This window comes from Pleurodeles waltl, chromosome 4_1, assembly GCF_031143425.1.
Source record: "Pleurodeles waltl isolate 20211129_DDA chromosome 4_1, aPleWal1.hap1.20221129, whole genome shotgun sequence".
In the NCBI taxonomy this organism is placed as follows: Eukaryota; Metazoa; Chordata; class Amphibia; order Caudata; family Salamandridae; genus Pleurodeles; species Pleurodeles waltl.
Genome location: NC_090442.1, coordinates 892,250,139 through 892,394,317, shown reverse-complemented (window position 1 = coordinate 892,394,317; position 144,179 = coordinate 892,250,139).

Here is a 144,179-nt window from a genome sequence, read left to right as displayed (position 1 = left end):
ATGTCCTCCTCCCATGCCTGCTGTTTGCCTACAGGGAGGTGCCACAGAAGGGGGTTGGATTCAGCCCCTTTGAGTTACTGTTTGGGCACCCTGTAAGAGGCCCATTGTGCTTAGTGAGAGAGTCTTGGGAAAAGCCTCTCAAGGAAGCCAAGGAGAATGTGCTGGATTATGTACTAGGCCTGCGGTCTCGCATGGCTGAGTATATGAAGAAGGCAAGCAGGAACCTGGAGGCCAGTCAGGAGCTCATGAAGCTCTGGCATGATCAAAAGGCTACCATGCCTGAGTATCACCCAGGACAGCTGGTGTGGGTTTTGGAGCCCATGGCTCCTAGGGCACTACAGGCCAAATGGACTGGGCCCTATCCAATCCTAGAAAAAAAAGGTGAGGTCACCTACTTGGTGGACCTTGGCACCCCCAGGAATCCTCACAGGATCCTGCATGTTAATAGGATGAAACCCCACCAGGACAGGGCAGACATGACCATGCTGATGGTCACTGATGAAGGGAAGGAGGAGGAGGGTGAACCTCTGCCAGACCTCCTGTCCTCAAAGGAAAAAGATGGGTCAGTGGAGGGAGTGGTACTCTCTCCCAAACTGACAGATCAGCAACAACAAGACTGTAAGCAAGTCTTGGGACAGTTTGCTAGTCTGTTCTCCCTGACCCCTGGACTCACCAATTGGTGTGTCCATGATGTTGACACTGGTGACAGCTTGCCTGTCAAGAACAAGCTGTACAGGCTGTCTGACCAGGTCAAGGCCAACATCAAAGCTGAAGTGGCTAAGATGTTGGATCTGAAGGTAATTGAGCACTCTGATAGTCCTTGGTCCAGTCCAGTGGTACTGGTGCCCAAAGCTAGTCCCCAAGGTGGGAAGAAAGAATTAAGATTCTGTGTGGACTACAGAGGTCTAAATGCAGTCACTAGGACTGATGCTCACCCCATACCTAGAGCTGATGAGCTCATTGACAGGTTGGGGGCTGCCAAATTCCTGAGCACATTTGATCTGACCTCAGGATATTGGCAGATTGCCTTAAGTCCAAGAGCCAAGGAGAGGTCAGCATTTTCCACACCAGAGGGCCACTTTCAGTTCAAGGTGATGCCCTTTGGGATGAAAAATGCTCCTGCCACCTTCCAACGGTTGGTGAATAGAGTCCTATCTGGGTTGGAATCTTTTAGTGCAGCTTATCTAGATGATATAGCTGTATTTAGTTCCACCTGGAGGGACCACCTGGTCCACCTGAAGGAAGTGCTTCAGGCCCTGCTTCAAGCAGGCCTGACTATCAAGGCAAGCAAGTGCCAGATAGGGCAAAGTTCTGTTGTGTACCTGGGCCACCTTGTTGGTGGAGGCCATGTACAACCTCTCCAGCCCAAGATCCAGACTATCCTGGATTGTGAGGCTCCAAAAACCCAGACTCAGGTCAGGGCCTTTCTTGGCCTGACTGGGTATTACAGGAGGTTTGTTCAGAATTTTGGGACCATAGTGGCCCCTCTGACTGAGCTTACCTCCAAGAAACAACCCAAGAAGGTCATTTGGACCCCAGAGTGTCAAAAAGCTTTTGACACCCTAAAACAGGCTATGTGTTCAGCACCAGTGTTACTGGCCCCTGACTATAGCAAGGAGTTTGTAGTGCAAACAGATGCTTCAGAGGAAGGGATTGGGGCAGTGTTAGCACAAGTTAATGAAGAGGGCCATGATCACCCAGTTGCCTTCATCAGCAGGCGACTACTCCCCAGAGAGAAGAAATGGAGTGCCATTGAGAGGGAGGCCTTTGCTGTGGTTTGGTCCCTGAAGAAGTTGAGGCCTTACTTGTTTGGCACTCACTTCCGTGTACAAACTGACCACAGACCTCTCAGATGGTTGATGCAGATGAGGGGGGAGAACCCAAAACTGTTAAGGTGGTCCATTTCCCTACAGGGGATGGACTTCACAGTGGAGCACAGACCTGGGACTGCTCATGCCAATGCAGATGGCCTTTCCAGGTTTTTCCACTTAGCTGATGAGGACTACCAGGGTGTAGGTTAGTACCCATCACCTTTCATCTGGGGGGGGGCAGTGTAGGAAAGTCCTTTTTTTTGCCTGATCACCCCCACTCTTTCTGGATAGGTACTGGTGGTTACTGACTCTTGGCTGTGCCCTGGGTACTGCTTACCAGTCCCAGGGCCAGTGCTCTGTGTAAAATGGATATGCAAATTAGGCTAATTATAATTGGCTAAGTTAACCTACCTATAAGTCCCTAGTATATGGTAGGGCATGTAGGTTTAGGGACCACAGCATAGGTGGTGCACACCTAGGTGCATTGCTGAGGTGCCCAGTGTCATTTTAAAAGCCAGCCTGCCTTGCTGGCTGCTTTTAAATTAAAGTTATATGCAAATTCGACTTTGGAATTAAAGGTACTTCCAAAGTTTTAAACTACCTTATTTTTACATATAAGTCACCCCTAAGGTGTGCCCTATGTGCCCCTAGGGCTGGGTGCCATGTAACTATAAGCAGGGACTTTATAAAAATAGATTTATAAGCCCTGGTGAGGTAAAAACAGCCAAATTCGTTTTTCCCTCATTGAAGTAAATGGCCTTCATAGGCTAGAATGGGCCGACTTTATTTTAAATTTTAAAGTCTCCTTAAATGTTACATACCAAGAATTTGGTATCAAATTGATTGTTATAATAAATCCCACAACTTCCAGTTGTTGGATTTAATATAACTAGTGCAGGTAAAAAGTTTAGACTTTACCTAAAAAGTTGCCAATTTCAGCTCTGCATTGTTTTTGCTGCTGTGCTCTGATTGGCCAGCCTGCAGCAGCTTCTGCCAGGCCACTTTTATGAGGTGTGAAGTGGCCTGGCTTTACACAAAGGAATGTGCTTGGGGGAGAGAATCTCCCCTCAGCAGATGGGGAAGCAGGAAGGGGGAGGGCTGCCAAACTGGTCTTCAAAGGCAGAGAAGGACATCTGGAGCACCCAGCAACACCCCCACATCCTGCAACCCCAGACAGCTAGGTGCCCCCTTGATTAGATTAGGAGAGGGCAGGAGAGGGGTGTGTTTATGATTTTTAGCCACACCAGTGGGTGGGCTCAGCCAGATCTCTCCTCTAAAAATCAGATTCATCCATTTTGGATTTTTAGAGACTATTGCCTTCTGGGATGGATTTTTGCCACACTTCCCAGGAAGTGGTCATCACAGGGGGACGACCCTGTCCCTGATTGGAGGACCAGGGCCCCCCTGCTTTTCACCCAGGAGCAAGGATAAAACTGGCAGACCTGCACCCACGCCTCAGATCCCCACCAAATTTCAAGAAGAAAGAACTACAAGGAGAAGAAGGACTGCCCTGCTGGACCCCTGGCCTGCACCTGGACCCTGCACTCAGAAAGACTGCACCAGCTGCACACTTGGGCTTCACCACAAGAAGGACTTTGCCTGGCTTCCACTGGTTCAAGGAGGGACTCCCTGTTTGCTACAGGTGAAAAATTGCTAACCAGAGTCCCCTGCACCAACTCCTGAAAAAGTGACCAGCTGACCACTGTCCAGTGGCCAAAAAGGAGTTTGCGCCAGGTGCACTCTGGGAGTTGAAGTCCGCACTTCCCAAGGACCATCACAGAACTTCTGGACCCTTGGGGTGAGCTGTGGACCCCAAAAGAACCTTAAAAGAACATCTGGGTGAAGCCCCAGAAGTTTGGAAAAGATTGGAGAAATTTTTAAAAAAAGCTCCATAAAGTGACCGACTCGACGCGGAAATTCTAGCCGGCTTGCCTCAACCGCGACCCGGCCTGACTTCGTGGTTCGTCCCGGTCAAGAAAAACATCCGAAAAAAAGACTAAGTCCGAACGTAAAAAGTTGACCGGGACCTTCCAGCCATCGTATCCGAGAAGGGCTCCACGGACGTCGGATCAAGATCCAGGTTTACCCCGGTCGAAGGATTTTCGTCTCGAAAAAACGACTAAGTCCGAAGGTAAAAATCACCACCGAGGAAACCGACTTCGCGTATCCGGACAAGGGCTCCAGGAGGTCGGATCCAACTGGCAGGTTCGTCCCGGGGAAGAAAAACATCGAAAAAGAGACTAAGTCAGAAGGTAACTTTTTGACCGAGGCCTCCCGCGACTTGTAGCCGAGCAGGGCTCCATCGCGGTCGGCCTGAAAGTTTGACTTTGCCCCGGTCCTGGTGCAACCAGATGACCCGATTGGCGCTTTTCGTTTCTGAGCGCTAGAAAATAATAATACTTTAAAAATTCATATCTCCGGTTCCCCTGAACCGATTTTAATCGTTTTTGTGTCATTTTAAAGATAAAAATATAAGCTATTTTTATAAATTGGTTTTGGATTTTTAAACTGTTTCCTGTGTTTTATTTAATTACTGTTTTGTGATATTTGAATGCTTTACACTTTGTCTCCTAAGTTAAGCCTTGACGCTCGATGCTAAGCTACCAAGGGTAGAGCTGGGATTAATTTACTGAGACCTAACTGTACTTTTGTGGAGGTTTGTGGCTTGTTGCTAGGTGTAGGTACCTACCTGCCCTATCAATAACCCATTTTCCAACAGTTTTGTTTTGTAAGTGAATGTGTATTTTGAGCGCGGCGGTGTGTACCGCCAATGGAATACCACGGTTGAAAGACTGCCGCGTGGATTTGTGGGTCATGATAGTGTGGGAGTATTCCTGTTGGCGTGACGTTGGAGGTTTTGTTATCGCCAGTTTATCACTGACCTTTGGTGTGGTGGACTTGTGTGGGTGTCTAGATTTTGGCAGATTCCGAGCTGTGGGTAATAATGGCAGTGGCGGTATTCCGCTGCCGCGGTGGTGTGTTGGCGGTCTTCTGCACGGCGGTAAGCAGCTTTTACCGCCAATGTTTTAATGACCCCCTTCAGTTTTTGAACTTCCCTGTGACACTTAAGTACATTAGATTATGTCACTGCTGTTGGACCTGGCTCTTTTTGCACAGTTACCCCAAACTTTTTGCCTTCCTCAACCTATTTTTCAGACATTCTTTTTGTTAGTTTTCCGGCTCTGGGAACTTTACCACTGCTAATCAGTGCTAAAGTGCATGTGTTGTCTCCCCTAAAACATGGCATTATTGGCTTACACCTGTTGAGTGATATACCATATACCCAGGGCCTGTGAATTTAATGCAACTAGTGGGCCTGCAGCACTGATTGTGCCACCCACAGAGGTAGCCTTTCAAACTGGTCTCTGGCATGCCTTTTTAGAGCCTGTGTGTGCAGTTTCCTGCCACCTTGACTTGGTATTTCAAACTGCTTGCCAAGGCCTAAACTCCCCATTTTATTACACCCAAGTCATCCCCATGGTAGGCCCAAGGTAGCCCTATGGGCAGGGTGTTGTGTAAGTGAAAGGTAGGACTCATATGTTTTGCATGTCTTAGTAGAGACAAACAGCCTATTTGACAACTACATTTGATTCATACTTTCAAGACAGTCACAACACAGGAAGGGCTGGGTGTGACATGGGATACATCTGCATTCATCTGCATACTGATAGTCTTCCTGGGCTGGGAGAGGAAGAAGTTGTTCACACTCTACATTTGTATAGGTAGTGTCCTGCCCTCACACAAAGGGCTGATTTACACCCTTCTCATGTCTGATGCCAAGACTGGGTTGAAAGAGGTTTGTTGTACACTTGAAAGAGTTCCTTTGAAATCACCCCTAGATCAAAGACAGTTTGAATGTAAGTACAGGGGCTGTGACTCTATGAGTTTAGAAACAGCGTGGGACTTGTAGCCAGATGCTTCTGGCTCTACAGGCTTCACATTGCCAGAGGACTGCTATGCTGCCAGGAGGAACCACCATTGAACTTACTTGCTTTGTTGTGCTGGCCTATGGCCTTTTGGGTTGCTAGAAGGACTGACAACCTGCTCAGAAGTTGACCTTATGTGCTGGCCTGCTGCTCCCGTGTGCCCTCAAGTGCTCTCCAGAGACTGGTGTCAAGTGCTGCGCACTCTCCTGCACATCAGGGCATGTTGAGCATTTCCTTGTAGGCCTCCAACAGCATCTGCCTCCAAGCTGCACTCCCCACAGCTTGAGAGGACCTGCTTTGCGTGCACAGCTGTGCTGCAGCACTGAAAGAAACTGGCTAGCCAGGACCTCTGCATTGTCTAGGAGATCCTGGGCTTTCCTCTGTGACAGAGTGAGACTCCCATGTGACCCTGGACTGCGGGTCAACGTTATCCTTCTACTTTTCCTGCAAAGTTTTGTGACCGGCCTGCCTATGTGGAGGGCTGGCCTGCATTTGGAAAATGTCACAGAGGACCAGGAGGAGCGCTCCTCTTGAGAGCAATGGAGCCACTGTTGGAAACGTACTAAACTCCTGCAGCTGCACAGTGCAAATGCAGGAGGCTGGGTTTGGGAATTGGGACCAAGATCTCTTGCATACATGCAAACTGGTACCCCTCTCAGTCAGCCTGCCTCAGGGATTGAGCACTGTTCGGCTCTGCCATCGAAAGGGGAATACCTCAGCCTAAGATACCGACAGCGGTGCAGAGCTGCCTTTAGTGATATCTTTTATTTCGGATGCCAAGTTACCGTGTACTTTCTGGAAAGTGCGGAGGTGTTCCTGTGCCCAATTGCTGCATATAAGAAACCTTATGGCATTTTCCCCAGTTCTGCATTACCGTGAAGCGTGTACAAGGGGGAGAATGCTTTTCCTGGTTCTTAGCATTGTGGGGAACTACTGCATTTTATAGGAGTGTATCCATTTGGGCTCATGTGCTTATGGTGACAATTGGGGATTTATGTGTTTCTGATGTCATAATGAAAATCATTTTGAATTTTATATATAGTAACATATTATTATATAATCCTATGTGGAGTCTCATTCATGGTGTATTCATTGTGTTGCTGGTGGAAGTATGTTGCGCAAACACTTTACACACTGCCTCTGATGACGAGTCTGCCTGCTCTGCGCAAAACTATCAGTGGGTGAGCCCAGGTTATGTTTGGTGTGTAACTACTTGCCCTGACTAGAGTGGTGGGTTCTGCCTGACTTAGGTGCATACCCTAGACAATGAGAAAACCCATTTCCAACAACTGCATTGCCATCTGTTGAAAGTACAAGTTTTTAATCTTAAACTTCTCCCCACCTTCAGTGCCCTGACCACTCTGCAGTGAGTAACTGTCACTTTGTCATGTGCATGTCATAGTTAATACTGCTGCATGCTGACCAATATTGTCTATTAAACCATACATTAAGTTTTTAATGTAGCAATCAGCATAAACTGAGTTTGTTGAAGGTCTCCTAAAGACAGCATTGTATACTCGGTTATTTCTTGAAAATCAGGCCACTATTCAAATTAAGTATGTATCATATTTAAATTCAACGTAGCTTGATATATTTGTATTAAAATAAATGTTAAAATGTCTTGGTGTGAAACAGGTTGTTGTTTATGTGTGTTACAGTTTCATCCAGTAGATAATTCAAGACAATAAACCTGCAGGTCTGGTAAAAAAAAAAAAAATTGTGGACTGGCAATGTTGTTGTAGGAGAGATCCACTTAGAGAGAAGGAAAAGCAGTTTAGTTGAAAATAATTTAAAATTCGGCGCTTGAATAAGTGGTAATCATGATCTCCTTAGAGCCTTGGCTTTCAAATGCATTTTCAGGTCAGATAATGTTAGTTACTTGTACTGCATTGGCATTTAATAGGATTAATCTTCAACCTTTCATGTATTGCAGCACCATCACTTTCAAAATTCGCCAGCCACCACTGGGAGCAAGGTAGGGCTGTTCACTTGTCTTCCTTTATCTTTGCACTGAAAATGGAACCATTTGATATTTCATGCAATGAAGCTAAAAGCAGGGGTAGAGGAATAGCAAACAGGAACCATGGGATTTTGCAATATGCTGATGATATGCTGTCGTTTTTGTGAGATACTTATGCTGGCTCATATCTGATGATCAGATCACTAGAGGAATTCGGAAGGGTTTCTCGACTTAGAGCTACCTGGGCCAAATCATGTTTATTTTCAATCCATCCTGTGATGAATACACAGACTATGCTTCGGCCCTACTAAACCCACCATATCTGGGAACCATTTAAGTTATGATACGTCAGTGTGCATATATAACATAAGGAATCAGATGTTACTGCCAGCAATGAACTTGTGATGATGTCAGCCCTTAGGAGCAGTGCTGCATACTGAAGGATATTGCTGCACTCAGTGATGTGAAGAATAGGGTTAGCAAAAATAAATGCTTCCACACCAGTTGCATTACTTCATCAATGTACATGTTCTAATATCCAGGAAATCATTCAAGGAACTAGACTCTGCCAAGACTCAGACTCTTTCTAAACATCAGGTAGTATTATCTAAAGGAAGACTTCCTGTTGACAAGGGTGGGTTGGATATGCTGAATTTTTAATTATATTACCTGGAAGTAAACCAGTAATGTGCTGTGTGATGGTTGACCAAAGTCAATAATTCAGAGTTCAAAATACTTCTGAGAAGAATCAGTGAAGGTCACTTAAATACTCCATTTGCCAAGCCAAAGTGTGCTTGATGAAGTTACCAAGAATAGCTATATATTGCTGGGATCAGTGTCTGAAAAGAATGACCTTAAGAACGGCCTATGCTTCTTGCATCCCAAATTTATGCTTTCTGGGCAACTGGTTGTTTCAGTTGAAATAGTTGTTGAATTTTACGAGTCTGGAGCGCTGATTCCTTTCCAAGAATTTGAGAGGCATTAGGAAATTGCAGTGCAATTTTTCCTACATGAGGCAATAACTGGTGAATTACAATCTGTTAGAAATATGGAATGTTAGAAATGGGGTCTTTGGTTGACAGTCAGGTTACCCCCTGTTTAAGCAAGGACCCTCACTCTAGGCAGGGTAAAAGAGAATCACCCTCAGCTAATCCCTGCTTACCCCGTTGATAGCTTGGCAGAGCAGTAGGCTTAACTTCAGAGTGCTAGGTGTAAAGTATTTGTACCAACACACACAGTAACTTAATGAAAACACTACAAAATGACACAACACCAGTTTAGAAAAATAGGAAATATTTATCTAAATAAAACAAGACCAAAACGACAAAAATCTGACATACACAAGTCAAGTTTGAATTTTTAAAGATTAAACTCAAAAATAGCGCTTAGAAACACAAAATGCTTCGATGAGGTGTTAACAAGGCGTTGTGATGGAGTCATTCCAAACAATCCAACACCAGCGGCGCCGGACGCGGAGTCGCATAGAACCCCTAGTACAGTACCTTTGGTGAAGAGTGAAAACAAGTCGATGCGCGAAGTCGGGGATCGCTGCGTCTGTGCAAAATGCTGAATCTGCACACTTCGAGCGGCGTTGGTTATGATGTGGTGCGGCGACTTCCACGGAGGCGCGGACTTCAGCGGGGCTGCAGTGGCGTCGGGCCTGCGAAGGTCGTTGCATTCCAGCGAAGATCACAGAGTCGGTTGCAGTCGGCGTCATCGGATGCAGCAGCGGCGTTGGTCCGAAGTCGGACGAAGTTGTCCGAAGTCGATTTCCTTAGATTTCTAGCAGCTTTCCTTTCAAGGGCACAGGAATGCATAGGGCACCACTTGTCAGAGCAGGACTCTCTCCAGAGACTCCAGATGCTGGCAGAGAGAAGTCTTTGCTGTCCCTGAGACTTCAAACAACAGGAGGCAAGCTCTAAATCAAGCACTTGGAGATTTCTTCACAAGATGGAAGGCACACAAAGTCCAGTCTCTGCCCTCTTATTCTGGCAGAAGCAGCAACTGCAGCATAGCTCCACAAAGCACAGTCACAGGCAGGGCAGCACTTCTCCTCAGCTCTTCAGCTCTTCTCCAGGCAGAGGTTCCTCTTGATGTCCAGAAGTGATCTAAAGTCTGTGGTTTTGGGCGCCCCATCTTATACCCAATTTCTCCTTTGAAGTAGGCCTGCTTCAAAGTAAAGTCTCTTTTGAATGTGAAATCCTGCCTTGCCCAGGCCAGGCCCCAGACACTCACCAGGGGGTCGGAGACTGCTTTGTGTGAGTACAGGCACAGCCCTTTCAGGTGTAAGTGACCACTCCTCCACTCCCTCCTAGCACAGATGGCTCATCAGGAAATGCAGTCTACACCCTACCTCCTTTTGTGTCACTGTCTGGTGTAAGGTGCAACCAGCCCAACTGTCAAACTGACCCAGACAGGGAATCCACAAACAGGCAGAGTCACAGAAATGGTATAAGCAAGAAAATGCTCACTTTCTAAAAGTGGCATTTTCAAACACACAATCTTAAAATCAACTTTACTAAAAGATGTATTTTTAAATTGTGAGCTCAGAACCCCCAAACTGCACATGTCCATCCGCTCCCAAAGGGAATCTACACTTTAATCAGATTTAAAGGTAGCCCCTATGTTAACCTATGAGAGGGACAGGCCTTGCAACAGTGAAAAACGAATTTAGCAATATTTCACTGTCAGGAAATATAAAACACATTACTATATGTCCTACCTCAACCATACACTGCACCCTGCCCTGGGGACTACCTAGGGCCTACCTTAGTGGTTTCTTACATGTAAGAAAAGGGAAGGTTTGGGCCTGGCAAGTGGGTACACATGCCAGGTGGAATTGGCAGTTTAAAACTGCCCACAGACACACTGCAGTGGCAGGTGGGTGGCACAACCAGTGCTGCTGTCCCACTAGTAGCATTTGATTTACAGGCCCTGGGCACCTCTAGTACAATTTACCAGGGACCTACTAGTAAATCAAATATGCCAGTCATGGATAAACCAATCACACATACATTTTACATAGGGAGCACTTGCACTTTAGCTCTGGTCAGCAGTGGTAAAGTGCCCAGAGTACCAAAAACAACAAAAACAGAGTCTAGCACACAGTCAAAACCTGGGAAGCAGAGGCAAAAAGCCAGGGGAGACTACGCCAAGGATGCCAGGTCCAACACAATCTATCCTGGGACCTCCTACTCATTATATTTTACATTTACTACTTCCAATTGTAGAAGACAGGATGGTGGTAGCAAATCTGTATTGATCGTTCATCAACATGTCCAGTAGCTGCTTGTGAACCTTATAGCACTGTTAGCCCAATGTATCAAAAGACAAATAACAAAGAGTTTATGACCTCTCGCTGATTTTGCAACATGACCTATGTAGTGACTGGTCACATTGCAAAATCTCCAATTACATGGGGTGTCAGAGAACTGTCTGCCTAATGAATATTAATTAGGCAGGTCGCTATTTACGACCTCCTATGATTAGTTGCAATGCAGAGATTGTGGTCTGCAAGGAACAGCAGACCACCAACCATATTTTTAAAGAAGCCCATGTTCCTGAAAGGAACCAGTCCTGCTTTACAAAAAAAACTTCCTGTATGGGAACAAATTTTCGTATTTTTGAAAAATGTCTTGATGTTCTGAAGGTCCTTGTACTTCTAAGTTCAGGGTACACAAACATTGGGCCTCATTTACAAGGAGCCTGTGCCGCATTTGTGTCATTTTATTTTACAGAGCAGCAGCGCAATCAGTGCTTCACACTGCTCCATACCTACAAACTGACGCATTGGGCCTAATGTCTCAGTTTGTTGAGGCCTCTGTCACATTATACCTGCTCCAGGTATTATGTATGCCATGCAGAACTCGTGCAGTGAAATTTACAACTTTTAACTGTCACTCTGCGACTTGACGCCATCAAAATTCTCACACCTGCTCAGACGAGGCATAAGGACTGAGACAGGGCTTTTAACACAGGACTCTCCTCTGTGTTCTGACGCATTGCTGGGCTTGAATCAATTTTATGATGAAACTCCAGCAAAGCATCAGTTTTGCGCCAATAGATGTATCAGAATTTCAGATGCATCTGTGAAAACTTGTGCCATGAAGCTCTGTATTGTAAATACAGCACATCCATGTCATCATTAGTGCATTTGCGGCAGGTGCAAGAAATCTGATGCATTGATGCAGGAGATTCTTGTAAATGAGACCCAATAGTTTTGACATTTTGTAATACCCAGAATTATGTTGTTTAAAGATTTTAGAAAATTATGAAATGGAAACGAAGTATGAATAATTATAGTGCAATTCGGTGGAATATGTTTACATAATTTGTCATGGTTTTTGGTTGAAGCTACAGTTAATGTACAGCACACATTTTGAAATTTCTAAATGCAGTTATCAATGGTGTTGCAGAATTCAAACAAGCGAGAAAATGTCAGAGGGCCCCAAAAGAAAGGGTGAGAGTGACATTGAAATTATTTACTTAGAGAGGCATTCCTACAAATTCCACTTTGACTCTTGAAATATAACTCACATTTCATGTCTAGCAAGCGAATCACAAAAATGCTTACAGATGTCAACATCTAGGACAGAATGTTGTACTACAGAAAGTGTGTAAGACGTTTCTGTGAGTCTTCAGCGTGGCCATCATTTACCACTTACTCTGCCTTTTCTAACCACTAAGGCTTGATTTAGAGTTTGGTGGAGGGTTTACTCCAGCACAACTGTGGCGAATATCTCTTCTGCAGATACAAAACTCTAAAGGATATAATAGGATTTATATTTCAGCAGATGGAATATCCATTGTTGTGACAAGTAACCCCTCTGCCAAACTCTAAATCAGGCCCTAAATGTTTTGTACATGCACTTTATGTTTTAGAAAATGTGTCTTCTGTCACACTCTTGGAGACAGGCACAGGGTGTTTATACATGCTATATTCATATTAGTTAATTTGTGCATTTGTGTTTCACCTTTGGAATGAGTAAACAAGGCTTCAGGAGCAAATTTGGATGGAAAATAGCTCTTGCACATGATCTTTTAAAAGGTAACAATTGGCATTTATACAAACACAATGCATGTAAAAATGAAATATACCTTCATTAATAACACAAATTGTCACTTTTGCAATCTTCAGTTTCTCCAACCACTTCACCCTCATGCTACAAGTGTTGCAGCTCATGTGTTACAGCTCAGAAAACCTTGTCACTGTGGGCACCATCGTAGTTTTACCTGTTTCATATTATGAAGTTGACTAATGTAATACATGTTTATTAAGGATTAACAGATTTGTATAAGGTGTCTGATAAAAATGAAAGTGAATACAAATTAAATAAATAAAAATGTTATAAATATTAAGAGAAAGATTAAAGTGCCACCTTCGCTATGAACAGTGCTGTCATCACTGATGTCATTTCAGAAGTCATCAGTGATGTATTAATGAACATGTCATGAGTAATGTAACATATAAGGTCAAAATTACTGTGTGGCGAGATCACGAGCTGTAGTTACTTGAGTTAACTATAACTAGTGAAGTTTAGTGTTTTTTTCTTTAAAATGTTATGCTCAAACTGGCATTTTCACCTAACTATAAAGCAACTTTAACCTTTAGTTTTTCCAATGAATTTCTACATTTTTTTAAGGTAAAGTAAGATACTATTACCATACCTACTATAACGTCACGTTAAACATTTTTTCAGTGAATTTCAAGTGTTTTTTTAAAATAAAGTAATATTTATTACCATACCATATGTAATTATGACCACACCGACAGCCACACCCCACCACACACAATCATTGGCACAGCATGAGGTGGCCACAGAGGAACTCCCCACATTCTGCTGCCTTTCACTGCTCTCTCAATCATAGCTGAGTTGCACAAGAAGAAATCAAATAAACCCTCACTCACTAGCATCTATGTCACTCTGACAGAGTCGTATCTGGGAGAGTACCAATGCTTGCTGTCTCAGACATCGAAGGTACACTCCGCTTGTGGAAACTGAGAGAAAGTGAGCTAGGAAATGATGAGAGGGGCAAGATTCATTCAATATTTTTTGTAGGATATGTGTACCTGAGTGAGGAGGGGTACATTTCGGTCTAACAACAGAAAGCATTGGCTTTCATTTAGCAAGGCCTATTGACTTTAATTCATTACATTCACTTAGAGTTGGCTTTGAGTCAGTCCCTTGATCTCAATTGGATTACTTTGTTGTCTATTTCATTTCCCTACTCCTGATTTAATAGATTTTATCTTTACTCTTTTTTTTGCCTTACCCTCGATCATCTCACTCTCACAGTGCCCTGACTGAATTAAATATCCTTCCACTGCTGGTGTCAAACCTTACTTTGATTGACTGAGAGGAACTTTTACGATCCCTGGTGCCCCAACCACCTTTCTTCTCCTTTCCCTCACCCGCCGACCTCTTGCCCCACATCATCCCCCTTGTTTTTCAAGCTAATTTTTAGCAAATGTTTGCCAGCCTCCTCGCTCCAATCTGGAAGACATCTTAAAATGTATTTTTAACCATTTTAAAATAGCCGTTCTCCAGTTTTTGTGTTCATGTGTCCGGTTCAAAGATGTCTGTTGCTGATACCAATATCAATGCAACCACCTTTGAATTCCATTTGTTGAAACATTACAAATGCATTTGAAAATGTCGGCTTTGGTTGCAAGTGCATTCATGGCAGCCATATTTTAATATTTTTGTAATATTTTACACTCTATTCCAACATGGCTGTTGTAGGTGTGCATGCATTAGTGGTGGCTATCCATGTAATAAAACACTGGCAAAGCTAAAAGATTTTAATGTTGAGAACTGTTACCTTTGCCTATTCTTGTTAAGTGATATGGTGTGTAAAATCCTGAAACGGGAGAAGACTGGCAGCAAAATGTCATGCAGAATTATGTTTCAGGCTGGGATCTAGGCAGTAATGAAAGTGATAAAGGGTGACAGAGGACCAAGTCTCGATGTGAGAGAGATAGCGGAATTTACTTCATTTATGGTATTTTTGAACCAACTCCTCAACTCTTACTTTGCTTGCCACTTAAACAGCTGGGGGGGGTGACAGAGGAGTGTGAGGTGGGCTCAACCAAAACATTTAAAGGAGTGGTTGTATGTCAGAATATTGAGAACAAAAATATTGTGCTACCAAAATATTGTAGCTGAATGTTGACCATGAAAATATTGTGAAGGTAAGTACATAGAAGTAAATATAGGCTAGCTATTCTTAACACTTCATAAATGGCTTCCAAATAAAGTTGTTATTGAGTAACAAAGAGTTCTGTTAATACTGTAAACTATTTTACCATGGAACTCGTTGACAAATTAATTAGTTGTCCATTCATTTTACCTTACCCAGGCTCCATGTGCATATCAATCTGTCAATCTGTAGATTGAATAGGGCTTTATAAAAAGGCAGTCGCATGTATTTTATGTGCGTATTTAATATTGTGGACTTATTTGTTCTTGCAAAGTTATCTTAGTTTTATTTTTTTAAAGGCATTTTTATTTGCTTTCTGTATGTCCAATTATAATCAAAATTTTGTTTTTCTCAATCTGTATTGTAAAGGGTTCTTACATTGCTTGGTCTTGTCCGCATAATATAACAAGATAAAATATATATATATCAATTACAGAACTAGAATTTTGTGAGCATTAAAAGACACAAACACATTTACTTCCACAAAAGAATAAGAGTTACTCCTTTTTCAAAGTAAAATCAGTCATCAAACACATCCACTTTACATGGGAAGAGGTTTCTCTATTAGGGATATATCTCCTCATAGATAAAAACACAGATGTAAAAAAATTCAAACATACTTCAAATGTAAACCTAGAAAGCCTACTAGTGGAATTCTGTGAGAGTTCTTGCTGTATGTTTAGGCCAGTTGTAGTTCAGGAACAGCATCTGAAAGGCAACTACTGTGCGGATTTCAGAGTACTTTGTGAGTCGTATTCAGTAGTTTCCGGTGCAGAAATTCTTTCACACCTCTTGACAGCAGAGAGAAGCATAACAATTATTCAAATACTTCACCTTTTGATTGGAGGTGTAGAAACTACTGACTAGTTATTAGTAGATGAATGTCTGGGAGTTTCCTCAAGTAGGTTGGTGAAAAGCCTCATGCAGTAAAGGAGGAACAAGGGAGAAGTAAATAGGCAGAGCTGCACTCACAAAGATGCATACTGTTAGAAGTTGGGTTTCTGGTTGAAAGAGGTATGCACCCTCTCCAAGCAGGAACAACAATCCTAGTCGGAGTAAGTCATATACACACAAATATTAACCTGTGCTCACCCTCTTGTAGCTTGCCACAGAGTAGTCAGGCTTAACTTAAGAGGCAATGTTTCAAGTATCTTTACAAAATGCCAAACAGTAAAATAGTGAATACACCACACAAAAATACACAACATTTGGCTAGAAAGATGGAGCTTGATTTTATGAGTAAAACAAGACCAAAACAATAAAACAATCATTACGCAGGAGTCAAGATATGAATTTTTAAAGAATAAAATGCAATGTTGTGCTTAAAAGCATAAATGCTCAACCAAGGATATCTGGTTGTGCCAGACCGGGGTAAATCAAAAAGTTCAGGCTTACTGCAATGGAGCACAAGTTGGATATACTCCCAGGTTAGCCCTGATGAAATTCTACCTTCTCAGAATTGGGCCAGGAGTCTCGTTCCCAGGGAAGAAGTTCAGCAAGAGCAAGGAGAGGGTCAATGGTGGTGAACCGTGGGCGCGAAGAGTCAGCTGGATGGCGTAGACCGTCAGACTGGATGGGTGATGCTTGCTGTGTGAAGAGACTTACTTGAAGTCGCTTGTGCTGATTCTTTGTGTGAGCGGCATGGTTCTGGTGCCTGTGGGCCCTTTTGCGGTTGCAAGGAGCCAAAAAGCTAGATTTCATGTGCCACCAAACCACTGTTAAGGTTCCAGAACTGGAAAGTGGCCTCTTAGGGGTCTGAAACTGGTTGAAGATGGGTTCAGGAGCCCTCAAAGACCCTTCTGACCGTGAGGCTCCAGTCTATCCATCCTCAGCATCCGGCCGACTCTTCTCACCCGCGGACCACCACCTGTGACGCTCTCCATGTTCTCGGTGAATTTCTTCCACAGGAACAGGACTCTTGGCTAGAAAATGAAAATGTAAAACTTCACTAGAATATACCTGGGACTGTTTGGCCATCACGGTTGGCCTGAACATTTGGATTTACCACAGTCTAGCATTACCAGATTTCCCCGGTTCCTCCTTTATGCTTTTAATAGTAAATATAACAGGACAACCCAATATGCCCTTAAGAGCATGGTTATACACAAATAAAGTACAAGGGTGCCATTAAGGGACCTATTTGATGACAACATATATCAGAATAAATTACTCTTAGTTGTCTGATGTTCAAAATTTAACATCAGATGAATCAAAAATGTAAGCGCATGAGTCGAACAAATAAATTGTGAAGAAGCAGGCGTATAAATTAATGAAATGATATATTATTTAAAGAAAGACATAATCCAAAATAAATTATAGAGGGGTACACAATCAAAAAGCCTTCAGCCAAACATGGGCAAGGCAACTATTATACAATCCCAATTAGATTAACATAAGGTCCGTGCTGAAATAGCCCACTCAACGAAGTTCATAGAAAGAACAAGTTTTATCGTCAGGGAAAGTTCCACTGTTCATGAAAGAGCTATGGTTGAGGTGGGTTGTTTGTTGATGTTTCTCAGGGCCATCCTCAGGACTGTGATCAGCCATAAAGTTCTTGATTTATTTGAAGTTATTGTTAAACAAGAATTGAACAAAATCTACAGCACAAGAATACCCAAACACTCGAACATGACTAGAAAGGAAAGAGGAATTATCAGACAAATTTCAAATAACCACAACATTACATGTTGCAAAGCAGACAAAGGTGGTGCTATAGTGATCATGGATAGAGCGTTCTATCAGCAAAATGGTCAGGATCATGTTTATGACAACTCAACGTACATGAAACTTGAATGTAATCCAACAAGTGAATTTCAGAAAATTCTTTCTACTATTTTGAATAGAGCAACTACTCTAGGCATTACCCCAGATGAAGACAGAAGATAATTAACAGAAAAGAATCCTAAAACTCCAAGCATAAAAATGCTGCCTTAAACCCACCAAAATCTTAAGCTACCACATTTCAGACCCATAATGTCTTATAGGAAATCCATACATGAACCTGTAGGCAACCACTGGTTCAAAGCATGACCATGTTCATAAAAGACACCACTGATTTTCTAATCAGAATTTGAAGAGAATCCTGTGCTTTACACCATCAATGTGAAGTTGCTTTACACTTCAATTCCACAATATCTAGGTATAGAGACAGTTGAGTATTTCCTGCCTCGTACAAGCATAGTTGAGAATTCAAAAGTATTCTTAACAGAGCTGTTACATTTTACACTATACCACAGCTATTTCATGTGGAATGAGGAATACCTTTTGCAGAGAACTGGGACAACTATGGGAAACTGCACAGCTCCTTGCTACACCAACCTTATCATGTACAAGTTTGCATTAGATCATATTTTGGCAAACCAAACATGGCAAAGCAATCTCCAACCTATTGGCGAAACTTTGACAACATTTTCATCATATAGAAAGGCCCTAAAACTGACCTGATTACAGCAACCAAGAAACTCAACCATATTGACTATTGAATCAGCTTTACCTACACCATAAATGATAGGTTGATCTCGTTCTTGGATGTAGAGATCACTCTGATTTTCAGCAATTTGGATACCAACATTTATATGAAACCAACTGATCGCAGTAACCTGATGCATTATAACAGTTTTCACCAGAAGTTTCTGAAGATACACTTACAGGAGGGGTATCTGTTCTACCCACAGACACTGCATATTAATTAACATACTTCAAACCCTGGATTAAGATACTACAACATAACATACCATCTCCCTCATTTATAAAACAATAAACAAATAAAAAACTAAACAAACACAACAAAGGACCAAGAGGACATTATCGATCAGGTCTTAGTTTCCATGGCAAAAACCTTTCACAAGAGGATCTGCGAGGAAATTTCTCCTTACAATTTGAAGCAGACCTTTGTGTAATCATATCACCTGAATTTTGGGCACGTGTTAAAGAGCTTTGATCCTTCCCTCCGTCACAGTCATCACACGCTCCCGACACAGAAACCTCAGAAAATTTTACCTCTTTGGATAAGTTCCACCAACGACCATCTTCAACCATGACAGCACTCCCACAAATTTTCTTTACCCTGACAGGTTTACCAAAACAATCATCACCTTTTTTAACAGGGACAGTTTTCTTAATACACACCAAATCTCCAGGGCAAACTACATGCAACTTGGTTGCTTTAACAACATCATATCTTCTTTTCATACGTTGCTGGCCCAACCACACCTTTTCCCACTCTACCCTTTTCCTTTCACACAAACCCTTGGGTTTCAAAGAATTAGATAACCATGAAGGAAAGAGAACAGTGGTTGGCTTACGACCCTTTAGAGCTTCAAAAGGAGACACATTCGTCAGTGAATGGGGTGTTGAACGATAAACCTACAACATGGTGCTCACGGCCTCAAAAATGTCAAAATTGTTGTGCCTAGCCCATTTTATGCAATCCCCAATCACCCTATTCATTCTTTCTACTAGCCCATTCGTCTGGGGATGATATAGAGAGCTTTTCAAGTGCTTAATGTCAGATTGATGCAAGAAATTCTCCATTTCCGCATTAACAAATTGCACCCCATTATCTGAAATAATGGTCTCTGGTAAACCCTCTCTCATGAATATCTCTTTAAGGAAGTTAACAGCATTAGATGCAGAGGGAACAGCATAAAACCGAACTTCAGGCCATCTACTGTGATAATCCATGAGAACAAACGCGTATCTTAAATTATAAGGAAGGAAATTAAACGGTCCAATCATATCGATCCCCACTTTAGACCAAGGTTTTGCAGGGATCTCAATAGGATGTAAAGGTGGAATACATGTTTTCAATCCTTTCTCAGCCGAATTGCAAACCAGACACCCTTTGACCGCAAGATCAACTTCTTTGTCCATAGATGGCCACCAATAACTCTCCCTCAGCCTTCTCTTTGTCATAGTGGCACCAAAATGTCCATCATGTGCTAAATTTATTAGGCCCAAACGTAAACTATATGGAGGTATACACCTGTCCCCTCTCAACAATATATCATCTTCTATAGTGATCTCATTTGCAATTTTACAAAAAGGTTGCACTGGTAGTGAAACATTCCTTTCCTTAGGCCAGCCATTGATCACAAATTCTCTAACCTGAGCCAGAATGGGATCTCTCAAAGAAGCCTCTTCCCAATCAGTTTTGTTGTAGGCTTTGGATTTTGGGAGATCTATAGAAGCAACAAAACAATCCTCTCTATCCTCCTCACCGTCAAAATCATCTAACCCATCTATAGGTAATCTCGAAAGAAAATCCGCTCTCACATTGAGCTTCCCCGGCAAAAACCTAACTTCCATGTTATATTGTAATAGTTTAGTGGTGAGACGGGCAATACGTGGGGTAGTATAGTTGGTTTTATCCCCACTGAGAATGTAGAGTAATGGTTTATGATCAGTGATGATGACAAATCTTCTGCCCCAAACACAACTCCTAAATTTTTCACTTGCCCAAACACAGGCCAACAATTCTTTCTCTATTACAGAATAATTCACTTCAGCCTCCCTCAATACTCTAGAAGCATAGCTTATCGTGGCTTCACCTCGTTGAGTGTCCTGGACTAGAACCGCACCCAAACCATACTTGCTCGCATCAACCATAATCTTGCATGTTAATGCAGGATCGTAAGAGCGTAGAGCTTTAGCATCCGTCATTTCAGATTTTATCAACTCAAACGTGTCTTGACAATCCTCATCCCATGAGAATTCAACACTCTTCTTCAACATGTTAGACAAACATTTCATCTTAGATGCATAATTTGGGATAAACCTTGAATAAAACTCACACAATCCTACAAAAGAGCGCAACTCATCCTTATTTTTAGGAGGAAGACAATGACTAACGGCATCCACCAAACCAGGTCTCGGTTTTACACCCTCCGAGGACACAACATGTCCCAAGAATTCTATCTCTTTTTTCCAAAATTCACACTTATCTTCTTTAACTACCACTCCATTCTCCTGAAAAATTTGTAATACCATCTTGAGAATCGTGTTGTGATCAAGTAACTGTTTGGCAAAAATCAATACATCATCCTGGAACACCAGGACACCTTCCAAATCTTTCAGCAAATGGGACATAATACGTTGGAAAACCGAAGCAGCCGAAGCAAGACCGAAAGGCATACGACAAAACTGGAAAGTGCCAAACGGTGTATTGAAGGCAGTTAAGTGTTTAGAGTCTTTCTCCAGGACAACCTGATGATAGGCTGAAGCCAAGTCAATTTTAGAAAACCAGACTGCGCCACTAAGTTTCTCAAGCAAGTCATTAATCCTAGGTAATGGAAAAGAATCTACCCAAATTTCTTTGTTGAGACTTCTTAAGTCAACACATAAGCGCATTTCACCATTACGTTTGCGAGCAACGACAATAGGAGATAACCATAAACTAGATTCAATCGGTTCAATTACAGCAGACACCTGTAATCTCTCCAACTCTGATTTTAGGTCGTCCCTCAAACTGAATGGAATCGCTCTTAATTTGTGCTTTATAGGAATAGCATTGTTTTTAATTTTAATAGCATGCTTAAAACCTTTAATACATCCCAACTTTTTCTCAAACACATTGGGGAACATCGTATGGAGAGTAGGCAGATCCACGTCACGATAGTCAGTAACCACCATCACTTGCTCAGTAGTCCCTGGCCTCAGAACCATACCAAAAAGACCTTGATGGAACCAACCTAGGATATTGAGACCCTTGAAAGCAACATATACCTTTCCCCTAATCTTGCGCCCCTTGAACTCCATTACATCTTCAATAAAACCTTCTAGCTCAATCCTCTTTCCCTCATAGGAAACCGGAGCTCTGTCGGGTGGAAACAATTTTCTGGGACCCCACGTCCTCTTGAACAAGTCTAAAGTTATCATCGTAATTCGTGCGCCTGAATCCACCAGTAAATGTAGAGTTTTCCCACCCACACAAATATCTACATATGGATCCACACACTCTTCAACATCACTTGAACGGGATTGCTCATCAGTGACAACAAGAATCATGTCACGCAATTCACTTTCTAAACTTTGACTAGGCATATCACTGGTATTAGCCACAGTGCTGACATGAACATTCTTGTCATTCCTAATACTCTGACACACTCTAGCAAAGTGGCCTGTTCGGCCACACCTGTGACACACTACATTCCTAGCAGGACAACCCTTAGAGTCCTTAGAGTGTGGTAAATTGCCATTATTGTTAGTCTTGAGTTCTTTATGCGAAGAGACAACATTGACACTCATTTTCTCTTCCTCCTTGCGTTGGTACGAAAGTTCCTTAAGAGAAGCTTGAGCAAGCTCAAAACTCTTCACCTGTTTTATTACATCCTCAAGAGAAGGATCCCCCATCGTTAGTAGTCTCTGTTGGATGTGTTTGTCGAAGCAATTGCCAATGAGTTGATCCCTGATGAGTTGATCACGAAATGCACCAAACTGACATTGAGCACACAACTTACGAAGTGCACTGATAAACTCATCAATAGATTCACTTTGAAGCTGGACTCTCTTAAAAAATTTGTGGCGTAGTACAACCAGACTAGGTTGTTTATCAAATCTCAAAATGAGTTTTTTTACAGTCTCCTGATACTCATCCAATTCTTCATCTTCTAACACATCAATTTCAGGAAGGTGTTTTAACGTCTCACGGCCCTCAAATCCCAGTGAATGTAACAATAAAAACTTTTTCCTTTCAGGTCTGAAACGTGATGCACCAATGGCCCCTAAATAAGTTTCAAAGGCGTCAAACCACTGAGACCACGGCACAGGTGGCTCCCCAGGTGTTTCAAGAAAAGGAGGAGGAGCCAAAACGGATTGCATAGTTCAGAATACAAATGTGTCCCACCGCAAAGCACCTGCAAAATAATGTTCAGTGACAATTCTGAGTAAGATTGATACACCGTAGTCAGTGACCTGAATAAGAACTAATATCCAAGAACACGCCAGCACAGAAACGCGTGTCTCGCCGTAGAAATCTATATATAAAGAAATGGTTGGTAAGATACACGTTGGTTGCCAAGGTACGCGCTGGTTGCTAGCGTACCATTTGTGAAAAGAGAATGCGTGCGCATGCACGTCTTGCTGGCGTTTGTTGATTGACGTGAAACTACGCCCACATTGAAAGCACAAAGAGAAAGACGCGCGTGAGGACCGCGCGCCGGCCGTCGTCTCCCGTCGTCTTCAGGGAGTGCTAGAAACAAGAAATAATTCCCAGAACAAATCCACGATGAACAGCGGCACAACGAGCAGTCTCACCTTCAAGCTGGGTAATGTATTCATCAAAGACGTATCGTCTGTTTGCCGAACATGGATGAATAATATGCGTAGATTCAGAGGTGGCTCGCCCCCTCGTCGCCAAAATTATGTTGTGGTTCCCAGAACACTGACGCTGAGAACAGGTGCTGGTAACAGGTTTATTCGCATATAAGTCCAAAGATGTACAGAGCCACCTCACAGCGTATTGCCGGCATCTTCCCCAACCGCCTTCCTTCTCACACCCAACCTTCCACATTTCACCCCACGAGCCCGCATTCTACTCCCCACATTCTACCCACAGACACTGCATATTAATTAACATACTTCAAACCCTGGATTAAGATACTACAACATAACAGTATCCATGTGCAGTAATAGAGAAAGCAGTAGAATGAGTCAATATCATAGACAGGGCCAACTTTTAACATTCAAGAAAAGCACCAGGGAAACCTGCAGAATAGTTACATTTCAAAATATTCCACCAGAAGCACTAACCTCAGGAAAGTCACATTGAAATACTGGCCTATGCTAAACAATAAAGAAGATTTCCAGGACATCTTCAGTCAATTTCCTCTTTTTGTCTGTGAAAGATCAAAGAACTTAAAAGAGTTACTTAAATATCAGACCAATCTACATGATACTGATACCTATAAAGGGACTGTTAACGCAAATGTTTTATTTAGAAATTACTAATGAATGCTTATTTAATGAAATAAGTAGAAAAATGAATAATGTAGAAAATAATGTGCACGTTTATAATTGTGACCAGACGGTGTGGCGGCCAATGTGGGCGGAAATATTGAAAGAAGACTAACGTATAAGTAAATTATGAAAATGTAATAAAAATAATGTAGTAGTGTGATATATTGAAAGATGTAACCTATGTTTGATTAATTATGGGCCTTAACTTAGCAGTTGTCTGGGCCTAATCTTACCAGGCCTCATCGCAGAAGCTGTGTTTCCGATGGTAAAATGTAAAACGTTGACAAAGCGGAACTAACCGTGAACTGCCCATTGTTTAACAAAATCTGCTTAGCAAGGAGCCTTCATGTGAACCGACGGACAGGAGATGGTAGAGTTAGAATTGTAGCAACTATCGTGTACGTCGAACAAGGTGTACTTTCCCAGGACTTGACAATGTAGGCACTGACTGGAGAAGAAGATGCAACATTTTCGAGACCTGACGAGCCTGATGATGAGGACATCGCAAGACAAACCAATCAACAGTCTGAGAACCACAAAATACTAGATTCTATAGATTTGATGCGTTTTATCCATTGGCTACGTAAATAACCCGTGACTAATTGACCAATTAAGAATTAGCAGACAGCCTGGGTGACTTTGATATAACGGTGTGACAGAGAGAAAAGATGACATATAGATGGATAGGGAGAGGGGAGCAGAGTTTATCGAATTGGCAGTGGTGACACGAGATTATGTCATTGGGCCCGACTCTCCGACTGAGAGCCTGATGTAATGCTGATTGACTGATGACCTGAGAACGAAGGCCAACTCTGTTGCTGATCCATACCGAGGATAGGTAGATATGACAATGTGACTGTATTGCATTGCTTTTCTTTTCTAGGTACCAATTGCGCTGTCTATATAGTATTCCTTAGCTAGATGTTTTTCTTCATATTTGTGTTCTAAATTGTTTACGCATGACGCCCCACATGCTAATGCTGATCTGGGTTAGTTATGGTTACTCCACATGACGATACTTGACATGATGTTTGAAAATAGTTTGACAGACAAATTCTGCTGAACACATGCTACTAACTGGGTTATTGGGATTGATCTTCTTGTTGATTTTTACTAATTCTTTAGAATGTATGTTGATGCAAGCTTTTATTAGATTATGTTCATGACATTTTCTGATTGACTAATGATGTTTTATTGAGTTGAATAAAGTTTGAATTAATCTCATGACTTAGTACTGTAAACAAAGGGCAATAAAACTACTAAACTTATATTTTGAGGTGTGATTATTCATGGCTGTAATGTCATGGTGTGTCTATTATATTGTATTCTTGATTAATTAATAATGCTTTGATTATATTTTATTGAAATTGTGTATTGATTATTGTGTACACTTGTCACATTGTGGCTAGGATACTCCATGCAAATCAAAAGGTTCATCAACCTATATGTCTCACCTTGTAAGTTTACATATTAAGGACCGGCGTTCTAACAGTTTTTGGTAGCAGCTTGATGGTTAGTTTCCTTGTAGAACTAGTTACATTGTGACAAAAGTGGTTATGGTAGTAGTTTAAGTTAGGTTAATCATTTATCATTATTGGGCTTTGATTATGTTTTCTGAAATGGCAATTGTAGCAAGAATGATGTCCCATTAAGCCCAGAAATGACTTTCCCAGGTCCTGAATCCTGCTAGTAATGTTGGGTAAATTCTTGCAGTTTTAAGCAACAGTGTGTGTGATAGGTTGCGCTTGCACAGTTTACACAAATTGCAGGTGAATTGTGATGTATTGGACGCAAGTTAGGGAGTCTGTGTTCTCCAGGTAAGGTTTTAGTAGGAGTGTGCATACTCCGCAGTATGAGAGTAGGAAAGTCGTCGAACTTCATATGAGTGTGGCGCTTGTGCTAAAAAAATTGTCAATGTGGTTGCTGTTGATGTACAGACCCTGCGTGGTCTAAGACTCCGGAGTATATTGACAAGTGTAGGAGACACTTGGTTATATGTTGTAATCTGTCTGGTTTAGTAGGTTGATCGGGCGTGGTGAACAAGTCAGTGTGTGTGAGTTAAAGTGAGTGAGGGAAAATTTCAACTGAGATTCGGCAAGTCCTATGTGCACCAGGACAGACCCTTTGACCAGTTGAGAGTAAAATTTGCGGGTCACATTTTACTAGCGAATGTGGGAGACTGAGAAAGAGGAATAGCTGCATGAGCAAAAGGGCCATCAGTGAAAATCCGCAAGGTTTCTGAAGCGATTGCGTTACCTTCCTGTAGTAAACTAGCAGATTTGTTTTGGCCTGGTTTTTGGTTAGTGCTCACAATAATTTGCATTTGTGAACTGGAGTTTAGGAGGACAAGCCACAAGACTTTGTCAGCTGCAGTGTGTGAGTGTGACGTCAGTGGAGTCGCGCTGGGATAGATTGGTTAGTAAAAAGATTCATGAGCAGATTGGCAGCCATCCGTGAGAGACAATTGGTTGAGAAAGCGGGTGAAGGGAGTCCTGGGAGTAAAAGTCATTTCCTTATTGAATCGCATAAAAACAACAGAAGCAAGATGAAATCATTGAAGGCATTGAGGAGTGCTAAGAAGGGAGAAATGTACATTAAAGCGACTGTAGGGGAGCCTACCCCACCTGAAAATTCTCAGTCTTATATTGTAATGGAGGAGCGAGGTGTCATGCCATGTCTTTGGTTGAAGCAATAGTGCAAATTGACAGAGAAAGAGGGAGTTTTAGCATTTCCCGAGCATGGGACGTTTAATTAGTTACGAATGTCGCTGTATGACATGAGACCACTTCCGAGACCGGCACAATTTGAGGGATTAGCTGTTTGGGAGCTGATAGCGAGACAACAGCAGGAATTAAAATTCCAGAGAGAGGTAAAAAGAGTAGAGAAGTCTTTAGCAGAAGCAAGGTGGGATTGGGAACAGAAGAAGTGGAGGACAGTGACACTGCAGGATGTTAAGTTGTTCCCTGTTATACAGAGAAAGATGAGTCAGGAGGGAAAAATGAGACTTGCAAAAGCGATAAGAGTTAGTCTGGGGGTAAAAAGAAGGAAAAGGCTTACATAGAAGAAGAGGATTCAGACGTAGAGGATCTCATTACACAGACGCTGAGGGACAGACCTCCACCATATGCAGTGTACGAGGGGGGTCCAAGTAATAGTTCTTCTCCAACAGCCCCGGGACAGGCAGTGGGGACAGTGAGTTTGGTACAGGTTAATGGTGAGCAGATCCTTAATTGGATACAAGGCGACTCTAGTATATTGACTACTTCGGTGGTTCAGGCACAGTTGCATCCACCATCGATACAGAGGGTTTATCCTGAAGTACCAGTTCTTGAGACAACTTTGAACTTAGTGGTGTCCACAGAGCAAGTGGTTCCGAGACCATCGCTGGTCCAGACTGAGCCGACTCCGGTAATGATGCCTCAGGCACAGTCTCGGGGTATACCGAGGTATACACCAATGACAGGGACACACTCAGATTTGGCTCCAGTTATGCATCAGAGTATCGGAGTAGCTCTCCCACAGAAAGAAGGTGTCAGAGCAGGTCCAGATGCAATATCGCTGCCAATTACTGCTGGTTCAGCGGTACCATTATTTGCGCAGAAGGAACCGATTACAGGAGAACAGGGTGAGATGTCCAGAGCCTAGTAAGAAGGGAAATAAGTGAACAGGTTCAGGTAGTCTCTCCCATGGGTCAGACATTTGATGGATCAAGGTCCTTGTTGGATCTCAGTCCACTTGTCGAACTTCCATATGCAGTAAATGGCCTGAGGGCAGGTCAGAGCTTAAAGATATTGACTACACAGACTTCAAGAGCAGTGGTGCAGCAAGAATCCACACCGAATGCAAGTAACTTTACATTACAGAGGCTGACAGCACAACAGCTGAATGAGTGGTTAGATAGTCTGAAGACACCGGAAAATACGTACAAGGGGGAAGAGCAGATTGATCGTGTCAGGTTGATCACAGAAGTGACTGAGATAGTTGAAGGATCAATGGGAGTGAATAGGTTAGAATCCTGTACTGAAGCAGAATTAAGATACATTTGTCCTAGAATTACAAAAGAGGTGAGCAAGGTGCATCATAAATTGGCAGAGTTGGCAGAAAAACATGACATAGTTATTGAAAAAACAAAGCACCTGAAAAAGAGTTATAGATTAGATTTCGAGGCAAAGGATTTTGAGCAGATGTGTTCAGACAGAATGAAAGCACACCTTAAAGAGTTACTGCAGAGTGCACAAAATTGGTGAGCTTCAGAAAAGTGGGAAGGCAAATGGGCAAAGAAGAAGCATAAATGGAAACAAGATTCACAAGACGGGTCTGAGAGTGTACAGACAGATTAGGATCCAGTAAAGATTTTGCCAATGAGAGAGATTCCAGTGGGACAGTTTGTTCACGTTCCTTGGCATAGGAGTGACATTCTGTCCTTTATGAATTATTATCCAACATTCAGGGAGAAACCAGTCAAGTGGTACCAGCAGACAGACAGGTTCGTGAAGCTTTCGAAATGTCTTTGGGAAGATCTGAACACCTTATTAGAGATAGTGGTTCCAGCTGATTTGTGGGTCGAGTGTAAAAGAACAGTAGACTGGCCGACAAGTGAACTAGAAAGAAACAGGACTACAGGTGCACCATCACCTGAAGTAATGAAGTATTATTATAAAGTGATTGAGTTCCTGAAGATGAGAATTGTTTCTAAAAATATTTTCTGGCAGAGGATTGTCAAGACAGTGCAGGAGGTGAAGGAGTCAACACATGTGTACTATGAAAGATTGTTAAAAGCGTTCAAGGAGTACAGTAGCAAGAAAGCGATTGAGCTGAAAGACATGTTGCACTTTGTGTTCAGGTTTGTGGAAGGATTGAGACCTGACATAGGTCAGATGATTAAGAGTCATTTTATTTGTTGGCAAGCAAAGCCAATTGATGAGGTATTGCAGTATGCAAAATACTGTCATGGTGAGGTTGAATTAAAGCAGAAAAGGTTAAAGGAGAAGGCGATGGTGATGAAGATCAAGGCAGCTCAAACAGGAGTACAGGGAACCTTTGTGCAGCAGATACTTCAGCAACAGGGAACTGTTATGTTCCAGCTGCAGCTGAGAGGTAGGGGACATGGAATTAATGTGAATCATGGTCCTGATTTGAATACTGTGGTGGTTCAGAATGATGTGCAAGGGATGAAGAAGATGTTACCGTGTCACCTTTGCGGAAACGTGGGACACTGGAAGCAGGAGTGTCCGTTGATGGTGCAGGAATGTGTTGTTTAGCAGAATGGTGATGTCAACACAATACAAAATGTGAGAGTGCTCAGAATGAGAGGTGTTAATCAAAATGTTCAGAATAATATGAATGAGATGCAAAATTTCCAACTGAAGCAGCAAATGCAAGTGCAGAGAGCACAGATAACACAGTTGCAACCAGTGCAGCAACAGATTCCTATGGTACCTGGACAGCAAATGCAGATACCTCAACCCTAGATGGACCAGCAACAGATAATACTTACTCCACAGTTCACAGGTCGGAGGCAAGACAGAAATAGTGGCACAGTAAACAAATTCCATTTACACAGTGAGAATTAAATAAATGGCAAATGGATGAGTGATAGTTCAGACAACGAGCCATGTGTGCTTGCAGCTTCCTTAGAAGTAGATCAGCGAGGTCCCTATGTGAAGGGAAAAGAAATGGGCCACAAGGTTAAATTCTTGGTGTATACAGGAGCTACATGCTCCACTGTTAGAAGTACAGAAGTGCCAAATTTACCTCTTTCAGGAAGAACAGTCCAGGTGGTAGGGGTAGCAAATAAGCAGTTGATCAATCCGATTACAGATCCAGTAAAGGTTGAAATTGGCAACTTCCAGGGACTCCATAAGTTTGTGGTTTGTAACTCGAGTCCGGTATGCCTACTGTGAAGGGACCTGTTGTGTAAAACACAGTGTTTAGTTTCTTGTTCAAGATATGGAATTTAAATTCAGACAAATAGTGAGGATGAGGAGTACATAATTCCCGAAACGGAATGTGAAATTACAAACGAAATGTATCCATTAATTTAGTTTTTCCCAATGTTCACAGTAAGACTTCCATGCAGATTTACAGGGAACAGTTCAGGAAAACGTGTAGGACCAGACAAGAAAAGAAGTGGGTTTGATCAAGGGAGCCGATTAAAATCACTTTGAAACCGAATGTGGTGTTTCCCCAGTACAACATGGCACAAGATGTTTTGATGAAAGCGGCACAGATAATTGGAGACTTTGTAAAGCAGAGAGTTTTTAAAGAAATGTTGAGCAGCCCATGTAATTCACCGATAATGGGTTTGAAGAAACCATGTGGGAAAGTATGAATTGTTCAAGACTTGAGGAAAGTGAACGACATGGTGGTCAAGTGCTGTCCCGTAGTGCCAAATCTAGCATGTTTCAAATGCCGTGCAATGCAGAGTGGTTTACAGTGGTTGATTTGTCACAAGCTTTCTTTTCTGTGCCTCTTCATGAGGATAGCTAGTTCCTTTTCAGTTTCAAATTCCTGGACAGAGTCTACAGCTGGTGCAGGCTTCCTCAAGGGTACACAGAGTCACCATCTTTGTTTAATCAGATCCTGACAAAGACCCTGGAGTCATTGGCATTACAATATTAATCGACTCTGGTAAAGTACATTGATGATTTGTTGATAGCATCAAGGACAAGGGATGAGTGTAAGTATGAATTGATTGGCCGGCTAAATCATTTGGGAAAGTTTGGTCATAAGGTGTCACCATTGAAATTGAGGTACTGTCAGAAAATGGTAAAGTACTTGGGTCTCTAAATTGAGAAAGGGTCGAGGAAAATATCCAGCGAGAGGATTACAATGATATTGCAGAGAAGTCGTCCAACTTCACAGAGAGATGTCAGGATGTTTTTAGGAATGGTAGGTAACTGTCGACAGTGGATTCCAAATATTACTGAAATCTCAAAGCCATTGCAAAAGTTGACACAGAGATGTTACTGATACCATAAGCTTAGATGAAGAGCAGATGAGAGCGTTCACTGAATTGAGAGAGAGTTTGTGGAGATCTCCAGCATTAGGTATCCCTGATTACATGAAACCATTCACATTGTTCTGTCGTGAGCATGATGCATGTTCTTTGTCTGTCTTGACTCAGGTCCACGGAGGTGCTCATCGCTCATTAGCATATTTTTCAGCTACCTTGGACCTGGTTGCAGGACCCTTACATGGTTGTTTGCATGCAGTAGCCACTGTTGGTCAAAGCCTTTCACAATGTGAGGGAGTAGTGATGGGATATCCCCTGACGGTAATGGTCCCTCACTCAGTTGAGATTTTACTGACAAGGACGAAAACGCAGTACTTGACTGGTGCCAGACTGACAAGGTATGAGACAAGCATTTTAGGTGCTCCAAATGTAACATTGAAAAGATGTTCAGTGTTGAACCCAGCAACTCTCCTTTCAAGTGATACTGCTGAAATTGAAAAAGAAGAAGACATTGAGCATGATTGTCTTGAGGTAAAAGAGTTGCGCACTAAACTGAGACCTGACATAAGAGATACTCGATTGGAAGAAAATGACCAAATTGTCTTTATTGATGGTTCTTGTCTCAGAGATGGTACAGGAAATTTAAGAGCAGGATATGCTTTGTGCACCATTACAGGTACACTGGAAGCATCTTGTCTTTGAGGTGTATATTCTGCACAAGTAGCAGAATTGGTTGCTCTTACAAGAGCGTGCCATGTATCTACTAGATTGAGAGTCACTATCTACACAGATAGCCAATATGGATTTGGAATCATTCATGATTTTGGTCAATTGTGGTCACAAAGAGGTTTTCTGACCACTACTGGTTCACCAGTAAGAAATGGTGAGAAAATAAAGGAGTTTCTGAACGCAATACAATTGCCTGAAGAAATTGCTGTGGTGAAATGCAGTGCACATTTAGGCTCATATTTATACTTTTTGACGCAAACCAGTGCTGGTGCCAATGAAATGATTCCTGTCTTAGCAAAGACAGGAGTCATGCCCCCTTGCCAAATTCCCATGCCCAGGGGACTTCTATCCCCTGCGCATGGTCATTGGGCACAGTGGCATGTAGGGGGACCCAAATTAGCCCCCCATGCCACTTTAAAAAAATAAAAAAATATACTTACCTCTACTTACCTGTACTTACCTCGGTGTCCTCCAGGGGTGGGTGTGGGTGTCAGGGGGTGTCCCTGGGGGCAAGGAAGGGCACCTGTGGACTGCTTCCATGGTCAGAGACCATGGAAGTGAGCCCACATGCCCCTTAACGTCTGTCCTCACCCAGGCGTTAAAAAGCAGCGCACATCAGGCTGTGCACTGTTTTTTAAGGCCCGCCCCCTCCTGTGCGTCAAAATGACGCAGAGTATAAATAAGGAGCACAGGCCTTAAATATCATTTTTTAGACGGGAACGCCTACCTTGCATGTCATTAACTCAAAGCGGTTTCCCGCATCCAAGAAATTACGCAGACAGAGGATTTTTGACAACCACGGACTCGGGGTCATAGTATGAATATGGGGCAAGGTTTGCGCTGAATGTGTGTTAAAATGTTTGACGCACATTCGGCCCAAACATAGTATAAATATGCCCCTTAAAGTCACAGGACTACATTTCACTGGGAAATGGATATGTGGATCAAGTCGCAAGATTTTGCACATTGAACTATATATTGTTTAAGGACAAGTGGAAACTGATGTCGGAAGAGGATAATACATATACAAGTTTTCCATTGAGAGTGATCTATACTCTAGAAGAGCTGAAAACCTTACAGAGTAATGTTGACAAGGAAGAGAAATGACTTCGGCTCCAAATTAAAATGTGTTCAAAGGCCTGATGAGATATGGGTATCCTGTCAACAACTGAGCAGTGCGCGCTCTATTGGCAACTAGAATGCAAAAAAACAGCACTCTCAAAACAATGTAATTTATGCATTGTGCTGATATGTTGTTGTTTAACCTTTTGCATTGCAGAGTTCAATCCTGAAAACTTATTTTTAATGTGCTTACAAATGCTGTTCGTTTGCAATGTATTGCTGCAGGCTTTCAGAGTGTGTTAGGGTGTGGTCCCTTTCCAGGGCCTTCTGGAGACTTTCCCTGCAACATGCCTGGGTGTGGTTGTGGGCTGGGCCAAGACTCTATAAAAAGGAGCCAGCCCTGCTCCAAGTGCTCACTATTCAGAGGTCCCGGTGCAGAGCAGCAGCTACTTCCTGAGCTCCTGTCCCGGTGGCCTATTTGATCTTCCAGACATCTGACTTTCATTCTTCATTTGGAGATCCTTGTTCTGGTCGGTAAGACAGTGGTTGGGCTGGCCTCCCGACGCCATTATCGAGAACTCTCATGTTCTTGGGCCTAATTCTTTTATGATTCGACAAAGTACTTTGCGCGTGTGAAATATGCGCTTGAGTGTTTGTAACATTTGCAGGGTGACTTGCGAAGCGGCAAGACGTGCAATTCGTTTCATGATAATTTAATCTTGTTATTCATTGCACGCTACCATTTCTTGACATTTGCATGGTGGCTTAAGAATCGGCAAGACGCGCAATTCGTTTTATGGTGTTTTAACTTTGTTGTTCATTGCGCGCTACCATTTGTTGACATTTACATGGTGGCTTAAGAATCGGCAAAAGACGCGTGATTCGTTTCATTGTACTTTGATCTTGTTATTCATTGTGAGCTGTTATTTCTTGGCATTTACATCATGGTTTACGAATCGGCAAGACGTGTGATTCGTTTAATGATGATTTTACTTTGATATTCATTGCGTACTACCATTTCTTGGCATTTTACATGGTGACACTCGAATCAGCAAGACGCACGATTCTCGCCCCGAGTTTAATTCATGTTGTTTATTGTATGCCACTATTCTAAGATAATTATCATGTAATATTCGAGTTGACAAGTTATGTGATTTATTTTCCTGAATTCCATATTGTGTTATTCATGGTGCACAATCCTTTTATGGTGTTTAATATATATATAAATATATATATACATATATTTATATAAATCTACAATATGGGCAATTTGTGTTGAAACATTTTAAGAGTACACAGAAGATCAGAGTTTCTAGATGCAATATTGTATGGTCCTAGTATGCATTCTCAAAAAAGGATTTATATGACTGGTTTAAAATTTAGCCAGAATGTTTTTCTGATTCTCATGTAAAGGAAAGTACTTGAATAAGAAAGTTTTAATTTAATCCATCTTGATTCCCTTACAGGTATCCGGCCATCTTGAAACTTAGTCATTTTAAACTTAATTCTTAGATTGTTCATGCTTTCAGAATGACTATGCTTAGAATCATACTCTAGTATTGATTTCAGGAGATATAATTTTGATATTGTGTGTTCTAACCTTTTTCTTACTACAGGTCTCCTTCCAAGCTGTTTCCCTTCCTAATCCCCTCTTCCTCTCTTGATCTCTCTTAGCCTCTGTGATTTATCTATTAGAGTCTTGGAGCTGTTCAGTGGTGGACGTGTTGGGAACGTGCGCAGACCCCGAGGATCTGGTAACTCTGACATATCCGAAAAGGGTCAAATGGTTTTGCCAAATAGTTTGCTGTCACAAATGGCGAGGTATTACCATGGTCAGGCACACATTGGGAGGGATGCCATGGTTCAATTTTAAAAATTGACTGGTTCAATTCTAAATTCAGGAAGGCAGAAGAAGCAATATGCCATCGCTGTGTAATTTGTCAGCAGTTCAATGCAGGAAAAGGAACGGTGGTGAATTAGAGCCACATTTGAAGAGCAGGAGGACCATTCAGCAGAATGCAATTGGATTTCATTGAAATGCCTGTGTGTGGAGGTTTGAAGTATGTTTTGGTGATTGTGTGCATTTTTTGTCAGTGGATTGAGACGTACCCTACACGAAGAACAGTTGCAAAGCTGTTGCTTAGAGAGTTGATACCACATTTCGGATTTCCGATCTCTTTAGAATCAGATTGTCAGGAATCCCCAAAGTGCCTCCTGCGTTATCTGTCAGCATCCCCAGGGATTAAGATTAAATCATATCTCTGTTCTTGGTTAAACCTTCATGTTTCTAAGTAAATATAATGTGCTGTGTTACACAATTAGTTTTACCAATGCTTGTTTTACCAATGCTTGTTTGCTAATGTGAGCAGGTGTAGACATGTGCTTCTAATTGGGTGTGGTGTAGACATGGGCTTCTAATTGGGTATGGTGACTCGTCCACAAGTGGAATCTCAACTGCTTTCCTGATTGGCTATAAATAAAAGAGTGAAGCATGCCTCCCTGCTTGGCTTTGTTTTGCTTCCTGATCTCAGCATCTGAGTTGGAAGTACAGCCCCTGCTGTCATCCTATTATTCAGGACTTTTGAGGCAATTCTTTCCTTTGTTCCTGTACCAGCTGACACCAGGCATTCCTCCAGCACTCCGGAAAAAACTGCAGCCAAGTGACTAGTATTCTACAGGGATATTGTTCTTTGAGCGCCTCACTTTCCTAGAACAGCTGGTGTATTTCAGACCTCATATTGTGGCAGAGTGCTTATCTTGAAGAGACAAATGTATTTCTGAACATTCTACATTATTATTGTAGTTACTTGCTGTGGGAGGCTGGCCTGGCTTATAGTGGGTACCAATGGTACTTACACCTTGTGCCAGGTCCAGTTATCCCTTATTAGTAGAGTGTAGTAGTGTTCTAGCTTAGGCTGATAGAGGTAGCTATAGCAGAGCAGCCAAGGCTGAACTAGGAGACATGCAAAGCTCAGGCAACACCACTTACATCATATAGGTACTATATCATAAGAAAGACAATACTCATAGTTACTAAAATTAAAGGTACTTTATTTTAGTGACAATGTGCCAAAAATATCTCAGAGGATATACTCCATTAGGAGGTAAGAAACATACACAAAATATACACAACAAACCAAATCAGGTAAGTAAAACAGTCAGAAAGTAGTGCAAACACTGTAGAAAACAATAGGATGCGATAGGCCTAGGGGGCAACACAAACCATATGCTAATAAAGTGGAATGGGAACCACGAAGGGACCCATTGGCTAGTGTAGTGTGTAGAGGGTCGCTGAGAGTGTAAGAAAACACTAAGGCCCATATTTATACTTTTTTAGCGCTGCATTTGCGTAATTTTTTTGACGCAAAAGCGGCGCAAACTTGCAAAATGCAATTGTATTTTGTATGTTTGCGTCGTTTGGGCACCAAAAAGTGGCGCAAATGTGGCGCTAAAAAAGTATATAAATGGGCCTATGGGTGTAAAACATACCCCACCCCAAGACCCTGCAAAGTAGGAGTAAAGTACTACTATTTCCCCAGAAACACACTAAAGTTGTGATAAAGGATTTCGCAAGGACCACAACAGACTGCAAAGCACTGAAGACGGATTCCTGGACATGAAGACCTGCAAAGGAAGGGGACCAAGTCCAAGAGTCGCTAAAGTGTTCAGGGGGGCAAGAGCCCACTAAACCCCGGATGAAGGTGCAAAATGGCTGCCTGAGGTTGGAAGAAGCTGCAGGTTTTGCAACAACGGAAGGAAGTAGGAAGTTCTTCTTCATGCAAAAGATGTCCCACGGCGTCCTGGAGGATGCAGAGTTATTTCCTTGGAAAAATACCCCAAACAAGCCTTGCTAACTACAAGAGTCACAGTTGGAGAAAAGGGGTTCTGCCCGGGACCAGGAAGGACCAGGATGTTGCCACTTGGGAGAGGAGACACAGGGCGCCCTCGGCAACATAGAGAGCCCTCAGACAGGAAGAAAGCACCCACAGAAGTCCTTGAACATGTGTTCAAGAAGTCTGAACATGGCGGTTGTCTCAACACTGCAAAGAGAGGTCCCATGACACTGGAGATCAACTCAGGGAGCTGAGCATCACAGTACAGAGTGCTTCAGACCTAGGCTCAGCTGTGAATGCAGGATTTCTTAGAAATGTGCACAGAAGCCCTTGTAGCTGCAGTTCATGTGGTGCACAGGATTACTGTCTGGAGAGGGGAGGCCAGGACTTACCACCTCCAAATGTGGACAGTTGGACCACTGGACAGTCTGGGTCAGTTGGGTCCACCACCTGTGCTCCAGGGGCCACGCTCGTCAGGATGAGATGGGACCCAGAGTACAGGTGGAGCTGAAGTTTGGTGTCTGCTAAAGCAGGGGGAAGATTCTGTCAACCCATGGGAGATTTCTTTGGGGCTTCCAGTGCAGGGTGAAGGCAGGCAGCCCCCAGAGCATGCACCATCAGGAAACAGCTGAGAAAGCCATCAGGATTATGTGCTACAATGTCACAGGTAGTCTTCTGGCTACTTTGTTGCAGTTTTGCAGGCGTCCTGGAGCAGTCAGTGGTCGATCCTTGGCAGAAGTCAAAGAGAGAAGTGCAGAGGAGTCCTGCTGAATTTTTGCAAGTTGTTATCTGAGGAAAAGCCCACTGGAGAGACCCTAAATAGCCCTCAGAGGAGGATTGGCCACCTAGCCAGGTAAGCACCTATTAGGAGAGGTCTCTGACGTCACCTGCTGGCACTGGCTGCTCAGAGGCCACCAGAGTGCCCTCACACCTCTGGAACAAGATGGCAGAGGTCTGGAACACACTGGAGGAGCCCTGGGCACCACCTCTGGGGTGGTGATGGACAGGGGAGTGGTCACTCCCCATTACTTTGTCCAGTTTCAGCCAGAGCAAGGACTAGGGGTTCCCTAAACTGGTGTAGACTGGCTTATGCAAAGAGGGCACCATCTGTGCCCTTCAAAGCATTTCCAGAGGCAGGGAGAGGCTACCCCTCCCCAGCCGTTAACACCTATTTCCAAAGAGAGAGGGTGTCACACCCTGCTCTCAAAGGAAATGCGTTGTTCTGCCTACTTGGGACTGGGCTGCCCAGACCCCAGGAGGGCAGAACCCTATCTGTGAGGTGGCAGCAGAGGTAGCTGCAGTGAAAACCCCAGAGAGCTGGTTTGGCAGTACCGGGGGTCCATAGTGGAGCCCCCGGGATGCATGGAATTGGCTCCCCAATACCAGATTTGGAATTGGGGGACAATTCCATGATCTTAGACATGTTACATGGCCATATTCAGAGTTACCATTGTGAAGCTACATATAGGTATTGACCTGTATGGAGTGAACACGTGTAATGGTGTCTTCGCACTCACAAAGTCCGGGGAAATGGCCCTGAACTATGTGGGGGCACCTTTGCTAGTGCAAGGGTGCCCTCATACTTAGTAACTTTGCACCTAACCTTCAATAAGTGAAGGTTAAACATATAGGTGACTTATAAGTTACTTAAGTGCAGTGAAAATGGCTGTGAAATAACGTGTGCATTATTTCACTCAGGCTGCAATGGCAGTCCGGTGTAAAGGTTTGTCTGAGCTCCCTATGAGTGTCAAAGGAAGTGCTGCAGCTCATAGGGATCTCCTGGAACCCCAATACCCTGGGTACCTAGGTGCCACATACTAGGGAATTATAAGGGTGTTCCAGTATGCCAATTAAAATTGGTAAAAGTGGTCACTAGCCTATAGTGACAAATCTAAAGGCAGAGAGAGCATGAACACTGAGATTCTGATTAGCAGAGCCTCAGTGACACAGTTAGGCACTACACAGGTATACACATTCAGGCCACAAACTATGAGCACTGGGGTCCTGGCTAGCAGGGTCCCAGTGAGACAGGTAAAACACACTGACAAATAGGGTTTTCACTATGAGCACTGGGTCCTGGCTAGCAGGATCCCAGAGTGATAGCAAAACACAATGATATATACTCACAAACAGGCCAACAGTGGGGGTAACAATGCTAGCCACACTTGCCTAAATGTGCTTCAGAAAATCTGTTTGAGCTCAAGTACTACAAAAAGTGACAGTGCAATTTTAAAAGAGCAATTATGTGGCTTTTCTTTCTCTAATAGCTCTTGGATTTAAATTGTGTCATTCATGCCCGTCTTTCAGGTTTGAGGAATTTGTTTTTTGAAGGGTTTTTCACACACAGAGTGAAACCAAACCAAACTGTGCCACCCTAACTGTTTGAACCCAGAGTGGACATTTGTATTCCTTGGATTGTTTTTGTTCCTTTAACCCTATGCATGCAGGAAAGTTATAGTGATATAATTAATGCCCTTGTTTGTCCTTCTTGTACATGATAAGTGCAACCCAAGTTCTAATTGTAGTGTGCAACAGTGAATCTCTGTAAAGCCAGCCCTAGTGTAGCAGTACTTATTGTTATGGTACTTAGTTTGGGTTTTTGGTAATGCAGTGTTGGTAATTGTGCCAACAGTTATTATTATCCAAGAAAAGTGATGGAGCATCCAGGTGTTCCTCCACTGCTCCCATGCCCGTATCAGAAAGAAAGATTCAGTTTCAAGGAAGTTGAGTGCACTAACTCTACAAGCACTCTGTCAACAACAACCTGCCCCCTGAAGAAACAGGGTGTCTGGCTGGACTGACAAGACGTGGCAGTGTTTTGTCTCTTTCTCTTCCACTCCCCCTTTCCTTTTGGGACACCTGCCGGGGTTTCTGTGTCCACCACGAAGTGCCGAGAGATGTTCCAGGAGGTTTGATAGGGGAACACACTTCAGTAACGAGGTGATCGAACTCTTGTGTGCAGCACTAAACATTGAGCAGAAGTTGCATTGTAGTTACCGCCCTAAAGCATGAGGACTAGTGGAGCAGGTGAATGGTACTTTAAAATCAAGAATTGCCAAGATGTGTTCAGCAACGAATCTGAAATGGCCAGATGCATTGCCTTTGGTGTTGATGTCAATGAGAAATACACCTGACACGAAGACAGGATAGTCTCCCCACGAAATTCTTATGGGCAGAGCAATGAGATTGCCAGCAATTCCAGCCAATGCTCTTGTAAATATTACAGATGATATGGTGCTGGACTACTGCAAGGGTCTAGTTTATGTGGTTTGCTCTTTATTTTAGCAGGTGGAAGCCACCACACTGCCACCAATTCATGATCCAGGTCATAACCTGAGAGCTGGTGACTGGATTGTCATCTGAAAACATGTTTGTAAGACGTGTTTAGGGCCACGTTGGAGAGGGCCATATCAGGTGATTCTAACAACTACAACAGTAGTGAAGTGTGCAGGGATCACAAACTGGATTCATGCCAGTCACACGAAGAAAGTGACATGTCCACTGGATCATGAAGAAGCATTATTGATAGCTCCAGTGATTGCAAAGCAAATTGCAGCTCCATAACTGAAGAAGGAAGAGAGAGAGCCTGTAGTCGAACCAGAGCAGGTGGAAGAGGGTTCTATCACCCCTGTAAGAGACGAAAGTGAAGATCTACAGGAGGGTGCAGGAGAACCTATCATGACTGACACAGCAAGAGAATCCCTCATAACTGATACAGTTTGAAAGCCTAGCTCAGTGGGAGCTGTCCCAGAAGCAGACGGATCCAAGAAGCAGACAGAGCACGGAGTACACCCAGAGGGTGAAGGAATTGAGCTAGATCAAAATTATTCAGCTCTTTCTGAGCCTGTTGCTGGTCCATCAAGAGAAAACACCATAGAAAAAGAAAGGAGAAGAGTCCATTCCTGAAAAGAATATCGATTGAAGGAACGAGAAAAGGAGATAAGTGGGCAGAATCGCAAATAGGGAAAAAGAAAGAATGAGTTATGAATGAGACAATAGAGGAAGAAGTAGACACAAGGAGAAAAGAAGAATTGAGTGAAGGCGAATTGAGTGGTGATCACAAGTTGAAAAGAAAGAGAATAGCAAGTCGAAGATACGCAGGTCCTGAATGACCGTACGCAAATACAAATGATTGGCAAGACAGGTTTATGTTTTTTGCTTTGATAGGGATGTTCCGAGTCAGTGTTTTATGTAACCTGAAGGTGATCAAGGAACTGAATTGGAGGAAAAACTGAAAGGAGACTGTTAAAACAACCTGGAAAGAGACATTGATAACCTGATTTGTCGTTGGAAAACTGGATGTGACAAAGCTGCTAATCAATTTTGACAAAAGGGTTCCTAAGAGTGAAACTGAACTACTGAAGAAGAATATTTGTTTTTGATTTTTTCTGCACTTTCTGAAGAGTTACTTCTGCTTTCTGATTCTTTACAGATCATGGGCGAGCTAAATAACAAGGTTAGAGATGTTAAGTGCTATAAATATAAGGGCATTGGTTTGGCAATTATGTGTGGGATTTTGTTTATTGTGGTGATTGTGGGACTGTCTGTTCTTAATATGAAAGGAGCCAACCATACTATTGCTTCTGAAACTACTACAATGACTGCCTTAGAGAAGGTTAAACTAGATGAGAAGTATTTGCATGATTATACTAACGCTCAAGGAGAACTTTGTTCTAACGTTTTCTGTTGCTTGCTAAGTGAGTATGTTGAGACAATGGATGCAAAGGATTGTCTTGTGTGCACACAAATTCTTTCATCAGTTGAGGAAGGAGTTATTTACCTTTGACTTATGGGATAAGTTGTAGTCTGCTACTAACAAGGTTTTATGATCAGGAATATATTCAATATTTTTATTCTAATCATGACGTGGTGTTTTTGTTTGTTCCTATTATTAGGTATTTGAGTAGAGTGGCTAAGGATCATGACATAGTATTGGTTAGAGGATTCTTTGAGCTCACACTAATATTTGGGACTGTTTATGCTCATCGCAATAATCTTACATGCTTGCTTACACCTTTAGAAAATAGCTTTTTAGGTGATACTGATGATAGGAGAAAGGCATTAAAAGAAAGATTAGAAAAAGGTGTAGAGAAAAGAACTTACAATAAAGATAATGCTTACTCTTCAATTAAGACACAAGGGAAATTAGCTTTAGATGCATTACATGTAGGGAAGCTTTGTATATATCGGCCAAAATCACGCACTGACACTTTATTTGTGGGAACAAGTGAATGTAGGCATGTGTTTTTATTTCAGAGTAAATCGACTTTGAAGTTGAATGGTCAGGACCTTGCGATTCCTGGAATCTATTAGATTTGTGGACTCAATGTTTATTACCGTCTTCCAAGAGGATGGTATAAGACGTGTTATTTAGGGATAGTATTCCCAAAGATTTATCAGATAGATGACTTGAAAAAGTTTCTGAAATTAACTGAATTACATCATAAAAGACAGTGGAGGCAATCCTATTCTGCCTTAGTGGGTGATATATTTGGTGTGGTGATTCCTTCACTGGGAGTCATCCTGAATTTGATCAAATTTCGAAAGTTGTCTACTATTGCAGATAGCATGCCGACAAATTTTACAGGGGCAATACTCCTGATTGATACTGAATTAGCTGCGGATAGAGCTATGATGCTTCAAAACCGCCTTACTGGTGGGGTCTGTAAAATGATTAACTCTAGGCCTTGCTGTTCAGATATCCCTAACAATAACAAGGAGATAAGAAACTTACTTACTAACCTGACTAACTTGAGTAGTGATTTGAAGGAATTGAAGGAACCAGGTGTTTGGGAAAAGGTTTGAAAGGGATTTGCTTCAGTTGGAAATTGGCTTAGTCGAATATGGAATGGGGTGCTATTAAAAAGTGTTCAGGGAATATTGATTGTAATTGCTTGTTTATTAAGTTTATGGGGATTATGCAAATTGTGTCAAAAGATAAAATTGAAAAGGTCTGAAAATAATCAGAGGAGGGAAGAACGAAACAGGGAAAGAGCTTATAGAGAAGATCTGAGAAGAAGACAAAATGCTGAGGGGATTGAGTTGTGAAACTGACAAAAGGAAAAGTAGTGTGATGACATATTTAGTCATCAGAGGAGGGATTGTTAACGCAAATGTATTGATTAGAAATTACTAATTGATGCTTATGTAATGAAATAAGTAGAAAAATGAATAATGTAGAAAATAATGTGTACGTTTGAAATTGTGACCACGAGGTGTGGCCGCCAATGTTGACGAAAATATTGAAGAAGACTAACGTATACGTAAATGATGAAAATGTGATAAAATAATGTAGTAATGTGATCTATTGAAAGATATAACCTATGTTTTATTTATTATGTACCTTAACGTAGCAATTGTCTGGGCCTAATCTTACCAGGCTTCACTGCAGAAGCTATTTTCTGAGGGTAAAATGTAAAACGTTGATGAAGCTGAATTAACTGTGAACTGCCCATTGTTTAACAAAATCTGCATAGCAAGGAGCCTTCATGTGAACTGACGGACAGGAGATGGTAGAGTTAGAATTGTAGCAACTATTGTGTACGTCGGACGAGGTGTACTTTCCCAGGACTTGAACAATGGAGGCACTGACTGGAGAAGAAGGTGCAACATTTTCGATATCTGATGAGCTGGATGATGAGGACATTGCAAGACGAACCAATCAACAGTCTGAGAACCATGAAATACTAGAATCCATAGATTTGGTGTGTTTTATCCATTAGCTATGTAAATAACGCAGGACTAATTCACCAATTAGGAATTACAGGACAGTCTGGGTGACTTTGAAATAACATCATGACAGAGGTAAAAGAGGACAGATAGCTGGATAGGGAGAGGGGAGCAGGTTTTATCGAATTTGCAGTGGTGACTCGAGATTCTTTCATTGGGCTAGACTCTCTGACTGAGAGCCTGATCCGATGCTGATTGACTGATGACCTGAGAACGAAGGCAGACTCTGTTGCTGATCCATACCGAGGATAGGTAGATATGACAATGAGACTGTATTGCAGTGCTTTTCTTTTCTAGGTACCAACTGTGCTGTCTATATAGTATTCCTTAGCTAGATGTTTTTCTTCAAATTTGTGTTCTAAACTGTTTTCTCACTACGGCCCACATGCTAATGCTGATCTGGGTTAGTTAAGGTTACTCCACATGACGATACTTGACATAACGTTTGAAAATTGATTGACGCACGAAGTCTGCTGAACATATGCTACTAACTGTGTTATTGGGATTGATCTTCTTGTTGATTTGTGCTAATTCTTTAGAATGTATTTTAATGCAAGCTTTGATTAGATTATGTTCATGGCATTTTCTGATTGACTAATGATGTTTTATTGAGTTGAATAAAGTATGAATTAACCTCATGACTTAGTACTGTAACCAAAGAGTAATAAAACTACTAAATGTATATTTTGAGGTGTGATTATTCATGGCTGTAAGGTCATGTTGTGTCTATTATATGGTATTCTTGATTAATTATTAATGCTTTGATTAATGTTATTGAAATTGTGTATTGATTATTGTGTACACTTGTCACAGTGTGGCTAGGATACTCCATGCGAATCAAAAGGTTAATCGACCTCTACTCGTCACCTTGTAAGTTTACTTATTAAGGACCGATGTGCTAACAGAACTGTGGATTGTTTGAAATGCAGCAACTCTAATAACATCATAAAAGGAGCTATAGTTTCTCACTTGTGGACGGGAACGCAAACCAGATGACATACCACTGCTACATGTGATTCAAAAATTTTAATTTTTCTCTTGAAATGTCTGTGTGGTCTGGCGTTATGTAGGGAAGACTGAACGCCAGATCAAGACTAAAATAACAGAACGTAAGAGTTGTATATGAACCAAGAATGACAAATCCACAGTGGCAGTACACTTTTATAACCATAGACATAGTGTCAGCCAATTGAGATTTATTTGTCATGAAGAAGCGGTTGTGTGTGGCAGGACACTGCCCTTTCAGGTATAAGTGTCAGCTCCTCCCACTCATCCTGCCCAGGATGGCCCATCAGGATGTTGATGGCTTATCAGTCACACCTAAGCTCCCTTTATGTGTGGCTGTCTAGAGGTGATGCACAAGCCCTCTGTCACTCCACCCCAGACATATATTTAAGACAGGCAGTAGGCACTAAGGGCCTGATTACAACTTTGGAGGAGGTGTTAATCCGTCTCAAAAGTGATGGTAAAGTGACGGATATACCACCAGCCGTATTACGAGTCCATTATATCCTATGGAACTCGTAATACAGCTGGTGGTATATCCGTCACTTTACCGTCACTTTTGGGACGGATTAACACCTCCTCCAAAGTTGTAATCAGGCCCTAAATGTTTAAAATAAGGTAATGCCACTTTCTAAAAGTAGAATTTTCAGAACTGCAATTTAAAATCCAACTTCATCATAAGGTGTAATTTTAAACTGTGAGTTCAGAGACACCAAACTCAGCAAATGTATCTCTTCCAGACTGGGGATTACACCCATAAAATGTAATAAGGTAATCCCAATGTTATCCTATGGAAGAGATAGGCTTTGCAGTAGTGAAAAATGAATTTGGTAGTTTTTCACTACTAGGGCATGTAAATCATAAAAGTTCATGTCCATACTTTGCACCCTTCCCTGTGGGTCAGATAGGGCCTACCTTAGGGGTGATATATGTAGAAAAAAGGAAGATTTATGCCTGGCAAGAGATCTAATTTGCCAGGCCTACGTGGTAATTTAAAACCGCACACGTAGCCTCTGCAATGGCAGGCCAGAGACATGGTTCAAGGGGTAATTAAGTGGGTGGCACAATCAGTGCTGCAGACACACTAATAGTATTTAATTTACAGGACCTGGGCACACGTAGTGTACTTTACTGGAGATGCATAAATAAATTATATTGCGAATTGGGTATGATCTAATGTTACAATGTTTTAAAGGAGAGAGCACAAGCACATTAGTACTGGTTAGCAGTGGTAAAATGCACAGAGTTCTAAAGCCATCAAAAACAAGGTAGAAAATGGAGGGAGCCAGGCGAAAGGTTAGGATGAAGACCACTCTATGGCTGTCAGGTCTACCACACACAATTTTGCTAGTTCTGGAGTTTGGTAAACAAAAAAAACAGAAAAGCTTCAGATTGCATCGTCAAAGCTCGAAAAAGTGAACATAACCCTGTCCATAAAAAATATTTTCCTAAAGATTTCCCACTCAAATTAATTGAATGCAAGTATGCAATGGATTGTTTAATGGTTGTTAAATGACAGGTCTTCTCAGAATTCTGGGAACTGAATAGAAGATTGGTGTTCTCCCTGACTTCCCATTCATGCTTTAATGAGCTCAGTATTTAATGCCTCCTAGTAGTTGTAAATTTTCAGTTTGTGATGGTATTTTACAATCCAGCAGAACATGATGTTACTTCTATGAAATGCTGGCACTGCTTCAGTGTTTTAAGTGGAATGAAAAGGGTGGTGGGTACTAAACGGGTGTAACTAAGGGCAGAGTCTAATACATGTGAAATAGAATCATATGCTTGAGAAAGCATACATGTAGCCCTACTGGACATGGAGCAATCGAAAAAGCAGCATGATATTTCAATTAACATTTATATAGCATTATTATTCTTGACCATGAGCAAAGTAAATTTACAAATAAAAGAAAATAACTCGGCTATTCAAATGGAATGAAAGAGTACTTTAGGCACTGAAACACAAATAATAAACAGCAGTGTCCACCATGTAGCCTAGTACCCATGTCACACCATTATAATTGCACAGCAGCAATAGCATGTTACAGGGAGGCAGGTACAGTTTTTTTCCCTTCAGCCAGCTAATGGCACAAAAAGAGGGCCCTGTTTGAACAACCATTTTTTTTATTTTGTATAGGCCCCACCCTGGCAGGCTCTGGCCCACTCATACCACTGCATTCCGTAGCAAGTGAAAGTTGTGACTGCCTTTGTGATAATCTTGCACTCCTTTTAATATCATCTGCAAAAAGAACAGTTGATGGACGGATGCAGAGTAAATCAAATATTCACCCCCAGTCACAGATCTGGGTTTAATCCATCAGTTTTTTTGCTCACCATGCCATTCCAGTTTGGACCCAGCCAGATGCAAATCAGTCTTGACCATGTTCCCCATGGGAACAGTCCAGCCCGAACTGCCAGAATGTCTGTGTGCCAAATATAAGGCTGAGTAGTCTTGAATCCACCTCAGGCCCCTTTAATCCATTACCAGACACTACGTGCCGTTTTATCTCTCTCTTGCAGGTTCCTGATTTCTCCCTTTGTGAGTTTTTTCTGTCTTTCTCTTCCTCCTTCTTTACAGTTTGTGCTGATTCCTATCTTGCTCTACATGAAAGTGTGATTAGGAAAAAAAAGTTCTGGTTCTCAAAAATGAGTGCTGGTGGACCTCACTGGCAACACCAACTCAAATTAAGTACTGTCTTCCAACTTCATGTACCAAAAAAGATGTGAGACATTTCTTTCATATTGTGGTTCTTTGCCTTCAATTGATGGACTAAGCCAAGTGCTCCAGCAATGCTGCTAACAGTCTGTAATGTATCAACAGCTCGTAACAAAAGTAGGTTATTTCCAGAGTGTCTTTTTAGTTCTTGCTTAGACTGTCACTATCAGGGGTGTAACAATTGCCCGGCAGCCCCCGTGGTGCAGGGGATGAGGTCTGAGCTCCAGGGGGACCCACTCTGGCACTGTGCACGAGCAGCGAGCCCTTGGCTTTGGAGCTTCTTATAGGCTCCGGAGCATGGTGGGGCCCTCAAGTGTAGTTATGCTACTGGTCACAATTCAGTACGTTTTGGCAAGGAGGATCTTTAAATCCCTAGATAAGTCATGTTTGTTGTCAGACAGGGGTGGGGGGCATAAGAAGTCAACGGGGTGGACAAAAGTACTCAACTCTAGACTCATTATTTCTACAAAATTTAAGCCACTTATGGGATCATCTAGAATTACCATGACATATTTCAGATTCACAGTGCTTTCTATGTAATAGTGTGGTTGTCAAAATTATTATACCTGTAAAGTTTCCAATTTACCTACTAGTTTATTGTTTCTCATTCCCTAAAGGGAGGCATGTAAAGGTATTAGCAATCTATGGTATTGAGAGGCCAAACCACATTTCCTAGATGCAAAGAAGGGGTATTTCAGCTTGCAGGTGTGATGATTATACTGTATTTTGGTGTAAGGCCTTGACTCCTGCTCACTGGGTGGATAAGTGACTGGGACCCAGAGACCTCATTGAGCTAAATAATGGTGAGTGGAAAATTCACCTTTCTGTGTGAACCCCTTGAAGGAGTCACCACTAGAATATTCCTTTTATCAAAGTTTGGAGAACCTAGTGCACGTGCAGTAGCCCTGAGTTCTCTATTTGGACACTCCATACAAGGAGTGTCTTGCAAGCAACCTTTTTTTCTGAGTATCCTGTCTCCCTTCTTTGTGCACCTTAGGTTATTTAATAGGTCTGGCATGTCACTCTTCCATCTCTATTCTCCCACGTCTGACAACCATCAATTGATCACAGGATCAAAAGTAACATGATTCAGGATCCCTTGAAGGTAAGTATCCTTAGTGCTCTTGTGGCAATGATAGTTATAGATGTCGGATTCTCTTTTGTTCAGTTGTTAAGCAAAATTCATGACACACAATGTCCATTTTGAAAGTTAAAAAAGCTAATCTGTGCAACAGAAGCAATTTTATCACCTGTAAGTCAGTAGGGAAAATCTGAGCAATGCAGAGTTGCCCATGCTGGTGCACAATGCAAAAGCCATGTCAGATTCCACGTAGTGCACATATGAAAAATATGATATGAATACAGTGTTTGATACACAATGTGCTACAGAATTTTCTCAAGTATGTCATACATACTACAGAGAAAACGCTTTGTGAGTCAGGATTTGTTGATATTTCACCACAAGGCCAACACGACGCCGGGGATTATCCCACAGGGACTGACACTTAAAAAAAAAAAAAATTAGCAGTTGCTCCCAGTACCTCGCACTCCTTCCCATCCTGCCGATGGCCATTTTGACATCTACATCTGCAGTACTGTTTAATAAGCCACTACATGCAGGCGGCAAAATGTCCATTTGCAAGAATGACGCAGCACAAAATCTGCAAATCACGAATCAGAACCCACCAATGGGAATAATTTACAGTGCGAACACCTTTTTATGTTACAACACCACATAATCACATGTGGGTACCCGCAGGAGTTTAAGATCAGTCTCTGCATCCAACCCCCATCCATGCATGTCCAAAGGCCTTGTGCAGCAGAGGTTGGGCACTAGTAGGGAGTGTGGAGCAGGGCCTGGCTGCAGGCCTTGTGCCCAACCATATGCTACAGATGGACACAGTCTGTGTGCAGAGGTGGAGTTCCAAAGCCCTGCACCCAATTTCCCAATGTGCACAAAGGCTGTGCACTGCAGGGGATATTACACCCACACAATGAGGTGCAGGACTTGCCTACAAGCCAGGCCTTGTGCCGAGCTCCTTGCTACAGCCAAAGGCCACGCATTGCAAGGGGTAGGGCATCTGATGTAAGAGGAAGGGCATGCTTTGCACAGTGATGTGCATCTTACTTTACAGTGAAAAAATAAACATAGAAACTCACTGAAAAAAACAAAGGTTAAAGTGATTTTATAGTTGGGAATTGTGGTATTACGTTACTTTACTGAAAAAACCGAGGCTAAATGGACATTATAATTAGTTGAAAACGTCAGTTAAACATAGCGTTTTAAAAAACAAAACCACTGAAATTCACTAGTTGTAGTTAACTCAAACCTTTGTGTAAAGGCAGCTGCTGCAGTTCCCTTTGTTTCTAGTGGAGGACAAAGTCCCCAATGGACATCTTTTTAAAGGGCAGCTTCTGTGTGGTGCTACTCTTTTGTGCTCTAGTTATATGGTTGAGAAATTGACTTAAATTAACTTACAGGCCACTTAACTTTAATTATTGACAAATGAGGCACATGCACTCCTATTACACAATAAGCAGATGCTTGTCACATGCAAAACAAATTGGTAATTTGTGGCCAAATTATTAATATTTTAGTTTGTTTACTGTCACTCAATGTGCATGGTCATAAAGTCTGGTCCAAAACTTGAGCAACTGAATTCTGCTGCAGCAAGCACATGTAACAAGTTTATGGGTATACATAGTTATTGTACCACTTAATCACACCATCCACATTGCATCTGTGAGTCTTATTTAACTTTTGCAAAATAACTTTAATGTCCATCTATTGCCAATAATTATGGTCATTGTAGTGAACCCATAAATAATCTTCAGTGGATGAACCATGTACCAAGAAGTTAATTTGTGTTGTTAAAGGCTTCACCCTCATGTCCTTTCCTATCACTTCTGGCAGCACTCACAGCTTCCTATAGTAATTAGCTGGAAGCACAACAGTGACACAGCCACAATAGCGGTCAACATTCTGTCCACACCAGCGATGTGCTAGCACACTGCTAAGAAAGCATCATTCCTTAATGTTCAAGACATTGGCACCACTGGCATGCACATTTAAAACTAGGGGCCTCATTACGAGTCTGGTGGTCACTTGACCTCCAGACTTGCAGATGGCGGTCGGACCTAGGGCCATATTAGGATCATGGCGTCGTGCCACAGTTGGACTGCCAGCTCTGCCAGGATGGGAGATCTTGGCTGTCTGGCAGTTGTGTCTGTCCTAATCCGCCAGGGCAGCAATGCAGGCAATGCTGCCCTGGGGATTTCAACCTCGTTCTCCCCCAGCCTTTTCATGGTGGTAGCACTGCCATGAAAAGGCTGGTGGAGAATAAGTGCAGGGAGCCCCTGCACTGCTCATGCACTTGGCATGGCCAGTGCAGGGGCTCCCCTGGCCAGCACCGTTGCTATGTTCTGCACATTGCAAGGTTGCTGGTGCACCCTGTGTTCTACAGCATTGCCGTTCACTCGATTACGAGCCTGAGACAAACCTGTAGTATGTTTCCCGCTAGGCTAGAGAGCAGAAACTCAGGTTTCCGCTTGCTGACCTAGCGGGAAACTCCTAATGGGCCTGGCGGGAAGGTAGCCACTATGGCGGCAACTATGGTATAGTAGCCACTAAACTGTCCACTTAACTCGTATTAAGGCATTAGATGGGCTCCTATCATCACAAAAAAGGCCCAATAATAGTTATTTGCATTGTGCAGTTCTAGTCTGGTGTCAAAGCATGGCCAACCACTGACATGCAGCTATTAACATTCGTGAATAATATTAATATTTATAATATTATTCTTATTATGAGGAGGTAGAAACTAAGCAAATATGGTTCAGAGACAAGTTGGTAAATCTTAATCTTAGGGTTCAAAGTCTGTTTTAACTGTGGACTCAAAATTATAATTTTTTTCAAATGGAATAATCGTTCTACAACAATGTCACATTAAGCACATGTCAGTCATAATATGATATCTAGCTCTAGAAATATACATTAAAGTGGAATTTAATGGAAAAGAGCTGACTGAAGAAATAGTGTTTCTCAAGAAGTGATTGTTATTGAAAATTTACAGCCCTGGTTAATAAGAATATTTCCTGTATTTAATACCAAGTCTACAGTTAATATATTGCACCGAGAAAAGTATACCTATTTAGTATGAATCTTTAATAAAGAGATCTTTGAGACATACCAGAGTGAAGCACAGATGAAAAATGGCATTTTGGACTAATCTTTAATTTCGTTCCAAACCCGAAAGAAAATATTTCAGAGAAGTTGGCAAGGATAAACAAGAAACCATAACATGAGATAAGTCTGGAAAATTTATTTGTAAAACCAGGGAATGGAGGTGGTTAAAATGGGGTTTTTAGTTGACAGTCAGTTTACACCCTGTCCTAGTAGGAACCCTCACTGTAGTCAATGTAAGGGAGATATGCAGCTCAGATATTGCCTGCTCACCCCCTTGGTAGCTTGGCACAAGTAGTCAAGCTTATCTCAGGGGCAATGTGTGAAGTATTTGTACAAGCACACCCAGTAACACAGTGAAATCACCACAAAAGGACACCACATCGGTTGAGAAAAATAGCCAATATTTATATAAATCAAACAAGACCAAAACAACAAAAATCCAACATACACAAGAGATAGGAATGTTGAAGTAAAAAGAGTCCTAATTCATAGAACTCAATGGATACATTGTTTTAGCACAAAGTACCTGGTATGCGTAAAAAATAAAACCACAGGGGTGAGTGTGCTTGGGAAAAGCAAGCGAGGCATTGGTTCCTTCCTTGCAAGTTAAGCCATGCGTTGATTCTTTCTGCACCGGGTTAGCGATGCATCAATTCTTTCCTTGCAGGGAAGGGATACATCGATTTCTGGACTACCACTTGGCTGGGTAGGAGTCTCATCAAGAGAGCCCACGTGCTCACAGATGAAGTCTTTGATGGCCCAAAGACTTCAGAACAGGAAGCAAGCTCAATCCAAGCCTTTGGAGAAACTTCCAAAGCAGGACTTCGGAAAGCAAAGTCCAGTCCTTTCACTCCCTTGCCAGAAACAGCAGGCCAGCATAGAAAAGCAACAGGCAGAATGGCAGGTGCTCCTCAAGCGTCAAGCTCTTCTCTTTGGCAGAAGTTCCTCTTGATCCAGAAGTGTTCTAAAATTCTGGAGTCTTGGTTCCAATACTACACCTTTCAGCCTTTGAAGAAGGCAAACTTCAAAGAAAAGTCTTTGTAGTGCACAACACCCTGCCTGTTGGAAATTGGGTCTTTGGTTGACAGTCAGGTTACCCCCTGTTCAAGCAAGGACCCTCACTCTAGTCAGGGTAAATGAAAATCACCCTCAGCTGACCCCTGCTTACTCCCTTGGTGGCTTGGCAGAGCAGTAGGATTAATTTCAGAGTGCTAGGTGTAAAGTATTTGTTCCAACACACACAATAGCTTAATGAAAGCACTAGAAAATGACACAACACCAGTTTAGAAAAATAGGAAATATTTATCTAAACAAAACAAGACCAAAACGACAAAAATCCACAATGCACAAGTCAAGTTATCAATTAAAAATCAAAAAGAGTCTTTAAGTAGTTTTAAACACACACTAACGCTGTCAGCGTGAAAAAAGTACCTTGGGCGCATCAAAAATAACCCCGCATGGGCAAGTGCGCGTCAAAAAGGGCTTGCGAGGCTTTGAGTCCACTCATGAGCGGGACCGTGCATCGTTTCTCCTTTTGCCTGGTCCGGGCGCATCATTTCTTCTCTCCGCAGGAGAGCGATGCATTGATCTAGTCAACACTCTCGGGTCCGGGCAGGCCTTGTGTTGTTTTTCCACGCACAGTGGTACTTGAGTCGGAAATCTAGCCGCACGATGATCTGAAAACCCTGCAGCGCAGTTTGTGATTTTGCAGCCTCCGTCAGCGAAGCTGCACGTTGTTTCTCCTGCTCCGTGCATTGATTCTTCGGTCGCGTTCCCTGCGAGCGTCGTTTCTCAGCTGCGGAGCCGGCAGCACGTCGTTTTTTTCAGCCAAAGATTGGAGTTGCGTCAATCTTTTCCCCACACGGTGCTCTGTGCGTGGATTTCCTTTTCTTTAGGCTGCCAGCTTCTCCTTTCCGGGTCCCAGGAACTTGATTGGCACCACAGGGCAGAGTAGGAGTCTCTCAAGAGACTCCAGGTGCTGGCAGAGAGAAGTCTTTGCTGTCCTTGAGACTTCAAGCAACAGGAGGCAGGCTCTAAATCAAGCCCTTAGAGATTTCTTCTCAAGGTGGAAGGCACACAAAGTCCAGTCTTTGCCTTCTTACTCTGGCAGAAGCAACAACTGCAGGATAGCTCCACAAAGCACAGTCACAGGCAAGGCAGCTCTTCTTCCTCAGCTCTTCAGCTCTTCTCCAGGCAGATGTTCCTCTTGTTTCCAGAAGTGTTTCTAAAGTCTGTGGTTTTGGGTGCCCTTCTTATAACCAATTTCTCCTTTGAAGTAGGCCTACTTTAAAGTAAAGTCTCTTTTGAATGTGAAATCCTGCCTTGCCAAGGCCAGGCCCCAGACACTCACCAGGGGGTTGGAGACTGCATTGTGTGAGGGCAGGCACAGCCCTTTCAGGTGTGAGTGACCACTCCTCCCCTCCCTCCTAGCACAGATGGCTCATAAGGATATGCAGGCTACACCCCAGCTCCCTTTGTGTCACTGTCTACTGTGAGGTGCAATAAGCCTAACTGTCAAACTGAACCAGACAGGGAATCCACAAACAGGCAGAGTCACAGAAATGGTATAAGCAAGAGAATGCCCACTTTCTGAAAGTGGCATTTTCAAGCACACAATCTCAAAATCAACTTTACTAAAAGATGTATTTGTAAATTGTGAGCTCAGAGACCACAAACTCCACATAAACATCCACTCCTAAAGGGAATCTACACTTTAATCAGATTTAAAGGTAGCCTCCATGTTAACCTATGAGAGGGACAGGCCTTGCAACAGTGAAAAACACATTTAGCAATATTTCACTGTCAGGACATATAAAACACATTACTATATGTCCTACCTTAATGATACACTGCACCCTGCCCTTGGGGCTACCTAGGGCCTACCTTAGGGGTGTCTGACATGTAAGAAAAGGGAAGGTTTAGGCCTGGCAAGTGGGTACACTTGCCAAATTGAATTTACAGTTAAAACTGCACACACAGACACTGCAGTGGCAGGTCTGAGACATGATTACAGAGCTACGTATGTGGGTGGCACAACCAGTGCCTCAGGCCCACTAGTAGCCTTTGATTTTCAGGCCCTGGCACCTCTAGTGCCTTTTACTAGGGACTTACTAGTAAACCAAATATGCCAATCATGGATAAGCCACTTACATACACATTTTGCAAAGGAGCACTTGCACTTTAGCACTGGTTAGCAGTGGTAAAGTACCCAGAGTAACAGAAACAGTAAAATCAGAGTCCAGCACACATCAACAACCAGGGGAACAGAGGCAAAAATTTAAGGGAGTCCACGCCAAGGATGAAAAGTCTAACACTGCCTCTTCCTTGCCCTGCCCCAGACACACACTAGGGGGGTTGGAGACTATATTGGGAGAGGGCAGGCACAGCCCTTTCAAGTGCAGGTGTCAGCTCCTACCTTTCACTCTAGCCCAGGAAGACTTATTAGGAAATGCAGGACACACCTCAGCTCCCTTTGTGTCACTGTCTAGAGGGAATTCACAAACAGCCCAACTGTCAGTCTGACCCAGACGTGTATTCAGCAGCCAAGCAGAGGCACAGAATGGTTAAGCAAGAAAATGCCTACTTTCTAAAAGTGGGACTTTCTACTTACATTCTAAAAACCAACTTTACCAAAAGATGTATTTTAAAATTGTGAGTTCAGAGACCCCAATCTCCAAATTACTATCCGCTCCCAATGGGAAACTGCACTTAAAATATATGTAAAGGAAATCACCATGTTAACCTATGGGAGACATAGGCATTGCAATAGTGAAAACTGAATTTGGCAGGCTACACCGTTCCCATGGAGCTGCCTGTGGCCCACGTTAGGGTCACCTACGTGTAGAAAAAGGGAAGATTTGGGCCTGGCAAGTTGGTACACTTGCCAGTTCAAACTGGCAGTGCAAGATTGCACACACAGACACTGCTATGGCAGGTCTGAGACATTACAAGGCTACTCATGTGGGTGCCAAAATCAGTGCTGCAGGCCCACTAGTAGCATTTGATTTACAGGCCCTGGGCACCTCGGGTGCACTTTATTAGGGACTTACTGGTAAATCAAATATGCGAATCATGATTAAACCAATCACCACTACAATTTAGACAGAGACCATATGCACTTTAGCACTGGTTAGCAGTGATAAAGTGCCCAGAGTCTTAAAGCCAACAAAAAGAGTCAGAAAAAATAGGAGGAAGGTGGCAAAAAGTTTGGTGATGACCCTGCAAAAAGGGCCAAGTCCAACAGAGGTAATGACATTAGTTACCCAAGTGCACTAGTGTCATCTCTATTTAGAGATCTTGACCTGCCTGGAGGAGTCTATGGCCTTCATCATGTCCCTTGTGGTCCAAAGACCTCCAGGGCCGTGCTGGCAGTCTCACTGCTGACAGGCCGGCGGTGTATACCGCAATAGCACGAGATTGGCAGTTTGGCCAAAGCCAAACCGCTGAATCCTCACCTGTCCCGCCGCTTTTCTGCCATCCGTCATGCTGGAGGTGAGCACCTCCAGCCTGGTGGAACCCCGTAATACCGCCAGCAGTATTACGAGGCGGGAGACTGATAACATTTTTCTGGCGGTCTCACTGCCAGCAAAATGATTGCAGTCTTGCATACAAGGATAGGAATAAGCATTCCTGTCTCAAGGACACACTCGCACATACCTCCATGCATGCACCCAAATACTCCTACACACACACACACACACACCCACACAGTCACGCAAACTCGACATACACGCCCATTCAGACTCACATATACAACGCTGCATGCACGCATACACTCCCCCTCCACAACACATTCACGCACCCCCACTCACCCACGCATTCACACAAACATACATGCACCCCCACTCAGCCCATGCATTCATACATTCAAACACACACTCACACATGCACTCATTCAACCCCACCTCCTCCCGCATTCAAACACACACACAGACACCACACACACTCACTCAACACCCCCCGCCCCCTTCCCCTGTAGGACGATCAACTCACCTCATCCGGGAAGGGACGGGTTCCGGCGCTTCCACCGCTGGCAGCACCCTGCCATCAGGACACCAGTCACAATACGGCGTGCGGCGTCCTTTTGGCGCGGTAGGACCGCCTCTTCAATGCCGACTGCCAGCACGACTGTTGATGGATTTCCGCCTGATTTCTGGCAGAAATCCCACAGCACTCGTAATATTGCGGTCTGAACACCTACAGCACTGGCAGTCATCTGGCTGCCGCGGCTTTGGCGGTCTTGAGAAAGGACCGCCAAAGTCTTAATGAGGGCAACTGTCTTCAGATGAGCTGAGTAGCCTCCATTATTCATGCAGCTGCTTAGCAACCAAAACAGTAGTTAGTGTTGATGTACTTACACTGACAGCCCCAAGTTCATCTGACTGGCAGTGTAAGGTTTCCACTGATGGAGTGAGTGGATCTCTGCCTCTGGAAGCATGACAGTCTGCCTGACTTCACCCAAAGTGGACAGATTATCTGTTTGGTGGAGAGAGTCACATTTGGGGTGGTGTACCTTGTATACCAGACCCTACTCCAGGCCCATAGTTTATTAATCTGAGTCAAAACAGGAATTATAACTGATAATAATACTGTACTCTCAGTAATGTAATCCTGGTGGTTCAAATCTAGAACGTTCACTAGCTGAATCCAAGTGAATACACAGAAAATGCATACAAAAATATCTATGTGAAGAAAATTAGAATTTGGAGCCATGGTGATTGGATTAAACTGCAATCTTTATTATAAAAATTGAAGCACTAGCACTGATTTGGTGAGACACAGAGAGAGTCCTATTCACAAAGCACATGAGTAAATCTACACATGTAAGTTTACTCTTACTCCTTTGAGTAACTTTACAAGTTTAAGCTATTCACCAGTTCCAAGTGTAAGGAGATTCAAAAGTGTAGACTTACATGTGTCCTCCCACAACACAGGAGGAAGAAGCTGAAAACATATTTTTTCAACCATGCTTTACACTCTGCATTCTTTGTGGGGTGCTCAGCTACCAGGGCAGAGACCTGGGTCAGATTGGGGCAGAAAATAAAAGTGATCCCCATTTGTGAAATGGATCATGGAAAAAGAGCCTCCCATTTGTAAATCGAGCAACTCTTGACTTTTTAAGACATGCTGTCTGGGAGATGCCTGAGAGGGGAGAGCTATAGGTATTTGTACTTGCCACAGCCAATGTGGGTGATAATATAAGAGAAATGCGGCAGTAAAATTCACAATATTCCTTCCTTATCAAAACGATAAACACATCATTGTTTTTCTACCTACAAAGTAGGATTGGTCCATACACACTGGAAGCATTGGGATAACAGTATCCACAGCCTGCACAGAGCTTCTTACTACTGCTGCCTATTCTTCACTTAAAGATTGTTACAATACTAGTCCAACCACAGCCTTAAACCAAACCCACCAACCACAAAACTAGATGACACACAACCACAAAACCATCCAGTCACTGACCTGCCATACTGGCCCATCTGGCCCTTCCAGATTTCCCTAAAGCCCAGATTGACACTGACAGAGACCTCCACTTGACAGAGTAGGAGAACTACACGCGCCTGAACCAAATCACACACACCTAGCACTAATTTCCATCCAACAGCATAAATACTGCACAGGACATAGGATCTGCTTTTTTTCCTACATCTTGCCAGCAAGATGCATGCAGTCCTCCCGCCTCAAGGGAAAAATAAATTTCACTATAGTGAAATGTGTGGTGAAATACTACAAACAACTACATGGGCTGCCTCTATTTACTTTCCGTGGAACCCAGAAGGCAGCCTTATGGTAGGATGTGAAAAATTCTGTCAACGCATTTGGGGAGGAGGCCTACACAGTGGGGTAATAATAAAAAGAAGTAGCAAGATGAGAGAAGGCATGTGTAGGAGAGGTTCTCCAATATTTAGCTGCCATAAGCTCTTCCTCGAGGACAAACCATATCCCATCTCCTCCTCACCTCCCTCGATGACATTGGCCTCTCCAGAGTGCACCCACCCACTACATGGGCTGCTTTTTTTCTGACAATGGTCATGTTGCTCCGGGTAAGACTATAAATATCTCTCTCTTGTTCCTTCGGGGACACCATGTTTCACCTCCCTAAAAGCCGATCTAAATGGTGGGAGAGCAATAACCTGGCTCTCAAATAAAAAAGAGCGTAATAATTTCAATACTGTTTTAACCACTCCAGCTTGGGTGAGTCGCTTTAAGGGGATGTTGTGGTTTACTGTGTTAAATGCAGCAGATAAGTCAAGAAGGATCAGGTTGTCCATAGCAGTTACTAAGGCGGCCTTACTTCCATGTCCTGGTCTGAACTTAAACTGCTCTTGTTCTAATAAAGTATATTGTTCCAAATAGCAGTAGAGTTTCTTGCTGACATAACCTTCAAGACGTTTCATGGGAAAAGGCAGCAATGAGATAGGTCTGAAATTGCTAAAAACTGACGGGTGCAGGAAGGGTTTTTTCAAAATGGGAGAATCAATGGCTTTTTCCAGGACTGAGGGACATACCAGAGTCCAGCGACTGATTACAGATCTGCCATAGCGATGGGAAGGTCTCTTCTGCCATGCTTTTCCACATCCTGTGTGACAAAGGATCTAAAGGAGAACCTGAGAAAATAGGGCTGCCTAAAAAGAGGAAGCTATCACTAGGGATATCTTAGAAATAATCTAGCCTAAGCCTTGAGATGTGGAAAATGTGCAGTGTGAGGCGGAGGTTCCCTAATTGAGCTTTGACTGCTGGTGCAGTAACTTCAGGGGTGCCACACGACTGGGTGGCATCTCTTATGTCTTCCAAAATCTTCGAAATCTTTTCCTCAAAGAATAGAGCAAATTTGTCACATAATTCTTGGGAAGGTACCATGCACCTTTTCAGACAGTTGGTATTTGACACCTCTCGCATGATATCAAAAACTTTATTGGCATTGTTAGTTGCATTTAGAATGGCAGTTTCATAATTATATGCTTTTGTTTTATTACTCTCTGTTTTATAATTATATAACAAGGCTTTTAGCCATACTTTATCCTCCTGTCTACGGGATCTGTGCAACCTCCTCTCAAGCTGCCTATAGACTAGTTTCAGCCTTATTAACACGGAATTGTACCGGGGGCAGATGGGCGAACACATTTTCTCATGAGTTGCACAGGAATGTCCGTGTCAAGAACTTCAAGGACTTTTTCCCTCCATGAATTCACAATTATGTACTGCTGATTTATCTAGGTCAAAGGAGTTTGATATATTGGATAACCCAGAACGAAACAGCATTACATGTTTATGCCATGGCCTGTCCATATGCATGGTGACTGCCATCTTTTTGGTAGAATTAAGTTCTTTGACCAGCAAGTGGAAGGTTATGAGGGCATGGTCAGTCCAGCAGAGGGGGTCAGTGTCCTTGACAGAAATCGGGCCTTCTGGGGCCATGATAAGATCTAGTGTGTGACCGCTAGTATGCCCCTGTCCAGAGACCCACTGCGTAGCCTTAAAATATTACATGAGCTATTAAATTATCTATATAGGGGGACAGCTCTTCTGCTCACATGTTGAAGTCTCCAAGAGTTAAAAAAAATAGAGTGGACTAATGCCATATTAGAGATCGTCTCTATAAGGGGTTGGAGATGAGAGACAGGAAAACCAGGAGGACGACAGAATAAAATACATGTCATTAGGAAAGGCTTTTATGGAATGCAGGGAAATACCAAACACATCTAGGCTGGGGAGTTCATCTGTGGGTAAAAATACCAGATTCCAGCGGTCTTTAAAAATAATTCCAATACTGCTGCCTCTCGTAGAGGTGCAAGGCTTAAGGAGAATGGTATATGCCAGGAGACAGGCTAAACCGAGATCAATAAGAGTCAGGTGTGGTCCATGTTTCAGTTATAAACAAAATGCCCCAGTTAGCAATGGCTTAATTAAGGAGCTGGCGTTTATCAGTCTGCATTTCAGAGAGCTGGTTAGCAAATTCGTTTCTAGTAAGTGTTTGTAGGAAGAATAGCATTCATCTGACCATCTTTCAATGACCTAGCAGTGTGTGGCAGGGCAGGGGAGAGTAAGCTCCTCACTGGGGCCCCCTATGATTGATATGTTACTATTTAACCATTTGCCTAATAATAGTAATTGCTCTTTGGTATAACTGAGTCTATTGCTGGAGAGACATGCAAGCTCGTTGGGAAAATTGGCAGGATGTAACCACGCATGCGGCAACCACACATGCCTGAACAATGCTGTCAGAACAACAACTGCGTTGTTTCCACACATGTCTTTATCACACATGCCTTTACAACGATTTTTCGCTGTAAAGGCATGCCTAGTAAAGGCATGTGTGGAAACGGCAAGCGTGGTTGTCGCATGCCATCCCCCAGCCTAAAAACAGAAGTACCCCGACCCCCCACCCATAAAACTACCCCAATACCCCTCCACCCACCGGGAGCCCTAAAACTGACCCCCACCCCCCCAAAAAAACAACCCAACCTCTAAAAACAAAACTACCCCGCACCCCTCACCCAGCCCCTAAAAACAGAAGTATCCGGACCCCTACCTTTAAAAACTACACTGATACCCCTCCACCCACCCTGAGCCCTAAACCTGACCCCCACCCCACAAAAATAAAATTACCCAATCCCTAAAAACAAATTTACCCCAACGCCCCACCCCTGCCCCTAAAACCCGACCCCCCCACTCGCCCTAAATACAAAATTACCCTAACCCCCACCCATAAAAACCCACCCTGCCCTAAATACAAAATTACCTTGATCCCCATCCCCCCTAATAACCCACCCGACCCACCCTAAATACAAAATGACCCCAACCCTCCATCCCTGCCCCTGAAAACCCAAAACCCCACCTGCCCAGATACAAAATAACTCCGACACCCTACCCCTGCCCCTAAAAACCCAACCCCCTACCTGCCCTGAATACAAAATTACCCCAACCCTGCCCCTAAAATCCCAACCGTCCCACTCGCCCTAAATAAAAAATTAACCCGACCACCCACCCCTAAAAACTCACCCCGCCATAAATACAAAATTACCCGACCCCCCCACCCCTACCCCTAGAAACCCAACCCCCCACCCACCTTAAATACAAAATTACCCCAACCCCACCCCTAAAAACCCACCCTCCACCCGCCCTAAAACCATAATTACACCAACCCCCAAATAGAAAACTACCATGAACCCCCACCTCGCCCCTTAAGACCTGACCCCCACCTACCCTAAATACAAAATTACCCCAACCCCGCCCCAAAAACCCAACCGCCCACCCCAAATACAAAATTACCCTAACCACCCCTGCCCCTAAAAACAAAATAACTCTGACCCCCCACCACACCATAAAAACCATAGTACCGAACCCCCCACCTCCTCCACTTGAAAAAAACAAAATAACCTAACCACCCCAAACCCTTCACTCCCACCCCTAAAAACTACCACAACCCTGCCCAAGCCCCACTTACCTGACCGCGTCCTCTCCCGATGGATCTTCCTTTTTCTCTGCCTTAACCACACATGTGCGTTGTTCAGCACATGAGTGGGTAAGGCAGAGAAGAAGGCCTGTGTTGTTCAGGCAAGCGTTGTTCCACTTGCGTGAACAACGCAGGCGTGGTTCCGGACGCTTTGTTCCAGAGCTTTCCTGTGGGTGGACAGTGCGCGGAAGGGCACAGATAGTCTTGTCTTTAGCACACCTTCAGAGCACAACAAGCATGCCTGCTGCACGGTCGCTGCTGCATCCGGTTAAAATAGTCTCCTTACCTGATGAGGTGAGAAGACTAGAGCAGCAACAAAAATGAATGCAAGTAATGTACCTGCTCCTACAGATGGGATTAGTAGGCCAGAAACAAGTAAAATTCCCTTTATAGTCGTCCCACCATATAAAAAAAGTTAGAAAAAAAAATTGTGCTTGAGTAAAACGTATTTAAAATCACCTTCGGCTTGGGTATCATGCAGCAGTAACCGCAGTAACCACAGTAACCTGCTAGGCAGCGCGGTTGTGTCAGCATCCTGTTAAAATTGTCTCCTCACTTGATTAGGTGAGAAGACAAGAGCGGCAACAAAAATGGCTGAAAGTAATGCACCTGCTCCTTTAGACGGGATAAGTATGCCAGAAACAAGTAACAAATTCTTAAAAAATAAAGGGTCGAGTCAGTTGTTCCAGCCCGCAACCTTTCCACAAGGTAGTCTGCCCCATCAGACGCCTGTTGCAGCCCAAAAATTGAAGAGCCCCCTCTATAGCAAGAAGATCACACTGGTAACCTCTGGTAGCAAGAGTGGAAGCAGGTAAACATACATGTAGTACATTACACATTACACTATTCAGACCCAAGCCACAAATGGTACCCTTGGTTGTTTCATCCACCTGTCGACCAGTGATTTATAACTAGAAGATGGGATGTCCAGCAATATAGACAAATGTCCACTGCCCCAGTCCCACCCTCATATACTGAATAATTACACAAGTCCAGAGCTATTCGGGGATGGCGCTCGGGCCAGACGAAGTTGCGAAGCTATGACGTCACCTTCGTAAACCAAGTATTGGTGATGCAGAGTGGAAAATTCTGTAATATATAGATAAAACGGGGTAGTATCATCATGTTTATTAATGTGACTACACCAAAGAGATTTAGTGGGAGGTCACACCACAGAGTTAGGCTAGCCCTAGTGCTTTTCAAGAGGGGCGTCAAGTTAAGGGCCCATGAGGATGAATTTTGTGCAAAGAAACAGTGCTAAATGCAGCAGAACAGAGCAAGCAGCCATTCAAGCTTGCTAAATGTACTCTTGAGGTAGGATTACGCCTCCCTCAAAATTAGTCCTTATTATGCAAGCAGGAGTAAACACGTAATGGTAATTCCACATTAAAAAGTAACATGCAATTATCAATATTACTCGAATCATTCGAGCATAATTGAAATTCTGACCAGGCCTATTTAATTCCACTGTAAATGGGCTGGCCTCACCTTTAAGACCTTCAATCATGCCAGCTCTTAGATTATTGCAAGGAGCAGAAAGATGGAGGAAGATGGTGTTTTTTTTAAGAGACATGGCTCAGAATGATCACAAAATGGCCCACTTCTCGCATGTAATTTCCTGCATGTTGCAATAGGTGGAAGTTTCCACCCTGAATGCAAAGGTCTTCACCCAAGAATCTAGACATACAGAGACAATACCACTGCATGCAAGGGGAAGGCGACTTCACTTATTGAAAACTAAAAACTGTTGATATAAACACAAAATTAATAAGAAGGATTGTTTGTGTGACTGATGTATGTATGTTAAGTAATGATATAAGTATGATTGACCTAAATAATGAGCGTTCCCGATTTTATAGCCACTCTCCCTATTCCTCCCACACTTACCTCTACAAGGTAGATGTTCATGTGTGAACATCGTCACAGTCAGGGCAGAGACCTCCACACACAAAATATATGATTGGCAGCAATGGAAAACTCTAGATTAAAGAATGGTACTTTGTATTACTATTGTAGTAATATTAAATGTACTACAAAATGCAATTTGTGAACAGGCCCATAATGTTATTTATTTTTACTGGATAGAACTTAGAGCATTCACAGTTCAGCAGAACTGACGAGGTGTTAAAACCTATACTTATCAATAACAAGCACTGTCAAAGCCTACGTGAGAGCTGTTGGCTTTGCCAATTTTTTTAGCCATGTTGTGCAGCAGCACAGCTAGTTTAAAGAATGTCTGAAAGTTATGAAAAAAGAGCTATGACTCGATCAATAATGGCATTATTGAGGCAAATTTATACTGCTTCTTGCAGACTGACTGGATTTATTAAGTTAGAACAATAACTCCTAGCATTACAAAATTTAGGGGCATATTTATAAGCCCCTAGCACCACCTTGCGCCACGTTAGCGTCATTTTGTTTACGCTAATGTGGCCCAACGAGGCCAAAATGCTTGTGCCACATTTAGAACGTGAAGCAACGCGTGCTTTGCGCCACTTTGTAATCCTTTGTGCTACATTATGCCTGCATCAGGCATAATGTATGCAAAGAGGGCATTCTCCTGTTTGAGGGTGGGAAATGGCACAAGGAAATTTGACAGATTTCTTTCCGTCTTTTTTTTACGTCACTTTTAACGCCTGCTCAGAGCGGGCGTTAAATGGGGGCTTTCATTATTTATAATGGGCCCCTATGTCCTCTGCAGGAGTAGCACAATTATGTTGGCGCTACTCCTGCAGAGAATATCAATAGCGTCATGAAAAATGACACTATTGCCCCTTACACTGTGCCATGGTGAACTGTATTCTAAATACAGCACACACATGGTGGCAGTGGGGGGGCGGGAAAGGGTGCAAGCGCCACTTTTCTTAATAGTGTTTGTGATCTGTTTGACAGAATATATTTATCGTTATTTTTTCCGATTACGTACCTCAAAAATCTATTTTGTCATATTGTTTCACATAATCTAAACAAAAAACATAAAAGATTTACTCATTGGTCTCCATCTCCAATATTCTTGTTTTAAAGATATGAGTAGATACAAGGCATGTGTCGTTATATCTTACACATTTAAATCGCCTATTCATGAAGGGCTGACTTAGTTCCATGCATGCCCTTCAGAAAGGGGTTGAAATAAAAAAAAAGGGCGGATTAGGTTTAACTAATTGCTTGGAACATTGAATATTTCCTGTGTTTGTAAATCCCTTGGTACTCCCAAATATGCAAGACAGCTTCTGGCAGACAAGTCAGAACAGTGTTACTGCACCCTGGCATAATCGAAATTGATGAGGTGGAAGACTGGAGATGTGCGTTTCCCAACCCACAGCCTTTACAGAAACATGCCCAAGAGGGAAAAACAAGCAGTCCAGCAACTGACCTGGAAGTAATTCACCTTAGAACAGAAACACTAGAGTAGCTCAGTACTTTTTAAGATTTAAGAAAGGAACAGGGTCTTTTTTAAACGGAAAATGCACAATCCAACGATAAAATAGTGTGACCAATGATTTGGATTTGCAAATATTTTCTTTAAAACGTTTCTGAAAAAAAATGTGAAAATATTTTACCTCCAACTTAAATATAATGAGATTAAACATTAGATGTTGTATTTGATGCTTTACAGTTAGTGATAAACGAGCTGAGTCTTCATATTATTTTTCACTCAGGGGATACTTAGGTGTATAATATTTTTTCTGAACCCACAGAAGGCAGAATCAGGAACCTCCTGTTTTTATGGTCACCAATGTCAGTTATGATTTCAGAATATCCGCCAGATATACGCAAATAGTGTGACTATTCGTAGGAGAGATACAGCAGAGCGCTTACATCAAATAAAAGTAACAGTAACAAAACTCAACAAGCATTTACAATGCAACGGGTCTCGCGTTTGCTCATGTTAGAGCTGATCGCGTTGTAAACTCCTAACCCGACTTTTCACCTATCGGGCAAAAGTGCATTTATGTACATAACCCGAAAAAGTGAAATTAACTATGTAAAGTGCTCGACTTCTGCCAAGCAAAATCGCGCTCGTAAATTAGAGAAAAAGAAGTCCACGAGCCCGATGGAAAACAGCAAGCCTCGTATGTTTTCTGTACTTGGTCGCTGCGCTCGAGGAGGGCTAGCCACCGGAAAAGGCATGACGTATGCTTGCCTTCGACTAATGAAAGCAAGCAGATTTTATTAGGCAAGCCCACAAACCAATAAAAAACACTGACGTGAAGTTGACAGGGCTCCGAGCCCTTTTCTAAATACTAAAGCGTCTCGCTGCGATACGCATGCGCGAGCGCATGCAACGCAGACTCGACCCTAAAAACTGAATTTTTGCCAATAATTCCAAACTATGCTATGTTATGTCTATTTGTAAAGCACGCTAATCACCTGTGAGCGGGGCCGCCTTTAGGTCGGTGCGTCTGCTTCAGCCGCACCTGGCGCTGATCTTGGGAGGCATTGTGTTTAGAAATAACTTATGAGTCTTCAGGCACCTGCTGCAGAGTTTTTTGTGTGGACAGCCAATTTTAGGTAACAATAAAAATGTCACAATAACTTTGCTAATTAACTTTCTTGCTGAAGAGGGATGGAGTTCTGTCCACTGGCAATTTGACTAATCATAAAATACTAGTGAAAAATATTTAATATGCAGATCACAGAACTATATTTTATGTGGATAGCTCAGTGGGTTACTGCTTTTGTCACAGAGATCCTTTTGTTACTTGCAGTTCATAAGTTACATTCCTAATATAACACAGTGACTTATGAACAGTCAAAGAGCAACATGCAAACTGCATTAGTTTAGGTTAGGAAATTGTGTTATTTCCTCTATTTCTAATGTTGATTAAAATGTTTAATTTGGGTAGAAATACATTCTTATTAGTAAAGCCAACCCCAACTAGCACTTTAAAACAAAATTAAATGTCTGTGTGAGAGAGGCTATGGAAAGATGAGGAGCATTGGTGGGGAGTGGTAGGGAGGGAATTCATGGTGAAGGACATCATTAGGGGCGTGCCAAAAAATATTCTTGCACTGGGTGCCAACAGTATTAAAGCAGGCCCTGTCTGTGAGGGTATCCAGGCGCTGTGCAGGTGGGCAGGCAGCTGTCTCCTAGGTAAGATTAATCAAAGAGCCAGGTCTTCAGCTTCTTGCAGAATTTGAGAAGCGTTGAGGAGGTTCTGATGCGGTGAGGGAGGTCATTCCATGCTTTGAGGAAGAGATATGAGAAAGTGCAACCTCCAGCTGTGGCTTTGCAGATGCAAGGTATACGTGTCAGCTGAGCTGAAGTGTCTGGGAGGTGTGTAGGAGTGTATGCAGCTGTTAAGGTACACAGGGCTGGTTTTGTGTAGTACTTTGTATGTGTGTGTGTGAGCAGGTTTTGCTGGGTGAACTCTTGGCTTGGGAGCCAGTGCAGTTCTCTGATATGTGAGGTGGTGTGAGTGTGACGAGGTAGTTTGAGTATAGGCCCAAATACACACATTAAAATTATTGGCATTGGTAGTAATTATAGGTCCAATTAGGGAGAAAACCAAGAAGCACTTCGATAGTTTGAGGGTATGTAGTTCAAATAATTACATGGAACATGTGAATGAAAGGAGTGAGAAACAATAAAGCTATGTGCATATATGATAACCCTAGGGCTCCGGACAGTCCTCAATCTCTTGTCGTTTTTCCACAGTGAAATGATCCACCAGATAGGTGAGAGTGCTATTTGAATTGTTAACATTGGGTATTTTGTTTTTTGGTGAAACAGACCTATATCTTTACACATAACATGATTTATTGCCTTAAGGTTTGCTTGCTGTTTTTATGTCCACGGTATATTCAACCTATGATGCAACCAATGATGTATGCATGAAATTCACACATATGGTGATAAAATGAACTTTGGTCCACCAACTAGCACATCATGACCCACTTCAAGGGGAACTGGCACACCTCACTGTTTTGCACTAGAACAGTATTAGCCCCGAAGAAGATCTCATAAATTAGTTTATGTCCCCATGAAGACCAAAACGTGTTGGCTTGCCTTAAAGAGTGCTTAGGTAACTGAACTTTTATCCATGTACGAACATCATATGGCACCAAGACAGGGTACTTTATTTGAACTGTTGTAAAATGAATGAGTTCGCCACTTTTATATCTTTTAATTATTACAAAAAATGTTATTTAATTGCAAGATAGTTATTGTTCCTGGACATATAATTCTTTTGTCTTCTGAATATTGACAATTTGATTTTAAAAATGCTACTTGAATGTGATAGAATAGTCCATCTATTTAAATGGCAATCATGAGAGTTGTCCCAAAAATATGATAAAATGTGTTTTTGCTGTGGAATCTTTGAATTGTTCCTTAAAGGGTGAACAAACGTCTTTTGGAGCAATTGAGTTGTGAAATAATGAAAAAGGTCCATATGCCTACTTTTGAATTATGCATTAATCTATGGTGAATGAGGGTATTTACTGTGTAAATAAGGTAGGTCGCTTCCTTGCTCACTCACTCCCTCGCTGCTTCCATCTGCCTTTTCTTTTTGCTAGTTTCCTGTTTTGGTCTCCCTGTGTTTTCTGGATCTTTTCCCGTAGCACCTGTGTCCCCGCCCCCCTCCCTCCTCGAGTTCTTGCCTCCCCGTGGTTTCCCACCTGGAGCCCGGCTGCCCCGCCCCCCCTGCCCAGCTATTGGTCCATCCACCCCCTCCTCCCAGCTGCAACTCCCTCCCACCTCCCCTCTTATGCCAGCCGCAGCGCAGTGAGGACAGCGACTTCTGACCCTGCCTTGAGCAGGTAGGTCGCTTTCTCGCTCCCTCGCTGCTGCCAGCTGCCTTTTCTTTTTGCTAGTTTCCTGTTTTGGTCTCCCCGTGTTTTCTGGATCTTTTCCCGTAGCCGCTATGTCCCCACGGCCACGCCCTCCTCGAGTTCTTGCATCCCACCTGGAGCCCGGCTGCCCTGCCCCCCCTGCCCTTCTAATGGTCCATCCACCCCCTCCTCCCAGCTGCCACTCCCTCCCACCTCCCCTCTTATGCCGGCCGCAGCGCGGACGTGCCCAGCGGGCGCGCCGCTGGTGCGCCAAAGGCAAGCCCGTCTGCGCCCATCCGCCCAAGACCGCGCTCAGCACCAGACCCCTTGGCCAACACGCCCACGCGCCACCATTCACCATTACACTGCCAACGAACTCCATGCCCTAAACCCAGGATGCTCCTCTATCTGCTTCAAGTCCACACCAACGCTCACCAGAGGACCCTTCTCCTGCAAAGCCTGCAACTTCACCTGCAACCTAACCCCCGAACACCATATCAAAACAGCAGACAGCCGCCTAAGATGCATCCTGCTGAACACCCGCTCCATCCACAAACATGCAATTGAACTCTGGGACTTACTGACCACACACTCGCCCTACACCGCATTCCTCACCGAAACCTGGATGAACCCTGCCTCAGAATCAGACATAGCCATAGCTATACCAGAAAACTACAAGATCACCAGAAGAGACCGCAACAACAAACCAGGAGGAGGAATCACCATAGTCCACAAAAACACCATTAGAGTCTCCACCAACTCCGACAACATCATCAAGTCTGCCGAGCACCTCCACTTCACAATCCACATCAACGCAAACAGCACACTCAGAGGAACACTGGTCTACAGACCCCCTGGCCCGACACCATCAGCTCCCAAGCCCTCGCCTCAACGGACTACATCCTCCTCGGCGACCTGAACTTCCACTTGGAGAATAACAACGATACCAACACCACCAACCTAATCGACAACCTCGCCAACCTCGGCCTCAAGCAACTCGTCACTTCACTGACACACTCCGCATGCCACACACTCAATCCCATCTTCTCAGTTAGTAACCACTTCTCCTTCAGCCACACCACCGAACTCTACTGGACAGACCACCGATGCATCCACTTCTCCTACCAGAAACCAGTCACTCACCAGCACCGCACACAACCTCCCCGACGCACTGGAGCAAAATATCTACGGATCAACTGATCTCCACCCTCACCCGGGCCTCCCCCGGGACCCCAACACAGCCGCCACCAACCTACATCACTGGATAGAAGACTGCGCCAACACCCTCGCACCACTCAAAAAACACCCAAACACCCCCCACAGATTCAAGGCCAGCTGGTTCACCCCAGATCTACAGGAATCCAAACGACTATGCAGAAGAATGGAAAAAACCTTACACCGTGACCCCACCATCTCCAATCACATCGCATTCAAGGATGCCCTACGCAAACATCACTAACTGATCTGCTCCGCCAAAAGTACCCACTTCAAAAACCGCATTGACACCAACGCTCACAATAGCAAAGAGCTCTTCTGCATCATTAAAGTGCTCTCCACCCCCAGGGCCTGCTGCAACGAACCCCCGCCATCACAGGAGCTCTGCAACTCACTCGCAACCCACTTCCATTGAAAGATAGAAGAAATCCACAACAGCTTCAATCCCCAGACTCACCAGCTAGCTACAAACACCTACGAACCCTACACTCCAAGCAACACCCACTTCCTCCACACCTGGACCCCTGTCAACATAGAAGACACCGCCAGCATCATGGCCTCCATCCACTCCGGATCACCATCGGACCCCTGCCCACACCATATCTTCAACAAAGCTAGCACCATCATCGTTCCCCATTTCTGCAACACCATCAACAGCTCCTTCGAATCAGCCACCTTCCCAGAGAGATGGAAGCACGCAGAAATCAACGCCCTGCTAAAGAAACCAAAGGCAGACCCTGACGACCACAAGAAGTACCGACCGATCTCCCTCCTCCCCTTCCCAGCCAAGGTCATTGAAAAAATCGTGAACAATCAACTATCCCGGTTCTTGGAACACAGCAAGACACTCAACACCATCCAATCCGGATTCCGCAAAAACCACAGCACCGAGACCGCACTCATTGCTGCCACAGACGACATCAGGACCATGCTCGATGAAGGAGAAACAGCAGCATTCATCCTCCTGACCTCTCCGCAGTTTTCGACATGGTATGCCATCACACTCTCCGCACACGCCTCCACAATGCTTGAATCCGTGACAAAGCACTGGACTGGATCTCGTCATTTCGCACGAGCAGAACCCAGAGAGTCCGCCTCCTGCCGTTCCTGTCAGAAGCCTCCGGAATCACCTGTGGCGTCCCTCAAGGATCTTCGCTCAGCCCCACACTTTTCAACATTTACATGGCCCCCCTCGCCAACATCGCACAAACATACCACATCAACATAGTCTCCTACGCAGACGACACTCAGCTTATCATCTCCCTCACAAAAGACCCTACTACTGCAAAGGACAACCTCCACAACGGACTCCACGCCATCGCCAGCTGGATGGAATCAAGCCATCTCAAGTTAAACACAGACAAGACAGAAATACTCATCTTTGGCACCAACCCCTCAGCTTGGAACAACTCCTGGTGGCCCACCTCCCTAGGATCTTCACCCTCACCCACCACCCATGCACACAACCTGGGTTTCATCTTGGATTCCACACTCAGCATGACTCAGCCGGTCAATGCCATCTCCTCTTCCTGCTACAACACCCTCCGCCTGCTCCGCAAAATCTTGAAGTGGATTCCCATCGAAACAAGGAAAACCGTCACCCACGCCTTGGTCAGTAGCCGATTGGACTACGGAAATGCCCTATATGCAGGAATAAGAAACAAACTCCAAACAAAGCTGCAAAGAATCCAGAACGCGTCCGCCCGCATCATTCTAGACGTCCCACGCTGCGACCACATCTCACCCCACCTCAGGGACTGGCTACCAGTATCAAAGAGGATCACCTTCAAAACCCTCATCCACGCACACAAAGCCCTCCATAGCACAGGTCCCACCTACCTCAACGACAGACTCACCTTTCACACCCCCACCCGCAACTTTCGCTCCACCAACCTCGCCCTCGCCTACGTCCCCCACATCCGTCGCACCACCGCCGGAGGAAGATCATTCTCTCACCTAGCCGCCAAAACCTAGAACTCCCTACCGCTCCACCTCTGCCTGACCCAAGACCTTCTATCATGCAGGAAACTCCTCAAGATTTGGCTTTTGGACCAGTAGCTCTCCCCCCCCAGTGCCTTGAGACCCTACTGGGTGAGTAGTGCGCTCTAAAAATCCTTGATTGATTGATGGATTGTATTCGTTTTTAAAGTACCCCGCCCTCACTGTCCCTAACGGGTCATGCCACATTTTTCAAAAATATTTGTAGAAAGTTTACATTTTTTTGTCCCAACCATTGGTGCCTGCAGCATGTATCCTGAATCATATGAATAGGTGCAGTTCCCAGTTGGTCTTTATGTATTGCTCACAGACATTAAGATAAAGGGGGATTATGCTCTGGCAGGATCGTCCATCTCTGACTTGATAGGGGGGCAAAGCTGTCAACTTCAACACTTCTACCTCATAAAGGACCTGCCTCAGCAGTCAGCACACTCACAAAAACTTCCAGACTAGACTTTGTGCCCCCAGACAAGCTGGGGACAGAGCAGGGGGTGGGAACTTCCAGACACTTTAGAAGGGGAAGGACTCCATAAGATTCTCCCACTTCAAAATCAGCACCAGGTATAAATAATAGACTCTCAGATCCAACTCTTCAGTACACCTTTGGACCTGTGGAGAACTCAGACGGCTGACTTGCTGCTCAGGTGTAAGAAGGACTGCTACTCTGCTGCCCTGCCTGCTCCATGAGTGGTAAGTCTGGACCTGCATCTTGAACCCAGGACCACAAGAGTGACACACAGGGTTAGTTGGCTGGCCTCCTGATCACAGTCACAGGGACAGAAAAGGCTCCAACCACCTTCAGACAAGCACCTGAACTCTCTCTGCTGTGGGTCTTCTCCCTCAAGTGGTGCCACTCCAGTCCTGGACCCTTGGCCCTGGGCCTGAAGCTGCTCTGCCAGCCCAGCTGATATGACTCAGTGCAATGCATTGCCTTGCAGCCTCACATAAGAACTGCCCTGTGCCACACATCCCTAATGCAGGAATTCGCAACTCCTCAGAACCACTGCTGCATGACACATCCTCGACCCAGGACTTTGCATCGTATCCCCAAACCATCACTTATCGTCGCACCCTCATAGCGCGACCTCAAAATACTCTAAAAACTGGATTTAAAATACTTTGCTCAGTGGGCCAAACTTCGTCCCTGTGTCTAGCCCACACTTCATTGAGGATTGCCTGACCAGACAACCACAGTTGGTGCTTTGTGCTTTTAAGCTCAATTTTTACTTAAAACTTTGAAATTGTATTTCTCCAGTTCTACTAATTAGATGTTTGTCATTTTGGTGTCAAATAATTTATTATATTTACACCATTTTCCTAAATTGGTATGGGATTTTTCTTGAGTTGTATTTTTACTTTATTACTGTTTAGTGCTGCATAAATGCTTTACACCTTGCCTCTAAGTTATGCCTTACTGCTTTTGAGCCAAGACACTAGTGGGTTAGGTACAGGTTAAATATGGGGCTTCCTTGTGTTTCAAGCTGACAAATATTGTAGTTGCTGCTTAAGTAGGGTTTCACTTCACTCACCCAGTAACCCAATTTCCTACTATGATGCTTTGACACACGGATGCGTTTTGCACTAAACTACAGAGCTAAGTGACAGATGTGCATTTTGCATGATTTTGCCTAATTTAGTGTAATGTGGCTGGGGCTCACATCAATAATCTGAAAAGTTCAAATGTTTCAATGCAAATTAATACCTAAAAATCTTTCCAAATTATTACTCTACATTTGATTTTCAAAGTATTTCTAATTTCATCCTGAGTACTGCTGGATAAAGTCCTGTAAGATGTTAATATGCAAAGCAATCAAGCATAAAGGGAAAATAACTTCCATCTTTTTAAAAGAAATGCACACTTTTTAAGAATAAGTCCAACTTTTATTCAAAGTCATAAAACTTATAAAATAACACAGCAAAGAAAACAAATGTAAAAGATTTTACAGAGCTTCAAAGGTTATTTAAAATTCAATTTTATTTCCCGATGAAAGAAAACCCTCATCCACCCCAGGAAATACGTACTTTGCTGAAAAAATAAGGAGTAATTATCACTTTTTTGTGTTTAATAATGCTTTATTGAATAAGTTAACAAACATTAGTACAATAAGATAACTACATTGGAACAAAAAAAAGTCATAAGGATAATTATACCTACAAAAACAATTTTATACACAATCAGAATAAAATATTGTACCATAAAATAATAGCATTTTTGTTATATTTTAGTAAAGAAGAAAGAGAAGAGAGAAAAGAAAAAGAAAAGAAAAGTAAAAACAATGCAAAATGAAGATCACATCTTCTCAATAGAGCAACCATTCATTCTAAATAAAAAGAAAAAAAGAAAGAGCACAAACAAAATAAAAGACATTCAAGGAGGTTCAAAAACAGTATTAACAGTAGTATGAAAGATTTTGTGTTGTGAAAGAAAAGATGTAAGAGGAAGCCATAACTTGTCTCTTTTAATTAACAGTTGAGTAGTATTAGCATTTGCTCAATCCATTCTGTGATTATAGCAAATCAGATTCCATCAAGCTACAACAAATATTTTTGTGGCATCTTTCCAATTAGAAGTTATAATTTGCAGTGCACTAGCAATGAGTAAATCAGCCAGTTTGCCAAGCATGGATTAAAAATGCTAAATAAATGAGGTACTACCCAAAAAAATATGTAATATACTGAAGGGTACATTGATGGACAAAATTTGATTGACTTTATCCCAAACTTGTTTCCAGAAAGTACGGACTGGAGGACATTCAAAACACATGTGCATATAATGGCTATTTTCTTTGGAACACGACCAGCACTTACTGTCTATAACAAGTTTAAATGTATAAAGATCCATAGAAGTATAATACAATTGATTATAAAAATAAAATAATGTTTGGGTTGTAGATAGTGTATGGAGTTTTGACCATATTTGTTTCCATGTAGATATAGGAAAATTTTGATTGAAATTTTGTTCCCATGCCAATTCTATTTTAGACTTTGTTCTCATGCGACTGGTATGTGTAAGAGTTCTGTATATAAAGGATGCTGGGACATGTGAGGAGAAATTATAAGGCTGGGAAATAGGCTGTGTAGAAGAGGGAGTATCCAACGTATGAGATAACAATTGATAGAGGATAGCGGAGAGAGATTGGTACTGCACAGCGTAATGAGAGGAAATATGAAATGTCTGTTGAATATCTTGAAATACAAGTATAGCATTATCTAAAAGTAAATGATCCATAGTTATAATGCCTTTGTGCATCCACTCCTTCCAGGCTAAAGTTTTATTAGAAATGTTTATATCCTTGTTGTACCATATTGGAGTTTGCCAAAGGTTCTCAGATGAGGAGTGAGAGGCAATAAGTAATGGTTTGGCAATAGTGATAGAATGAGTGATTATTGGAGATTGAAGGGTATCAGGGGGTTTTGAAAGCCGAATTGCATCTCTAAGAGTAAATGGTGTAATTTGTGAGTGTTTCAATTGACTCCATAGAGAGGTTCCATTCTGAAGAGTGGGAGAGAGGGACATCCAGATTTGTTTTAAAACAAATGCAGAATGGTATCTTTTTAGGCATGGAAATTTTACACCGCCATTATCTCTAGGTTCTTGTAGTTTGATGAACGATATATGAGATTTACGTTTGTTCCATAAAATTTTTATAAATAGTGTATTTATAGTTTAAAAAAAAAACAGATTGTAGTTTAACTGGGAGCATAGATAGATAAAAATGTAAAATGGGCAACAACATAATTTTGAATGTGGCCAATCTTCCCCACCAAATTAAATAAAGAGGGCACCATCTGTCAAGCAATTGCAAAATCTTTGACTCAACTTCTTTGAGATTAATGCGAATAGTGTCTTCAATAGAATTGGAGTAGGATATGCCCAGGCATTTGACATGTTTAGAGTCCCAAGTAAAACCAGTATCTTTAAACATGTCGGGTACACAATAAGCATTTAATGGCAAAACCTCTGATTTCTCGACATTAGGCTTATTTCCTGAGACATTTGAGTATTCTCGTAGTAAGCAAAAAAAAATCGAATAGTCTGTTGAGGATTAGAGATGAAGAGCAGAATATCGTCAGCATATGCTGTAAATTTAATCTCTCTGTCTTTGTGCTTAAAGCCATAAAAATCAGACGACCTATGTATTTTTGCTAGAAGGCGTTCAAGGGCTAATGTAAATAAAAGAGGTGCTAGAGGACAACCTTGTCTAGTACCTCTGTGTAGGGGGAAGTAACAGGATTGTTTACCATTGACTAAAATAGATGTAATAGGTGAGGAATATAACATACTAATGAGTTTAATAATATGAGGACTAAAACCATGCCATTTTAATGCTCCAAACATAAAAGCCCAACAAACTTGATCAAAAGCTTTTTCAGCATCAAGAGTTATAGCAGCTATATGGTCCCTGAACTTAGAAGCACGATGGAGAATATTGAGAAAAGTTCTAGGATTATCTGATATGTACCGCCCCTTAACAAAACCTGACTGGTGAATGTCTATTAAATCAAGGGATAAAATGATTAATATGTAAGGCAAGGACTTTTGCAAAAATTTTACAGTCAGCATTGATAAGGGATATAGGTCTATAGTTACCACATTTGGCTAAATCTTTATCTTTTTTAAGAATCAAGCACAACATAGCTTCAGAAAAAGTGCCCTTTGCTTGATTTTGCTATAAGAAATATTGTATAAGTGTTAATAACTTTGGAACTAAAATGAATGCAAATGTTGAGTAAAATTCAATTGAAAAGCCATCAGGACCCGGGGCCTTATCTTTAGGAAGTTTGGTGATGGCATTTTAAATTTCTAACTCACATAGCTCAGAGTCTAATAGAGACAAGTCTACTTCATGTGTCTTAGGAATAGAGCGGAAGAAAGCATCAACCTCAGATATATTACAAGTATTTCCGGGAGTATATAAGGTGGTGTAGTAATCAGTGAAACATTCCAGAATTTCTAAGTCATTAGTGTGTCTGTTTCCAAATGTGTCAGTGATAACAGTAATTTTAGACTTTTGTGTTTTAATCTTTAAGTAGTTTGCCAACAGTTTACTCGCTTTATTTTCCCTCCATAATATTTGGAATTTATTTTGAGTAGAGTATCACATCCACTATCCAAAGAGTGCTTATTGTATTGTAATTTAGCATCAATCAACATGGACAGAGTGTCTGGTTTGTTAGAGGAGAAGTATTCATACTCTAGACGCTTTATTTGTTCAAGTAATTGAGAGGAAATGTTAGAATTTTCTTTTTTTTAGTGGCAACATAATCTATAATAAAACCTCTGGCAGTAGCTTTGAATGCATCCCATATAAAATTTATCTGAGTATGAGAAGAAAAGTTGTGACTAAAAAAGTCTTTAGAAAACATTGTAAATTGTTCAATAAATAAATGGTCTTGCAATAAGACTTTATCAAATCTCCAGCGCTTAGAAGATGAGGAAGTGCCTGGAAAGTTCAAATCAATAATTACCAGGGCTTGATCTGATATAAGAATAGACCCAATGTCAGTATGTGAGACTTATTGTAAAATATTTTGTGTAGCAAATATATAATCTATTCTAGAATATGAGTGATGTACTGCAGAATAAAACGTAAATTCTATTACATCTGGATGTGCAATTCTCCATATATCACATAAACCTCTAGAGGAGATTGCTTGATGAAATGCTTTTTGTATTTTATTAGGGATATAACGAGTTTGAGAATGACGATCAACAAAAGGATCCATAAACTGATTGCAATCACCTCCTACAACAAGATTGTCAGAATTGCAAGATAATAATAAAGAAGAAAAATTAATCCAAAATTGAGGCTCTACTCGAGTTGGACCATAGACATTGCAATTGAAGTACAGCACCACATTAATTTTAACTGTCAATAATATCCATCTACCTGTAACATCTTTAAACTCTTCTATAACTTGTATAGGCAAAGATTTATGAAACAAAATTAATACCCCATTCTTGTTATGAACTGCAGAGGAACCAAAAACATGACCAACACAATTTCCATTTAAACTTTTAAAGTCCTGCTCCTTAAGATGTGTTTCTTGTACAAGGGCAACCTGACAGTTTAATTTAGAGAGATGTTGAAGCACTCTTTGTTTCTTGACCGGATTACATAAACCCTTAACATTCCATGAAATGATACGAAGACTGGTCGTTTAACTGGGGGGAGACATATAGACAACAGACCCTTGACGAAATCCAAGATATATACAACATATGAATCGTAGAGTAAGGTGGAAGGGAAAATTCTGAACACATATCCAGTTGAGGTTGCTTGTGGATGCCAACATTGCATTGTAAGGTAAACAAAAATTTAAAAGAAGAAAGAAAGACAAAGGGAAAGAAGAGAGGATGAAAGAGATGGAGAAACAAGATGACGAAAAGCCAAAAGGCTTCAGTCATAATTATCCTGACAATAAGAATATACTTTGCAAGGAAGAAAGGGAGGAGCAAGAAAATGAGAGGCCAATCAACAACAACACCCCGAGGAATTAAAATAATTATATAGCACAAGGGAGAGAGACGTTAAAACAGAATAAATACATTACAGTATAAACAACTGACGACGTGACTTACCAACAAGGGAAAGAACACTATGATGATGAGCTATACAATAATATAGACACAATCGGAAAGGGGATTTTCTTTGCTTGACATTTCAATGTTTTCAATACCTGTAAAGAAAGAATAAATGATTTAAAAATCCAACATTAACCAATCAAGCCTTGCTGAGTTCCATTGCCTCCCCTTTGTGGGTATATAAATAGTTTCCAATTAGAGGGATTTTCAAAAGTAGTTGTTCTGTCCTTGAAGGTAACTTTAATGAAACAAGGATGAACAAGGCCAAATCTAAAATTCATGCATCGTGAAGCTGGTCGAAGATCAAGAAATTCTTTCCTTCTTTTGGCTGTCGCCGTGGCCACATCCTGAGTAAAGAAAATCTTTTGGCGTGACCACAACATTTGTTTGCGCTGTTTGGCGGCGGTCAAGACTGTCATTAAATCTGAGTATTGTAGAAAGAGAGCGATAATTCTTCTTGATTTAAATGTAGAAAAAGGACCAATACGATGGTCTCTCTGAATGTTAAGGACCCTGGTATTCTGCAGACCAAAAATCTTCGGAATATGAGTTTGCAAAAATGTTACCAAATATTGGCCTTCTGAGCCTTCCGAAATGCCATAAATGCGAAGATTATTGCACCGATTACGATTTTCCAAATCTTCTGTCTGTTTTTTAAGTAGTGTGACTTCCTTAGACAGATTATCAACTTTAATAGTAGTGTCTTGTATGTTGCTGATCCTCTGCTCCACATCAGAAAGTCGAGAATCCAGACGTGACCATTTCTCCTCAATTCGTTGTAGTGCAATATTTGTTTCCATAACAAAAGGCTTTATTAACTTGAGTTCATCCATAATGTCGTCCAATGTAAGAAGCAATGGAGACTTAGTTGGAGAGGATGGGTCCTTTTTAGCTCTTTTGTTGCCCCCAGAGTCTTTATGACCGTTAGAATTAGATATAGAGGATACAGATTCTTTTGAAGTATGAGGACTCTCCATTTTAGCGATACAATGTAGACTTAAAACAGTATTTTTAATTGATGTTCTCTCTCCGTCGGTTAGGTCACCTCAAAGGACGAATGTCAAAAATTATAGAAAAAAATCCAAAATGAAGAATCTAAAATGAGTCGACATCTCAAAATGGCCACAAAAAAATAATAATAATAATAATAATAATAAAAAAAAATGTTGAGGTACCTACATTAATTAAAATAATAGTGGGTAATATAGCGTGTGGCCAAGGAGAAACTAAAACAAATTTTTAAGAAGAGATCCCCACAAAATGGTGGCGAAATTTCTGTGAGAAAAGGAGCAGCAGGTTGAAAGAAGTAAACACTGTGAAAAAAAACCGAGTTTAAAAGATTAAAAAACTCACCAAACTGCTCCCTGAATGTTCACATTGCACATTTTGTAGAAGAAATGTGCCAGTCGTCGAATAAACTCTCCCCAGGGAAAAGAAACGGCCTCAGCAGTTTGGGAGCGTTGCTATCTCACGGCCATCTTAATTGCTCCGGCGCGCGATCTCTCGTAATTATCACTTTAAAAGCTGAAAAAAAAGCTGCATGTTTCACTGTATTTAGTCTAGAAAGTACATATGGGGTCTCATTCACTAATTTTTGGTGCAGGGCAGCACTGCAAGCCTTTTTGCCGCCCCGCCCTGCGTCAAAACAAAATGGCAGAAATGTGCCGTACCTATAAGATATGATGCATTCCTGTCCTGGTCCCCTGCGCTGGTGCATAAATTGCTGCCTTGCACCATCACAGCCACCCTTGCACCATGGTGCAAGGTTGCCTGCATTGCAGGGATGATTGTTTATGTGCAAGAAGGAACACCTTCCTGCACATAAACAATCAATAATGGCATTTTCCTCTTTCTATGTGTGCTGCATTCTGCAGCACACTTAGAGGAAAAAATGGGGAGAAAGAATGCTATTTCTCACTGTTGCACCACTATAACCCCACCCCAGAGGTGATGTTGGAATCTGACGCATTGCAGACTTGTAAATCTGGAAATGCATCAGATTCCGACAGAATCCATGGGTGTTCGTGTGAGAACACCGACAGCCTCACCCATGGAATGCCCCTTTCACACAATGTTATACATGAAATGGGCCCATATTTACAAGGCCATGAATTGCTACGCAAGGTGGCTTTGCACAGCCTTGAAACATTTGGGCCTGCACACTGCGCCACTCTGAAATTGGGCCCTTACTTTCCTGATTGCTAGCTTTCTGTCAGAGCATCCTTGTCTCTCTCATAATTGATCTTAACTACTATAATAAAACATGGTGTTTTTAAAATCTTATGTGTTTGCCAACAATTGCCTGTGTTAAGACAAGAACTGGCTTCAGAGAGCATGACTGCATAACCAATCTCCTCTATAACACTCATTCATACCTTTAGATGTTGTCCACAACAGATGTTCCCTCCAGTCAGGCATTCATTGTGTTGCAACGCAAACACCCATATCCTTCGTGCTTTTGCAGTCACCTCACACCAACCTTGGGACCCATTAGAGTTTACTATGAGAAAAGTCTTGGGAATAAAAGTTATCTGTGAGCAAAATACACATCCCTTTCAAACAAAATGTCCCTATTTAGCAGGGGTTTTGCTTCTAATGTTTAAATTATTTACGCTCATGCATTCTGCTGTCCTCTTCACAGCATTATTTTAAAGATCAGAGCAACTCAACAATTCTGCTCAACATTGCTGCCTTTACAATAAGGTTGAGTTGCAATGTTAGTAAAGACGACACAAAATCCATCATTGAAAATCATATTGCACACTTTATTTTATTTCAGATGTCTGATCAGAGCTCACACGATTCAGCACACATAGCAGTATGAAGATTTATGAATTATGACAATGGGTTTGTTCATTGGGCTGCTTTATCTAAGTAACATGAATGCTTTCTGAGATAAGCAGCATTAGTTTTGGGTTAATGCTTATTTAATGATTTATTTATGTTTATTTGTTTGCTTACTTATTTGTTCTTCTGTCCATGACCTACAGCCTCCCTTCATATGCCCTTTTCTCATCACGTCCCCACCATGAGACTACTCAACTTTTGTCATGGTCCTTCTCAGTACCAGATATGCCCCGGTTTCCAGGAACCATACATCCAAATAATTCACACTCCTACCTTCTCTCACTGATAAATAAAAACCTAGATTCAGTGATCAAGTGTCTTTTAACCAGAGCATTCTCTTCTGTAACAAGAATGGAAACACAGAAGAAAGGTCTGCATTATAGGTATTACCTTTAAATCGAACTCATGCTAAGCAGTGCATAGTCCAAGCTATGATTCATTTAATAACATGTTAGCTAAGTGGACTATTAGGTCAGCCTATTCAAATGGAGACATAGGGATATAGCCTTAATCACCCTGTATAAAAATAGATTTCTTCTTCCCTTCAACATAACACATGCTCTCAGTTTTGCAGTGCATCATTTTTCTACATCATTTACCTCTCTGTGCTCATAACCCTGTGATTGCTACATCTGTAGGGTAGTCAAAGACAATTGTTCTACTGACTTCTCTCTTCATTGTGGTATCATCTATGTACACCTAGGTAGATTAAAAAGGTGGACTCAGTCAACAACTACTTGACCTTGTGGCAACCTATCACACTAGACAAAACTGATTAATATGCACACAGGTGATATTTTATAAGCATGCTCCTCAATTGAGCCGCTGATGCCCAGGTTTTGAACAGATGTATCTCTCAATGAGTTACTGGTTATTTAAGTCTTAGATTTGGTGCGTCCTCAAAATGAAGCAGTTTCAATCTATCTACAGAGAAATAAATTAAAAGGTGGTTTCCCGTTTGCCTTCTGCTTCCTAAATGAAACAGTGCACATTTGTAACAAAACTAGAGAAAATCAAAACCACTACACATAGATTATACAGTGTTCCAAATACAACACTGTAAGGAAATGCCTCCTTGGCATGGTTACCCCCTGACTTTTTGCCTTTGCTGATGCTAAGTTTTGATTTGAAAGTGTGTTGAGGCCTGCTAACCAGGCCCCAGCACCAGTGTTCTTTCCCTAACCTGTACTTTTGTTTTCACAATTGGCACACCCTGGCATCCAGGTAAGTCCCTTGTAACTGGTACCCCTGGTACCAAGGGCCCTGATGCCAGGGAAGGTCTCTAAGGGCTGCAGCATATCTTATGCCACCCTGGGGACCCCTCACTCAGCACAGACACACTGCTTGGCAGCTTGTGTGTGCTGGTGAGGACAAAACGAGTAAGTCGACATGGCACTCCCCTCAGGGTGCCATGCCAACCTCACACTGCCTATGCAGTATAGATAAGTCACCCATCTAGCAGGCCTTACAGCCCTAGGGCAGGGTGCACTATACCATAGGTGAGGGCACAAGTGCATGAGCACTGTGCCCCTACAGTGTCTAAGCAAAACCTTAGACATTGTAAGTGCAGGGTAGCCATAAGAGTATATGGTCTGGGAGTCTGTCATGCACGAACTCCACAGCACCATAATGGCTACACTGAAAACTGTGAAGTTTGGTATCAAACTTCTCAGCACAATAAATGCACACTGATGCCAGTGTACATTTTATTGTAACATACACCCCAGAGGGCACCTTAGAGGTGTCCCCTGAAACCTAAACCTACTATCTGTGTAGGCTGACTAGTTCAAGCAGCCTGCCACACACCAGACATGTTGCTGGCCACATGGGGAGAGTGCCTTTGTCACTCTGTGGCTAGTAACAAAGCCTGTACAGGGTGGAGGTGCTTCACACCTCCCCCTGCAGGAACTGTAAAACCTGGCGATGAGCCTCAAAGACTCACCCCCTTTGTTACAGCACCACAGGGCACTCCAGCTACTGGAGTTGCCTGTCCCCTCCGGCCACGGCCCCACTTTTGGTGGCAAGGCTGGAGGAGATAATGAGAATAACAAGGAGGAGTCACTGGCCAGTCAGGACAGCCCCTAAGGTGTCCTGAGCTGAGGTGACTCTGACTTTTAGAAATCCTCCATCTTGCAGATGGAGGATTCCCCCAATAGGGATAAGAATGTGACCCCCTCCCCTTGGGAGGAGGCACAAAGAGGGTGTAGCCACCCTCAGGGCTAGTAGCCATTGGCTAATGCCCTCCCAGACCTAAATACACCCCTACATTCTGTATTTAGGGTCTCCCCTGAACCTAGGAAACTCAGATTCCTGCAACCTAAGAAGAAGAGGACTGCTAAGCTGAAAAACCCTGCAGAGAAGACGGAGACACCAACTGCTTTGGCCCCAGCTCTACCGGCCTGTCTCCCCACTTCTAAAGACACTGCTCCAGCGACGCTTTCCCCAGGGACAAGCGACCTCTGAATCCTCAGAGGACTGCCCTGCTCTAGAAGGACCAAGAAACTCCAGAGGACAGCGGCTCTGTTCACCCAAGACTGCAACTTTGTTTCAAAGGAGCAACTTTAAAACAACTGCGTTTCCCGCCGGAAGAGTGAGACTTGCTACTCTGCACCCGACGCCCCCGGCTTGACTTGTGGAGAAACAACACTTCAGGGAGGACTCCCTGGCGACTGCGAGACCGTGAGTAGCCAGAGTTGCCCCCCCTGAGCCCCCACAGCGACGCCTACAGAGGGAATCCCGAGGCTCCCCCTGACCGCGACTGCCTGTTCCTCAGATCCCGACGCCTGGAAAAGACTCTGCACCCGCAGCCCCCAGGACCTGAAGGATCCGAGCTCCAGTGCAGGAGTGACCCCCAGGAGGCCCTCTCCCTTGCCCAGGTGGTGGCTACCCCGAGGAGCCCCCCCTTGCCTGCCTGCATCGCTGAAGAGACCCCTTGGTCTCCCATTGATTTCCATTGGAAACCCGACGTGTGTTTGCACACTGCACCCGGCCGCCCCGTGCCGCCCCGTGCCGCTGAGGGTGTACTTCCTGTGCTAACTTGTGTCCCCCCCGGTGCCCTACAAAACCCCCCTGGTCTGCCCTCCGAAGACGCAGGTACTTACCTGCTGGCAGACTGAAACCGGGGCACCCCCTTCTCCATTGAAGCCTATGCGTTTTGGGCACCACTTTGAACTCTGCACCTGACCAGCCCTGAGCCGCTGGTGTGGTAACTTTGGGGTTGCTCTGAACCCCCAACGGTGGGCTACCTTGGACCCAAACTTGAACCCCGTAGGTGGTTTACTTACCTGCAAAAACTAACCAACTCATACTCCCCCCAGGAACTGTTGAAAATTGCACTGTCTAGTTTTAAAATAGCTATATGTGATTTCTGTGAAGACTGTATATGCTATTTTGATTATTCAAAGTTCCTAAAGTACCTACCTGCAATACCTTTCATTTGAAGTATTACATGTAAAATTTGAACCTGTGGTTCTTAAAATAAACTAAGCAAATATATTTTTCTATACAAAAACCTATTGGCCTGGAATTGTCTCTGAGTGTGTGTTCCTCATTTATTGCCTGTGTGTGTACAACAAATGCTTAACCCTACTCCTTTGATAAGCCTACTGCTCGACCACACTACCGCAAAATAGAGCATTAGTATTATCTCTTTTTGCCACTATCTTACCTCTAAGGGGAACCCTTGGACTCTGTGCATACTATTCCTTACTTTGAAATAGTGCATACAGAGCCAACTTCCTATAAACACCAACACTACGTATATGCTGATTTAAGCAAGGAGATATTATAAGGCCTGTATATTTGAGTTAGACGGCTCCTTCAGATTGATCTTTATGATTTATAGTTTACTGGTGATCCTACATCAACCAACCGTTAGTCAGCCCCACACAACGTCTATGAAAAGACATGCATTCATTCTCTAAAGATAAGACTAGCGCAATCCAAACTAACATGGCTATCCAGGCCTCCTCATCCAGTCACATTCTTCTCAGTCTAGTCATTGCACCTTGATTCATTATATAAAATCTCTGTGTCAGAAATAAATTGAATTCTCAATTTTATGAAAAACTCCTCCATATGTATCTGCTATGGTGCCACAACTGCGCTCATCCTCGCTTAGCTATCCCATCTTAAATGCTACCTCACAGAAGCAACTGCAGTACTGAGCTACAAACTATCACCTTCACCCCACTGCCAAACACAATTGTATGTTGATAGCAAAACTTTTGCAAACCACAGATCTATCTCTAGCTTATCTTGCTTCATTAAAGACAATCAAATGGAGACCACCACAATGCCTACATTCCACACAGAACAGAATAGTCTGTTGTTGAACTTTCAGCTCCCCTTTCTTTCTCAAACAAAACCATAATTTCGAACTGAGCTGAGCAATTTTTTATCCTACTGCTTGCAAACTACTATACCATTTAGGACAGTAGTTCCTAACCTTTTGACTTCTGCGGACCCCGACTTTATCAATACTGGAACCCAGCGACCCCCACTGAATCATTATTGGAATACGGCGACGCCCCTCCTCTAAGTCATTACTGAAAGCTGAGGACCCAGTCTGTTAATCTTATTAAATTTTCTAAGCAGTAGCAGACCCCCTGAGAAGACTTCATGGACTCCCAGGGGTCCCCTGACCACAGGCTGGGAACCACTGTTATAGAGGCAATGGAACTGGTGGTTTCCCAAGTCCTACCTACACATGCTCGTGATCCATTTCTTATGAAAAATGTAAGCTATTCTCCATGCTATTATCCCATCCTAAAGATAAACATGTAAATCTTACTAACCTGGATTATTCCATTGAATTAAGAAACTCCTTTTGGTGGAGCATAAATCATGGTGGGGGCTGTTGCAACGTGCTATATGCAGTTCTGCCATCCTGTGAAATTAATAGGCTTCAGAGAGCCCATAATGCGGAACTGCATCTCATAAAGAGACAAAAAATGTGATCATGCCAAAGCAGCCAAAAGTACATTCCACCAGCAACCAATGAATGAATGTCCGCAGTTCGAACTGGGTTGCTTCATCTTCAATGCTTCTACCAACTCGATTTCAAGTGCCTTATTAAGTAAATTATTGTCTGCAATACAGTTAGGAATCTAAGAGTATAGATCATACACTACAGAGACTGTCTCTGATATAAACCTAACTCTAATTAGGAGTGAGAGGGTGATTTTCCGTATTTTGGGACCCCTTTTTTGTTGTTGGCTCCGACCTGAGATCCGCCACTCAATCTTTGAACGACTTGAAAATGGCTCTCAGGACTCACCTACTGTAGAAGTACTCTAAGACCCCAAACCTAGAGGAGTGCACATTGAGGTCTCCTTGAGGTAGAATTAGCAAATTACAAAGTGTAGCTCACTCCATTGAAATCATTTTGAAACAAGCATAATACAAAAACAATAAAGTAAAATGAAATTCAGTGCCTTTCAATGGAATCTTGCAGGCACTTTAGAACGCGCTATGTTGCAATTTACATGTCTGCACTGAATAAATTAAGCACATGACATGATACTTTGTAATTAGTAAAATAAAGCCACGGGCCTCTCTGTCAGAGTCATTGTTGAGTTTCAAAACATTTTAGTAATGCAATACATAAAGGATTTAAGAAAGGTGAACATGGTTGAGCTTAAGAAGGCGCAAATTCTTTTTTGCATCACACTGTTTGCCAATACATACCAAATGTAATATAAGGGCACAACTCAACTCCTTCTCGAGGTAAGGAACAGCAGAATTCTGTTAGACAACAGTGGTCAACATGGAAGAACCAAGTATTATGTTAAGATATGTTTAAGAGCGCACATTTCATCTGGGTGGACATCCTTGTGATTTGAGAAGGGAGTGCTGCCCTGACAGAGGCTATTGGAAATGCCATGTTTGCAATGTCTTCCAGATTTCTAGGAGTACATGGCGCCTCTAAAGTTAATGGGGAGTTTGTCCCGGACTTTAGGAGCTAGGTACAAGATCGCGCAGCGCTCAGCTCGTACACTATGCAGTATATTTTAATACATGGCAGTCAGCATTTATCTCATCGGAACGTAGTAAACACCCCAAGATATGAGCACATAACGATAAAGTAAAATATTTTTTTCACCAGACTTTAGATGAAAGCAAAGTAATACTTTGTTGCGCACAGCTCGCATGGAGTGACATAAACGTGAATACCAGTAGTTATTCATTGCTAACACGTAGTAACAATGGGAAATAAAAGTTGATTCCCACTGTTGCTATGTCATCAAGGAGTTTCAGTTTATGCTGAGAGTAAAGGAAAGCTGCAAAGAGTAAAACGAGAAGGTGGCAGCAAGCCCAGCACTACTGTAATGGAAATTCAAAGCGAAGTTCCCTCTTAAATTTTATGAAAAAAAAAAAAACTCACTTCTGAGGGCAGAACAAATTATCCGTTCCGCATGATAATGTACTCACCAAACAACCACCCAACACTATTTTCGAAGGACTTCACCACTTGTTGAGGCTGAAATAGAAAGTGTGAATAATAAATACAAAGGATCTATTACATGGTAGAATAGTATTCTATATCTCCAATCATATTCAGCAAGATGTTGATTAGTTGAATATGCTAATTTCCGAATAATTAATGACGCTGACATTCTTTGCGGCAAAGTATCCCAATGCTTTGTTACAAATAATAATAATGCAGCTGCTTTAGAGCTCATTTAAACTCACGAAGTAGAAATATTTGAATTTTCTCCTTTGTTGTGCAATTTATCCAGAAATTATGTTCAGCGGCTGCATTTAACATCCTCAAATTACCTAGAGAAGGATATCAGCTGAAAACAAGTATTTAGGTGAATGAGTGATGTGAACCGTCTGGGAAAACACACACTTCCTCCCTGCTGTGTGATTCATCGCCTCATATTTGTGTTCTGATCCTCGGGACACTGATGTTCTGATCCTCGGGACACTGATGTTCTGATCCTCAGGAACACTGCAGTTCTGATCCTCGGACACTGACGTTCTGATCCTCCGACACTGATGTTCTGATCCTCGGGACACTGAAGAGGCCGAATCTCAGTTCATGTTCCCGTAGTGACACAGGCTCTATTGGTAGAGCAGGAGAAATACACATTGTATTTGCAGTCACGTGCATTTCAAGCAATTGGACTGTCTGTCTAGAACATGGAATAATCTGTGAGAATGTACAAACGTGGAATTTGATGCACACGATTCATGCAGTGCTGTTTATTAACCCATTGCAGCACTTCCTTGCATGGAATTATATGGTAAATCATAGCTGAAGTCCTGTCATCTACTGTTACAATGTAGGATAGGTCATAGTACGAGTTGTGTCCTGAAAAGTAGGTAGTTCATCAAAAATACTAAACCAGTGGATGCTCTTCACAGCTTTGTGTTACAAACCCTCACATTCTATCATCATTTTTAAGAATCTCATTAGCTTCTACATGAGCACCATCAACTCAACTCAACTTCTTAACCTGTTGTCCAGTGCAGAAGACAACACAGGTGGATACAGATGTGGATATGGTGCTAGAGTTCTGGAAGGATGAAAAGTGAGGACACTGTGTTAGTAAGCAGCAGAATGCTCTCACATGTGCAGGCAGCTCCTGCCATTGATGTCTTCAACCATTGGTGCATTCATCCTTCAATTAAAACAAGCATTGTTTTACCAGTGCTTTCTTTCATAGATCGCTATCTCACTTGTGCGCAACAACCATCTTGTTAGGTCTTTTCTCAAAGATAAAGAAAAATCATTCAAATGGCCATCATCAATGCATGTACCTCATTTATTTTATAAAAAAATTGTATTTTGCTTTAAGGAAAAAAAAATATAAAATATGTGCTGTGTGCTGGATGTGGGTGTGCAAGAGCAGCAGCCCCATTTGAGGGATTTTTCTTAAAGCAAAAAAATCATTCAAGGATGGCCCCTGTGCTCGCAAGCTCATTTGCGAAGCCCACCTTTATACTAATTTATAAATTACCATTCCAAGGTGGTGGAAGGTCAAATCAGATGGGTAAATTAAAAAATAATAACTGCAGGGATGCCAATCAAAATGGTGAGTGAGAGAGACAGTAGTAGTGTTTCGCTGATGGACCCCCCAAAAAAACAAAAACAAAATAAGAACAAAAAATTATGGTGAGTGGGGGAGGTGAAAGATTGTTTTGGGAGCAAATTGGCAAATGCAAAGGACCCGGGAGCACTGTGCAGCTGCAGGGCTATCACAAAACGTTAAAGAAAGAAATAAATACATATTAAAGTGGGGGGACAGGGAAGAGAGCATGGAAAGCAATGCTTTCGGAAGGATTGCTGAATGCAAAATTAACAAGTATTTGCAATGCAAATGGTCTCACATTTGCTTGTTTTAGAGCTATTAGCGTCGTAAACTCCTAATCGACTTTTCTTGCCACACAAATTGCGAGAAAAAAAATTAGTGTGATCGCGCTATGTAAAACGCAGTGCGATCGCACTAAAATTGAAAACAAAAAAAAAGTGCGATCGCACTATGTAAAATTAAGCGCGATCGCCCTGCAAGGAAAATAAAAAGATAATGTAGTGCAGAAACCAGGCTGAAAACATTGAGCCTTGTAAGTTTTCAGTAGTTGGCCTGTGCGCTCAAGGAGGGCTAAACACCGGAAAAGGCATGGCGTATGCATGTGTTAGCGCATCGGACCTTAATAAGTAAACTTACAAGGGGACGCGTATAGGTTGATGAACCTTTTGACTCGTTTAGGATGTTCTAACCGTAGCGCAAGAATAGAAAAAATAATCAATACACAATAATCAATAATCATTAGTCAAATCAATAATCAATAGAGTCAGTAAATTGCACACACCATGACTTTTCAGCCATGAATAACCACACCTTTAATTAAAGTTTAGTAAGGTTATTTCCCTATTATTAACAATGCTAAAGTCATGTAGATTAATCTCTTGGTCAAATAAAATGCAATTAATAATAATTGTTAACCAAAAAGATGCAAAAACATGATCTAATCAAAGCTTGAATCACAATGCATTCTAAAGCATCAGCACAAATCATTAGTAAAACTAATTTCAATAGTACTGCACAATCCATAGAGTTCAGCAAAATATTTTGTCAACCAATTGTCCCTGCAAATTGTCAGCCGTCATGTGAATAGCCTCAACTAACCCAGATTAACATCAGCATGTGGGGCTTCATGCAAAACAATTTAGAACACAAAATTGGAAAACATCTACCTAAGTAAAACTATTAAGACAGCACAGTTGGTACCTAAAAAGGAAAGGCATAAAAATGCAATTCAGTCACATTGCCATATCTACCTATCCACGGATTGAGTCAGCAAGCAGAATCAGTCTTCATCCTCAGGTCATCAATTGATCAGCAAAACATCAGGCTCTCAGTTAGAGAGTATGAGCCCAATGACAATCTCGAATCTCTTCCTAAGTCAATATCGCATCTCACAACGGGGTAGAATCAAATCTGTCTGTGGTCTCCTCTGTCACGTTGTAATATCAAAGTCATGCAAACTATCCCCTAATTTCCAATTGGTCAATTAATCCTGCGTTATTACTCTATCCAATAGTTTTCTTATAGCAAATCTATGAATTCTAATATTTTACACTTCACACGTCGTTGATTGGTCTGCTTTACAATGTTTTCATAATCCGGCTAGTCAGGTATCAAATTTGTTGCATCTTCTTCACCAGTCAGTGTCTTCATTGTTTGCGTCCTGAGAAAGAACCTCTAGCACACATTACACACATATTGATACATTTTAAGGACACTGTCTCCTGTTAGTCGGTTCCCATGGAAAGCTTCAGCTAAGCATTTTAACAAGACAATGAGTATTTCACAGTTAGTTCACTCTGTCAACATTTTTTATGAAATGTTAAGGAATAGAGCTTCAGCATGAGCCCTGGAAAACTAGGCCAAGACACTTGCTAAGTTAAGGACTACAATTAATAAGCTAAAACACACTTCATAACCCTTAATATGACATATTACTACATTAATCTAATACATTTTCAATATTTCATAATTATTTAGTTCATTTTGTGAACACTGGTGGCCATTCTTCGAAGTCACAATTTCAAATGTGTTGTTATTCAAAATTCGTAAATACTCATTAATAATTTCTAATTAAGACATCTGTTTCAACAATCCCTCCTCTGATGGCTAAATATGTCATCACACCAAATTAACCACCCACAAATTTTCGAATTCTATTTCTTCGACATTTTGTCTTCTCCTTGAATTTTCCATGTAAATTGTTTCTCTTTTCTTTTCTTCCCTCCTCTGATTCTTTTTTAGACCTCTTCAATTTAATCTTTTTGCATAATTTGCACAGTCCCCATATTCTTAATAGACAACCTATAACACGTAATATTCCATGTATAATTTTCAATAGCACCCCATTCCAAATTCTACTAAGCCAATTCCCCACTGAAGCAAACCAATTACCAACCTTTTCCCAAACACCTGGTTCTTTCAACTCCTTCAAATCACTACTTGTGTTAGTCAGATTAGTAAGTAAGTCTTGTATCTCTTTACTATTGTTAGGTATGTAAGAACAGCAATATCTAGAGTTAATCATTTTACATACTCTGCCATCTTTCGCTAAAAGAATGTCTAAAGCAAGATGATTTTGAAGAGTCATAGCTCTATCCACAGCTAATTCAGTATCTATCAGGAGTGTAGCCCCTGAAAAATTTGTCAGCATGTTATCCACAATAGCAGACAACTTTCGAATCTCGATCGAATTCAGGATCACTCCCACTGAAGGAATCACTGCACCAAATATATCTCCCACTATCGCAGAAGAGGACTCCCTCCTTTGTCTCTTATGATGTAACTCTGTCATTTTCAGAAACTTTTTCAAATCCTCCATCTGATAAATCTTTGGGAAAACTATCCCCAAATAACGTGTCCCATACCATCCTCTTGGAAGGCAGTAATAAGCATTAAGTCCACAGATGTAATATATCCCCGGAATCGCAGGGTCCTGCCCATTCAACCTAAATGTCCATTTACTCTGAAACAAAAACACATGCCTACGTTCACTCGTACCTACAAATAAAGTCTCAGTGCGCGATTTTGACCTATATATACAAAGCTTCCCTACATGTAATTTATCGAAAGGTAATGTCCCTTGTGTTTTTCATACAGTGTAAGCATAATCATTCTTGTAAGTCCTTATCTCTAAGCCTTTTCCTAATTTCTCCTTCAGATGTTTCCTCCTGTCAACAGTATGATCTAAAAAGCTTTTCTCTGAAGGTGTAAGCAATCATGTGAGGTTATTTCTGTGCGCATATGCTGTGCCAAACATTAGTGTAGGTTCAAAGAATCCTCGAACAAATACAATGTCATTATCCTTAGCTACTCTACTCAAGTACCTGATAATAGGAACAAACGAAAACACGAGGTCATGATTGGAGTAGAAATACTGAATGTACACCTGGTTATAAAACCTTGTTAGTAACAGACTGCAACTTATTCAGTAGGGAAGCACCCTGAACAATGACTCCGAAACCACGAAGTCGTGAAAAACTAAAGTGAAACAACGATTTTGTTTTCCACGACTTTCTGGTGTTCGTACCTTAACCATGCATGTCTGAACCACGTACATGCGTGGTTAAGGAACAGAAGAAGGGAGTCGGAGTCGACGCGGTGAAGGAGGAGGTAAGTTGTTTTGGAACTGGGGCTGTTTTTTCTTGTGGGGGGCTCGGGGTGATTAGGTTTCAGGGGGGAGGGGGGTCAGGGTTTAGGTGGCGGGGTTGGGGTGTTTAGGGTTCAGGGGCGGGGTGGGGACTCAGGGTATTTTTAGTTTTTGGGGTGGGGTGGGGGGCTGGGTGTGATTAGGGTGTGGGGTAAGAGGGGTCAGATTTTAGGTTTAACCCCTTCGCTGCCAGGCCTTTTCCCCCTCCTGTGCCGAGCCTTTTTTTGGCTATTTGGAGCAGTTCGCGCTTAGGCCCTCATACCGTTTTGTTCACGTAATCTACCCACGCCAAATTTGCGTCCTTTTTTTCCAACATCCTAGGGATTCTAGAGGTACCCAGACTTTGTGGGTTCCCCAGAAGGAGGCCAAGAAATTAGCCAAAAAACTGTGAAAATTTCGTTTTTTTAAAAAAAATTGGAAAAATGGGCTGCAGAAGAAGGCTTGTGGTTTTTTCCCTGAAAAGGGCATCAACAAAAGGTTTGCGGTGATAAAATCACCAGCTTCCCAGCTTTCAGGAACAGGCAGACTTGAATCAGAAAACCCAATTTTTCAACACAATTTTGGCATTTTACTGGAACATACCCCATTTTTACGATTTTTAGTGCTTTCAGCCTCCTTCCAGTCAGTGACAGAAATGGGCATGAAACCAATGCTGGATCCCAGAAACCACAACATTTCTGAAAAGTAGAAAAATTCTGAATTCAGCAAGGGGTAATTTGTGTAGATCCTACAAGGGTTTCCTACAGAAAATAACAACTGAAAAAGAAAAATATTGAAATTGAGTTGAAAAAAACATCAATTTTTCTCTAAGTTTTACTCTGTAATTATTTCCTGCAATGTCAGATTTTCGAAAGCAATATACCGTTACGTCTGCTGGACTCTTCTGGTTGCGGGGATATATAGGGCTTGTAGGTTCATCAAGAACTCTAGGTACCCAGAGCCAATAAATGACCTGCACCCTGCAGTGGGTTTTCATTCTATGCCGGGTATACAGCAATTCATTTGCTGAAATATAAAGAGTAAAAAATAGCTATCAAGAAAACCTTTCTATTTCCAAAATGGGCACAAGATAAGGTGTTGAGAAGCAGTGGTTATTTGCACATCTCTGAATTCCGGGGTGCCCATACTAGCATGTGAATTACAGGGCATTTCTCAAATAGACGTCTTTTTTACACACTGTCTTACATTTGGAAGGGAAAAATGTAGAGAAAGACAAGGGGCAATAACACTTGTTTTGCTATTCTATGTTCCCCCAAGTCTCCCGATAAAAATGATACCTCACTTGTGTGGGTAGGCCTAGCGCCCGCGACAGGATATGCCCCAAAACACATCGTGGACACATCACAGAAAACAGACCTGTTTTTAGCAAAGTGCCTACCTGTAGATTTTGGCCTCTAGCTCAGCAGCCACCTAGGGAAACCTACCAAACCTGTGCATTTCTGAAAACTAGAGACCTAGGGGAATCCAAGATGGGGTGACTTGTGTGGCTGGGACCAGGTTCTGTTACCCAGAATCCTTTGCAAACCTCAAAATTTGGCCTAAAAAACACATGTTCCTCACATTTCTGTGGCAGAAAGTTCTAGAATCTGAGAGGAGCCACAAATTCCCTTCCACCCAGCGTTCCCCCATGTCTCCCGATAAAAATGATACCTCACTTGTGTGGGTAGGCCTAGCACCCACGACAGGAAACGCCCCAAAGCGCAACGTGGACACAGCCAAATTTTTTAAGGAAAACAGAGGTGTTTTTTGCAAAGTGCCTAACTGTAGATTTTGGCCTGTAGCTCAGCCGCCACCTAGGGAAACCTACCAAACCTGTGCATTTCTGAAAACTAGAGACCTAGGGGAATCCAAGAAGTGGTGACTTGTGTGGCTGGGAAAAGGTTCTGTTACCCAGAATCCTTTGCAAACCTCAAAATTTGGCTAAAAAAACACATGTTCCTCACATTTCTGTGGCAGAAAGTTCTGGAATCTGAGAGGAGCCACACATTTCCTACCACCCAGCGTTCCCCCACGTCTCCCGATAAAAATGATACCTCACTTGTGTGGGTAGGCCTAGCGCCCGCGACAGGAAACGCCCCAAAGCGCAACGTGGACACATCACAGAAAACAGACCTGTTTTTAGCAAAGTGCCTACCTGTAGATTTTGGCCTGTAGCTCAGCCGCCACCTAGGGAAACCTACCAAACCTGTGCATTTCTGAAAACTAGATGCCTAGGGGAATCCAAGATGGGGTGATTTGTGTGGCTCGGACCAGGTTCTGTTACCCAGAATCCTTTGCAAACCTAAAAATTTGGCTAAAAAAACACATGTTCCTCACATTTCTGTGGCAGAAAGTTCTAGAATCTGAGAGGAGACACAAATTTCCTTCCACCCAGCGTTCCCCCACATCTCCCGATAAAAATGATACCTCACTTGTGTGGGTAGGCCTAGCGCCCGCAACAGGAAACGCCCCAAAGCGCAACGTGGACACAGCCAAATTTTTGAAGGAAAACAGAGGTGTTTTTTGCAAAGTGCCTACCTGTAGATTTTGGCCTGTAGCTCAGCCGCCACCTAGGGAAACCTACCAAACCTGTGCATTTCTGAAAACTAGAGACCTGGGGGAATCCAAGATGGGGTGACTTGTGTGGCTGGGACCAGGTTCTGTTACCCAGAATCCTTTGCAAACCTCAAAATTTGGCTAAAAAAACACATGTTCCTCACATTTCTGTGGCAGAAAGTTCTGGAATCTGAGAGGAGCCACACATTTCCTTCCACCCAGCGTTCCCCCACGTCTCCCGATAAAAATGATACCTCACTTGTGTGGGTAGGCCTAGCGCCCGCGACAGGAAATGCCCCAAAGCGCAACGTGGACACATCACAGAAAACAGACCTGTTTTTAGCAAAGTGCCTACCTGTAGATTTTGGCCTGTAGCTCAGCCGCCACCTAGGGAAACCTACCAAACCTGTGCATTTCTGAAAACTAGATGCCTAGGGGAATCCAAGATGGGGTCATTTGTGTGGCTCGGACCAGGTTCTGTTACCCAGAATCCTTTGCAAACCTAAAAATTTGGCTAAAAAAACACATGTTCCTCACATTTCTGTGGCAGAAAGTTCTAGAATCTGAGAGGAGACACAAATTTCCTTCCACCCAGCGTTCCCCCACATCTCCCGATAAAAATGATACCTCACTTGTGTGGGTAGGCCTAGCGCCCGCAACAGGAAACGCCCCAAAGCGCAACGTGGACACAGCCACATTTTTGAAGGAAAACAGAGGTGTTTTTTGCAAAGTGCCTACCTGTAGATTTTGGCCTGTAGCTCAGCCGCCACCTAGGGAAACCTACCAAACCTGTGCATTTCTGAAAACTAGAGACCTGGGGGAATCCAAGATGGGGTGACTTGTGTGGCTGGGACCAGGTTCTGTTACCCAGAATCCTTTGCAAACCTCAAAATTTGGCTAAAAAAACACATGTTCCTCACATTTCTGTGGCAGAAAGTTCTACAATCTGAGAGGAGCCACAAATTTCCTTCCACCCAATGTTCCCCCATGTCTCCCGATAAAAATGATACCTCACTTGTGTGGTTAGGCCTAGCGCCCGCGACAGGAAACGCCCCAAAGCGCAACGTGGACACATCACAGAAAATAGACCTGTTTTTAGCAAAGTGCCTACCTGTAGATTTTGGCCTCTAGCTCAGCCGCCACCTAGGGAAACCTACCAAACCTGTGCATTTCTGAAAACTAGAGACCTAGGGGAATCCAATATGGGGTGACTTGTGTGGCTGGGACCAGGTTCTGTTACCCAGAATCCTTTGCAAACCTCAAAAATTGGCTAAAAAAACACATGTTCCTCACATTTCTGTGGCAGAAAGTTCTGGAATCTGAGAGGAGCCACAAATTTCCTTCCACCCAGCGTTCCCCCACGTCTCCCGATAAAAATGATACCTCACTTGTGTGGGTAGGCCTAGCGCTCGCAACAGGAAATGGCCCAAAACACAACGTGGACACATCACATTTTTTCATAGAAAACAGTGCCTACGTGTGGATTTTGGCCTCTAGCTCAGCCGGCACCTGGGGAAACCTAGCAAACCAGCGCATTTTTTCAAACTAGAGACCTAGGGGAATCCCAGATGGGGTGATTTGCGGGGCTCTGACCAGGTTCTGTTACCCAGAATCCTTTGCAAACATCAAAATTTGGCCAAAAAACACTTTTTCCTCTCATTTCGGTGACAGAAAGTTGTGGAATCTGAGAGGAGCCACAAATTTCCTTCCACCCAGCGTTCCCCTAAGTCTCTCCATAAAAATGGTACCTCACTTGTGTGGGTAGGCCTAGCGCCCACGAAAGGAAATGGCCCAAAACACAACGTGGACACAACATATTTTTTCACAGAAAACAGAGGTGTTTTTTGCAAAGTGCCTACATGTGGATTTTGGCCTCTAGCTCAGCCGGCCCCAGGGGGGGGGGGAAATGCCCTAAAATAAATTTGACCCCCACCCCCCCCAAACCCCCCCTGCCCAGGTGCGACCCTTGCCTACGGGGTCGCTACCCCTGCGTGACATTGGCGCCAAAAAACAAATTCCCGGTGCCTGGTGGTTTCTGCCCCCTTGGGGGCAGATGGACCTAAAATCGACCAATCTGCCCCCAAAGGGGGCAGAAATGCTCTAAATACAGTTTGCCCCCCAGGGAAGCGACCCTTGTCTGATGGGTCGCTCCCCATCTCTAAAAAAACAAACAAATAAAAAACAAACAAACAAAAAAAAAACATTTGCCCTGGCGCCTAGAGGTTTCTGCCCCCCCACCCCCCCACCTCGGAGCGACCCTTGCCTACTGGGTTGCTCCCCTTGCGTGACATTGGCGCCAAAAAATGAATCCCCGGTGCCTAGTGGTTGCAGATTGACCTAAAATCGACCAATCTGCCCCCAAGGGGGGGCAGAAATGGTCTAAACACAGTTTGCCCCCCAGGGGAGCGACCCTTGTCTGATGGGTCGCTCTCCATCTCTAAAAAAACAAACAAACTAAAAAAAAAACACTAAAAAAAAATTTGCCCTGGCAACAAAAGGTTTCTGCCCCCCCTGGGGGCAGATCGGCCTGATAATAGGCCGATCTGCCCCCAGGGGGGGCAGAAATTCCTAAAATAAAGTTGCCCCCCGAACACCCCCCCGTCCCCCCCCCCCCGGAGCGACCCTTGCCTACGGGGTCGCTCCCCCTGCGTGACATTGGCGCCAAAAAACAAATCCACGGTGCCTAGTGGTTTCTGCCCCCTTGGGGCAGATTGACCTAAAATCGACCAATCTGCCCCCAAGGGGGGCAGAAATGGTCTAAACACAGTTTGCCCCCCAGGGGAGCGACCCTTGTCTGATGGGTCGCTCCCCATCTCTAAAAAAACAAACAAACTAAAAAAAAAACACAAAAAAAATTGCCCTGGCAAGAAGAGGTTTCTGCCCACCCTGGGGGCAGATCGGCCTAATAATAGGCCGATCTGCCCCCAGGGGGGGCAGAAATGGCCTAAAGTAAATTTTCCCCCCGAACACCCACCCCCCCCCCGGAGCGACCCTTGCCTACGGGGTCGCTCCCCCTGCGTCACATTGGTGCCAAAAAACAAATCCCCGGTTCCTAGTGGTTTCTGCCCCCTTGGGGCAGATTGACCTAAAATCGACCAATCTGCCCCCAAGGGGGGCAGAAATGGTCTAAACACAATTTGCCCCCCAGGGGAGCGACCCTTGCCTGATGGGTCGCTCCCCATCTCTAAAAAAAAAAAAACAAACAACAAAAAAACACAAAAAAAATATTTGCCCTGGCAACAAGAGGTTTCTGCCCCCCCTGGGGGCAGATCGGCCTAATAATAGGCCGATCTGCCCCCAGGGGGGGCAGAAATGGCCTAAAATAAATTTGCCCCCTGAACCCCCACTCCCCCCCGGAGCGACCATTGCCTACGGGGTCGCTCCCCCTGCGTGACATTGGCGCCAAAAAACAAATCCCCGGTGCCTAGTGGTTTCTGCCCCCTTGGGGCAGATTGACCTCAAATCGACCAATCTGCCCCCACGGGGGCAGAAATGGTCTAAACACAGTTTGCCCCCCAGGGGAGCGACCCTTGTCTGATGGGTCGCTCCCCATCTCTAAAAAAAACAAACACAAAAAAAAAAAATTGGCCCTGGCGCCTACAGGTTTCTGCCCCCCCTGGGGGCAGATCGGCCTAATAATAGGCCGATCTGCCCCCAGGGGGGGCAGAAATGGCCTAAAATAAATTTGCCACCCCCACACCCCCGGGGAGCGACCCTTGACTACAAGGTCGCTCCCCTTGTGTGACGGCGCAAAAAAAAGATCCCTGGTGCCTAGTGGTTTCTGCCCTCCTTGGGGGAAGATTGACCTAAAATCGACCAATCTGCCCCCAAGGGGGGCATAAATGGTCTAAATACATTTTGCCCCTCCAGGGGAGCGACCCTTGTCCAAGGGGGTCGCTCCCCATCTGTAAAACAGAAAAACAAAAAAATCCCTGGTGCCTAGTGGTTTCTGCCCCCCTTGGGGGCAGATCAGCCGAATCAAAATAGGCTGATCTACCCCCCCAGGGGGGCAGAAATGGCCTAAAATAATCCCCCCCCCAGGGAGCGACCCTTGCCTAAGGGGTCGCTCCCCTTGCGTGAAATTCACGCAAAAAAAAAACTCCCTGGTGTCTAATGGTTTCTGCCCCCCTTGGGGGCAGATTGGCCTCATCAAAATAGGCCAATCTGCCCCCAAGGGGGGGCAGAAATGGCCTAAATATAATTTGCCCCCTAGGGGAGCAACCCTTGCCTAAGGCGTCGCTCCCCACCTAAAAAAAAAAGAAAACATAACAAAAAACAAAAAAAAAAAAGATCCCTGGTGCCTAGAGGTTTCTGCCCCCCCCTGGGGGCAGATCGGCCTAATAATAGGCCGATCTGACCCCAGGGGGGGCAGAAAAGGCCTTCCCAAAAAAATGCCCCCCCTGGGAGCGACCCTTGCCAAAGGGGTCGCTCCCGTTGCGTGAAATTCGCGCGCAAAAACAAACTCCCTGGTGTCTAATGGTTTCTGCCCCCCTAGGGGGCAGATTGGCCTCATCAAAATAGGCCAATCTGCCCCCAGGGGGGGCAGAAATGGCCTAAATATATATTGCCCCGTAGGGGAGCGACCCTTGCCTAAGGGATCGCTCCCCACCTAAAAAAAAAAGAAATCATCAAAAATAAAAAAAATAAAAATAAAAATCCCTGGTGCCTAGAGGTTTCTGCCCCCCCTGGGGGCAGATCAGCCTAATAATAGGCCAATCTGCCCCCAGGGGGGGCAGAAAAGGCCTTCCTAAAAAAATGCCCCCCCTGGGAGCGACCCTTGCCCAAGGGGTCGCTCCCTTTTGCCAATTTCACTGAAAAAAAAAAAAAACCCTGGTGTCTAGTGGGGTTTCAAAAGCCGGATTGCAAGCAATCCGGCTTTTGAAACCTGTGAGAGACTTCAAAGGGAAGGAAATACATTTCCTTCCCTTTGAAGCCTCTCGGGGCCTCCCCCATGGGATTGAAAAAGAAATGCAAAAGCATTTCTTTTTCAATCGCGCTGGAAGCTCTGCTTCCAGCGCGATGGGTGAGACCCTGTGACTAATCAGCGCGCGCTCGCACGCTGACGTCACAGGGGGGGTTGGGGGGGTCGGGGGTGGAAGGGGAAGGGCTTCCCCTTCCATCCCTGACTTGGGGGGGTGGGGGGGAACCCCACAGAGGGAGCGCTAGCGCTCCCTCTGGGCTCTGTGCACAGGACGTAATGGTTACATCCTGGGCACAGCAGCACTGTGCCTCAGGATGTAACCATTACGTCCTGGGCACAGAAGGGGTTAAGGGTTGGGTTGGGGGTTCGGTGTTTAGGTTTTGGGGGGTGGGGACTCGGGGTAATTTTAGTTTTTGGGGTGGGGTGGGGGCCTAGGGTGATTAGGGTTTGGAGGAGGGGTCAGGGTATAGATTTAAGGAGTGAGTTGGGGGTTGGGGGGGTTTCGGTTTTAGGGGAGGGGTTTGGGGTTGTGTTAATTTTGGGGGTGGGGGGGCTAGGGGAGAAGCATGCTGCAACCGTGTATGCTGATCACTAATGCCTTTACCAGGAATGCGTTTACAACAAAAAATCGTTGTAAACGCATTCATGGTAATGGCATTAGTGATAAGAATGGGATTGTTGTTCCGGCCTTGTTGTTGAGCCATGGGTGCTTGAAGCACTCGTGGTTCTGACATATAACCTATTCCGTATGTTAGTGGAAGACTATGATAAGTGACTCCTTCCTCTACTGATGAAGGAATCTGTGTACACACAAGACAATCCTTTGCATCCATTGTCTCAACATACTCACTCAATAAGCAATAGAAAACATTAGAAGAAAGTTCTCCTTGAGCATTAGTATAATCATGCAAATATTTATCATCTAACTTAAATTTCTCTAAAGCGTAGTAGTCTCAAAAGCAGAAGTATAGTTGGCTCCTTTCGCATCAATACTATAAACAGTATCCCACACATAATTGCCGAACCAATGTTCATATATTTACAGTGCCCAGCATCCCTAATTTGCTTATCTATGTCAGTCATGATCTATAAAGAATCAGAAAACAGAAGTAATTTCAAAAACTTGCATCAAAAATCAAAAATAGACAATTTTTCTTTCAGCAGTTCAGTTTCACTTCCAGGAACCCTTCTTCCTTGTCAAAATCAGTTAGCAGCTTGTCAAGTAAGGTTTCAAAAAGTCAAATCAGGTTATCAATGTCTTTTCCAGTTACTCAATAGTCTCTTTTAAAAAAAAAAAAATTCTCAGATTGTTTCAACAGTTCAGTTCATGAATTTTCTTTACGTCACCTCAAAATATTGACTTGCAACTTCCCTATCAAAACAAAAAGACATAAACTCTTGCTGCCATTCGTTTGTAGTTGCATATGCACATTCAGTACCCACATATCTTCGACTTGCTATTCTCTTTCTTTTCAACTTTCGATCACCATTCAACTCTCCTTCACTTAATTCTTCCTTTCTCGTAGTATCTACTTATTCCTCTATTGGTTCAACTATCACCTCTTTCCTTTTCTCCACTTGCGAATTCGGCCACTTATCTCCTTTTCGTGTACCTTCTGTCGATATTTTCTTCAGGACTGAATTTGAATCCTTTTATTTTTCTGTGGTGTTTTCTCTTGACTGACCTGCAACCGGTTCAGGAGGAGACAGATTACTTTGACTTTGATCCAACTCAACTCCTTCCCCTTCTGGATCTGGCAATTGCCCTGTTTGTCTCTCAGAATCGTCTGCTTCTGGGAGCACTCCCTCGGTACTAGGCTCTCCTGCTGGTTCAATTGAGATAGGTTCTTTGGCACCCTCCTGAAGATCTCCACCCTTGTGTCTCACAGGAGTGATGGAACCATCCTCACATGCCTTTCACTAATGAAAGTAAGCGGATTTAAAAAGACACCCCCACAAACCAATGAAAGTGACAGGCGTGACATGGGAGTGGTTACAAGCCCAAAAAGAGATTACAACAGGGACGGAGCACTTGTGCGCTCAACCCTAAAAAGGTCCTCTTGTCAGCATTGGAAAGTTACATCGAATCCAGTCAAAACACTGTCAGACTGAAATGCTCCCTGGGTGGTCCAATGTGAGGAAAGCCCTGGAATCAGGAGCAGGGACCTGGGTTAGACAAGAGAGCCATCAAATCATGTGTAAGGGGTGGATCCAAGTTGTACTCTAAGGGCCATTTTTATGGCCTAGTTTGTGTCGTTCATGAATGTTGCAAACCTTCAGTGAGATTTCATGAAGCCATATTGTGTGGCCCTGAGTGGCTTAATAAATCTCAAGTAATGTAATTCAGCACAAATCGCTGTGTTACGTTACTCTGCACCAGGGAGCAGTTTCCATGGGTGTTGCGTAGGTGTTCACATTCAACATCCAAGGATTTTGATGCAGTCCCAGATTTATAAGAACTTGTAAACCTGGGAATGCGCTAAAAAGATACGCCTCCCAGGAGATGCATAGATGAGAAGAAATACCTTTATTTCTCTTAGTTTTTTCCTCTTTCTTTGTGTGCTGCATTCTTCATGGTGCAGGATGTGCATTCTGCTTTCTCCATGGTGTAAGGGAGCCTGTGTTGGTGCTAGGCTGCCAAAAGGGCACCAGTGCAGGGGGGAAGGATAGGAATGCACCACTTTGGATAAAGAAAGTGCATATCTCCCCTTTCCCTGTGACACAGGGCAGCACAGTAAGGTGATTTGCGGCGCTGTCCTTGCCACAAAACCCATAAATATGGGTTTAAGTCTATACTGGACACTTTAGAGGGCTTTCCTAAAATTGTCTGTGAGTATAACATTTAAAGCTTTCTGTAATAAATCAGTCTGGAAGAGTGGTATGGTACGAACACAAAAGAGCCCAGCCCCTGCTGGAGCCAGTGAAAGAGCAAAAGGGTCCCAGGCAGACATGTCGGTGCTCGCCTGCAAGGCCACAATCATTTTCAAGGTTTATCCGTGGTGAGGGATGGTCTAATACAAAGAACACGTGTGAATAGAGGCAAAACTGCAGCTTTCAATCCTCAGCAGAGGTCGAAAAACAAACACATATTCGGTGTATTCTAAAACTGCATTTGGGTCAATGGCAGTATTTCGTAAATGGCAGTGCCCACCCAACTCAATCTGCACAAAAGGTCACATGACCTTGACACTAGACATGACTGCCACCTAAAGCCTGAACATTCTATGATTCAATATAATGTTATGTGGTGGCAATGCGTTGCTCACGGAGTAATGCTGACTTCTATCTTTCTATAACCTTCAAGTATATTTAATAAGGCGTGACAAGGTATTCATTCATTCTAATGCCCAAATAAGTCATTAGGACTGGAAGCTGACTCGCTGACGTGCCAGTAAATTCAAGCTGACTTGCTGACGTGCCAGTAACTTCAAAGTTTGTGAAACTGTAAAGTTTAAAAACGAAAAGAAATGCTTCTTCTCCCATTGCATGGGGTCATTTCCGGTGCACCAAAAACAGCTCAAATGGCAGCAATCACCTATCCGTGGTCCAAACCACCAGCTCTTTGGCGAAGTGCTTAATACTGCTGATGGCACTGGATTCTGTATGTTGTATCATGCTACGCCCGAGAGTAGTACTCAGCTGTGGTGCCTCCGACCCAGAGCTGTTTCCTGCCAGAGACTGTCGCTATCAGAAGCTCTTCCTTGCTGCAGATCCCGCTGAGTTTCTGATTCCACCTTTTTCCGTATCACATAGTGCATAGAACTATCTGCACAATGAATGGGGAGTTCCAGGGCATCTGGGCTGGTTTAACTTTGCAACGAGCAAAGGTAGGACATATTCCCAGCCTTCACCAGAGCAGATTTTTAGACTTTGTACTGTACTGAGCCCCCCCCCCCCTCCCCCGGAGCTCGCTCTCCCGCTCTGCAGGCGCTAGTGTTATGCCAGTGGGCCCACCCTCGTGATGTCACTGCCTCTACTTCAGCTCTCTACTGCAGCATAAATATAAAGGTGAAACACTTAATTCAATTCCTCGGGCAATTTCAGAAACAGAAAAAGAGACTAGTGTGTTAAATTCCCTAAAATAATGGCCCAAATTTAAGAAAAGTGGAACTGCATTATTTGCACTCCACTTTTCTTGCCCCCGTCAGTGCCCCCCCAAATGCGACCATATGTGCACTGTATTAAACATACAGGGCACCATGGCGCAGGTTAGGGGCAATAGCATCAACATTTTTGATGCTATTGTAGATCGTTGCCAAACATTTTGGTGCTAATCCTCCAAGGTACACAGGAGCCCATTCTAAATAATGGAATGCTGCCTTTTAATGCTTGCTCTGTGTAGGCATTAAAAATAGCTGCTATAAATGGCACAGTGGAATCTCATATATTTTGCAGTCCCCCTAACAGGGGAATGCTCCCCTTGCATACATAATGCCTGGTGGAGGCATAATGTGCACAAGGAGTTACAAAGTGGTGCAAAACATGCATTGCACTACTTTGTAAATCTGGCAGGCAAAGTTGCCCTCATAAATTATGACGCTAATGTGGCACAAGGAAGCGCTAGCCCCTCTTAAATTTGGGCCAATGTTTCTACAATCACAGTTGTGAGGAAGTTATTACCAGACAGTTATGCCACTTACAGTAAATGATATGTATTAGTGGTTTTCCTGAATTTCCAGATGTACAGAACCATACAACTAAAGTAGGCCTAAGAATGAAAAAACTTGCAAATGCAATAGTTTTACACTACATGTTTCTTTAATATGACCATATGAGTGACCATCATGCCTAAACAGGAATAGCTGACAGACAATACAAGTGCAAGGCATATCTGAAGTCCAAGCAAAAGCTTCCTCGCACACCCCAGGACAAGGTTTAATGTATTAAAGTTGTACGTTTAACCTAAAGCGATGTGAGAGAAAACGTTTCCCCAGGGCCAATAATCACATAAGTACCTATAGATAACCCCATGCTGCCTGTCCACTAGTAGTGGTATTCAAAATATCAGGGAGATTCATCAATAGTAACATTACTATGAATGCAGGGTGCCCGATTTCCCATACTGGTTCACTGCATCACTGTTATGTTTATTTGTAGAGAGCATGGCTCACCCGGGTGGGTGTTGTGCTGCTAAAAGCAGAAAATGCATGGGCTGAGCCTGGGTCAAGGCAAGTTGAAGAGCCATAACTTCAGTTTCTTGTGGAATTCAAGAACTGAAGAGTAGGGTTGGGCAGAAATCATGGAGTGAATTCCATGGAGTTACATAAAATCTCTGCAAGATTCTGTGGAGTTCCGCCAATAGGCAGAAATATGCATTTTGCGCTGCTTGTGCTCCAATTTAGCGCCAGTTCTGTGAGCAAAAGCATGCAGCCATTTGATCTGATTTTCCTGCCACTCAAGGAGAAAATCCACTTGAGCTGCAGCAAATCTATTGAGAAGTAGCCATCTGACTGCTCGCAAATGCCCACATTAGAATATGGCTCTAGAGGATGCCAAATCTCTGTTAAGGAATAAATCGTATCCCCCTGCCTGAACGGCGAAAAGAAGACCCCAGATATCAGGAGCTCAGGAACAGATAAAATATATTTGTCGGTACCAAAGTGTGCTAGCTGGTCAAGGAAAAGAGATACATCCTAATGTAACAGTGCACCTGGTCCAGGCTCCCCTCTTCATGGAGAGTCTAGTGTAGGGGCCTTATATACAATACCAGACAAAGAAGCACACAGAGTGCCAAACATGAGCCAACATATGGAAATGCCGCACAAACATAAAAATGAACAGAAGATATGTACCATTTCTTAGAGTATAGCAGTAGTGACAGACGTTAGCCTTGACAGCCTTAAGGTGGTCACCCCCAACTTTTTGTCTGCCTCCCTTTACTTTTTGACACTGTTTTTTGCTGGTTTTAGGACTGTGTGCACTTTACCACTACTAACCAGTGCTAAAGTGCATATGCTCTCTCCCTTTAAACATGGTTACATTGGTTCTTACCCAATTTGCTTATTTGATCTACTTGTAACTCCCTAGTAAAGTGCACTACATGTGCCAGGGCCTGTGGATTGAATGCTACTAGTGAGCCTGCAGCACTGGTTGTGCCACCCACCCACATAAGTAGCCCCTTAACCAAGTCTCAGGCATGCCATTGCAAGGCCTGTGCGTGCAGGTTCACTGCCACTTCTACTTGGCAAAAGTACTTGCCAAGCCTTAAACTCCCCTTTTTCTACATATAAGTCACCCCTAAGGTAGGCTCTAGGTAATCCAGAAGGCCGGGTCCTGTGTAGGTAAAAGGCAGGACATATATCTGTGTGTTTTATATGTCCTGGTAGTGGAAAACGAATTTAGGAGTCCTGAACCTTTCAGAGGCTAACATTAGGGCTACCCTCATAAACTGTTTGAGCTAGAGATTCTTATTAGAAAGAGGTAAACAAGTTATATTTAGTATCGCCAGAATGGTAATACAAAATTCTGCTGACTTGGGAGGTTGGATTTTATATTACTATTTTAGAAATGCTACTTTTAGAAAGTGAGCCTTTCTCTGCACTTAAATCCTTCTGTGCCTTGCAGCCTGTCTCCATTCCACGTTTGGGCTGGTGCTGGTTGACAGCTCCCTTGTGCATTCCACCCAGACAACCACAAACACAGGAAACTCAGTCACACCTGCACACATCTCCATACTGAATGAGTCTTCCTGGGCTGGAAGGGTGGAGGGCCTGACACTTACATTTAAAAGGACAGTGACCTGTCCTCACACAAAGGACTGCCAAACCCCCTACTAGGACCCTGGAAGACAGGGTTGTACCGAAAGGGGACCTTGTGCACTTCTAAACCACTCTTTGAAGTCTCTCCCACTTCAAAGGCACTTTTAGGTATATGAACTGGGCCCCTGACCCTACCAAATCAGACACTTCTTGGGACAGACACTCTGCACCACAACCTGCAACCTGCCAGGAGAAGCTGCCTGGCTGCCCAAAGGACTCACCTGGACTGCTTTGCTGTAAAGGAGTGCTGCCTTGCTGGCCTCTGGCTCTGCTGAGAAGTGCGCTCCAAGGGCTTGGATTGAGCTTTCCTCCTGTTTCCTGAAGTCGCAGGGCCAAAAAGACTTCATCTTTGCAAAGAAACTCCTGGTGAGGCGAACATCGATGCACAGCCTGCCGGATTCGATGCACAGCCTGCCCAGCAGTAAGAAAATCGCCAGACTGGAACAACGCAACCCGGCTCCCCCAGTGGAGATCGATGCAGCGCCAGCATTGCAACCAGAAATTCAGCGCACAGCCCACCGGATCAATGCAGCGTCGAGCCGCAATGACGCAGCCTGACTTCCTGTGTGAGGAATCGACGCAGCGCCTGCTGTGCAGTAAAAACTCTGACGCTTTGCCCACCGGATTGACACAGCACCTGTGATTTCGTCTAGCACACCCAGGATTTCCATGCATCGCCCCTGGGCGTCAAAAGTCTCTGCGTCGCAAAAGAGGATTTTGACGTAAAGCCCTTGTCACATGGAGAAGAATCGACGCATGGTCTTTGTGCGCCTGGAAATCCACCACAAACCTACCTTTTTCCATACATCTCCTCATCTGTTGGCCTCATGCGTGTAATTTTGAAACAAACCAGGTACTTTGTTGCTTTTAAGAACTAAAGTCTCTTCTTATCATTACAAAAGTGATATTTCACCTTGTGAATATCAAATCTTGATTGTTTTGATCTTAACTTAATCAGATAAATAGCTTATATTTTTCTGAACCTGTGTGGGATCTTTTGTGTTCTCACTGTGTTATAGCATGATTTATTGCACACATACTTTGCAGATTGCTTTCTAAGTTAAGCCTGACTGCTCAGTGCCAAGCTACCAGAGGGTGGGCACAGGATCATTTGGATTGTGTGCGACTTATCCTGACTAGGATTGTGATCCCTATTTGGACAAAGGTGTATACCTCTGCCAACTAGAGACCCCATTTCTAACAACTGACATGTATTTAGAGTGGTGGGGCAGGCAAAATATGGGTGGAGTTAAAATAATAATTAAAAAAAAGGCACTTACCTTACTGACTTGCCACAACGTCATCCTCGCTCAGCTGTTTTCTCTCCTCGAAGCTCCAGACCCAGGACACTGCACTACCCAATCCTAACGCAGCAATTATGCTGTTAAACAGCATAGAAGTGGCAGGTTTAGGGGAAGTAGCCTGTCTCGAGGCCTGTGTTTTCTCTAACCCAGCTATGTAAGACAGCTAGGTTAGAGAAGTTTAAAATGCACATGTCTGTCTGTCACAAGAGAGCCGGCCAAAGGGACATGCGCACTTTAAACAGGTTTATGGGTGATGCGATTGTTCAGGTATGTGGGGGTCGATGTTGTGCAAGGCTTTGTATGTGCACGTGAGGAGTTTGATGAGTGCCCACTTGCGAGTGGAGAGCCAGTCGCTGACTTTGAGGTGGGGGCTAATGTGGATGCAGGAGTCATTCATAGTTTTGACTATCTTAAAACGCTGCATTAAATATTGTATACACTCTGCGGTGTAAAGTAGGAGGGTGCCAACTGCTGCTTAAGCAACAATAAAAATGCCCTGGAAATAATTTAAGGTTAATAATAACCCTTTCTGAAATATTGACTGAATGTGGCAGTTGTAATTTTTAGGGTGCTTAACTGTATTTCAGTGGTGTAATCGAGACTCACTTTTATAATCAAATTTTCCACTAATAAGCAAACCTGAATAGCTAGCCTTATGGACACCAGGACGGCACTAATGACGGACATAATCCTTGATTATTGACCAACAAAAAATGAAAGACCCAATTTCTAAGGGAGACCAATTAAAAAACTAAAAAGACAGTTTTCCAAGAAGTTTTATTGTACCTTGGTTGCCATTGGACGATCCACTGACCCACAATCACACAACTGAAGCGTTCAAAAGCCAGGAAAAGACAATTACATTTATCAATCTATGCTCAAGGGCTGTGCATGCCCCCTCTGGTCATGAATACGCTCTCCTTTCTCTGGCAGTTTCTGATAGCCCTACCATCCCGAGATGTCTAGATGCCAATTCCACATATTTTGCCACTATAACAGGGTCCGATCCTCGCACAATGATCTGAAATGCTGTCGACCTGCACTAGTATGGTTGCTTCACAGGTCCTCTGTTTTCATTCATGATTTGTTTTATATATACTTTTGTACAATTTAACCGTGAAATATACATCATATACCAGTGGTAATGTCAGTATGATATAAAAATCTAACTGCATTTCTATTGTAATACTGTTTTTTCCTTGTAAAGCATTTTCTTGCCGTTAGGTTAGGCTTGCACTTTAAATGCGCACTATATACAATAAAAAATATACTATAATTAGTGTATTTCAAATATTTTTGCATGTATCATTAGGCTCAATGTGTTGGCTGGTAGATTGGTTAGCACTGCATTAACCTCATTATGCTTGCTTGGTCGTTCAAAATATTTTAGTGGGGGTGCTTTATCTAGCAAAGGAGGCCTGCTGGTAACAATCTATTTTTTCATTTTGTTTTCATGGACCATAAAGGACATTTCATAATCAATGACCAAATATGACACAGTTGAGTTATGATGGTACTCATTCTTCAAGAGCTAGGGATGTCTTTTTGGTAGACCTGCCCTTCAGTTGAATGCTGTCATTATCCCTCCTTGTACCCAAAGTCCTGCTGCCCAGATTTCCCATGCATACAACCCTAAATCCCCTGAAAGCAATCAATGCATCCATTGTCTAGCCATAACGTTGGGTCACGTGTTACTTCTTTTGATGCTAAACCCCCCAACGACATTAGGATGAATAGTGTACCCCGGGAAGGGAAAGGGTTTCATAAAATTGGCAGGTGTGATTTATGAAAAAAATCAATAAGTTCGAAATCTTGTGTTATTTAGGACTTACTGGCCATCTTGGAAGTCCAGGCAATGAATGTCTCGCCCAGGAGCCTGCTCATCGCTCTTTTGACAGCTTTATGTTGCCATCACAGCGATGAACGTGTGAATCAGATCAGTTCACCTTAGACAATGTGTCGCAGATCTTGTGAATCTTGGGCTAACAGATCTTCGGACATCAAGTTCTGTATGCACAGTAATTGTGCTACCATAGCCTTCGGGACAATTTGGCATATGACCTGTTTTTAAGAGTCAGGCATAATTGTTCAGAGAAATTGGATTGCTTTTATCACACAAATATTTTGCTTGAGATTCTTAAAGGTCATGGATATCCAAATAAGTTTTTAAAAAGCCCAGTGAAGAGAGCATGGTTCACCCCCTGTGATACACTTCTGGTGAAGAAATAAAAAACAGCACTACACCTCTTGGTGTGTGTGACATTATGTCCCTAAACCAACCATTTAAAAAATTATATTTTACAAAACTGGCTCCTACTTTCGAAATTGGTCAAATCTTTTGAGCGCCTTTTTTCCTAAAAAAAGATGAAAGTATTGGCAATCATATCATTTGAGCCTACACACCACTAAGAACAGTGAAGAGCAGTTTGAGGGAACTTTGAAACTTGACATTGGTGGAAGGATATCATAAATGTGGAACATACACCTGCTGTAACCATACCATTGAAGGAACTGAATTCACTTACAACAACACTACATGGAAACATAAAACATTCACAAGCTGTAAGACTAAAAATGTGGTTTATGGAATACTTTGTCCCTGTAACAAACTGTATATAGGTAAAACAATCCAAGAAATCAGTCAAAGGAAGACTCAACATTCAATGTAAAATAGTAACTGCTCCAATAGTGAATCATTGAATGGAAAAAGACTATCAAGGCAATGATTTGAAGTGGCAGTGTTGGCAGCAATTCAATTGGAACCAAGAGGAGACGATCTTGATAAGAGTTCTTAAATAAAAAGTATCATACTTGATATTCCACTTAAAAACAGTCGTAAATGGCCTGAACAAAATGTCTAAACTGCATAATCAATGAAATCAACGTCAGTGGGTTTTTTAAAACATTTTTTTAATTTTTTTATTTGCTTTTAAACCCGGACATAACAAATCCGGAAAAATAATGTAACTCAGGCAATAACTCTCAATCAGATTCAGGGCAAATATGTATGTTAAAAACAGGAGAAAACCTCCCTCGCCTCCCATCACCCCCCAGCATTTTACATGACACAATCCATCGACGAGCACTCCTTCCTGTAATGCATTCCCTCTTTCCTCCAATCGGTTTCTATCTGGGAGCCCCTTAGGTGTGTTAATCGTTCTATGTCTGTCCTGATGGTCCTGTGGTCCATGGTCTCTTTCTGACTATATCTCAAGTGAGTAGTATGTGATCAGGTCCCCCCATATCTTTTGAAATTTCTGTGGGCATCCCCTATTTGTATATGTAGTTTTTTCCTCCTTCATGAATCCGTCCATCCCGTTTCTCCAGGTATTCAGAGGCGGCCGGGTGGGCTCCCCACTGTCGGGCTATGTTTCTTTTCGCAACCATCAGTCCAAGTCCGCATAGCAGAAGTTTTCTCCTGGGTAAATCTATGTCATTGGGAATACCCAGGAGTATGTATTTGGGATCCGGGGGAATCCTCTCATTCAGTACCCCTGAGAGATCCCCCAATACCCCGTTCCAGAACTCCCTTACCACCGGGCAGTCCCATATGACGTGAAGAAAGGAAATGATCTCGAAACAGCCTCTAGCACAATTTGGGTGTCCGGTCCTCCCCATTTTGTATAGTCTGTGTGGGTCATAGAACACTCTTTCTAGGGGGGAGTGTTCCACAATTTCCTGTCCCCCAAGACCTTCCTTCCCCCACGCATGCCTCAATCTTATATATTGTAAATATTGTGTCTCGTTTAGGGCATATTCTTGTTGTAAAGACTCAAAGGACATGAGACCGCCATTCAACATCAGAGCTCCAATTTTGAAAATCCCAATCGTGTCCCAGCCCCTGAAGCCCTTGAGCTTTTTAATTTCTTTTAACCAGCTTCACTCCCATAAGGGTGTCTCCATAGTGAGGCGCCTATACCATCTTATCTTCATATTGGCTCTTATCCAGGCCAACAAGGTCACTCTCATGGCTGGAGCGAGGCGTCTGGTTCCAGTGCCCTCATATAAAAATTGTTTACAGGATCTCTCTTCCCATTGCAGCCTTTCCAATCGGAAGGTGGGGTGTTGATCTGCGGCATATATCCAGTCCTTAACATTGATTAGATGGGCCGCCCAGTAATATGCCTCGATGTCGGGTAGGGACAGTCCACCTGCGTATTGGCAGCGTTGTAGCGTAGTCAGAGCAATTTGCGGGTGTTTTCCTTCCCATAGGAAAAGTCTGATATCCCTGTCTATGGCCCCAAATTGGCTGTTGGGAATTTGGTAGTATGTGTTTTGTAAAGCATATAGGAACTTTGGTAGGGAGATCATTTTTACCATTGCCCCTCGGCCCACTAACGTCAAGGGAAGTGTTTTCCATCTATCGAAATCACTACTACATTCTCTTGCTATCCTCCCGATATTATGTCCGAGGCATCTATCAGCTTCATGGGTGACATATATTCCTAGGTATTGAAATCCCTCCCTCGTGCTTTGCAATTGCATCAGCAGAGGTCGGAGGGATATCCCCTGTTGTGGTATATATAAAATCGATTTAACAGTCCGTCAGAACGGTGAATTTCAACATTCACTAGGTGGGCACAAAGTTAGCAAGCATTTGCACTGCAATAGGTCTTGCATTTCGAACAGGTTGAAAGACGTCTTTTGATAGCTCCCACGAGCAAAAATATAAAACAAGTGGAAACTGACAAAAGACAACTTAATAAAATAAAGTTGACTTTCAAAAATGAAACTTTTCCATTTTATCTGTCCTTATGGGCACATTTTTGCCAGTCACAAGCCTTCTGTTTCTGGGGCACTGGAAGTTAGAACAAAATAGTACCTCAATCACATTAGGAGCAGCGGACGGGCACTAATCAAGTTGAAATCAATTAGTGTTTGATCCCTGATCCACACAGAGGAACGGAAATGATGTCAAACATGCCTTGATGAATTATGAGGCTGTAAAGAAGAGTGCCACGCTAATCAACAAGTGGTGAATGACAGGCGGGCTCCAAGCCCTTTACTGAACACAGCAGTCTCTCGCAAGCCAGACACATGCGCAAGCGCAGGCACTCGCAGGCTCAACCCTAAAAAAAACTAAAAGCCTTGTGATTAACCCCAGCTCTATTGAACACATCATAAGACCATGAATAATTCAGAATCCACATTTTGAAATATCAGCATGTAGTTTTAATGACTGTGAGGTTGGTTTCTTCAAACTTATACTCCACGTGATTCTTTACTGTATGAGATGCCAGCGGAAGTACAAATCCTACCATGCCTTAGCAGGCTGGAGATACGTTGCACATTGCTTGCTGACGTTTGATTGAGATTTCATTGGAACTACAAGTCCCACCATGCCTCAGCAGACCGGAGTTAGGTTGCACATTACAAGCTGAAGTTTGATTGGCACTTGATTGACGCTGTTACCCAAGAATCTATAACCACTGAATTCACAAGATGTGTAGTTTTGTAACACTTTTGGCGTACCAACCACCATCCCAAGAACTCTGATAGAAGATGAATTCCTCTTGGAACAAGTAAGTGTGGGAGCAGTTTGCTTCAATTGACACGCTATTAGAATACCCACTTCAGTGCAACATTAAGCTTCAATTCGTTTTTATTGATTTGAGTGATATTGCACAAGTGACGTACATGATACTTATTAAACTTAGTTTGAGTAAGTCTCAGTCAAAGCTGAACTCGGTGATACATTATTGCCTTACCGTCATAAAGTAAAGCTCTATCCTCTTGTTCATAGGAATTACGGGCAACCAAAACTGAAACAGCCAGGGATATTTTTTAGCAAATCATCTGAATTCAAGCCAAATGGAAACTGGGATGCACAGGATACTTGTAGCCACAGTCTAAGTAAGTCTCTGTCACAATAGAATACCCAATGAACTTGTGATATATTGTAGCCTCATTCTTGCTTGCAGCATAGTCTGCAAGACAAGGAAAGCTCTCCCTTGCACATTTATATGAACAACCACCATTCTGAACTGAAGCAATCAAGAGTAGGCATTGGGGAAATTGTCTTTATGTGTCCACTCACCTACTGAGAAATTTCTAGCGTAAATCAATCAATCAATCAATCATAATACTTGTAAAGCGCACTACATGCCAGCAAGGGTCTCAAGGCCCTGGGGGTGGGGGTGAGGTACTGCTACTGCTCAAAGAGCCAGGTCTTGAGGTGTCTTCTGAAGGTGAGCAGGTCTTGGTTAATTCTTAGGTTGGTCAGGAGGGAGTTCCAGGTCTTTGCCGGGAGGTAGGAGAAGGATCTGCCGCCGGAGCATGTTCGTTGGATGCGGAGGATTGTGGCGGGGGCTAGGTTGGAGAAGCGGAGCTGTCGGGTGGGGTTGTAGAAGCTGAGTCTGCTGTTGAAGTAGGCTAGCCCAGTGTTTTGGAGTGCTTTGTGTGCGTGGATGAGGAGCTTGAAGGTGATCCTCTTGTTGACGGGGAGCCAGTGAAGGTTTCTCAGGTGGGGGGTGATGTGGTTGCGGCGAGGTACGTTGAGGATTAGTTGAGCGGAGGCGTTTTGGATGCGTTGGAGGCGTTGCAGTTTCTTGGACGGGATGCCTGTGTAGAGTACATTCCCGTAGTCAACCCTGCTGCTGACGATGGCCTGTGTCACTGTTTTTCTTGTTTCGGTCAGGATCCACTTGTAGATCCTGCGGAGCATGCAGATTGTGTTGTAGCAGGAGGAGGAGATGCCGTTGACCTGTTTTGACATGGAGAGGGATGAGTCGAGGATGAAGCCATGGTTGCATGCGTGGTCGGTTGGAGTTGGTGGGGCATCCAGCGAGGTTGGCCACCACAAGTCGTCCCAGGCAGAGGGGGTGGGCCCTAGGATGAGGACCTCTGTCTTGTCTGAGTTCAGTTTCAGACGGCTGCCTCTCATCCAGTTGGTGATGACCTTCATACCCTTGGTGTGCGGGTCCTTGGTGAGGGAAAGGATGAGTTGGGTGTCGACGGCGTAGGAGATGATGTTGAGGTTGTGTTGGCGGGCCACTTGTGTGAGGGGGGCCATATAGATATTGAACAGCATTGGGCTGAGGGATGAACACTGGGGTACGCCGCAGATGATGCCGGTGGCTTCGGATTGGAAGGGGGGGGAGGCGGACTCTCACTGGGTTCTGCCGGAGAGGAAGGATGTGGTCCAGTCAAGGACTTTCCCTTGGATCCCAGCTTCATGGAGGCGGATTTTCAGAGTGTGGTGGTAGACCGTGTCGAAGGCGGCTGACAGGTCTAGGAGGATGAGGGCTGATCTTTCGCCATTGTCGAGTTGGCTTCTGATGTCGTCTGTGGCGGCTAGAAGGGCGGTCTCGGTGCTGTGGTTCCGTCTGAATCCGGACAGGGAGGGGTCGAGGATGTTGTTGTCTTCGAGGCAGCGGGTCAGTTGTGTGTTAATGATTTTCTCCATGACCTTCGCCGGGAAAGGGAGCAGGGAGATGGGCCAGAAATTCTTGAGGTCCTTGGGGACCGCCTTTGGTTTTTTGAGAAGGGCGTTAATTTCGGCATGCTTCCGGCTTTCCGGGAATCTCGCTGTTTCGAAGGAGATGTTGATGACCTTCTGTAGTTGGGGTGCGATGGCAGTGTCTGCTTTGCTGTATATGTGGTGTGGGCACGGGTCTGATGGTGATCCTGAGTGGATGGAGTTCATGGTCTTGCATGTCTCATCGTCATTGACGGTGGTCCATGAGGTCAGGCGGTTGGTGCAGGTGGGGTTCGTGGTTGAGGAGATTGACGTGGTTGGGGTTGTCGGGGTGTTGAAGCTGTTGTGGATGTCGGTGATCTTCCGGTGGAAAGCGGTGGCCAGAGCGTCGCACAGTTCTTGGGAGGGTGGGATGTCATTGATGATGGTGCTGGGGTTGGAGCTTTCCTTCACGATGTTGAAGAGCTCTGTGCTGTCGTGCGCGTTGTTCTCCAGGCGGGTTTTGAAGGAGGATCTCTTGGCTAACCTGAGGAGATGGTGATATCTGCGTGTGGCGTCCTTGAGTGCTGTGTGGCTGTCGGGTGTGCGTTTATGTAGCCATTTCTTCTCAGTGAAGTTTTGGAACTTCGCTGAACTTTTTTGGGGGATGTGAATTTAAGTGAAGAAGTGAAGGTCTTAATTTGATATGGTTATAAGCACACTAGAAAGACAGGTGACACAGTTAATTTTGAATGTAATATTGTTTGTTTTTGTTGCTCTGTCCAGTTCATAGTCCTGAGGAGACCTGCGGAATAAGTAGAGCATTGAAACACATCGACAGGTCTTTCACACCAGGAGTGCATACCAAAGGACATACTGGCATGAGAGGAATTTTGGATGGAACTATTAACACAATCCCTGTGATTAGCTAATAATAATATGAACTATTAAAGCACCCTCTGGTGTCCGGTTCAATCCGATGAGGACCATGTATTAAATGATAAACCATAGGAGCCTTCTTTTGAGCAAGGAAGTTCAAGAACTGGAAAAATTGCATTTGTTTAAGGTTTGTTGTGGCAATGAGGCACAATTGTCTTGCAGTGCAACTGTGTATGAATTTGTTATGTTGTTTATGTTTGTTAAGTGTGTCATCTAATTTTGACATACTGACATTGCTTTCTTTGTGTGTATTCCCATGGTGTATGACTTCAAAAATGTTTACTCTAAAAAAGATGGGCATCTAACATATTGAGTAAGTAAAATAAAAGGTGATCACAGTAATTCATTTGTGTGATCAGGAAGCTAAAATAATTGGATGTGAAAGTACTGTAGTCACTGGCACTCATTCTTGTTGTTAGTTTCCAGTGACATAGCCTTGCTGACATAAAAACAGGCCCACCTCTTCTTTTGTTGTACTTTCTAAAAGTGACATTTTCAAAATTGTAACAGTAAATCTGACTCTACCATTAAAGAGGATTTATCATTGCAGTCCCTAGGTTCTAAAAACAACAGATCTACCACGTCCCAATCAGGAATTACAGCTTTTTAAATGTAATAAGGAATCCCCAATGTTAGCCTCTGAAAAGGGTAGGCCTCACAGTGGTGAAAAACAAGTTTGAGAGTTTTTCACTTCCAGGACAAGTACAACTAGAATGTTAATCTCCTGCCTTTCATTTACACAGCACTCTGCTCTATGGGCTACTTAAGACCTACCTTAGTGGTGACCTATATGTAATAAAAGGAGAGTTTAAGGCTTGGCAAAGAGTGTTAAATGTTAAGACGACATGGTAGTGTCACTCTGCATTCAGGCTGCAATGACAGGCCTGGGACATGTTTAAAATTGCCTCTTAAGTGGGTGGCACATGCAGTGCCATAGGGACACTAGCCACATTTCATTTACAGGCCCTCACACTGTACTAGGGACTGATAGGTAAATTAAATATGCCAATTAGGTATATATACCAATCAAAATATGTTTTAGGGAGAGAGCACAAGCACTGGTCAGCAGTGTTAAAGTGCACAGTATCCTAAGGTCAACAAAAACAAATTCAGTAAAATTGTAAGCAAGTAGGCAAATGTTTTGGGGGAATACCACCCAAAGGCAATCATGTCTAACAGATAACCTCTCCAAGTTTGGTGTCAGAAGCAGTGATGCAAGCCCACTAGTAATACTTTATATTTACAGGACATTGGCACATATAGCACACTTTACTAGGAACTAAAAAGTAAATTAAATATGACAATTAGATATAAAACAATCAAACCATGCTTTAGGGGGAGAGCACACGCACTTTAGCGCTGGTTAGCAGTAGTAAAGTGCAGAGTCTCCTAAGGCCAACAAAAACGAATTCAGCAAAAATTGGGGGTAAAAGGCAAAATGTTTTTGAAGTGACCCTGAGGAGAGGGTCATTTCCAACATCAAGTGTTTGCTATATAAGGTTTGGTGAGTAGAGCAACATTAGTTGAGTCATTAAACTATATGTGTGAGAGAGAGTTATTGTCTGGTTTCAGTGGGGAGGAAAATAATTGATGATGTGAGGGACTTTATGATCAATTGGAGATTATTTACCAGTAAGTTGCCAATTGAGTAAAGCAAGGATATTGATGAGGCTCTCTAAGGTAAGATGGATGATTGTGTGCCAAGGATTTTACAGAAGGACTGCGATTACTTTATTTGATTTTTTTTGTCCTCATGCACTTCAGGCTCCAAGTCATTACTCTATACTGCAATCTTCTTACGCTCTGGTATGTGGGAATGACCTATGCCGGGGAGACAGAATCTCACTCACTCAGCCTTCTCTAGGAGAGGTCAGCGCAACTGGAGAGTGAAAAGAAAGGTGTTTAATCATTGGACTTCATCTTTCCCCCACACCGATTCTTGCTTGGCCCTCCAGATTTTCTAGGTTCCCCCCCACTCCAAAAGGGGCACCCATAGTTTCTCTTTTTTCTGCTTGGAGACCCCCACCTTTATGTCTATTTTTGCCATATGAAAGAGGTCATTAAGCAATTCCTATATATAGGGGGGGACACTGCCACACATTTTGAACAAAGCTCTCTTTGTGACAAAAGGATAGAATAGAACAGCAGAGTCCTCTTTTCTCTGCTCCACCCTTCAAGGGTTTACGGTTGCCTAAAAATAATGAGGGGGAGACTTACCAAGATCTCCTGCCCCAATACATTCGAGAGTGTTCCACACACTTCTGTCCAAAAGGAATCGACAGCTGGACACTTCATAAACATGTGGATGTCTGTTGCACTCAGCGCTCGACATTTAGCACAATTTACCACTTCCCTTTTTTTTCATTTTGGTGAGCTTTGCTGGGGAGATATAAGTTCTATGTGTTGAGTAAAGATGTTTTTTTCTTAATGTTGTGTGCTTTACTACATCAAACAAAGTATTCATTGGTTCTTGCCACCACCCTTGTACCAGTTCCCGAGGCATATTATCTCCCCAAAGGCTTTATGGCAGTTTAAATTCACCTTCCACTAGTTCTAGAATTTCCCACTACCAGACTAACACCTTTCTCGTACTTGGGGAGCCGCTTAACAGATTATCCTCCAAGGTGTTTCCCACCCCAAGCTCGCTCGGATGCTCTGTCACCAACCTTTCATTTGAATAGATTTGAGTCTGGATAAGATGCCCCCAGTCTTATCCTTTAGCTCTTCCCAGGAGAGCAGTGATCTTTCCCTAAAGAGATCGCCCTAGAACTCTATGCCCGCCTCCCTAATGGGTTTGGCTGGCACATCTTTTAAACATTACGGTGTACCTTAAGAGTCCCAAATGGGGGCATTCTGACCATAATAGGCTGCCTTTGTTGCTATTCTTAACTGATGCCAACTCTTCACCAGATCTCCAAAACCTTTAGTTTTACTTTCTTGAAATATTTTGGGTCTCCATAGTTGTACAGCAAGTGTTTTGCTGCTCCTATCACAGTTTCTGTCCGGGCCCCAAACATATCACAAATTGCTGTGCTCCGGTGAGGCAAACAGCATCCTCAAGTTTCTGAATTGAAATGCCCATGCGTAGAGTTGTAAATCCTCCCTTGTCTCTCTTTCAACAAAATGTCTTCCAGGAAAACCAGACACCCTTATAGGACCAAATAAATGAATTTGTAGCATGTTGGATTTTGTCCAAGTATATTTTATTCATTTGAAGTGGAATTGAATTTTGTAAAAAATTGATCTTGGGCAGGATTATCAACTTGACCAAACTAACTCTGCCCAATATCGTCAAAGGGAGATGTGTTCATCCCTGCTTTAATTTACTACAATTTCCCAAAAGCTTTTTCTGGTTCCTCACTACAGGTTGTTCGATGTCCTGAGTTATCATTAGGCCAAAGTACCTAATTTCTGACTTCCCTTGCCATATACCATTCTCCTGGTTTCAGGACATTATTTCAATTTTTCCCAACTTCACATGATATCTGAAGACTCTGACAAAGTCCTCAGCTAATCCCTACAACGCCGCTGGAAGCACAGTTGACAGGTCTGCAGTATACACCATTAGATCATCCGCATACATTGCTACCTTTTTCTCCCAGCGCCTCACCTGAACTGAGATATTGCGGGATCTTGTCTTATTTTCCAGGCAAGGGGTTCTAGGTATAAATCAAATAACAGCGGGGAAAAGGACATCCCTGTCTGGTACCTCTAGATATCCCAAAAGACTATCACCCTATTAAATTTGTCACCAAAGTTATAATGCCTCAAGATCAGACTTAAATACTTCCAGTTAACCCTATCAAAGGCCTTCTTAGCATCCAGAATTACAATACCTCGGGGAGCCATGTAAGTGGTAGCCAAATCTATTGACCCAACCATGTTAAAAGTCAGTCCATGTAAATATCTGCCTTTAATAAAGCCTTTCTGATCCACATGAATCAAGCTGTTCACTACCCCATTCAGTCTATCCCCCAATATTTTTGCATGTAGCTTGTAGTCGCTGTTCAGCAATGATATAGGCCTGTATGACTGGAACTTAACCGGGTTCTTGCCTGGCTTCAAAATCAATGAGATGGTTGCCTCATTTCAAGAAATCGGTATGGGGGAGCCTTCCCCAAATATCCTTGTAAATAGTTCTAACATAAATGGTGCTACTGCCTCCCCAAAAACTTTGTAGATTTCCACCAAGAGACTGTCTGGGCCCATTGCTTTCCCTCCTTTACTTCCCTTTAGGTCTGCTCTTATTTCCTCTAAGATTATTGGTTTATTCAGAAGAAGCTGCTCATCCTGTGAGAGCCTAGGGAGTATATCCTTTCCTAACCTTTCCTAACCAATTTCGTACCTCTTCCTCCCAGACACTTAATTCTTCTGCATAAAGCTGTGAAAAGAACTTCAAAAAAGAGCTATCTTTTCGTTCTCTGTCTGTGGTCCTATCCCCTGTCTGGTCAAGCTCAATTTCCTTGACACAGTTCCTCACTTGGTCTTTTTTAATCTTCTAGGCTAGCAACTTCCCTGGACTTTCTCCATTTTCAAAGTGAGCCAGCTTACTCGCCTCCCATTTGTTTGTGATTTTTGATTGTAATAACTCCTCAAGTTGCTGCTTCAAATCGCCAAGTTTATTGAGCAATACCTTCTTTTCATTATCCTCCATACTCATTGTAAATTGGTTCCTACACTTTCCCATTTCTGTAACATATCTTATCCCTGTACTGCTTATTTTTATAGCTAGCTAAACTCTTGATTTTCCCATGTGGGACCACTTTAAAAGTATCCCATACCACGTTGGCCGGAGCTGACCCTAAATTAGCCTTAAAAAACGTCTCTACCTCTATACGTAGCTGGAATGTGACTCCCTCATCCAACAATAACGTACAATCTAACGTCCACCTCCTACTTCCTTTATCCCTTAATAGCCTCATTTTTAATGCGACAGCCCGTGGTCCAACAAGTGGGCAGGCAGGTATGCTATATCCGCTACAGAATCACACCACAGCTGATCCACTAAGAAGTAATCAATTTGTGAGGCGTGCCCATATTTTTTATTATTATACAAGAAGGCCTGTTTCCTGCCTGCTCTCTGCCTCCACAGATCACACAATCGCAGGTCCCTCATCATCCCTCTCAAATACTGCTGAGACTTTGGGCTTGCTACTGATCTACATTTTGTAGATCTGTCCAATTTGCTATCTAAAACCACATAAAAGTCTCCTGCCATTTTAATTGGATCAGTGAAGTCCAAGAGCTGAGCGAACATCTTTCTGAGAGGCTCTATGTCATCGCAATTAGGGCCATAGTACCCCTCCAGCGTGATATTCCTTCCTAATATCTGTGATTTCACTATTATCCACCCACATGCTATATCTGATTTTACTCCTATTATTACTGCATTAGCCTCGTGCTTAATCAAGATAACCACACCCTTAGTGTTGAAATTGTGCTCGGTGCAGAGACAATGGTGAACCAACTTTTGCACCTTAAACAACTCCATTCATTCATCTCTCGTTAGATGTGTTTCTTGCAGAATTAGCACTTGGGAAAGGGAGTCCCTCAGGAACTGTAGAATCCTATCCCTTCTACCTCTTGTCCTTAGACCATTCACGTTCCATGACAATATCTGAACATCTCTACCCTGGTCCCCTGGCCCACCCCAATGTTACCCAACAGTTGCGGTTAACTTGATAATAACTAAAGTGCATGAGGTTCCTGTTTTCCTAATTATTGTTCCGCATGTTCCCCACCCAGTGCCCCTCCCCTTCCCCACCATCGTGCCCTGGGAGAACCCTCCCTGCATAATGGACTGGTGTTAGTCCAATTTTACAATGCTTTGGGTTTTTATCACGGGCGTATCAATCTAACTTTCTAACGTTTCTTGACACCCCTGCTTTTAATAACCTCCAACAACTCGTCTGCTGCTTTAACTTCCCTTATATTATACATCTTGTTATTATACATAACTCTGAAGGCAGCCGGAAATTTAAGTTGCACTGATGCACCAAACCTTTTTAATTCATCCATCAGTCTCCCTTGCTGCAACTGTTTGTTTATTGTTACCCTGGACAAGTCGGACCTAATCTCAAATGAGAAATCTTCTCCTCTTAAAGTTTTCAGACTGAGCGCTTTAGTCAGTATCTTATCCTTCAGTGTGTATATTTGAAAATGTATTAAGATTTTACAGGGCTTTTTACTACTAGGGTTTCTCTTTAAAGAATCTTTGTGGATCCTCTGGATGTCACTCGCTATTTCTTCAGGACTTTCCTTCAATGAAAGTGTGGATTTTAATAGAGACCTAAAATACAGTTTAGGATTGACCTTGATTATTGAGCAGGTTGTTTGTGAGGTTGTTGTGTCTTAGAGTTGTGTTTTTTTAGCTAAAATATCGGCTGAGATTTAACTGGTCTAATAGAGTCTAAATCATTTTCCTGATATGGCATGTGGCTTCAGTGTAGTCATCTATATTCGCCTTGATGTTTGCCTGTATTTCTTGTGTGGCATGAGATATATCCTTTGGGATTTTTGCTGGGCAGTTACATTGATTGACAAGCTGACTGTAGAGTATTAGTACAGGGCAGTTGTAGACAGCAATCATAGCAATAGGGGATCAGTCCACCATATGTCCTCTCGAAACTTGCAGCACATAACAAAATGCGCTCTCTGCTTATGATTTGCAAACTAGTTATGACTACTTAAGGGATAGTACCTCCAGTACTGTAGCAAATCTGACAGCAAAGATCCCAAGTTATTGTACTTTTCAGCAGGTCATACCCTTCTAATCAGCTACTTCATAGCGCCTACTTGTTTTTACTGTGTCCCAGTTTTACTACCCTGAGACAATTTGAAAGTGACATAGATAAGGTAGCATAAATAGTGCCTTATGGCAATTCATAAAGCACTGTAACTTTAGTTTCTTGGATGCCATAACTAACAATACACTGCAGTGCGAGAGCTACCCTATGGTGTTTATTTTTTTACTTTATTTTTTTGTATATGTTTATTGAGAAGTACATGTCAATATATAAACTGTGTTAAAAAGAGAAACAATAAATCAAATTATGGCCACATATGAAAAATATTATGAAATATTAACTTCTCAGATTTCTAAACACAAAAAACATTATACATATATCAATAAATGCAATGGCAATGTATGAGATCATTTATAAGGCATCCATCTGTGCATTAACTCTTAGAAGTAGACCTATAAAAGAAAATCTGGTAAGAAAGAATTATGCAATATGTATTAAACCATATGTTATAGGTTGTTAGAAGATAGTTGAGATAGTAATATCATACAAATCCACATATATAACATTTGAAATGGAGATATTCCTGCCAATTCAACAGCGTTGAATTAGTGAGCAGTTAGTCCTACTTAAAATAACAGTGTTAATGGGTGAAGTGTCAATTGTCTTTATAATAACCGCATGACTCAAAAAAATAATAAAAATGTCTTAATAAGGATAGGAGGCCTATGGTGTTTACTTATTTGTCCTTTCACATTTTCTCTAATCTAAAGGTGTTGTATGAGCTACTGACAGCCGGCTTTCATATGTAGGGAATACCAAGACCTACGGTTTCTCTCAACCCCATCCCGCGGGGATGGCTTCAGTAGGGAAAACATGCCCATGCAATGTTGCCCAGTACTCTTCACAGTCATAAGCCAAGTTCGAAGATGCAAATAGGAAGGACCAGCAAAGGAGCATTGCTAATTGCCTGAGTGCATTTTGGAATACAGAAAGGAGGAGCCTCAGACTGGAACAAGAAATGAAGATGGTTTTTTTCAAGCCGACGCCAGGAGGATTGTCCATCTCAGTTTTAATTCCAGGCAATGAGATGTGAATAAACCTTCACTTCTGGAGTTGTGTTTACTGACAGTTAGATTGTACTGCAGAGTTGAGAAAAGAGCGGGGGAAAGCAAAGAAACCGATGTTCGTTGCTTGCATTATATAGAAATGCATGAAATAGGTCAAGTGAAAAAATGAGTACTGGGATGAGCTTGAGTAGCAGTGCCTAAATATACCTCAGTCATTATTTCTTTAGACCTTTCCTTCTGTTGTAATTTTAAAAGAGACCAGCTGGACACCTCTTTGTATTTCAGGCAGACTACCCTTTTTTGGTCTGGTTTGACAGTTCAACCAGCTGCAGAGCTATTGTTTCCATTATATAGAGAGTGGCCTTTGGGTCAGCCCATATTAGCCATTGGCTTTTTGTGCCAAGGCCACTTCAGCCATTGACTTGAAACCTTGACCATAACATCTTGTTTCAGTACAGAGGAGTATTTTACTCTCACCTTATGCTACTGACTGATGGGTTTCTCATTCCACCTCTCATGAAGTGTGCCCCTGCAATACACAGGAGACAATATTATGCCTGATAAGTAAACATCAAACATTTTGTCACATTCAGCTCTACATTATTGTTTTTTACCTAAATGAATAATTTCCATTTCACTGCAGTGTACGTTTAACTTACCTAGTAAGTGTTGACTTTTGCTGTTGCTATAAGCCACCCTTTGTTTTCTTTACAATTATACTCCTAATGAAATCAATAAATGGCAGCTTTATCTTGTTGTATAAACAATCTAATGTAACATTTTCTCTTTCAAAACCCTTTTCAGTCACCCGAGCATGTCTTCCTGACACAGTCGGTGTTCCTACTGTTTACACTTATATGCTTTGGAAATTAACTCTGGCATTGTAATACTACTCAGTGTTTTTGCAATGCATGTCTCAGCACTGTTGTGATTGTAATTTAGGGTTGCTAATGTACACTGCTCAATGTATATGTTATACATTATTGAAAAAGCAATTATGTTAAGCGATTTAAGTAAACATTTTATGTTTGCAATATCAAGTCCTGTAACTGTTTTGTTGCAGTCGCTCCACTTTTCACAAAGAAATGGAACAAGCTACCATTTCAAAATCACTGAGAAGACGACATAGATAAATTGTATATACACTTTATTATGGCTTTTCACAAACTTAGCACACATGTGATAAAGTACGGGGAATATTCCATTTGGCAGTAGGGTAATATTTTTCATGTTTTTAGATCTGGCTTATACCACATGTAATCACAAACACAAGACCTCTAGGAAACACTACCAAGTGGGAGTCTTTTTCAGCCCACATATTGGTTACTTTGGATACAGCATTTGATTGGGCAGATTTTGTATATGTACGCTGAGAAAGAGTGCTTGTTATAGTCCTATTGGCTTCCTAAATATTTTCCCTCACCTAAGATGACCACCACAACAAAATGTAATTATTCGGTGGCATGCTTAGGAAAACTCTTCATTATTTTACAGTGATATAGACTAAGAGAGTTGCTGTCATGTTTTTACGTGAAGCTGATGTGCTTCACATAGTGAAAGTTGCAAAGTGAGCACTCCAGAAGACCTATCATTTTCATGACAGGCAGTCCGTGGCTAAACATTTTTTAGGGGTCACCAGAGTTCGGCGGGACAATAATGTGCAAGGTGGCTAGGATGAAGAGTTGTCAGAAATTCATCAATTCCTAGTGCACTGTACAGAAGTGCTCCTGTGCTGTAACATTTACACTCTCCTTACTTACATTTAGACTTGCCTCTGAGGCATGTCTGGCTGTCCTGGACCAATTAGTGGACGCAGAGGACCAGGAAATGACAGTTGTACTGATCTAACAAGAGTCAGCCCATAACTATCAGTCTTCACATTTGTGAGTACCTGGCAGGCCCGGTAAAGTGTCTCTCCTCCTGCCGGGTCTTCTACATTTTTGCAGTGAGAGGGTCCAATGGTTCTCCATATGCAACTCTCCTGCCCTCTTCCCTCCCCTGGTTGCTGGTCTTGCAAGGCAGTCCTCTCATCCCTCCCCTACCCTAACCTTCCCCAGGGGTCTCACAATGTTTACCTTCTACCTTCTATCTAGTTATGTCATACCCCACCAGGCAGTTCAGCTCTTCTGTTCTGTGACGGATCAGTGGGTCCTGAAATGCTGAATTGACTCCTTCATTCATTATGGGCTCCACTATGCAGCCCTCCTACTCTGTTAACACAGTTAACACTCCACGCAACTCCCCTCAACCTTCCTGTGGATCTTGCAATGCAATACAGTCCTCCCATCTTTTTATGTCTTCGTCGAACCTTTCCTCTCGCCTGTTATGGGAGCGCCTAGCAGTCCTCTAATGCTTTCCCTCCTGCCCCAAAAGGGTGGGCAGCATGAATGCACTTTATAAGCTGTGACTGTCTGAGTGTGGGAGTGTGCTTGTGTGAGCGGTGTGTCTGTGTGAGTGGAGGTCAGGGATGTGTAAACATTGTGTGTGAGTCTAGGTTGAACACTGTCTGCTGTGTGAGCATAGCGAGTGTTGTTCCTCCTGTGTGTTTGTAGGGTGGGCAATATATCTGCTGTTTGTGAGCCCACCCACTCCTGCCTATCTTCCCCCGCCCCCCACTTGTTCATTCTGTTATGGTATCCTCTCAGGTCTCCCTGTGATCCTTTCTGAAGAGAGTATTTCTGCAAAATAAAGGGAGGTTGTCAGTGACTGAAGAGCGAGATGTGTCTTAGTGCAGGATGAGTGGTGTGATGTTTCTGTGTGAGTTCATGGTGTGAGTGGGTTACCTGTGTGAGAGCATGATGTGAGTGGTGGGCCTGTGTGAGTGTGTGGTGAGCAGTGGACAATGTGAGTGCTGGGGGATTGATCAGTCTCTGTAATTGTATGGTACATTTCAGGACTGGGTAAGTGCAAGGTGACTAGCAGGGTAAATACCTTGGCTGTTTATGCGTATAGTAGATAGGCAGGCCTGTTTGACTGCAGGGTTGGTGGTCGGTTTCCTTGACAGCATGAGTGTTAGGTGGTTGCAGGATAAGGGATGTAGCAGCATGACTTCATGAGTGTGGGTCTGCCTATGTTAGTGCTAGGTGTGCCTATGTGAGTACACAGTGAGAGGTATCACTGTGTAAATGTAGGGTGGGGGTGACTGTATGAGCATGGGGTGAGAGGTATGACTCTAAGTGTGAGGAGAGGGGAGAGGAGTCTGACTCCGAGTGTGGGATGAGGGGTATTTGTGTGGGTGAGAGTGTTATGCCTGTGTGTAGGGAGGTTAGGACTGTATCTGTGCAAGTATTGAGTGATCGATGTGACTGTGTGAGTGTCAGAAATGCTGTGCCTGTGTGGAGGTAGTGTGAGCACTGTCAGTGTAGGGTGATCATTGTGTGAGTGTAAGAGGAGCGCTGTGTGTGTGAATTTTCTGTGAAAACTGTTTGTACTGTGTGTAAGCTACGCTGAGTTCTTTGTCTGCTTTGTGTGCACAGTGCCTCTATGGGTGTTGAGCAAGTGCTGTGCCTGTGTGAGAGCTATGCCTCTATGAAAGTAGAGTGAGTGATATGCCTGTGTGAAGGTACAGTGTGCCCAGTGTCTTTGTGAGAGCAGGGTCAGTACTGTGCCTGTTTGAATGTAGAGTGTGTACTGTTTGAGTATGTATAGGGTGAGCATTGTGTGAGTGTGTGCAGGGTGAGTCCTGTGTTTGCTGTGTGTGAGAGTAGGGTGGGCCAGGATGAGCATTATGGGGCATGTGTAAGAGCCCCTAGAACCACTGGAGTGTCACTTTGCCAGATGCTCCAGTGGTGCTAACCTCTGCTCCATATTTGCAAGGCATAATGCTTTTTGTGGTGTTATGCCTTCTTTTAATTATTGGCCCTTCTGATGCCGTTTTCTGCATCAGAGGAGCGTGCAATGGGTGTTGCTGTGGGCGTGCCACAGCAACGCCCATTGCATTTTGCTGCTGCCTCAGATTTATGAGATTTTGCCCCAGAGGTGGCGTTAACATTGCACAACAAGGAGAAATACTTTTACTACTCCTCGTTTTTTGCTTTTTCTATGCCTGCTGCATTCTGCAGCATGCATAGAAAGAGCAAAATGCCAGAAATTATTGCTTATGTGCAGGAAAGTGCCCCTTCCTGCACATAAACGATCATTTCAAAATGAGGCTTTCTGCATCACACACAGAAGAGCCAAATCACCATTATGTTGATGTGCAGGAAGGGACACCTTCCCGCACATAAACAATCACACCTCTCAATGCAGACATCCTTGCATCATGATGCAAGGATGCCTGCGTTGGCAGCTACATTTAGCGCAGTGCAGGGGACAACAGAGGGGTGCCCCGTATTCAATTAACCCCTTCTGTGCCCAGGACGTAATGGTTACGTCCTGAGGCACAGTGCTGCTGTGCCCAGGACGTAACCATTACGTCCTGTGCACAGAGCCCAGAGGGAGCGCTCTCGCTCCCTCTGTGGGGTTCCCCCCCACCCCCCCAAGTCAGGGATGGAAGGGGAAGCCCTTCCCCTCCCACCCCCGACCCCCCCAACCCCCCCTGTGACGTCAGCGCGCGAGCGCGCGCTGATTAGTCACAGGGTCTCCCCCATCGCGCTGGAAGCAGAGCTTCCAGCGCGATTGAAAAAGAAATGCTTTTGCATTTCTTTTTCAATCCCATGGGGGAGGCCCCGAGAGGCTTCAAAGGGAAGGAAATGTATTTCCTTCCCTTTGAAGTCTCTCACAGGTTTCAAAAGCCGAATTGCTTGCAATCCGGCTTTTGAAACCCCACTAGACACCAGGGATTTTTTTTTCTTTTCTTGAAATTGGCAAAAGGGAGCGACCCATTGGGCAAGGGTCGCTCCCAGGGGGGCATTTTTTTAGGAAGGCCTTTTCTGCCCCCCCTGGGGGCAGATTGGCCTATTATTAGGCCGATCTGCCCCCAGGGGGGGCAGAAACCTCTAGGCACCAGGGACCTTTTTTTTTTTTTTTTTTTTGTGTTGAATTCTTTTTTTTTAGGTGGGGAGCGATCCCTTAGGCAAGGGTCGCTCCCCTACGGGGCAATATATATTTAGGCCATTTCTGCCCCCCTTGGGGGCAGATTGGCCTATTTTGATAAGGCCAATCTGCCCCCAAGGGGGGCAGAAACCATTAGACACCAGGGAGTTTGTTTTTGCGCGCGAATGTCACGCAACAAAGCGACCCCTTTGGCAAGGGTCGCTCCCAGGGGGGGCAATTTTTTGGGAAGGCCTTTTCTGCCCCCCCTGGGGGCAGATCGGCCTATTATTAGGCCGATCTGCCCCCAGGGGGGGAAGAAACCTCTAGGCGCCAGGGCAAATTTTTTTTTGTGTTTTTTTTTTTGTTCTTTTTTTTTTTTTAGAGATGGGGAGCGACCCATCAGGGAAGGGTCGCTCCCCTGGGGGGCAAATTGTATTTAGACCATTTCTGCCCCCCTGGGGGCAGATTGGCCGATTTTAGGTCAATCTGCCCCCAAGGGGGCAGAAACCACTAGGCACCGGGGATTTGTTTTTTGGCGCCAATGTCACGCAGGGGGAGCGACCCCGTAGGCAAGGGTCGCTCCCGGGGGGGGGGTGGGGGTTGGGGGGGCAAATTTATTTTAGGCCATTTCTGCCCCCCCGGGGGACAGATCGGCCTATTATTAGGCCGAACTGCCCCCGGGGGGGTGGGGGCAGAACACTCTAGGCGCCAGGGCAATTTTTTTTTTGTGTTTTTTTTTTTTTGTTGTTTCTTTTTTTAGAGATGGGGAGCGACCCATCAGGCAAGGGTCGCTCCCCTGGGGGGGCAAATTGTATTTAGACCATTTCTGCCCCCTGGGGGCAGATTGGCCAATTTTAGGTCAATCTGCCCCCATGGGGGCAGAAATCACTAGGCACCGGGGATTTGTTTTTTGGCGCCAATGTCACGCAGGGGGAGCGACCCCGTAGGCAAGGGTCGCTCCCGGGGGGGGTGAGGGTTGGGGGGGCAAATTTATTTTAGGCCATTTCTGCCCCCCCGGGGGACAGATCGGCCTATTATTAGGCCGAACTGCCCCCGGGGGGGGGGGGCAGAACACTCTAGGCGCCAGGGCAATTTTTTTTTTGTGTTTTTTTTTTTTTTGTTGTTTCTTTTTTTAGAGATGGGGAGCGACCCATCAGGCAAGGGTCACTCCCCTGGGGGGGCAAATTGTATTTAGACCATTTCTGCCCCCCTGGGGGCAGATTGGCCAATTTTAGGTCAATCTGCCCCCAAGGGGGCAGAAACCACTAGGCACCGGGGATTTGTTTTTTGGCGCCAATGTCACGCAGGGGGAGCGACCCCGTAGGCAAGGGTCGCTCCCGGGGGGTGGGGAGGTGGGGATTGGGGGGGCAAATTTATTTTAGGCCATTTCTGCCCCCCCGGGGGACAGATCGGCCTATTATTAGGCCGAACTGCCCCCCGGGGGGGGGGCAGAACACTCTAGGCGCCAGGGCAATTTTTTTTGTTGTGTGTTTTTTTTTTGTTGTTTCATTTTTTAGAGATGGGGAGCGACCCATCAGGCAAGGGTCGCTCCCCTGGGGGGGCAAATTGTATTTAGACCATTTCTGCCCCCCTGGGGGCAGATTGGCCAATTTTAGGTCAATCTGCCCCCAAGGGGGCAGAAACCACTAGGCACCGGGGATTTGTTTTTTGGCGCCAATGTCACGCAGGGGGAGCGACCCCGTAGGCAAGGGTCGCTCCCGGGGGGGGGTTGGTGGGGGGGCAAATTTATTTTAGGCCATTTCTGCCCCCCCGGGGGACAGATCGGCCTATTATTAGGCCGAACTGCCCCCCGGGGGGGGGGGGGCAGAACACTCTAGGCGCCAGGGCAATTTTTTTTTTGTGTGTTTTTTTTTGTTGTTTCTTTTTTTAGAGATGGGGAGCGACCCATCAGGCAAGGGTCGCTCCCCTGGGGGGGGGCAAATTGTATTTAGACCATTTCTGCCCCCCTGGGGGCAGATTGGCCAATTTTAGGTCAATCTTCCCCCAAGGGGGCAGAAACCACTAGGCACCGGGGATTTGTTTTTTGGCGCCAATGTCACGCAGGGGGAGCGACCCCGTAGGCAAGGGTCGCTCCCGGGGGGGGGATGGGGGTTGGGGGGGGCAAATTTATTTTAGGCAATTTCTGCCCCCCCTGGGGGACAGATCGGCCTATTATTAGGCCGAACTGCCCCCGGGGGGGGGGGCAGAACACTCTAGGCACCAGGTCAGTTTTTTTTTTGTGTTTTTTTTTTTTTTTGTTGTTTCTTTTTTTAGATATGGGGAGCGACCCATCAGGCAAGGGTCGCTCCCCTGGGGGGGGGGCAAATTGTATTTAGACCATTTCTGCCCCCCTGGGGGCAGATTGGCCAATTTTAGGTCAATCTGCCCCCAAGGGGGCAGAAACCACTAGGCACCGGGGATTTGTTTTTTGGCGCCAATGTCACGCAGGGGGAGCGACCCCGTAGGCAAGGGTCGCTCCCGGGGGGGGGGTGGGTGTTGGGGGGGCAAATTTATTTTCAGGCCGATCTGCCCCCGGGGGGGGGGGGGGCAGAAACCTCTAGGCGCCAGGGGAATATTTCTTTTTTTCTGTTTTTTTTTTCTTTGTTTTTTTTTTTTAGAGATGGGGAGCGACCCATCAGGCAAAAGTCGCTCCCCTGGGGGACAAATTGTATTTAGGCCATTTCTGCCCCCCTTGGGGGCAGATTGGCTGAGTTTAGGTCAACCTGCCCCCAAGGGGGCAGAAACCACTAGGCACTGGGGATTTGTTTTTTGGTGCCAATGTCACGCAGGGGGAGCGACCCCGTAGGCAAGGGTCGCTCCCGGCGGGGGAGGGTGGGGGTTGGGGGGGCAAATTTATTTTAGGGCATTTCTGCCCCCCCCCCCCTGGGGCCGGCTGAGCTACAGGCCAAACACCACAGGTAGGCACCTTGCAAAAAAAACCTCTGTTTTCAGTGAAAAAATATGTTGTGTCCACGTTGTGTTTTGGGCCATTTCCTTTTGTGGGCGCTAGGCCTACCAACAGAAGTGATGTACCATTTTTATCGAGAGACTTAGGGGAACGCTGGGTGGAAGGAAATTTGTGGCTCCTCTCAGATTCCAGAACTTTCTGTCACCGAAATGAGAGGAAAAAGTGTTTTTTGGGCCAAATTTTGATGTTTGCAAAGGATTCTGGGTAACATAACCTGGTCAGAGCCCCGCAAGTCACCCCATCTTGGATTCCCCTGGGTTTCTAGTTTTCAAAAATGCACTGGTTTGCTAGGTTTCCTCAGGTGTCGGCTGAGCTACAGGCCAAAATCCACAGGTAGGCACTGCTTTTTATAAAAAAATGTGATGTGTCCACGTTGTGTTTTGGGCCCTTTCCTTTCGTGGGCGCTAGTCCTACCCACACAAGTGAGGTATCATTTTTATCGGGAGACTTGGGGGAACGCTGGGTAGAAGGAAATTTGTGGCTCCTCTCAGATTCCAGAACTTTCTGCCACAGAAATGTGAGTGACATGTGTATTTTTAGCCAAATTTTGAGGTTTGCAAAGGATTCTGGGTAACAGAACCTGGTCCGAGCCCCGCAAGTCACCCCTCCTTGGATTCCCCTAGGTCTCTAGTTTTCAGAAATGCACAGGTTTGGTAGGTTTCCCTAGGTGCCAGCTGAGCTAGAGGCCAAAATCTACAGGTAGGCACTTCGCAAAAAACACCTCTGTTTTTTTCCAAAATTTAGGATGTGTCCACGTTGCGCTTTGGGGTGTTTCCTGTCGCCGGCGCTAGGCCTACCCACGCAATGAGGTATCATTTTTATCGGGAGACTTGTGGGAACGCTGGGTGGAAGGAAATTTGTAGCTCTTCTCAGATTTCAGAACTTTCTGCCACAGAAATGTGAGGGACATGTGTTTTTTTAGCCAAATTTTGAGGTTTGCAAAGGATTCTGGGTAACAGAACCTGGTCCGAGCCACACAAGTCACCCCTCCTTGGATTCCCCTAGGTCTCTAGTTTTCAGAAATGTACAGGTTTGGTAGGTTTCCCTAGGTGGCGGCTGAGCTAGAGGCCAAAATCTCCAGGTAGTCACTTTGCTAAAAACAGCTCTGTTTTCTGTGATATGTCCACGTTGTGTTTTGGGGCATATCCTGTCGCGGGCGCTAGGCCTACCCACACAAGTGAGGTATCATTTTTATCGGGAGACGTGGGGGAACGCTGGGTGGAAGGAAATTTGTGGCTCCTCTCAGATTCCAGAACTTTCTGCCACAGAAATGTGAGGAACATGTGTTTTTTTAGCCAAATTTTGAGGTTTGCAAAGGATTCTGGGTAACAGAACCTGGTCCGAGCCACACAAGTCACCCCTCCTTGGATTCCCCTAGGTCTCTAGTTTTCAGAAATGCACAGGTTTGGTAGGTTTCCCTAGGTGCCGGCTGAGCTAGAGGCCAAAATCTACAGGTAGTCACTTTGCTAAAAACAGCTCTGTTTTCTGTGATATGTCCACGTTGTGTTTTGGGGCATATCCTGTCGCGGGCGCTAGGCCTACCCACACAAGTGAGGTATCATTTGTATCGGGAGACGTGGGGGAACGCTGGGTGGAAGGAAATTTGTGGCTCCTCTCAGATTCCAGAACTTTCTGCCACAGAAATGTGAGGAACATGTGTTTTTTTAGCCAAATTTTGAGGTTTGCAAAGGATTCTGGGTAACATAACCTGGTCAGAGCCCCGCAAGTCACCCCATCTTGGATTCCCCTGGGTTTCTAGTTTTCAAAAATGCACTGGTTTGCTAGGTTTCCTCAGGTGTCGGCTGAGCTACAGGCCAAAATCCACAGGTAGGCACTGCTTTTTATAAAAAAATGTGATGTGTCCACGTTGTGTTTTGGGCCCTTTCCTTTCGTGGGCCCTAGTCCTACCCACACAAGTGAGGTATCATTTTTATCGGGAGACTTGGGGGAACGCTGGGTAGAAGGAAATTTGTGGCTCCTCTCAGATTCCAGAACTTTCTGCCACAGAAATGTGAGTGACATGTGTATTTTTAGCCAAATTTTGAGGTTTGCAAAGGATTCTGGGTAACAGAACCTGGTCCGAGCCCCGCAAGTCACCCCTCCTTGGATTCCCCTAGGTCTCTAGTTTTCAGAAATGCACAGGTTTGGTAGGTTTCCCTAGGTGCCAGCTGAGCTAGAGGCCAAAATCTACAGGTAGGCACTTCGCAAAAAACACCTCTGTTTTTTTCCAAAATTTAGGATGTGTCCACGTTGCGCTTTGGGGTGTTTCCTGTCGCCGGCGCTAGGCCTACCCACGCAAGTGAGGTATCATTTTTATCGGGAGACTTGTGGGAACGCTGGGTGGAAGGAAATTTGTAGCTCTTCTCAGATTTCAGAACTTTCTGCCACAGAAATGTGAGGGACATGTGTTTTTTTAGCCAAATTTTGAGGTTTGCAAAGGATTCTGGGTAACAGAACCTGGTCCGAGCCACACAAGTCACCCCTCCTTGGATTCCCCTAGGTCTCTAGTTTTCAGAAATGTACAGGTTTGGTAGGTTTCCCTAGGTGGCGGCTGAGCTAGAGGCCAAAATCTCCAGGTAGTCACTTTGCTAAAAACAGCTCTGTTTTCTGTGATGTGTCCACGTTGTGTTTTGGGGCATATCCTGTCGCGGGCGCTAGGCCTACCCACACAAGTGAGGTATCATTTTTATCGGGAGACGTGGGGGAACGCTGGGTGGAAGGAAATTTGTGGCTCCTCTCAGATTCCAGAACTTTCTGCCACAGAAATGTGAGGAACATGTGTTTTTTTAGCCAAATTTTGAGGTTTGCAAAGGATTCTGGGTAACAGAACCTGGTTCGAGCCACACAAGTCACCCCTCCTTGGATTCCCCTAGGTCTCTAGTTTTCAGAAATGCACAGGTTTGGTAGGTTTCCCTAGGTGCCGGCTGAGCTAGAGGCCAAAATCTACAGGTAGTCACTTTGCTAAAAACAGCTCTGTTTTCTGTGATATGTCCACGTTGTGTTTTGGGGCATATCCTGTCGCGGGCGCTAGGCCTACCCACACAAGTGAGGTATCATTTGTATCGGGAGACGTGGGGGAACGCTGGGTGGAAGGAAATTTGTGGCTCCTCTCAGATTCCAGAACTTTCTGCCACAGAAATGTGAGGAACATGTGTTTTTTTAGCCAAATTTTGAGGTTTGCAAAGGATTCTGGGTAACAGAACCTGGTCCGAGCCCCGCAAGTCACCCCTCCTTGGATTCCCCTAGGTCTCTAGTTTTCAGAAATGCACAGGTTTGGTAGGTTTCCCTAGGTTGCGGCTGAGCTAGAGGCCAAAATCTACAGGTAGTCACTTTGCTAAAAACAGCTCTGTTTTCTGTGATATGTCCACGTTGTGTTTTGGGGCATATCCTGTCGCGGGCGCTAGGCCTACCCACACAAGTGAGGAATCATTTTTATCGGGAGACGTGGGGGAACGCTGGGTGGAAGGAAATTTGTGGCTCCTCTCAGATTCCAGAACTTTCTGCCACAGAAATGTGAGGAACATGTGTTTTTTTAGCCAAATTTTGAGGTTTGCAAAGGATTCTGGGTAACAGAACCTGGTCCGAGCCCCGCAAGTCACCCCTCCTTGGATTCCCCTAGGTCTCTAGTTTTCAGAAATCCACAGGTTTGGTAGGTTTCCCTAGGTGGCGGCTGAGCTAGAGGCCAAAATCTACAGGTAGTCACTTTGCTAAAAACAGCTCTGTTTTCTGTGATATGTCCACGTTGTGTTTTGGGGCATATCCTGTCGCGGGCGCTAGGCCTACCCACACAAGTGAGGTATCATTTTTATCGGGAGACGTGGGGGAATGCTGGGTGGAAGGAAATTTGTGGCTCCTCTCAGATTCCAGAACTTTCTGCCACAGAAATGTGAGGAACATGTGTTTTTTTAGCCAAATTTTGAGGTTTGCAAAGGATTCTGGGTAACAGAACCTGGTCCGAGCCCCGCAAGTCACCCCTCCTTGGATTCCCCTAGGTCTCTAGTTTTCAGAAATGCACAGGTTTGGTAGGTTTCCCTAGGTGGCGGCTGAGCTAGAGGCCAAAATCTACAGGTAGTCACTTTGCTAAAAACAGCTCTGTTTTCTGTGATATGTCCACGTTGTGTTTTGGGGCATATCCTGTCGCGGGCGCTAGGCCTACCCACACAAGTGAGGTATCATTTTTATCGGGAGACGTGGGGGAACGCTGGGTGGAAGGAAATTTGTGGCTCCTCTCAGATTCCAGAACTTTCTGCCACAGAAATGTGAGGAACATGTGTTTTTTTAGCCAAATTTTGAGGTTTGCAAAGGATTCTGGGTAACAGAACCTGGTCCGAGCCCCGTAAGTCACCCCTCCTTGGATTCCCCTATGTCTCTAGTTTTCAGAAATGCACAGGTTTGGTAGGTTTCCCTAGGTGGCGGCTGAGCTAGAGGCCAAAATCTACAGGTAGTCACTTTGCTAAAAACAGCTCTGTTTTCTGTGATATGTCCACGTTGTGTTTTGGGGCATATCCTGTCGCGGGCGCTAGGCCTACCCACACAAGTGAGGTATCATTTTTATCGGGAGACGTGGGGGAACGCTGGGTGGAAGGAAATTTGTGGCTCCTCTCAGATTCCAGAACTTTCTGCCACAGAAATGTGAGGAACATGTGTTTTTTTAGCCAAATTTTGAGGTTTGCAAAGGATTCTGGGTAACAGAACCTGGTCCGAGCCACACAAGTCACCCCTCCTTGGATTCCCCTAGGTCTCTAGTTTTCAGAAATGCACAGGTTTGGTAGGTTTCCCTATGTGGCGGCTGAGCTAGAGGCCAAAATCTACAGGTAGTCACTTTGCTAAAAACAGCTCTGTTTTCTGTGATATGTCCACGTTGTGTTTTGGGGCATATCCTGTCGCGGGTGCTAGGCCTACCCACACAAGTGAGGTATCATTTTTATCGGGAGACGTGGGGGAACGCTGGGTGGAAGGAAATTTGTGGCTCCTCTCAGATTCCAGAACTTTCTGCCACAGAAATGTGAGGAACATGTGTTTTTTTAGCCAAATTTTGAGGTTTGCAAAGGATTCTGGGTAACAGAACCTGGTCCGAGCCACACAAGTCACCCCTCCTTGGATTCCCCTAGGTCTCTAGTTTTCAGAAATGCACAGGTTTGGTAGGTTTCCCTAGGTGGCGGCTGAGCTAGAGGCCAAAATCTACAGGTAGTCACTTTGCTAAAAACAGCTCTGTTTTCTGTGATGTGTCCACGTTGTGTTTTGGGGCATATCCTGTCGCGGGTGCTAGGCCTACCCACACAAGTGAGGTACCATTTTTATCGGGAGACTTGGGGGAACATAGATTAGCAAAACAAGTACTATTGCCCCTTGTCTTTCTCTACATTTTTTCCTTCCAAATATAGGAGTGTGTGTAAAAAAGACATCTATTTGAGAAATTCCCTGTAATTCACGTGCTACTATGGTCACCCCGGAATTCAGAGATGTGCAAATAACCACTGCTCCTCAACACCTTATCTTGTGCCCTTTTTGGAAATGCAAAGGTTTTCTTGATAGCAATTTTTTACTCCTTATATTTCAGCAAATGAATTGCTGTATACCCGGTATAGAATGAAAACGCACTGCAGGGTGCAGCTCATTTATTGGCTCTGGGTTCCTCGGGTTCTTGATGAACCTACAAACCCTATATATCCCCGCAACCAGAGGAGTCCAGCAGACGTAACGGTATATTGCTTTTGATAATCTGACATTGCAGGGAAAAGTTACAGAGTAAAACGTAGAGAAAAATTGATGGTTTTTTCACCTCAATTTCAATATTTTTCTTTTTCAGCTGTTATTTTCTGTAGGAAACCCTTGTAGGATCTACACAAATGACCCCTTGCTGAATTCAGAATTTTATCTACTTTTCAGAAATGTTTAGGTTTCTGGGATCCAGCATTGGTTTCATGACCATTCCTGTCACTGACTGGAAGGAGGCTGAAAGCACAAAAAATTGCACAAATGGGGTATGCCCCAGTAAAATGCCAAAATTGTGTTGAAAAATTGGGTTTTCTGATTCAAGTCTGCCTGTTCCTGAAAGCTGGGAAGCTGCTGAGTTTAGCACTGCAAACCCTTTGTTGATGCCATTTTCAGGGGAAAAACCACAAGCCTTCTTCTGCAGCCACTTTTTCCAATTTTTTTGATAAAAACGAAATTTTCACTGTATTTTGGCCAATTTCTTGGCCTCCTTCAGGGGAACCCACAAAGTCTGGGTACCTCTAGAATCCCTAGGATGTTGGAAAAAAAGGACGCAAATTTGGCTTGGTTAGCTTATGTGGACAAAAAGTTATGAGGGCCTAAGCGCAAACTGCCCCAAATAGGCAAAAAAAGGCCCGGCACAGGAGGGGGAAAAGGCCTGGCAGCGAAGGGGTTAAATACAGTGCATCCTTGCGTTGTGAAAATAACAACAATAACAATTTTGGCGCAGAGTCGCTCTCCGTCATTCTCCCATCATCATGGGCCTATGTCTGTTGTGCATAAGCGTAGGATGAGCACTTTGACTGCTGTGTGAGCGTAAGATGAGCATTATCCATGAGTAAGTGAAGGCCACGCACTGTATGAGTATAGACCTAGAGCTGTGCTTGTGTAATTTTCGAGTGAGTGGTATGCAGTTTATAAGTGGACGGTAGCTTTAATGTAGCTTTAATGTGGCGACACTTGAAACACAGTTATGAAAAAATGCTGCTTTGTGATTATTTTAGTACATTAAAGCCAGACCTTTTGGCATCCCTAATACTTGTTCTGCCTTTTCATTATTAACTCCCGGTGAAGTTAAGGGACCATAAAATGTGAGGGTCTATGTCGCTTTAATTTTAATAGTGGAAAACGTGTGTTGTTTTCAAAGCCCCAGAGAAGAACAGTGGCGGGAAGAGTGCACATACCGAGATGACAATTATGTCATCTCGGTATGGTAGTAGCCTTTTCTCATTTGTAATTGCTGTGCGTACATGTTTTATTTAATGGAAGATTATCACCAGAATGTCAGCACGGTTCTAAGAAGCACGTTTACAGTACGTCTTTTTCTTCGGTTTAAAAGGGCAGGGTCGGAGATAAGCAATTTTTTATCTGTAAAGCAAATATTTAGTGTTCCACAATCCGTATGCTTGTGCAAACTTTGTCAAGTGTTGGTGAGACAAGAGGAAAGAATAAGAGATACACTTTGAAATGGTCCATAAATGTCAGTTTACCTCTGCCACATATTTCTCACAGTTAAGTAAAGTTTCCAAATTTTGCACAATTTATTGTTGTTGACCTGTTCAATAATTTGGTGCAGATCAAATGGGATTTTTAGACAGTCTTGTGCAGTACTATTGTGTTCGGAAGCAAGGATGGTGAGAGATGAGTTTGATAGCAGCGGATATTCGCCTTGCCACCAATCTTCAGGGTGGTGAATTGAGTACCATAACTTTATACTGAGAAAGTGCCACTTACAGTGCCTAGAAGTAGAAGAACTACAGTATGTTGTGCTATATAAAACACAAACATATTTAATGATTGTGAGAAAGTACATTATTAGTTGGGTGGAAGGTAGTTCACCTCAAATGATAAAGGCAGTATTCTTTTGAGGTCATTTAAGGTTTCAGTAATTTGAACCTCAGCTTAACCATGGAAGTTGTGACACAGAGCAGAGGGGCTTAACTTAAGAAAATGTGTAAAGAATTTAGAAGTACCAAAAGCTAAAAAGTCAAAAGCCTGGAGTTTGTATACACAGAGCCATGGATGTAAATCAAATGCTGCTCCAGGCAGAGATTTAGCAAAATGGTCTCAGCTTTTCGGATTAGGCAGGAGGAGTACACTCTGACACCAGACAAGGGTTCCAGGACCCCAGGAACAGCACTTGGGCATTTCAGGCCTACTCAGAGGTGACCTTTAATTATTTAAAAGGCAGGGTAAAGCTGGTCAAAAGGGGTTATTTTGACAAGACAAATTTGCAGTTTAAACCTGCACAGCGAGGGTATTGTGGAAGACCTGTAGTCATGTTTTGTATTGTCACTTTAGTGCTGGAACAATGTGTACTGCTGTTCCCTAGTGACATTTATATTACAGGCCTTGGGTAAATGTTTCTACCATATTCCAGCGACTTATAGGTAAATTAAATGTGCCAATTAGGTGTATAGCCAATGTTGACATTGTTTAGGAGTCAGAGAACATGCACTGGGGCTTGGTTAGCAGAATCCCAGCACACAGCAAGAAAACCAGCAGCATCAGTCCAAAGGAAAATGAGGGTAATCATGCAAAAAGAGGTATTGTCATACAATGATCATTTATACACAACTGTGACCATGCAGGTGAGTGAGACACTAGTAATGCTCGCATTGCCTTCCCTCATTTACTAGCTACAACTAACATCAGCAGTTTTGTTATTCTAGAGTAGCATTATGTTAGTAGGCCACAGGTAAGAACAATGTCAGTGCTTGAGAATCCCGCCATATCTGCCCTGAGCACGCAGGTGATGAGAAGGCATGTGGGTAAAATGTTTTCCTTTACTTTTTTGTTCTATCACTTATTTTCTTGAAGTCAGTTGCTCAACCTAAGATCAGCAGATTTGACACTGAAGTGTAAGTGTTATTATTCTTTCAAACTAAGTAGGAGAACAATCGTTTAATCTAGCTGGTGCTGCCCCCAATTCTAAGCTGCATTTAAGGATTTGTAATGGAGGCTGGCTGATGTGTATTCAACACATTTTTGTAAAACATCACTTTGCAAGTATGATGCCTTGATGCATTACAATTGGTAAGTGCCTTTTTACCAATTAACTAATAACAGAAACACCCACACTTTGAAAACTGTCTGAGAAGATAGCACAGATAAATGATGAATACACTATAGCACGGCCTTCGTGGTTTGAATGACATGAGTATAGTGCAAAGACATTTGGTCTGGCATTAAATGTGCTAATACATGCAACACATGTACAAACACTGTTTGCATGCATTAGCACATTAAACCCAGGCATTTTGGCTTTTCCAGTGCTTGCTAAAGTAGTAAATGTGACTGTCTATGAGAAATATGTAGCTGGGAATCCACATGGACATAACATAAAAATTCTGTGTTTGTCTGAGAGCATGTAGCAACCAGTTTGTCATATTTTTAGTAACCAATGACTTCAGTGATTGAACTCTGCAATTGCGATCACAGATACAAATAGAAATTTGTATCTTGACGTACACTATCAAAACTGATTTTTCATTATGCAGTACTTGCTACCTTCATTAAAACACATCAAGTATTTTCTTTCACAGAGACACTTTTCAAAAACATAAAGGCAGAACATGGAGGACTTGCGATTACAAACTATGACAGCCTTCATGATAAAACAGTGTAAAACAAGCCATCTTGGCTGAGACTAACAACACTAATTTATATCCAATGAATACACCTGGAGCAGGCACTCTTCCACTGACAGATTTTTTTTACATTTTGGGCTTAATTGCTAAATATTTCAGAAAGACTGCTAATGCTTTATGTGTTATGCTTATGAACACAAAGAGTAATGAACAACAGTTGTTAATGTACCAGTTAATGAACGTTCACTTGGGACTAGAGGATAGATCCAGTAGAATATGATTGCAATTCAAGCATAACTCTGTACAGAGCTGGTTTCTCTGATGAGTAACTTGTGAGCTACTGGTAGCTCACTACCTAAATGTAACGTGCTGTCCTGTGTTCAGTCTAGCCTACTAAGTAGGAATATATTGCTTGCCTCATTTACTATATGGATACCAAAATTAAGGCTGTATATTTGAGTTGAAAATGTGGTATTCTCAAAATTCATAAGCCAATATTTGGAGAAAAATTTGACAATTATATTTGAGTGATAAATTATGTAGTGTTGGGCAGACTTACATACACATATCATATCTTGGTGCCAAAGGCATTCCAGCTGTAACTTTCATGCTTTTTATGTCACTGCTGCAACCCTGCATGTTGCAACGAGTTGATCACTGCAGGTAATGTTTCATAGGATGGCCACTAATGTAATCTTGTCTCTTGTGGTTCTTTTACAACACTATTAATATCAGTAGATTAGCATAGATTTATTGAATTTAAGTAAGTCTTATTACAGAAACATTTGAAAACCATTTGTCTAGAGAAACGACAATGAATGCATATTTTAATGACCTAAGGGTAGATCCTATGGTTCTGAATGTAAGATAGTATGCCTGCACTAGTATGTTCAAAGAGCTCACTTTTCAAAAGGAACTCACTAATTCAGAAAGATGACAAGAAAATCATAGGAGAAAATTAGTGGGTAATATGCAGCCTTTTGAGTGGATGAAAGAGCACCTCAAGTGAAGCAGTGAAAGATGTATTACTGTTTATAAGTACTGCCGTCTGGTTGCTTGGAGTAGCACAAAGTTTGTGTTGACTTATGCAGTCAGCCGGAACTACTCTACCTTACACAAATCCTGAGTGTACCACCTTGAGTAGATGTCTTGAGATGGTCATTAATGATCACGTTGAGTTTTCAACTCAACTACAGTTACAGTTATTCCTATCTATGAGGTGTGTTATTTGATGCAGCTAAAGAAGAAGGACCTTTATGTCCTGATAATGGGATGTCTATGATGGTGTATTCCTCCTGATTATCACCGACTATGTGATTTCTCCAAATTACCCACCAGTTGTATCTCCTCTTTTGCCGCGTTTTTTACAGATTTTTGTTTCCATGAACGAAGATATGGTAGGGGACGGAGGGAAGTGTTTAAAGAGAATGAATGTACGGCTATGTTGAGCAGAGGCTTCTGGACAAGCTGGGGAGGAATGTGACTACTAGAAAGGCAATGTTCTTGATGCAGACACGTACAAAGCAATTGCAAGAGCAGAATCATTGTTCTTCTCTTTGAGTTGTTGTGTTCCTGTGAAGTCGCAACTGTCATTCAATTACTGTCCGATACATTTAATCAAACCCATCTTTGAGTTTTCAAAAATCATGGTTATTTATATAATATTGCAGTCTATTACATTATAAACCTGTTACTGTACATTCTCATTGCTTCATGAGAGAGATCACCAGTTCATTTTGTACTGTATTGTTTCACATTAAAACTTCATCACCACTTCCAAAGTTCTGTCCTCCAGGGCACCATTGCACTAGTCGTTTTATGGAGGAGGGAAAGGTCTATGAAGTTACTTTGAAGAAGTACACAGATGGCCAACCACCTTTGAGTTGACTTGTCGATGCTCTATTATTTATTATTTTGTAAAACCAAATGATAAACCTAAAACATAAAAAAGACAGGAGTTGAAAAAGAGGAATTAGAGGCTTCAAAATGTCAAAAATTATGTATGCAATAGAGTGTATCCTGTCACGAACAGCAATGGGGGTCAGGTAAGCAAAGGGTGCAGGTTTTGGTAGGTGTGTGGCAGTTTGTTGTACATCTCTACTACCAGTATTGGAATGAAAACTGCAATAAAAAACTACACTGCAATATAGTAGGTACTGTTCAATTGGTGGGTGGTATAGCTTATTCTGCAATGTAAATGGAAGAACCAGATATGGGTAATGTACTTCAGTCCAGGGTACATGGTTGAAGTAAAAATGTAACTTTTTAAAACCTGACATGCCTGACTCTCTTTAGAAATGTTTATTGACCACCGAATAATGTAGAAGGTGGCACTTAATAACTGCATGGCTAAGAACTCAGTGAAGAAATAGTGTTTCATTTATACAAATTGATTAGTGTGTTAAAGGATCTCTGTGTAATATAGCGCGAGGTTAAAATGGTAGTGTTTATGAGTACCCTTAATGCAGTGTTGCTTTAAGTATGAGGAAGGTGAAGCTGGCGTGAGTACAGTATGAGAGGAATAAGTATGTAGTTATGCTAAACCGTTTACTTCTGCATGAATTTAACAGTGTACCTCATGATCACAAGCATCTGTAGAAATCTGCAATTTCCGACTCGCAAACAGGTATCC